Source organism: Arvicanthis niloticus, chromosome 20 (assembly GCF_011762505.2).
Source record: "Arvicanthis niloticus isolate mArvNil1 chromosome 20, mArvNil1.pat.X, whole genome shotgun sequence".
Classification (NCBI taxonomy): Eukaryota; Metazoa; Chordata; class Mammalia; order Rodentia; family Muridae; genus Arvicanthis; species Arvicanthis niloticus.
Genome location: NC_047677.1, coordinates 26,254,462 through 26,396,839, shown reverse-complemented (window position 1 = coordinate 26,396,839; position 142,378 = coordinate 26,254,462). Strand labels below are relative to the sequence as shown.

The 142,378-nt window shown below is 50.7% G+C and overlaps 1 protein-coding gene and 1 long non-coding RNA gene across 3 annotated transcripts in view; one reads left to right on the top strand and one right to left on the bottom strand.

The window, feature by feature from the left end:
* LOC143435264 (uncharacterized) overlaps positions 1-1,905 on the bottom strand; it is a 15,686-nt gene extending 13,781 nt beyond the window's left edge. The window contains exon 1 of the long non-coding RNA XR_013105401.1: positions 1-1,905. This exon is cut by the window's left edge and continues 3,031 nt beyond it. This is a non-coding gene — a long non-coding RNA (uncharacterized LOC143435264).
* Positions 1,906-67,935: 66,030 nt separating this feature from the next.
* On the top strand, positions 67,936-132,849 carry Unc5b (unc-5 netrin receptor B). 2 transcript variants are annotated; one of them, XM_034524449.2, is made up of 17 exons: positions 67,936-68,305; positions 116,318-116,542; positions 117,667-117,810; positions 118,130-118,233; positions 119,085-119,265; positions 120,061-120,228; positions 120,787-120,951; positions 121,168-121,200; positions 122,966-123,160; positions 123,395-123,784; positions 124,336-124,423; positions 125,529-125,697; positions 125,789-126,022; positions 128,738-128,887; positions 129,096-129,260; positions 130,234-130,415; positions 132,030-132,849. In XM_034524449.2, exons 1-17 carry the CDS (start codon positions 68,227-68,229, stop codon positions 132,193-132,195), a joined length of 2,838 nt encoding a protein of 945 aa, XP_034380340.1. In that variant the 5' UTR covers positions 67,936-68,226; the 3' UTR covers positions 132,196-132,849. The 2 variants fall into 2 exon arrangements, with proteins under 2 accessions (XP_034380340.1, XP_034380342.1); XM_034524451.2 differs by lacking the exon at positions 121,168-121,200 and having other exon boundaries at positions 68,090-68,305; positions 132,030-132,348.
* Positions 132,850-142,378: the final 9,529 nt, after the last annotated feature.

The following is a 142,378-nucleotide window of genomic DNA, read 5'->3' as shown; positions in this document are numbered from 1 at the left end:
CATGTGTGTTAAGTGACAAGAAAAAGTCACATTCAGGTGGGACAAGAAAGAACCCTTCTCTTTCCATCAACAGCCCCTGCAGGTCATGTAGCTTTGGATACCAGATTTTTGCTGCCGAGACCTGTGTCAGCCCAGTGTACATATAGGAAACACATTCAAAGGTGCTCACTTTTTTTATAAACAAGGTCTTACCTCCTGGCAGACACAGAGTTGGGAAACAGACCAGAGTGACACAGCAGCATGCCTAAGACCAAATTAATAACTTGTGGAAGAATCAGAACGTGGGGTCCTGAGCCCCAAATGTAAGGTTATGCCACAGTTACAAACCCATAAGGATGGATGGGGTGTAGGAGAGGGAACACAGCTTCCAGAAAATGAGACATGTATGCCTGACCACAGGGTGCTTCACCATGTCTGTGCTTTTATACTGGATGAAACACTGGGGTATGTGAGCATCTCCCAACCAAAGCTATAGGGTGATGCATAGTCCTGGGGAGTTTTATTTATGAGGCTATACCCACCTAAGTTCTAAGTGATTCTGTAAAATACCATGGATGGGACAGCTTGAAGTACAGATGTGTCTCTCACATCTGGAGGCTGGGAGTTCAACATGGAGGCGCCAGCTGACCCTGTTCCTCATGAAAGCCTCTTCCTGGTTTTAGCTAACATCACCAGGTCCTCGCCTGGGTTTTCACTGGTGTACATGCACATGAGTGAGGTGCTGAGATTGGTGATAGTCACTTTCCTAAGGACTCTAGTATTGTGGGATTCCTCCCACACACCTTTGCTGACCTTAAGGTTAGCATTCCCTTGAGGGCCTATCTGCAAATGAAGCTAACCTGGGCTTCAGTCTATGACTGGAGAAAACATTGACTTGAACAAGTTTATAAGGCTCTGTGCGTGTGCATGTGCGTGTGTAGTGTGTGCGTGTGCGTGTGTGTGTGTGTAAGTGAGAATGAAGTATTTTATAACTGTTCCCATTCTTCTTGGGTTAGTTTAACGGTAACAACAACAGTATATTTATTATAAGTTTTTAAACTTATAATACATAAACATTTATTTAGGGCATACATGCAGGAGTCAATTCTCTCTGTCCACCATATGTATCCTGGGATTGAACTCTGCTCACCCTGCTTGGTGGAAAGCAGGTTACCTACTGAGCCATCTCAAACTTTTAAGAATAGAAACCACAGTCACCTAAAAGAAATGGATGAATAGTCCCTTTGCAGCCCCCTCTGCCATTCCTGACTGTCTCCCATCTCAGGCACAGAGCTCAGCAGAGGTCATAGCATCTATTGGACATGTGACCAGGCAGCCAAACTTCTGAGGTTTCCACAAGCCACAAACTGCACACACAAAAGTCCAGTTGGACTGCAAGGCCTTGCCTCCCACATCTGAAGTGTTGTTACCCCAGGCTGCCCCGTGTCAGCTTATTGAGCCTAGAATCAATATGGAGGCACCAGCTGACCCTGTTCCTCATGAAAGCCTCTTCCTGGTTTTAGCTAGCTACCTTCTCACCAGGTCTTCACCTGGCTTTTCACTGGTGTGCATGCATGTGCATGAGGTGAGGTTAGGCAGGTCTCCCTCCTGCTTCAGGCCCTATAGGTCTGGAATGATGGATTGTATTTACTCATGGTGGGCCCTTCTGCCACTTGAGGAGAAGGATTCTAGTCATCCTGCTTGCTTGTGGGCATTTGTTTTTCCTCCCTTACCTCCATCCCTCCCTTCCTCCTTCTCCCTCTGCAAATTTGGCCGAGCAAGCCACTTCATGCTAGCTTCTCCGGCCATTCTCTTAGGGCACATGCAGTGACAGGAAGATTTCTGCAGTGGCCACTTCCAGAGACGTGGTGGGAGATCAATGTCCCCTTCATCCAAGGTTGCAAACATCACATCAGTGAACGATGAACCATCCACAGCCCCTGGTCTCATTCTCAGAAGAGGATCAGATGCCCAAAGAGGGACTAGCCATTTTTTGTGACTGCCACTCGACAGCCCCCCACAACCCTGCCCTTTCATACTCAAGCCCTTGTTCCCTCTCTTTCTCTCTCCCTCTCTCTCTCTTCTTCTCTCCCTCTTTCCCTCTCTTACCCTCTGTCTCTCTCCCTCTCTCCCTCTATCCTTCTTTCTCCCTCTCTCTCCCTCTCCCCTCCCCCACTGTCATAAGCTGCCCCAGGCCTCTGGTAAGAACACCAGTGGAGTCAGGAACATGCAAGGTAATTCCTGCCACTGTCCCTCCTCCCCCACCTCCACCCCAGCAGCTGCGAGCAAGCTTGGCAGCTGGAGTCCTGGGGAGCAATGAATCCATCACTGGGGTCAAACTCGGGGGCCCAGGGTATGTGTTAAAACAAGAAAACCAATCAGAGCCGAAAATGAAAGGCAGCGGAGGTGTGAAGTGAGGAAGGAGACTGCCAGACAGGCACTGGCTGCTGCCCAGCTGCCTCCAGGTCTTTGTAGGCCCCACCACACTACCCAGGTCGGGAAGCAGATTGCCAGTGAGTATCATAGGCCTGCCTCTCTCACCCTAAAGAATAGGACCAGCTCAGGGCTCTAGAAACAAGGAAATGCCCCAAACACAAAACATGTTAGTTGACAGACTCTTGGGGGGGTCAATGCTCATTCCAAGGTACTCTAAAGCATCAGACTCAAGGAACAGGCTTCAAAGCCCCTCCTCTGGTACAGCTGTTGTGGGAAAAGCACTAGACCAGGGTCACCGTGTTCTAAAACTAACTTAGGTTATGCGTTGGGTCTGGCTGTGCGGAGGTCAGGTCCCCAGAGTACCATGCATGGCTGAAGGGAAGGCCAGCACACAGGACAGCTATGATACAGCCTAGCAGGGAAGAGACTAATGACATCTTCGAAGGTCTGGTACCAAGGGGCAGCTATAAGCACAGGTGCCACCGACGGCAAAGACACAGGAAGCAGGATGAACCTGATACAAAGAGTGCTTGCTGTGCCAAGGGCTTCACGCCAAGCACTGACCCGGGGGTCCCCCAAGGATAGGGGGCATCAGGGACCTCTGATGCTGATGGAGCTAACAGGGTACTTGTGTCAACCCTCATCCTTGCCCAGCACAGATACCCCAATGAGGGAGTTGAGCCAGGTGGCCCCATCGTGACCAACAAGGTGACCTGTGGGTCTTAGAATGAGAGAGAGGCCAATCCAGGCTGAATACTGTTCTGCCTCTCTTCATTTATCCACCTATGCTGACAAGCACAATTGCTCCACTGGCCTCAGACTCCCAGAAAAGCTCTGGAGAGCCCGGGTGGCCGCTCTATTAACACACAAACCGGTAGCCCGGCAGCTGCTGACACTGGGGTTAATTAAATCTATCTCCCCATCAATTCTCATTCAAGTACTATCGACGGCCATTAGATGGGTGACAGAGTGACAAGGGGACAGCGATAGACTTGTCTTAACTCCCACGCTGCTTGGAGAGGGTCCACCTCTCCGCCGAGCTCCCCTACTGTCCCCAGGGAGAGCCCAGCTATGCACGCCAAGTTACTCCCTACCCAGCGCCTGGCAATCAGCAGCCAGCACACCAGGCTACGCCCCACCCCACGCCTGCCAATCAGCAGCCAGGCTCCCTCATCTTTGGTTTTTTCTTCAAGTTTTTTTTAGGTATTTGTTCAGTGCCAAATCTGATGGGCAGAGAAGTACTTGGCTCAGGACTTGGGTTATTCCCCTCTCTGCACTCAACCAAGCCTTTTCTCCACCAAACCAAATCTAGCCAAGGTCGCCTCTCCCCTGGGCCTCAGCCTGCCTCTTCACCCTGACAGCCCTTGCTACACAGGCCCCACTGGACAGAAAAATAGTCTGCCCACATACATTCTCATGCTAAGCCTCAGATTCTGGCCTTATGTCATTACCTGGTCACAGGGACTTCATGGATGTGGTTGGGGATCGTGGATAAACAGACTGTTTCAGATTACCTGGATGAGCCCAGTGGGATTGCACAATCCTGAGAGAGGACAGTCAGAAATGTGACGGAGGCGAGCCACACATGTGACATGAGATTTGACATTCCGGAGGGGACTATGAACCCAGCTATTCAGAAAGCTGTTGAGAAAGGAAAGAAAACACTCTCCTCTGGTGTTCTGGGAGGAACATGTACCAGTTTAGTTTTGGCCCAAAGAGACATCCATCAGACTCTGCCCTCTAGAACTAGGTAGAGATGTGGTGGTTTGAATGAAAATGGACCCTGTAGGTCCAGATGGAGTGGCACTTATTAGGAGGTGTAGCCTTGTTGAAGTAGGTGTGGCCTTGTTGGAGGAAGTGTGTCACTAGAGGGTGGGCTTGGAGGTCTCAGATGCTCAAGCCAGGCCCAGTGTGGCATTCACTTCCTGCTGCCTGAGGATCCAAATGTAGACCTCTCAGCTCCTTCTCCAGCACCAGGTCTGCCTCCAGCACCAGGTCTGCCTGTGTCCTGCCATGCTTCCCGCCATGACCATATTGGACTAAACCTCTGAAACTGTAAACCAGCCCCAACTAAATGTTTTCCTTTAAAAGAGTTGCTTTTATGAATGGTTTATGTTTTTCCTTTATAAGGTAATGGTGTCTCTTCACAGCAACAGAACCCTAACCAAGACAAGAGATGTGTTGCACCATAGTTAACCCACCCCTGCTCACTCTGTGTTCACCCTACCCACTCATATCTCCTGTCCTTCCGGGCACTATGCCTGCCACTCTACCTCCCTCCCTGTGACTTCAGTTTGAAGGAGAACCCAAGGCTCCCAAACTTTGTGCCCAGTGTGGCTGCCTTTGCCTCCTGGTCCTTAGGTCTGAGTTTGAGGCACAGGCAAAGGCTGAGGCAGGCCTAAAGACATTTGGGGGAGGGGCAGAGGTTATGCAGCTGATCAGGGATCCGTTGATGAGGAACATGCAATTGTCACAATGAGCCGTGGGCTGTCAGGGAAAGGCCACACTGCTATGTGTCAGAACAGTTCTATTTGAAATTCTGAGGGGGGTGGAAAGGGAATGGAACCCCAAGGTTGAGGAGGAGGCTCTTGGAGATCCATAGTGAGTACAAGAGACCATGATAGGAGGTTTACATTGGATTCTCTACCCCTGGGCCTATGAGAACTGCCCTACTGAGTGCTCTCGCAAGCCTTTGCTGCAGCCAGATCTGGCACATGGGGTTCATGCTGTGGCTGTTAAGTCTGCTTAGGGCCTTCAAGGTCAAGGAGAGGAATCCACTCAGACTATCCATCCAATGGACCCAACTGAATGGCCAGTGCATCAGAACAAGTAAAGCATCAATCACTAGGGTGAGTGGAAGGAAGGCAGGTACCCACAAGGCCAAAGCAAAGGATGCTGGGTTCAGATGTGTTTTCATATACCTGGGCTAGCCTTGAACTCCCTGTAGAACTAAGGACGACGATGGCTTTAAATTCCTGATCTTGCTTCCACCTTCCAGTCACTAGTATTACAAGCATGTGCCACCACACATGTGCCACCACGAATGTGCCACCTCACATGTGCCACCCACATGATACTGGAGAAAGAGCCCAGAGTGTCGTACACCCTAGGCAAGCATGCTACTGAGCTACATTCTTGGCTTCAATCCTGGCTTCTTAGTGCCCACACCACCCCAGCCTCAAGGCAGAGTGGAGCAGGCTGATCTCTAGGTTTGAAGAACTCAGGATTTTGGACCATCTTGAAAACAAGAAAAAGCCTAGAGTCGAAGGTCCCAAGAAGCCCTGGAACTTCTGGCAGGCTTTTTCCAGGTCAAAAGCAAAATACAGTTGGAATGCTGAGTCTGGTGGTGGACTCTGAAGGCAGAACCTGCACTGAGATAAATAATGGTGAGGTCAAGCAGGGTGGTGGTGCCTTTAATCCCAGGACTTGGGAGGCGGAGGTAGGCGGATCTCTGTGAGTTCGAGGCCAGCCTGGTCTACAGAGCTAGTTCCAAGACAGCCAGGGTAACACAGAGAAACCCTATCTCAAAAAACCAAAAACCAAAATAGATAGATAGATAGATAGATAGATAGATAGATAGATAGATAGATAGATAGCATGTGAATCCATGATCTTCCAAAGGCGGAGGACATCAAGATTACATACCCAGGGGAGCCAGATTTTAAGGAGATGAAAACTTCCTGTTATCACAAATCTCCACCGACTTGGTGGCTTAACTTAGGACTTCCTAGTTGTGGAAGGCAGAGTCACAACACACAGGCCAATGGAGTAGCATACCTTTTTGAAGACGGTGGCTTAATCAAGGCCAAGAAACATATACCTAGAGCAGTTTGTGTCCGCCAGAGACTGAGAAGTTTATTCAAGGGCACTGAAGCCTATATACTCAGCATCAGAGAGAAAAAGCACATTCAGAAACATCTAGAAAGTCCTGGCCCAGAAGTTCCTGAAGATCTCTCTGTGTACCCTGCCTCCCCACCCCTCACAGTATGAGCTATGAGACTACCCAAGAAGAATGGCTTTAAAGACATGGACTCCTACACCAGGCTGTGGTGGCGTACACCTTTATTCCCAGCAGTAGGGAGACTGAGGCAGGCAAGACTCTGAGTTCGAGGCCAGCCTGGTCTACAGAACTAGTTTCTGGACAGCCAGGGCTACACAAAGAAACTCTGTCTCAAAAACAAAACAAAACAAAACAAACAAGCAACAAACAAAACCATGGACTCTTACAAAGCCTCAAGCTCTGGTAGCGTGGAAACACTGGTGTAGCATAGTTAGAGCGACATCAAAGAAAAGCACTGTAGACCTTCACTGTGACCCACCCACCTTCTGCCAAACTTCTGATCAATCCCACTTTTCCTAAGTCACTGACCCAGATTTAGCCATTCCCTGTTCCCTCCAGGGAGAGCCAATGAGGTCACTCCCCTGTCTCCTGTTTTGATTTGATGTGACTTCCTATCTGTCTTTAACTCTGCCCCAATCCCATCAGTAACCCTGGGCTAGGATACACTGACCACCCCCATCCTGCCCTTTAGAGAACCAAGGTAAACACTAATCACAAGATTAAAGAAGCATCCTTAATTATGACAGAAACACCCTTGTATTTCATTTCTCAGCTGAAGATCCAGCTGCTTGGATTCTGAACGGTAGGATGATCCAAGTTTGTCGCTGACAAGAGTTCACCTTCAACAGGCTTCCAGGGCTCTGCTAACCTGTCTAAATGTGGTGGAGTTGACTGTGGTTTCCCTGGATTGAGTCTCTACTCCACACTCAGCAGGACACTGTTGTGTGAACTGACTTAGTACTGATGCCATGCCAGCCAACACTGTAAGCTGCCCCTTTGCCTGTTCAAAAATAGGTGCAAGAGCACCAACTGACTCTATTCCAGTGACAATGTTATACCCCTACTGTGATGGTTTGTATATGCTCGGCCCAGGGAGTGGCACTATTAGAAGGTATAGCTCTGTTGGAATAGGTGTGGCCTTGTTGGAGTAGGTGTGTCACTGTGGGTGTGGGCTCTAAGACCCTCATCCTAGCAGCCTGGAATTCTGCTAGCAGCCTTCAGATGAAGATGTAGAACTCCAAGCTCCTCCTGCACCATGTCTGCCTGGATGCTGCCATGATCCCATTTTGATGATAATGGACTGAACCTCTGAGCCTGTAAGCCAGCCCCAATTAAATGTTGTCCTTTATAAGAGTTGCCTTGGTCATGGTGTCTGCTCACAGCAGTAAAACCCTCACTAAGACAGACGTCCCTAACTGTGACACCTATATAGAAGTGTCTTCTCTTCCATAACAAAGCCCTCTTGGCTAGCAGAACCAGAGTGTAAGGAATGGGAGTCTAATTTGGTAAATCTAGGGTAGGGAAGAGGTTATGCTTCTCCTGTTATCAAGGGATGCTGGATTCAGCAGCATCTAAGCTGGCTGTCTGGGTGTGCCTGGCACACCAGCCTCCCACAGGCAGCGCCAGGATGGAGGCTCTAGAAAACTTCCCACCACTCCACAAAGCCACTTGCTTCTGAGATGAGCTTCCCAACAGAAGAGTGCTTGAGCTTCCCCTGTGGATTCATTTGTACAGAAAAGAAACTGATGTCAGATTCTGTGCTGTAGGGGAAACAGTACAGCTAAGAATCACTGAAACTCACAGGTGGATTGTTTAAAACAACCCTCTCAGGCAGGGAAAGGCAGAGATCCAGTTAGAACTTGTCCCCTCCTGTTACAAAATAAGAGTCAAACGCACCATCATGTAAGCTGGCTAGCCTCCCAGATTCAAGGTGCTTTATCCTGGGACCCAGGGGCACTGTTGCTGCCAAATGAGATTAAACAACCATCATTGCAACCTCCGTATGTTGCCCACGGCGTACCTGGGAGTCTTCATGATAATGACCAGCTCTCAGTTTCTCACCCCTTGGAACAGAGCTTAGTGATCCATCACACATCTTCCAGTTAGTTTAAAAGCAGGGGTCTATCACATTCTGTCTCCTGCACCTACCTATCCCATCACCCTGTACTTCCAGACACAGTCCTTACAGATAACCCTGCCCTTCTGCCCCAGACGAAGCAAGAGGACTGGTATCCAGCATTATGTGAGGCCTACAGTCTCTAGTCACAGCCCTCATAGACTACAGGGGGTGGGGCGCATCTGACCCTGACCCCAATCTACTTCTAGCAGGTATGTTTTTGTAAGCTTTGGGAATCAGTATTGACTTTGGCCCGAGTGGATTTTCCAACTCTCCCTCAAGAGTTCTGGGAGCTAACTGGATAAGAAAGGGATTCTGGGAGCTGCTCTTGAATGAGCAAGTGGTGTGGTGTGAGCGGTAAGACTGTATTTGTTTTCACTTTTGCCAAAGGGAGTTGAAAGCAGATGCAACAGCTTCTCCAGACCCTTGCTGCTAGGATAGCACAAGACACTGAACCATCACTGAGACCCAGTTGGAGCTAGAAACCACAGTGTCCAGCAAGAGGCACAAGACTTCTCTTCAGACAAGGGCTGTTTGTTTCTCAGAGTTAAGAAGCCAACTGTCACTAAGGACAATGATCAGTGGGTCTTAAGGGACCTCAAGACAACTACATGAACCCAGTTGTCCCAAGTATGGTCTAAAACAAAACAAAACAACCCTGGCTTGAGCCTAGAGATGTTCATGCCACTTCAGCAAGTGGCTCTCCTGTTCCATGGAGACCTTAGAACTTCCAGCAGTAACTAGTCAGTACCCGCTGCCCCTACCCCTTGCTTGGTGTTCTTTTCCAGTTGACATCTTCTGCAGAAATACTATGCAGATCCAGCTAGTCAGATTCCCCTAGATCCGGGGACCCTGGTACCTTGTCACCTGTGCTAGGCCACAGCAACCAGGTCTAAGCAAATCCTAGGACTGGTACATGAGGACATCAGCAGAGATCTCATCTCTCCAGATCACTCTAAGCCCATTCTGGAAAGCTTTGACAGAGCCTCTTCTATTTGGGTGAAGATATGTACGTATGTAGCCCACACCTCCCTTCTTTGTTATACAGGCAAGGCTACCTCACCTGTATGAGGCTATGAAAGGGACAGAGGGCCCAAGGATATACCGTGGGCACAGGAACATCAGTCTATTCTCTCTTGACATGATAGCAGTATAAAGACACCTGATCGCTAGCTAAGGCCAGCCACCACATGGAGCCCTCTCTGTGCCTGTCACTGGTGTTCTCGAAACAGCTCAGTTGAGAGCCCAGCTCCTGGAGCACAGGAGCTACTCAAGCCCCACCATTAGAAGAATGCCTGGCACTGAAAGTGAAGCTCCTTTTCTCTGCCAGCACAGGAGACTTTGTCTTCGCTCCGTGACAGACAGGGGATAGTCCAGCTGTGGGACTGCTACCATCCATATCATCACTGGATGCCTGAGAAGCCAGCCTGTTCTTGAAGAGAAGCCCCATGATCAGGACCATCACAGGACAGTGCTCCCAGCAAGGTGACAGTCATGGCTAATACAGCACACTCCAGGAGAACAACAGTCAGATCTAGAGCCGTAGGAATACCATCATCAGAGCCCAGGCACCAGGGCAGAGACAAAAGGATGTCAAAGACATCCAAAAAGCTCATGGCCTCTTAAGAAGAGCTAAGATGTCTCTAGTGACATGTCCTGGTGGCAGAGTCAGGACTGAAAGTACCAGAACACAGTAAGGAGACCAATGCCTAGTCCCAGGACATGTGCACCTGTAAGAAACAGGCAGGGAAGTTGGAAACATACATGGAAGGGCGAAAGAGAAGGGGGGACAGCAGAGGACATTGGGTCACCTGTCCCTGAGCATTCTAGTTCCACACATTGTCATAGACTTGTGATAATGCAAGGTCCTGGCCCCCATGGGTACAGCCAGAGATCTCTCCGAATTGCTGTTTCTAACCAGAACTTCAACTCAGCCATCTAGCACTGAGTCAAAACGACCAGAGTGAAGTTGACTAAACAGCATGACCTTAGCAATCACTGGCCCCAACCCGGCAGACCCAACGACAGCTGTGTGGAGCCAGAAGCCCCACTGTGCCACCAGGGCTTCTCCCCTCTCCTCTACCCCACTCCTGCTACCAATATCCAAGAACCCCTGAGCCTTGGTTCACAGGCGTAGGATACCTCCCAGGCTGACTCAGGATTTCTCTGGCTTGTGCCTGTGTTATAGCCCAGGGCTGTCACACACCACCAGTGATCTCATTACCTCCAGCTCCCCAAAGACGAGCCTTAAACTCTCTTTATACCTCCAGGCTTTCGCAAATAGAGTCACCACGGCAGTTGGAGTCCAGGAGGTCTCGTTCAGGTTGGAGAGGTGAGCAGACCCAGAAGTGACATATTCCACCATGATAATCTGGGGGTGTCTGGGACAGTGCACAGGGCTTCCTAAGTGCCCTTGACTATTGAGTGCAAGTAGAGTGAGGGGGAGGGGACAGAGCATCTCCTGGGAGTAACTACAGCAAAGCAGCAGGGACCTAGGCTGTGGACTGTACCCAGGTAAAGAACAAATGTGTGTTTTCTGTGAACACACTGGCCCCAGCAGCTCCTTGGCATGGAGAGAGCATGAAAGAGGCACAAGGGCACTCATGGCCTTGAGTCAGAAGTGACATGGCTTCCACCCACATCAAGTTGAGGGTTGTTAGTGAGACAATATTTCAAAGGTACTGTGGAACCAAAGACATGGAGACGATCATGGAGCACTGTTAACATCACGGTACCTGAACCCTTGTCACAGACACTATATGTTTGCTCAGAAACACCACCACCGCACTGACCAGTCCTAAGCGAGGTTAGCTCTCAGGAACCAGGAATGGCAATGGTAGTCTAACATTCACAGTTGGCTGTCAGTTGTCCAGGGAGACCAGAATAGCAGAGCTTTCTGGAAGCCAGCAGTTTTCATGAACAGCTATTAGTATTTCTTCTTTAGACAATGCTTATCAACACCAGGGTGTGACCTATTGGCATGGTATGCCACGCCCAACCAATCTGTAAGGGACACCCACCTCAGCAGCCTCCAACACAGAAATCATCTGTCCCAGAGCACTTAAAGCTAGGGCCAAGAGCCAGTGCCGATCCCTCAGGCAGAACCCAGCCTGGCAGAGCCCCCAACCCCCGCAACACCTCCACTGAGACTTGGCCACCGAAGCCGCAGTTATACACTGCTGTCCTCCACAGTTTTCATCGAGAATGTGGACCAGGTTGTCCACCCCCACTGTGTGTACTGATGATAACTTGGTGCTGCTGTGCTGACTTCCTGTGTGACTGGAGGGTGAGAGCCCACGGTCAGTTCTGAGCGCGACCTATTGCAAAGCACTTGTCTGCCGGGAGAGGTCCTGTGGGAGTCAGCCAAGGAGAATGTAAACGGCAGGCTGCTGAAGAGCTCTTCGGGAAGAGAGACTACCAGGTGTCAGCTGTGTCCTCGGGAGTAGGCCCCTGAGATGTCCTGGTTAGTTCAGTTATCTGTTGACACATTTGAGAAGAGAGTACCTCAGCCGGACAGTTGCCGCAGTCAGATTGGCTTGATGGGCGTGTCGTTGGGATATTGATTGGTAATTGACGGAGGATGGCCCTTCCTACTACGGGCAGTGCTAACCCTAGGCAGATGGGGCCAGACTGTATAAGCTAGCTAAGCATGAGTCAGAGAGCGTGCCAGCCAGTGGCATCCCTCCATAGCTTCTGCTTCAATTTCCTGCTTGAGTTCCTGCCTTGACGTCTCTCAGCAAGGGACTGTGTCCCAGAATTAGAAGCTGAAGAAATCCTTTTCTTCCCAAAGTTGCTTTGGGCCAGAGAGTTTTATCACGTCAGCAGAAGAGAGACTAGAGTAGCTAGTGAAGAGACAGCTGGCCAGCTCCAGGGTGGAGAGCATGGTGGCTCTGGTAGGCCTTGCCCTTCTCTCCAGTTACCTCTGCCTTGGTAAATACCATTAGATCATGTTCCTAAAGCTGCCTCCCAATGTCTATTCCCTTATTTGGTCACTTCCTTCTCCTGAGACTGACTACTAAGGTCAGGCTATCAAGGTATTGAAGTCTAGCAATCAAAAGTCCCCTTTGGCTCACCTGACTAATATGCCCAATTAAAATTAAGTACCTCATCCTAATACAGGGTTTCCCATTTTACCTTTACAAGCCCCCATTTGCCTATGTGACACATCGGTCTCCTCTTTATCCAGAGGCAGTCCTTTGTCCTCTTCCCCTTCTCCCTTACCCTTTATCTCTTGTCTTTACCTTATTCTCTGCCCACTGTGGGGCACCTCTCCTTTGTGCTGAGAACTTGGTCTTCAGGTCCTGAGCCAATACTTTTCCATTCATCTGGGCAAGATGTTGACACGTAGAAAAGGTAGGAGGACAACCCTTAAGGGGGGAAAAGGGAGTGTTCCCTAAACACAGTCAGCCAGACTTATGACACACCAGGTCTGCTGAGATCCATTTTAATGGGCCTGCACAGAACTGGAAAATATACTCTTCCTTAATTTGGTTATGGCCTAGGTTTTCCAGAGGGTATTACCCTATACCAGAGACAGGTGTGAACCAAGACTATTCATACTCGTGCATGGGGATTTCCCTAGTGTGAATACCTTGGCCCATACACTATGTGCCACCCACATCCCATCCCTTTTTGAGGACACATTCCTGTGTGGACCTACATTCTTCAGCATTCCTTCAGATTTCTGAAAGAACGACTCTCTTCCCACTACAGACAGTCACTGATATCCGTTAGGGAAGTTCAGTTTATGTCCCCTGTGAACAAGCACATGACACACTAAGGAGGTTGCTAACTAGGACTACACTGTGACACGGTAGCTTTTATTCTAGATATGAGAGTTGATTGCAGTGATGTCTACCATGGTGTGTCCTCATTTGCATATGCAAATGAAGTCTATCAAGTTGATTTTTTTTCCTCTAAGTGAGCCCCCGTTTAGGAATTAGCAGATTTAACAAGCCAGGAAAAGGTATCCTACGGGGTTTTTAAGGCATTTCCTTAGAGTATAATAAGAGAATTAGTTTTAGACCATAAACTATTTGAAGTCTTAGTTATTTCTCCATTGGTCTATAAAGTCAACATAATCTCACATTCTCGTATCTAAGTATGAATTTATTATAAAGTTTACACAGAGAAAAAGATCTACAAATGTCTAAGTCAACCATAAAACAACGAGACTTGTCCCAGCAATAGGGGCCAGAGAGACAAAGCTAGTGAGTTCTGTACACAAGGACACACAAAGCAAACTGCAAGGCCCAGATGCACATGTGTGAAAATGGTGGTCACAAATCTGGGTCCAAGGACAAACTTGTCCAAGTAGGACAGGGAAGCTAGCTCACCACAGAGGGCAAAGGAAAGAAGGTTGAATACCACACCAGGCATGGCAGCCCGCCTTTAACCCCAGTGCTTGGAAAAATTGAGGCAAATTGATCAGAAGTTCAAAGTCATCCTCTGTTACACAGCAAGTTAAGAGCTGTACGGCTCCATGCATCTAACCACCTAGAGACATTTCTTAGACATAGCCATTTTTTGTAAGAGCCTAGGTTTATTAGAAACCTAATAGAAGGTACTGTACGTTATACATCAGTTCTTTAAAAAGAACTCTGTAAGCCTACTGCCATAAACCATACAGCAGACATGTGAATTTGACCAGAATAACCAAGTCACTTCCACTGAGCTCAAAATCAGGTTACAGAGGCTAGACTGACATGCACTCAGCCAGGGGTCAGCATCTGTAATGAGGAGAATGCCCTTTAAAACGAAACCGAGGGGAAAGGCAAGGTCAAGGCTCCTTAGAGCACCTCCTAAGGAAATGCTCAAATTCAAAACTGCCAGTGACACAACCTAACCCTGAATCCCTTCATACCAATCCAGTGCTAGACAGACCGCTGGATTGTGTGGATTCTCAGTAGGGATTCTGAGAGATGGGAATACCCCCTGGGCAGTTATTCCAGAGAACAAGCTGATATCATATTGTTACATTCCTAAAGGATAGAAACCAAAATATTGGTCCTCCAGGCAGATAAGGCAAGGTGGTTCTCAGTGCAGGTTGTACTGACAGATGGAGGCATCTAAGTGGCCACACCCAGGAGAGAAGCTGGGAAAGGTATGGTGAGATGACCTGTGTGGTGGTTTGCATAAAAATGGCTCCTACAGGCTCATATATTTGAATGCTTGGTCACTAGGGAGTGGCACTATTTGAAAGGATTAGAAGGATTGGGAGGTGTGGCCTTGTTGGAGGAAGTGTGTCACTGGGGTGGGCTCTGAGGTTTTATAAGCCATTCCAAGCTCAGAGTCTCAGTCTCTCTCTCTCTCTCTCTCTCTCTCTCTCTCTCTCTCTCTCTCTCTCTCTCTCTGCGTAAGGATCAAGATGTAGCTCTCAACTACTGCTCCAGTGCCTGCCTGCATGGTGTGCTTCCCACCATGACAACAGACTAAAGTCCTGAAATTGGAAGCAAGCCCCCATTAAATGCTTTCTTTCATAAGGGTTGCCTTCGTCATGGTGTCTCTTCACAACTATACAACAGGGACTAAGACAACATACCACTGAGCATTTCACATGGCAGATGACCAATACATTAGACACACACAAGTGTATCAGAAAGGGCCCATCAAGGAAGAGAAAGGCCAACAAGTTACCATCTTATAAGATATGAGTTTCCCATTGGTTCCTGGGGTAGTCCGCTGACACCTGAGGGAAGCTGTAGAAGGAAAGTGACAGGAAGTGATGTGATTGTATAACTCAAAGAAAGAGGGCTTACAGGACGGAGGACTACAAGACAGAGAATTACAAGAGAAGCAGGTCACAGTTAGAAAGAAGCCTTTCTGAGTTGTGGCACCATGCACTTCTCACACAGCCATGTGGTCATCAAGTAGTTCTTGAAGACAACAGATATTCTGGAGGTCTGTACCATGGACTATGCTTTGAGGACAAGGTCCTGTCTCCGTGTGCCTGAACTCCTATACACCGAGTCAAGAGGAATCAAGCACACTGTTTTCCATGTGCCACTCAGCTCAGAACTGAGTTTGGGCACACTGACCAGCAAACCTGCCGTGTGGGTGTGGTGAAGGCATCATAATTAGGAACCCTACAATTCAAGACTCAGGTAGCCTCAGATGGAGGAGATGGTCTCCATCCATACTCAGTTGGATGTTAGGCTTCTGCAAACAGGGTAATCCTGGGTCTCAGCATGAGCCATGCTTTGCTCCAGGAGTTCAGATCCCAACCTTGGTTCACCTGCTCCTGTTCATTCTAATAGTTTACTCTTCTACTGCCCGTCGTTGAGAGCCAACACTAGGCTCCTTCAGGGCCTAATTTATTCCCTGTTCCCGGGGGTAGATCGTGAGCTTGTCATTTCTTCCCAGATCCAGGCTGATCCAGATCTCTGAGTAGCATGGCTAGTTCACCTTTAGTGAGGTCAGAGCTACCTTAGAGTAGCCAAGGACAGACCTATAGTAACGGCAGTGATGCCACCATGGTGAATGACCAGGTACTGGCTTGCAGGAAGTCTGCTAATCTCTGCTGCCATAAAAGGTCCAAGTTCTACCAGAGGTACATAACCTAGGACATCCGAGCCCAACATCAGCTTAAAGAAACAACGTCGGTTTTGATAAAACAGTGTCTGAGCACCAGGTGCCCTTACTCGATCTATGATTCTGATTCAGTGGGTTCCATGGCCTGGTCAGGGGCTCACAGGACAGATAAAGGAGCAGACCAGGCTGATCCAGCAGGAGTAGAAGGCAGCCACAGCAGGAGCCTCAAAGGGTTATTTCATTCCCCCAGCAGAAGCAGGGATTCGGGGGCCACATGCAACATCCGCTTCTAACACAGGCCAGACTCTATTCTTAGTCTATGGAAAATTTTACATGGGATCTCAGACCCTGAGTAAGAGAGCACAGATCCATATTTAAAGATCTAAAGTAGGTCGGAGTTTTATCAAAACCAAAAACTTTCTTGGAAAAGCACTGGACCCAGGCTCGGCTAAGCAAGAAGAATCAACCCAATAACAATCTTCGCGTGAAGAGCACGGCCATCTCTTATCTCTTCGGCTGCTGGCCTTGGAAGTGTCAGGTAGAAGAGGTTAAGAGAGGAGAACTAGGAGGGCAGGAGAGGTGGCTACATGGTTAACAGCTCTGGCTGCTATTGCAGAAGACTAAGTCTCAGTTCCCAGCAACCACATGGCAGCTTCTTACTGTCTATAAGGGTCCAGGGGACCCGGCACCTTCTTCTGGCCTGTGCAGGCACCAGGCATGTATGCAGTGTGCAAGCATACATGCACATAAACACTCATACATGGAAAATAAAAATGAATAAATCTTTTTTAAAATGGGGAGTCAGCTCTTCAAGCTAGACACTGGAAGTACAAGGAGGAGCGGGAAGTATGCTGTAGGCAGCTAGCATGCCCAGATCCTGAAACTAATTGCTTTTAGAGAGAGAGACAGAGAAGAAACAACTTGGACAGTGAAGGAAGGCGCTGTGGGTCCCCTGTGTGAATCTGTGGGGGAATGGTTTTCAACCACTGAACCCAAGACATCATCACTTCCAAAAGAGGCCCGAGGCTAGCTTCCTGATCATCCCTTCAGTCAGAGATAGTAGGGCAGGTGAGCCAGTCTAGAGACAGAACAGTGTTTACAAGCATACTTAGTCCATCGTGAAGGCCAGCATCCGTGCAGCAGGTCAGTCTGTCCTCCAGCAACTCTGAAGACACTCACAGTGATAACACTTGTAAGCAAGTCACCTGTCACATGCTTTGATGGCGGATTGAGGGGCTGTGTATGTAAACTAGATCCGGGGGATGTCCAATGTACACATGGATCATCTATCTCTTTCATTGTGGTAGAACATGTGCATTGGCGATGCCTGTGACAAATGCTTGCGAATAGTATTCAAGAATTCGTCACATGGGAGAGAGATTTCTGCTGTAGGTCTCTTGAGAGAGCAGCCAGCGCTTTTAGGAAAGACTGATGTTTATAGTGGATAAAGAAGATCTAGGGTGGTGTGTTCCACAGGAAGACAGCTGCCATCTTTCTCTTTCATAATAAAAGTGCACGTGCATCATAGAGAAGCCCGTAGCTATGGATTCCTGAAATATTCATGTGTATTCATCCTATTCTAGAAACATTTTTCCCATAGGAAGAGTCATCTACTGCTCCTGGGAGAACAACCAGCACCTCTAGAGAAACATCAGGGATGCTCCTTAAGCCATCACAGGTGGAAACCTCCACATGAGCAGAAAGACAGATGGACATCTCTCAGTACTCATGCAGATGGAACAGCGGCAGATGATAGCAACCACAGGCTTCAAAACAGAGCCCTCCCCCATAAGCACCACTAGCCTCAGGGGCTGATCCAGGAGAACATGAAAGCTTCCAGTTAGACATTACTGGAAACTCTTTAGCCAGACTGAACCAAAAGACCCTCCCATTACCTTACCAAGAAAGCTGACCATCAATGCTATAAACTGCTCAAAGAGCATCATGGGAATGGAGACATCTCAGACCAGCCCTTGCGCTCAAGACAAAAGCCAGAGAAACCCCAAGCAAAGAGTAGCCAAATTGGAACACTGTCCAGGGGGTCAGGGCTGTGGCAGGAGAGGTCCCTAAGCGGGGACATGGACAAAAGACAGATCTCTCCAACAAGGAAGCGGGTCTGAGACCTACAGAGTCCTAATTGTTTGAGAAAAGCCAACAGCATCCAGAAGGAAGGAATCTGTCGCCCCATGACTTCTCTAGAGATGGCTATACCACTGGCCACCATGAGCCATGAGTCTTAGGATATTCTGTGTGCCCTGCAAGACAAAGAATGTATGTTATCACCAAAAGTCACTGAGGGGCTCCTAGGGAGGGGTTCATAGGACTAAAGACTTTGCTAATAAAATCAGACATTTTGAACTCACCAGACTACAGCCCAAGCTATATGGTGTCTAGCTGCCATGGGTCCTAGGCTGGCAACTTAGGCAGGGGAAGGAATGGGTTAATACCAGATGGAAATACTGTAGCCATGCGCACAGTCTATGCAGGAAATGGGCTCAGCTTCTCCTGCTAGAGCTATAGGGAAAGAGGAGACATCTAAGACCAGAAAGTGATCAAGTTCTCTAAGAGGAAACAGTCTTGTGTCTTGCACCATCTTCTGGAGACACACCCTGTGGGTGGCTTCTGCCTTAGCTAATAAAGCCTCATCATGCCTTAGCCCCTCCTCTTTGCTCCCATGTGAGTCCTGAACTTAGCCTCTAGCTGCAGACTTGTCCTCAGACTATGCCACACAGGACCAGAGAGTGCCAACCTCAAAGTTAGCTGAGTCAGCAGGACAGTGGTGGCACACGCCTTTAATCTCAGCATTTGGGAGGCAGAGGCAGGCGGATCTCTGAGTTTGAGGCCAATTCAGTCTACAAAGTGAGTTCTAGGACAGCCAAGGCTTAAGGTTAGGGTTAGGGTTAGGGTTAGGGTTAGGGTTAGGGTTAGGGTTAGGGTTAGGGTTAGGGTTAGGGTTAAAGAAACCCTGTCTGGAAAAGACAAAAGAAAAAAAGAAAGAAAAAATAACCCCAAAACTCAGCTGAGTCTCTGGATCTGCATCAGAAAAGTTCCCACAAGGCTCCAAGCTGGCTGGCCTGAAGACACTGCTGTGACTATCAATTGTTGGAGACACTGGGATCTATGATCACTGTGTCCCTGGAATTTCTCCAGTTCTTGTCCCTCTAGGCACAAGTGACTAGCCATTCTCCCAGCCAGGGTTCCCCCAGTAAACCCCCCAAAAGAGGACTAAAGAGGAAGAAGTTGTGACACAGGACAGAATTTCATCCATCACTAAGAAACCTCAGAAGCCTCACAGCTGGTAACACACAGGACTAGTCAACAAGGAGACCCAGCCCATTTCAGAGATACAACATAGAAAACTCTGCTTCCAACCATGTTTGAGAAGGGATCAGGGTAAAAACAGGGGCTCTGGAGAGAAAGGAGCACGTGCCTTGTCTCCTCTGGTCTTGTCTAAAAGGACAATGAAACTATAAGTCAACAAGATAAAATAGAGTGGAGAAATAGAACCAAGATGCTCCTATATTTCGGACAGGAAAGCAAGCTAGTCTGTGAAAAATAATTCTCAGAACCACAAGCCAACTTTGGGGAGATGTTAGATCGCTGAGCTTCCACAAGCAGACACAGGAAGACATCTCTCTCCCCCCAGAAAATGACAGGCAGGGCACCTGAAGGGCAATCTGATGTCTTTCTCCCTATGTGTACTGGGCAATAGGGCAACGCTCTGGCCATCCAGTACCTGGACTACTTCAGCTCTGAGCATGAAGCCCAGGGAGCGAAAAGGCCAGACAAAGACAAAAAATGGAGAGAGTCCAGTCTGGAAAGATCCCTAGTTGCAGACAAAGCCAGGTGGTCAACTGTCAACTGAAGGAGACACAGTGATCTACAAGCCCTATGCCACACGGGTTATCTGGTCTACCTAAGTTCAGTAAGGTACACACACAACTGGCTAGCCTCTTCTCACTGGAACTCCAGTGGTTGCCTTTGTGAACATACTAGAAATCTTTCCACTGAGTCAGGTGCTCTAAAGACACCTGGGTCTCAAGCCTGTAAAAGTCTGGAGGACACTGGCAGGTGATGTGAGCTCACCTGCCAGTGTGAGTGACTGGCACTTTCCTAACTACCATCTGCTTTCAAGGACAAACGGGCTCCTGGAGTCCCTTCCCTCCATAGACGCATTCACTGCCCCCGAGGCATGTCCTACGATTCAGTTGATGGTGCTCCGTTATGTCAACAGGTTTCAGCTTTATATCTGATCCAGGTACAAAGCTCTCTCCAAGTACAAAGTCTCTCCAGACTGAGGCTTTGAAGCCAAGGAGAAGAATTCCCTAGCTGACCTGAACTGAGCAGGGATTGTAGCGGGATATCTTCCCACTACATTTGTATAAAGCTTGGCCATTAGGCTGTATGAGAGGTACTCTGAGTGAGGAGTTGGGAGGAGAGGAAGAGAAGAAGGAAGAGGAGGAGCTAGAGAGGGAGAAGCAGAGGTGTAGGAGCCATGGAGAGCCATGCACGTGTCCAGGATGGTCCTGGGTTACAATTTATATCATAAGGTTAGATATTGAGAAACAACTCTAATTTTGTGGGCAAATTGTTGATTGAGCATTTCTAAATATATAAAAAACATTAGATAATATTAAACTTTAGAGTCTCATTTCTACCAGGTACCACGTGAATGGCGGGATGATCTGAGTTCAGCCAAGCATTGTGGAGACAGCGTGGTAGATTGGCAGAGCCATGGCCCACAGGGCTGGTACTTCTGGCTGGCCTGAGCAGCAGCAGCAGCAGCAGCAGTGAGAACACACCGAAGCTCATGGCGTCAGGCCTTGCCTAGTCAGGAATATGGCGGCACCATAACAACAAGCCAGATTGGGTGCCATCATTTTTAAATATTATCATTAACAAGAGATAACTAAAGTCAAGGAATTGCAAGTACTTGGAGGCAGTCTACGGGTCCAAAGAGGGAAGGCCAAACCCAACTGCAGACACTAGGCATGTCAATGTCTCTGGGACCACTTCCAGACGGGAGCTATGCTGCCTAGAAACACCATAGATAGACTGCCAGAATCTGGAGAGGACCAAACTGATCAGGAATGAGCTTCCAGAAGAGGAGGCATCACCATGCCACTAGTGGCAAAAATAAACAAGGGAAAATGGTGACTTAGGAGAAAATGGGAATCCTGAAGCACATGATACTTTCTAATGTTGTCTTACATGACTGGCCAACTTGATCTCATGCCGTTTTCTAGGGTCCTGTCACAAAATCCAAGGATGTCTATAACCAGACAAGTTATAGACTAATCGCTACAGACCAGAGTTAAGCTGAGTCTGGGTAGTCAATGGAGCCTCAGAGTGGCAATGGCTAAGCAGAAGTCTAACAGACCTTGCCCATGTCTGACAGACCTGGAGCATGGTTCAGGGTTAGCTTTAGACTCAGCAGACCCATGAGGTCCTACCCAACTGTATCCCCAAAATATGATCTTATCTGAAGCTATGGCTTTAAGGAGGAAATTCAGTGAACAGGAAGTCATTAGAGTGAACTGGTGTATAATGGAACTGCATTCCTCAAGATGGGAAATCAGACTACAGACGTGCATGAGCCAGTGGAGGTTGGGGTGATGTTTCTACAGGAAACTGAGGTTGTGGCTAGAAATCTATCTCTGGAAGCCTGGGGCAAAGCCTCCTCACTTCCTTACAGGAAACTGTCTTCAGCTCAGCCCTCAGTCCACTAAAACTGAGAGGCCAATCTTCTCAGGCTATTTCATGAACTTTGGTTTACAGCACTCAATGTCACCACCAGCAATTTACCATGTGCAGGAAGAGACTGGTAGCTGGACAGTGTTCACACCTTCCTCTCTCGACCAAGGGGGAAAACCCTGAGGCTGGGATGCAAGAGAAGCCAGACCTGACTCTGAGCCACTTGATGGCTGAAGCAAAACCTAACTAAGGATCCATGCTCAAAGGACAATAAGATGGTCGATAAGGACTCAAGAGAAACTTCCTTGGAGTCAACAGATCCTGGACTCAACCAAGGCTCTAACTCTGCCATGACTGGTCTCAGGTGTCATGGGTCTTTCCTCTAAGAACCCCAGGATGCAGTATCAGGTAGCAACAAAAAGGTGAAGTCTTAGAAAACAAGACAGAAGAATCCTTACATAAAGCCTTCAGTCAACACAGAGCAAACTAAGGAGTTAGGACATGAGCCATGAGGACGTTCATAGCTGATCCACAGGGCTTCTGTCATCTCTAAGATGATCTCAGCACAGAGTAAGAGTGAAGACCAGCATGTCTGGTCTTGGAAATACAAATACATGGGACCAGGCTTCATATAAAGCTTCAGACTCAAGGACTGATGGGAGGAAAATCCTAGTGGAATTCATTCCCATACACAAACGTCCATTGGTATAAGAACATGAGGCCTTCAGCATGGACCTCAGGTGCAAGTACCTCACCTCACATCTTCTCTGGGTGCCCCAGCTATGGTTGTCTGGCCTGCATCCACAGCAAGGATGAGACCCTCAATCTCTTCAGAACCAACCCAAGGACACCTATGTGAGGACCAGAGCTTTTTATCTCTTAGGACCACACTGGTATGACTCCCAGGGCTCTGATTCCATTGGAAGCTATTTGAGGAAAGGTTAAGTGTACAATTTTCTTCTTGAGTCATGTGATCAGTCAAAGCCATGGATTCAGGAGGGGTTGGGATTAGATATAAGAGAAATAGCCAATAATATCAGTATATTCAGAGGAGAGCTCACTGGGGTCCTTGATAATAACTGACTCTAGAGACTGTCCAGTGTCACGTTCCCCTTAGCTTCCCAACTCTCCAAGTAAGAAAAGCCCTAACTGCTCCCAAGGATGCCCATCTAGCCAAAGGTAGAAAAGTATGAATCTAATCTCTGCCTATTTATATAAGGGGCCAGCAGGCTATGGGACCACAGGCCATCAACTACACTCTCATTGCACTTCTAGCCTCCAGAGGAGTCCATTCTTGACCAAGAACCTGGCCATAAACCTAGATATTCTAAGAATGTGGAGTCAAACTGGGCCATACCAGCAACTTAAGAGCCTGGTGGGGCAAAAGTCTCACCCGCACAACATAAAGCATAAGAAATGAGCCTTGTGGACCTATCTATGAAATAAGGGTGCCATTGACAGTCCCAGGAGGGGCCACAATAAGAAACCATACACTCTCTGCTGTCAATCACACGCTACCTCCCCTTTCCCCTGGGCGGCTCCAATTCCTCTAATACCAGCCAACCAGGGAGATAGATTTGTAGGTGCCTTCAGTCTCCTTGTCAGCTAACCTACAATAAAGCTTTTTCTTGTTTCAAAAAAAATAAACTAAAAACATTGCCATAGTAACTGGCATCCAGTCCTCACTTTGAATCACAGGCTTAATATCTACAACTGGTTCTCAAAAACCCCAGATGCCCCACCCCCAACCTGTCTGTGTGCGGAACTCAATGGACTGCTGAAACCTCCTACTCAGAGGTCAAAAGCACCTGGCTGGGAGCAGAGGAGACCTCACTAAAAGGATCTAGATTTCTGTTTCAGCAACAAGGCTATGAACTGCCTTAACTCCTCTTTTTTTTTTTTTTTCCAGCAGTTGCAAACATAGGACTACTTGATTGAAGGGAGAAGCCATCTCAAGTGGGAGATCCCAGTACATGCCACAGCCTAGGAAACACTGTTGAAGACAAGCCCCAGACTGAGGACCCATAGTCTCTTACAGCATCTGGGGAGAGTGACATTTGAGCAAAGGAAAGAGGTTCATGAGAAAAGTAGTCTGCCAGATCCCAGGGAGCCTACTGACAAAGAATCAACATGACAGCAAGTCCAGCTCAATCCAGCCACAATCTATAGAGCCCAGAACAGCTTCCACATCCACCCGAAGACCCAGAGCAGCTTGATCAAAGGTTCAGCATATAGCCCAGTCTGGAACTGCACAGTCCCCTGAGGTTCCCAGCAGAGTCTCCCAGATGACTGCTAGACCCAGCTACTCACTCCCAGAGCCAAACCCCAGCATCACTCAGCACTATATTACACCCTGACAGGTAACTTCCAAGGTCATCCTGTTACTTATGCATAATGATCAGAGACAACACAGGATAATCCATTCATTCCTCCACCACCAAGGTCTGATGCAACCAGGGCAGTATGAACTGAATTGAAGGAGAGTTGACCAATGACTGTAGGCTGCTGAGCAGTCAGGTCCAGTGAAAGAGCAGGCATTCAGTTTCTTTCTTTCTTTCTTTCTTTTTTTTTTTTTTTTTTTTTTGGTTTTTCGAGACAGGGTTTCTCTGTGTAGCCCTGGCTGTCCTGGAACTCACTCTGTAGACCAGGCTGGCCTCAAACTCAGAAATCCACCTGCCTTTGCCTCCCAAGTGCTGGGATTAAAGGCATGCGCCACCACCGCCCAGCAGGTATTCAGTTTCTATGCCGAAGCTAAGTCTGAAAACAGAGCCACATGCAAGCCGCTGCTTTTATTTTCCTCTAAAGCATTCTGAGACTGAAGCTGCACTCTCAAGAAAGAAAATGATTCAGTCAGCCTGGCCCTGCAGGCTCCTCCTTCACCTTCAGCACGGCTTGGAGAACGAGCATTCTCTGGGCCTTTGTTGGCCACTCAAGATCAAGCAACTATCTCATGACCTCCCTGATGGATAAAGTACACCTGACCTCTCAAGCTAGGAGAGATCCTCTCAGAGGAGCCAATGAGGTTGTAATGGCTGCTTCAACCCAGAGAGCTGGCTGTCCTTCACAGGTGGGAACTCTTTTGAGTAGAAACAGGAGGATATCCATAAACAGGAGGTCACCCAAGACGGGTAGGTGGTAATGCTGTGATCTCCCCTACTAGGGTGCCAGCCTTCAAACAGGGAACAGAGACACAGGGCCACCCAGTGAACTTGAGTTTCAGAGAACATGATGTTTCAATAGAAGCATGTCCCATACACAGGTACCATGCTTTACCTAGCAACCTGTCTCTACCCTGTAGACATGATGTCACTGGCTTCACGGTTGACAGACCCCAAAAGGCACAAAGAGAAGTAACTGTGTTGTTTCTTGAACTTGATTAGTTTCCAAGAAGTTGATAGTTTTCAAAACTTCCCTAAGACAACCATGCAAGGAGGAGGTTGAGACAAGCCAGGCCTTCCAGAGTGATGAATGGATCCCTCGGGGACACTTAGGCCCACTGGCCTCTTGGTTCCCAGCCTCATCACTGTCTCTTTCCCTGGGCACAGCTATGCAGGTGCCATTCTCCCTGGGCTCTGGGCTCTGAGGCTCCCACAGTGGCCCCTGCTTTGTAAGATAGTACAGAGGATCCATAAAGTAGAAAAATGTCTCTCAAACTGCACTCAGACCCATTAAAACTGCCTCTTTGGAGCGGGGCTTGGGGAGAGTCCAGAGAATCCTCAGAAAGCTCCACCATGACTTGATAGAGGTTTCTTTCCTTCAAAAATGTTCTCAAGAACTGCTCTGTTTGCATGTATTACTGAAAGTAGAAACTTCTGGTTTCTTTGGAACGTCAGTTATGTCCAATGATATTTGGGAGGGGGGCTGGGGAACACAGGTGAAAGGATGTTTTGCTAGAGCAGATGCATGATGTTCAGAAGAAGTATAAATATGACCTCACAGACAGTGGGGGCTCGAGGACTGGTTTGCTTTGCTCTGTCTCACTTCTTCACTAAGGACATGCATGTACTGGTTCACCTAACATTGCATTGCTGAGCTCCACATGTGGTGAGGCCAGAGAGAAACTCACCAAAGAACTTCTGAGGTTCCTGAGGCTTCTTGCTGCTACTGCAGCCTTGGGCTGGCTGGTGAGCCTTGCAGTTTCTTCTAGATTGAACTGCCCTTGCTGGTTTCTGCCCAGTTGCAGCTGCTGAATTGTATTTGGTGTCTGCCACTGGACTGAACTGCTAATATCCTGACAATAAAGATTGGACTTGCCTCTAAAGAACCATTTCTAACCAGGCCTACTTCTCCCATGTCCTAATAACTTCTCTTTTCCACTACCTTTGGTGGGAAGTAAGTGGGCTACAGAGGAGGTTGAAGCCTTATTAAAGTAGGTTGAGAAAAAAAATGATCCCTACATTTTATTGTGCTATTACTAAAGAGACATTGAGATGGGTATGTGTATTCCTAAATGTTGAGAACCACTCTGCCCCACATTGGGCACCAAAAGTGTCGAAAACCACTCTGCCCCACGTTTGGGGGCCAAAATGTGGGGGACCACTCTATCATTGTTGGAACCCACACTGCCAAAAGCCTTGGGGGCTAAACTGTTAGAGCCCGCACTGCCCCAAGCTGCTCTGGTCAGCGGGTTGGGGTTCAGCAAGAGAGAGAGTGAGGACAGACTCGAAGAATGGAGACCAGACAGAGTGTGATTCAATCCTGTTTATTCTCCAGTCTCTGTTCTTCTCTCCAAATCCCTAGTTTCAAGTCCCTAGTTCCTAGCACCTAATCCTAGTTCCAGTTACTAGTCTCTTTCCCAATTCCAAGTTCTTTCTCCAAGTGCTAAGTGCCTAATAATAGTTGCCTATCTCGAGTCTCAAGTGCCTACTCCAAGTGCCTAATACTTAATAATAATTCCTCTGTCTACTTCTCGCCTTTTATATGTCTCACTTCTAAGCCACGCCTTTAAGTCATGCCCTTAGGTCTTGTCTCTAGATCTGATCTCTAAGTCATGCCCTTAAGTCACACACCTTTAAGTCTCACACACCCAAGGGAAAATCCTGGGTATCTAAAACAAGATGTTATCAGAGTGTGCTCAGCTATTGTAGGCTATTGTAATCAAGTCTCTTGTCAGGGTATATGGCTCAAGATGTCTGCAAGAATGATAGCCACCTTCTGTCGGCTCCCCATACCTAAATTCCTCATACTTAACAGCTAAACTCAAATCCTATAGCATTTCCCTCAGCTCATACCCTGCCTCAATCCTGGAGCCTTCTACTAAAGTATACTAAACCTCCTAGCTTGGTTTTGGACTCAGTTTCCTTTGAAGTCACTCAGCTGTTCTGAGGCTTTACAATAACTAGGTTACAGTAGACACATAACATTGGAAAATGAGTCCTCTCAGAAACAGTAAGTTAGTCAAGGTTAAAGGCAACTGCATGCTGCATGTTCAGCAGTACTGATTCATGTTACCCCTTGTAATTAGCCCTTGCTGTCTTAATAATCTGTCTCTGTGAATAAGACGTTGTTCTTTTACCTCTCAAAATAATGTGGATATTCCTGGACAGAATCCCCAGCACCTACCTGTTCAGGGTCCCAGGCTCCTTCTACATTGTGGCTCTGTCCTCCATTGGGCCCTCAGTCTTCACTGTAGATGAGGGAAAGAACAAGACTTGGAAAGCTTTCAAGTAGGAAGTATTCATAGTCTGTTGACTAGAACTTAGCACATATTCATGTCTGGATGTGATAGAAGCTACAAAATGGTCTAGCCTAGGGCTTCAGGAGTCAGGACCAACATGTCCCTGGTTTAGGAACCATGTCTCTGATTTACTGTAAGCCAGGATGTTACCACATGGCTTAAGCTGGATTCAGACTCACCATGATACTGCCTCAGCCTCCTGGGGTTGGCATTGTAGCCCCAAACCACACCAGGCCTGGCTCTTCCTTCGTATCCTAATTTTAAATGCTGATATTGCAGAAATGACCAGAAGTCGCCTTCTTTAACTATACTGCCTGGCAGTATTATTTACAGAAGGGTTGTTTCCTGCTCATTGTCTTATCAAAGGCTGATAATTGCACTGCAGGTTGCTCTGACCATCATTAGTTAGTGTCCATCTACCTACTTTGTATGTTCATATACAGGTACTCCATCCATGTTCTTGGGGCCAAGTTTAAACATTTGCAATGCCACATCTAGCCACTGCTGAATGTTCCTTTCCATGACATCTTCTGTAAACAGATCCACTGCTGTTAACACAACATTCTACTCTGCTTCACCAGAGTAACTGGGAGTAGTAACTAACTAGTTACTGCTAGTAAACTGTATGTAGTAACTAACACCAAAAGGGCTTGGCCAAGGTTTAAGAAGAGCATTGAGTTCTTTCTGGCTTAAAAAGCTAGATGGTTCTGCACCCAAGGCTCGGGGTACACTGTGGAGGAAAAGGCAGGAAGACTGTAAAAGCCGGAAGAACAGGAAGTTCACTGTGAGATTGGGTCTCCTAGTCGTGTCAGAGATGCTACACCCATGTAGTCTCACCAACATGGCTGCCTGACCAAGGGCTGAACAAGAACAACACTGATAGGCATGAAAGGGGGGAATCTCATGGGTCCCCAACCCTAGACAAAGAACTACAGGAATGTTGTGGGGTGGGGGTTGGAAGATAGTCTTTCCCAGAGATGAACCTCATAGTTGATTATCCAATACCAAGTGGTCATCCCTAAGACCATATGCATTCAAGTAACATTACATAGACCTAAGTTATGTTTATATATTAGAGTCTGTGTGTGTGTGTGTGTGTGTGTGTGTGTGTGTGTGTGTCTATCTGTCTGTCTGTCTGTCTGTCTGTCTTTATCTGTCTGTGTAACAAAGAAAAAGAGGCACTACATTTGCAAGAGAGAAAGGGGGTCCATGAAAGAGACTGGAGAAAAAAAGGAAAGAGGAAAGTGATGGAATTATGTTTTAATTTAGAAAATTGTTAATTAATTAACAAAAGATAGGCATGTGGGATAAACTTTCTAGATCATTGTAGAATGTTCATAAGGCAGTAGAATGGAGTAACAATAGAGACAAGTAACCATCCTTCTGAGAAATGACCAGATGGTACACACTCCTGAAAGGCCTACAGTCCCCGACAAAGTGGTCTCTTCAAGCGTTAAGAGGCAAATACAGGTTCACAGAGGAATGCGCAACAGGCACTGAGGGAGGATACAAAAGAAAGATGCAGTGAGTTAGCCTAAAGGTGGAGGATTGGGCATGGACTAAGGGCAGAAGGGAGACCACAGAGAAGGAAACCCATCAAGGCCTAAGGTTAACTCTGCCAGACTTCTCACTTCCTGTCAAGAGGAATGTGCTGCTGTGAGCAAGCCACCAGAATACCTGTTTTGTTAAAGTCATCTGCCCTTCCTCCTGATGCCCTTAATCAGCCTCTGTAACACTGACTTAACAGCCTCTAAAGGGTCACAAGCCACACAGATGCCCCATGCTACACTCACCAACCCTTCTGCATGTGATCTGTGTTGAAGCGCCCATTTGACCACCTGACCACCAACCCCTTGCCTCTCTGTGCCTTTGCCTGTGCTTTGGTCTAGTCACTGAGAATCGGGCTCTTGGACACCCTATTCCAGCACCGCTGCTGTCTCTGAGGTTAGCTGTATTTATTCTTCCTAGCCAGAGTTTATCTTCCTGACACCAGCTTCCGTTGTCCAGACCTTGCTATCCATACTCAAATGGCCCAGAGGCACCATGAGCCATGCTTGCCCAGGACAGAAATGATCCCATTTCCCGTGAATGAAGTATGTCAAACACTCCTTGGCTCACATGACTGCACTCCTCTTGGTTGTGAAGAGGAAGACTTGGGCCTCTCCCTGTGACCTGTTTACCAGTCCCTGTGACTTATGACATTCCATCTGCTTTCCCTGTCTCCGTTGAGTGTCACTGCTAAGCTAATTGACTTCCTTGCTTATACTCAGCCCAAATTCAACCACCAAGGCCTCATCTATTCTGCCAGAAAAAAATCATTAAAGCCTGATACACCTGCTTGCTTCAGTGGCGGCATATGCCCAACATGACCTTTAGCTCTCTGGAGTTAACATGTAAGAAAATCCAGTCTAGGCATCCAACAAGAGTCAGCATGTCCTGCTAGAAGCTCACAATGGCCTAAAGAACAGACTTCATGACCCAGACTATGGGAACCGGAGAGCTGCTGCCACTGTTTCCTCCATTCAAGGTAAGTAGCCCCAGATGCTAGAACATCCCTGCGGGCATGGTGTCACCCTGGGCTGCTAACAGGTGACAACATCAAATGCCCTGAGTTGGCAGAACCCAATTATATTTCACCTATGTATTAGTTAGGGTTTTACTGCTGTGAACAGACATCATGACCAAGGCAACTCTTATAAAAACAATATTTAATTGGGGCTGGCTTACAGGTTCAGAGGTTTAGTTCAATACCATCAGGGTGGGAACATGGCAGCATCCAGGCAGGCCTGGTGCAGGAGGAACTGAGAGTTCTACATCTTCATCTGAAGGCTGCTAGCAGGATACTGGCTTCCAGGCAGATAGAATGAGGGTCTTAAAGCCCACACCCACAGTGACACACCTACTCCAACAAGGCCACACTAATTCCAACAGGGCCACACCTTCTAATAGTGCCACTCCCTGGGCCGAGCATATACAAACTATCACAGGCTAGAAATATGGAACCAAGATCTCCATCTTGTTACAATATTTTCGGTGGTCTATAACATGGAACTAGTTGCATACATTTAGCACAAGCATTCTTCAAAAATGATCCTGAAGTGCAGTCTCTATGAGTCAGGGACCCTCCCTCCGCAGCCATCTTAATCAGAGAGGAAGCCATCCCGGAAGTCTAAAGTGTAAGAAATGAGAAGTGAGGACTCTGTCTTAGTGTGGCCATCAGAAAGCAGAGGAGCCCTGCCCTGTTTGATTTCCTATCCTGGTGATCTCATTTCAGGAGTAACTGTCATCAGAGAAAGCCAGTTGTACTTCATGCCTTGTCTCCTTCCAAACCCGTGCTGTTGAGCAACATGTAGAAGACTGGAGGAGAAGAAAGCCTTCAAAACCAGTCACAGCTGGCTGAGAGGAGTGGCGCCACAGCAGCTGCCCTGTCAACAGAGGCCCTGCTCTCAGGGCCTTTAGATGAATCTCTCAGTAGGACATCTCCAGGCTGGTGGTCACAGCCCCAGTTTTGTCCTTAGGTTCCCAGCTCTGTCCTTGGATCCCTAGGCTGTCAACACCAGGGCAGAGAGAACTGTGGAAGTCTGAGACAAGTCTCCGTAATGATGTTGACAAGTGAAGATGCTCCCAGCATCCTTAACATTCACTCCGATCACATCTGACTGCTGGGTGGCTACAGGCATAGAGCCTGCAATTGGCCCATTCTTAGCTGAGCCTGCTGAAGCCCAAAGGACAGGATGATCTGAAGCTACCAAAAAAGCTTCCAGATGGCAAATCCCAAAGACCACAGCTAACTCCAGGTCACCCCAGAGATCAGATGGCTTTCCTCTCCTCAGCCTTCCAGTTTCCTTTGTCTATGCATGGTGTCTTAGTTTAGGTTTATTGCTGTGAAGAGACATCAGGACTATGACAGCTTTTATACAGGAAAACATATAATTGGGGCTGGCTTATAGTTTCAGAGGTTTAGTCCATTATCATCATGGCGGCAAATGTGGCAGCATGCAGACAGTCATGGTACTAGAGGACCTGAGAGTTCTACAGGCAGCAGAAGGAGATAGCTTGAGCACATGAGACCTCAAAGCCCACCCCCATAGTGACACACTTCCTTCAACAAGGCCACACCTACTCCAACAATGTCACACCTCCTAATAGTGCCACTCCGTACAGCCAAGCATTCAAACACATGAGTCTATGGGGGCGATTCCTATTCAAACCTCCTCATACCCCAGACCCATAACCCCCAAGTGGGAGACAGCTGCTGGCTGCCTCCCCTAGACAGGTGCCAAAGCAGCTCCCAAACCCAAAGCTGAGCCTCACCTTCTGAGAAGTCTCCAGTGCAGCCTCCATTGCATTGGGGTCAGGGGCATGCTAACTGTCTTATCTTCATCAGCTGGGTCACAGGGTCAGCTAGACTCAGCCAGTAGCCATTCCCTCATGACTCCTAACATGATCTCCTAACAGAACATGGACTTCTGGGGTCCTGGACACCTTAGCAGAGACAGATTCTTAAAAGGAAAATAATGGGGGGCCACAATTGGGAACAAGATGGTCAAAAACCTCCCCAACTGGTCTGACAGCCTTGCCCACAAGACAGAGGGCACAAGGACCTCCCAGGAACATGCCTAAAGAGTCAATAAATCAGAGCATAGAGCTCTGTTCACCTCAGTGGCCTCCTTGCTGTATTCTGACATGCGTCTGCTCCTCATGACCAAGTCAGCACAGAGCCATAGTATGCAAATACAGCCTCATTCTCCCGTAAATGCTTGAGGGGCAAGGTTAGACCTGGTGCCCATGAGTAAAGATGCTGCACACAGTTGCTAGCTCCCCATACAAGGACCACATCTAGAGGTGGAGGTAGTGAGCTGGAGGGGAGAGAAGAGGATGCTTTTGGTTGGGACTGGTGGACCCGGTGGAGGGCATGTTTTCATTCCAGGCCAGCAGCAGCTTGGCACAGCATGAATAGATGCAAGATTGTGACATCCGCTTTTCCTTAAATGTACCACGAGGGAGGAGCCCTGCTTCCAACCTGCAGTAATGAAGGCCTCCAAGCCTTCATGAAGACATCAGGCCCAGGCAGCCAGTCAGGTGGGGAACTCAGGACTTATTCCCTGACAAGGAAACCACCATCTTACCAACTGTACTCTCCAGGGCTAGCCAGTCACATCCTGATGCTGGTCTCTTCAACCTCTCTGCCTGGCAGCCAGGGAAAGAACTTCCCCAGGAAGCTACTTCCACATACACACTTTCTGGGTGCTCTACCTCGTCACCTGAAGATGGATGGGAAATCTTTCGATGGCACCGCTAGGTCAAGGTGGCTCACTAGATCCAATCACAGAGGTAGAAGCAGATGACAGGCTAGCCATGGGTTAAGGGTAGCAATGAAAACCAGCGAGACAGGAGGATGGCCAAACAGAGGATGCTACAGATGAATGAGGGACTCAACTAGACACAGTGGCTTCCTAGAAGTTGGGAGGGACAAATTTTCCAGAGGAAGGACAAAGCAGGTGATAAGGAGGTTGCTAAGGGCGACAGAGTAGGTACCTTTACTTTCCTCATTGCTGAGACAAAATGCATGACCAAGGTAACTGAAAGGAGAGTTTCTTTTGGCTTGCAACTTGAGGGTGTGGTCCTCGTGTTGCTGGGAGGCACAGACAGCAAGAGGAGCATGAAGCTTCAGAGGACCGTTCATCCATAGTCAGGAAGCAGAGCTGATTCTCAGCTCGCTTTTCACGCAGTCCAGGACTACCGCCCACGGTGGCTTCCCATCTCAACCAATTTAATCTAGATAATCCCTCACTGACAAGCCCAAAGGCTTGTCTCTTCCACGAGCTTGTCCAACTGATAATTAGCATTAATCATCACCACTAAGAATGGAAGCCAGGTCAAATAAAGGCCAGAGATAGGAAAACCCCAAAGCCCTAGAAAACTGGCTTGGAGACTCTATACCTGTCTATGCTGAGAAGCTGGAATGTGGTAGATCTCAGCAGCCCTAAGGAGGTAGGAGGAGCCTGGCTATTCACCGCAGGCTTGCCTCAGGAGAACAGAGCTAAAAGGGACTGCCTTCAGGTTATGCACAAACTTGAACAGTTGCCTCAACTGGCAAAGCAACCTCCCAAGAGAGCGACAGAGGCAGGATGCATCCCAGCAACAGACTCACGTCTCTGCTATGCCCCACCCCTCCCTCCTCCCTCCTCTGTGACCCAAGGGCACATATAGCCTGACACCTGCAGATGATGTGCAACTGGCATCTCGATTGTTGCTGGATCTCTTCAAAGGAGCTCCCTCTCCTGCTAGACTAGGGACTTTGATAGCAAGTGGGACCCTCTTCCTCATTGTCTCGGGAGTCATGTGACCATAATGGTTTCCCAGCACCTGAAGACTCTACCGGACATCCTCCTCATTGCTGGCCCCCAGAGAACTCTTCAAGGACTTGGCTCGGGACCTCCCACACAGACATTTTGGAATAGGGCCCACACACCAGAACTGTTGAGGTCTGGTTTGTTCTTCCATATTGTAATGTTAAGTGTACACCCTCAAGACCTAGTTGCTCCAGAGATGAGAGAGTCCAGAGAGTCTGAACATAGACCCAAGTGATGCTATGTGACTTTGCCCCAAAGTTATTTCAGATTGGTGAAATAAACTTGCCAACAGCCAATAGCTGGGCAGAAGAGACATAGGCAATTTTTTGGGTTTCCTAGCTTGGGGAGGGGGGCTGGAGGAGAACAAGGGACCTGGAAGAAGAAGGTAGGGAGAGGAGAGAGCCGCCATGGGGTAAGAATCTTAAAATAATGGCCATGTGGGTTGGCTAAGTTAAGAGCAGTGCAGGAAAAACATGGCAAATTATATAATTGGCTAGGAAACAGATATAATAACAGAGAGGACAGACATCTGCCCAGCTCTAGTGCTGATTAAGGCCTATTAAAAATATAAAGATTGGCCTGGCGGTGGTGGCGCACGCCTTTAATCCCAGCACCTGGGAGGCAGAGGCAGGCAGATTTCTGAGTTCGAGGCCAGCCTGGTCTACAGAGTGAGTTCCAGGACAGCCAGGGCTACACAGAGAAACCTTGTCTCAAAAAACCAAAAACCAAAAAACAACAACAACAAAAAAGATTGTGTGTCTTTTATCCAAAAACCAAATGGTCAGAGGCGGGGTAAAAAACCCCGGTTGGGATTAAATATTTCTACAACACTAGGTGGCCTTGGGGATGTAAAGGCTACCAGGAGAGTTCACAGTACCTACAATGACTCCTTACAGGCGTAAAGGTCCTGAATGCTCTCCTCCAAGGCAGCCTTTGATTCCAATGTTAGACCCTAAGTATGTGAACCTGGGTTTGGCCATTTCTAGAATTCTTGCCCACACCTGTCAGCCTTTCTGGGAGCTGGAGGGCAGGTCTCAGGGTTCTTACTTCAGTGTCCAAAGCCAACCCTGCCTCTAGCTCCAGCTAACCGCCACCTAAGATCACCCAGCCCAGGATACAGCAGAGCAGGCTGCCAAAAGCACTCAGAGTCTAAACTCAACCTCATCCTATTTCCCAGCTCGCCTTTCAGTCACTCAGCCTCCTTCCCAGGCTATCCCGGAGGCTACCATAGTGCCAACTTCCTCTTCCTCTCCAGCCTGATCCTGGAGCTGTCTGTGCCCCCACTAGCTTCTTTCCCGTCCCAGGTCACTGGATAACTTCATAATGAAGAGAGGAGCTAGTGGTCCTTCCACTAGCCCCAAAGCCACCTCCACCTCCACTGCACACCCCCCCCCCCCCGCCACCAACCCCATTGAGGTGACACCAAGTCTTGTGACCATGGCTTCTTCCATATCCTCACTCCCATGAGTCCTCAGCATTCATGAGTCACAGGCTGGGCAGGGCTACTTCCTCAGTGTAATCTGTTCTCTTTGCCCATGGACGCTTTTACCCTCAGAGCCATCCTGGCGGCCCCTATTTTATTTTTTCCTGAGACAGGGTCTTATGTATCCCAGGTTGACTTCAAATCATAATGTGTCAGAGGATGACCTTGAACTTCTGATCCTCGGGTCTCCACATCCCATATACATTCGATACCAAACACGGGGTTGATGCAGGACTGGGGATAAAACCAGCGCCTTGAGCATGAGAAGCAAGCACTATACCAGATGAACAATATCCCCAGCCCATTATTCTGTTAATTAAAAACACTATAACTGTACATATCTGCGGGGTGTACATGATGTTTGAGACATGAATATACGTATGCCTTGTATGATTGAATCAAGATAGACATCTGCCCTTCCTGTACTCACTGAGACTTTGTAGTTGTAACGGTCTAAATCCCCACTTGCAGATCTTTTTTTATACAGTACTGTTAACTAGAGCTACCTACCACACAACAAGACACCTGTGTGTGGGGGGTGGGGGAGGTGGACAGCCTGTGTCACGATTCTTCTGCCTTTGCTTCAAGGCGTGCAGCTCTGTTCAGTTGTACAAGTGAGGAGATCAAGTGTTGAGGTTGGTCCCTAAGACAGCAGCACTGCTGCCTCTTGTCAATGGAAAGACAATGCCTGGTGCTTCCTAGGTCAGAGTCCCTGTGAAGAAGAGAGGGCAGGCAAGGCATATGCTTTCCCTACAAACTCAAGGAGCTAGGTTCTAGGCCGAGCTCAGCTCTCAGCTCCACAGGAGGTCAGTGTCTTCTGGGAACCTCATCTTGCCTAAGTACAGTGGTGGGGCCACAATCTCAAGTTCAGCCAAAGTTAAGTGTATTCCAAGCTCAGTACTGAGAGGCTGAAGTCAAAGCCAGGGTCCTGTGCTCTGCAAGGGTGTGCAGCCTGGCAGGGAGTGACAGGGTAGCCATTGGGAAACCCACAAAGGGACGAATGACCACCAAGAGTCAAGGGTGGTGGCTCTCTGTGGTTCCTCATAGCCCAACTAATGAGAAGATAGATGACCAGTGGTTGCCTCGGCCACTGTGGGAAAACTGGGCCCCCAGTCTGGTCTTGGTGTTTCTATAGATGGGGATTGACAAGAGTCTTAAGAAATACGATGCTAAGGCCTTCAGGCCCCAGGCGTTAGTTATCCTTAGTGACGTCAAACAGTTGCCTGGCTCAGGAGAACACATTTCTAAAGAACACCTCAGCAACCTTCCCAGGGTCTGGGAAGGTGGACCATCTTCTGGAGAGGAAGTAGTTTGAGACAGAACATGGATGAGGTAAGGCGGGAGGTGAGGGAGGGGAGAATTTCCATGCCCAGCAGGGAGCCATGGAAGGTCTTTGAGGAGCAGCATGGTATGGTGAAGCTGAGAACCTACCTCAATAGCTCTGCTTTCTCACAACTCTTCTCTTAAATTTTAGTATTTCTGCTACTTGACAAAAAAGACAAAGACTGGGACCATCAGGTAAATACTTCGAGAGAAGTGGTTCTCAACCTGTGGATCTTGACCCCTGAGGGGGTCAACGACCCTTTCACAGGGGCCGTATACCAGATATACCTGAATATCAGATACTTACAATTTATAACAGTATCAAAACTACAGTTATAACTTTATGGTTGGGAGTCGTCACCACAATATGAGAAATTGTATTAAGGGGTCGTATCATTAGGAAGATTGAGACCACTGGTCTAGAGAATTCGGGGTTAGGGGCAATACCGGTGGAGAAGAGAGGTAGTGAGGGTGGCCTACGCTAGGAAAATAGAGGAATGATAACCCTCAGAGCTGGCTCCTGCCCCTTTGAGACAATCGACTGCTTACCTCGTGGCTTTGAGCAAGTTAGAGTTTCTGCAGGGGTCAAACATTGGCTCCTGCCCGCCCGGGGAACGCAGAGACCGTAGAGGCAAATGCAGAGGAAAAATGCAGAACCAAGGTAACGCTGAACCCAGCGGGGCAGGAGGTGCTGAGGGGCTGGGGAATCGGACGATTGGAAGAACATGTGAACAAGATCACTTCCTGTTAAGTCCCAAACCTGGGCCAAAGCGCCAGGGCAGGTGGAGCAAGCGTATCCATTTTTCATGCTCCAGGCTTGAAAGTGAGAAATGGGTCACAGGGGTGATGTGGAGCGGAGAACGGATGAAACATTGATAAAGAGCCAGGTTAATATTTCAGAAGGGGCCGGGCCACAGGTGTGAAGGAGAAAGGCGCCCCTCCCAGATATGGTGAATCAGGAAGGAAATGGCTGCGTGTGCGTTTTAAAGGGAAACTGCCAGAGAACTAAAGGTCCCGAGTGGCACCGGTGCTGTGTGACCAGGATTCGTGCTGCTACGTGTCTGGGGCTCAGCATTAATTCACTTGCTCCCTGAGGTTAGGCTTTAACTAGACCCTGACTTGGGTCCTTCTGATCAAGTGGATGCCATAAGACCAGCCTAGGGAGGATGAGGAAAACACTGTCGTAAGGGGGAGACGCCAGTGATTTTCATGACTTCCAGCAGGCTCCCAGGCCCAGCTTGAGCCCTAGAAGCTGGCCTTCTCCAGACTCAATCCTAGGGGTCTCCCGAAGGGGCTGCCCGGTAACAATTTCCTCCTGGGCTGGCACGTGGCAATTTTCAGGTTTAGAGGCTTGGGTTTCAGCTTTCAGTGGGCATCACAGGCTGGGTTGTTCAGGGTGAAGGAGCTTAGGGGTACCTCAGAGCTGATGCCTATGGCCTCACCAGGGTCTCTAGTCTCTGAGGAAGCTTTACCCACGAGACCACTCTGTACTCACTGAGAAATTCCTTTCTTGGGAAAACACAGAAAGGAACCTTAAAAAAAGAAAGGCAGGCAGGCAGCAGGCACAAAGCAAGAAACACATGTAGACAGACTGACTGACAGATATACACACACACTACAATAACCCTCATAAAAAACACAAAATCAGGGGGCTAGAGAGATGGCTCAATGGCTAAGAGCACTTGCAGTTCTTGCAGAGGATCCGAGTTCAATTTCCTGACCCACATGGTGTCTCACAACTGGCTACAACTCCAGTCCCAGGGGATCCAATGTCCTCTTTTGAGACTTCAGTTAGCACCGAGCAAGCACATGGTGCCCAGACATAAATGCAGGCAAAACACTGAGACACATAAAAACAAAGCCCCACAAATTCCGAAACCATAATATACAAGCAAAAGTCCAGTAAGATTAAAAATGCACAAACAAAACAATATAAGACCAAAAAAATCTACAAAAATACCATTGAGTTAATCTGTGTTGGCCTCTACCGCTGGGCTTGCATCAATTTTAAAATAAAGCGTTTACATTGAAAAAGCTATGTCCCAAAGTGAATGTGGCACTCTGGACCCAAGTACCCATGAGACGCTGTCCTCAGTTTACATGGGCATGAGGTCCTTCTGTCCTATAACTTCACACAGCTTGCCCCGCACACAGCACGATCCCTGCCTGCCTGTCCTCTACAGCAAGCCCCTTTCTGAGCAATCTTGAAGGACACCCTCATATGCCTAAATAAACCCCTGAGTTTCATCCAGTCCTGTTAACATACAAAGTGCCAACCCCCACATCCCCTACCCAACAGATGAGAGTCTCCAGGGAGTAGAGCCTCCAGGCAAGGCCACTGGCTCACAGGTGGGTGCTGGGATTTGAACTAAGCATTTAGGGGCTTGTAGCAGGGCTGGGCTCGGTGGTGCAGCCTGTGCCTGCAGTTGAGGTGTTAAAAAGGAGAGGCAGGAGCTGGTTGGCCCTGTTGGGGTCCTGCTTGGTCCCACAGACGAGGCCCTTGCCAATCTGGTTTGGTCTGCTCTACTCTTCTCCTGAGCCCTGGGGGTCCTGTTAGGGGAGCTACTAGGGGGCTGGACCCGGCTCCTGGTACATTAGGAGAAACACAATTGTGCTCAGAGCTGTAGAACATTATCGTGTGTACATTATTGATAGCAATTCTATCCTGCCAGCAATGAATTATTGACAGGCCAGACCATGGCTGGTGAGGGGCTGCAGAGCAGGAGCCCTGGGGTGGGAGTGTGGTCAGGGAGTAGCAGAGCCTCATAACTTTGTGGGAAGGTGTGTGGTTTAGCCAGGAGGATCAAGGACAGGAGAAAGCAAACATGTTCTCTCACCCTCTTCTCCACCTTTCCTTGCCCTGTCTTCTGTTCCCTCCTTCTCTCCCAACCCACTCGCCCCACCCCCACCCCCAGTCCCAGCCTCTCTCCTTTCTCTGGCTCCTCATTTGTGAACGCTGAAGATGGTCACTGTGGACTAGCTCTGTGGACTGGTAGGCATCCAGCTGAGACTTGGCCCCAACTCTAAATGGTCAGATACCCAGAGGCTGGGTCCTGTTTCTCAGGCTAGAAGAAAGCCAGATTAACTGAGAGGTCTGGTGTTAGCCAGGTTGTTAAGATATCAGTCCATCAGTGGAAGGTGGCCAGGGTTCCAGTTATCATAGGCATGGCTGACGACACTAACTGGTACATCACAGACGTAGCAAACATTCACTGGTCACATTCTTTCTCCTTTTCTCTCATGGGTTTTTGTTATTTGGCTTCTATCTTTGTGAGACAGGGTCTCATGTAGCACAGGCTAGCCTCAAATTCCTGATATAGCTTAGGATGACCCTAACTCCTGCCTCCACTTCTCAGGTGCTGGGGTCACAGGTGTTTGCTGTCATACCCAGTCTCTTAATATGTACCAGACACTTCTGAATTTTCACTTAGTTCTTCCAGCAGGGCCAGGGGAGACCCACTATTCTCAGAGGGATGGATGGGTCAGGTGCTTGCACATCCAGCTGTACCAGAGGCTGGGGTTCCAACTCAGAGAGTCAGGTTCCAGTTGTAAGTGTGTGTACAAGCATGCCTATGTTCGTACCTGCATACATGTAGGTGTGTGTTCAGACAGGGTCTCATGTAGCCCAGGCTGGCCTCACACTCCCTTTGTAGCCCAAGATGACCTTGAACATCTGATCTTCCCACCACCTGGGTGGCGCTGCACTTGCTGTTTAAGTCCTGGTGCTAGGACACAGGACTCTGTATTACACGAGCCATGTGCGCTGTGTCCAGGGTCCCTGCCTGTGCTCCTGACCACCACACTGGTTGTGTGAGCAGTTGTCCCCCAGTGGGGAGATTAGGAGAAGGTTTTATTTGCTTTTTTTCCCTCCCTTATCTCTATTTTCCAAATTTTAGACAATGAATATGCATTGCTTTTGTAATCAGAAAAGACACACATAGCAAATTATATTTTTAATAGCATCTCTTCTCCTCCAGGGTCCCTGGATGCCTCTAACCTCTCCCATCACCCTCCCCCCAACCCTCCTTTGGCAGCCCAGCTCTGTCTCCAGCAGGAGGGGGAGGGGTGGGTCCTCCCTACAGTGTGGAGGATGTTGTCACCATGGTGCTACCTTTTCTCTTCACCTGGTCCAAGCCGAGAGTGTGACCAAAGCATCAGAAGGGCAGCTCCTTCCCATCTCCGCTAGGCCTGGCTGCTTCCTTTGCCTCCTCAGGGACTGGGCATCCACCCTACCTCTATCTGCACAGAGCAGCTGGGCTGGCAGCTGGGCCAGGGCCAGAGTAGCTCTGTGGAAGGGACTCTTGTGTGCTGTCTCCAGCACTCTGTACCTCTGTCTCCTGCTGCCAGGTTGCCCAGGGCTCGGCAGCATTCCCTGACAGGGTGGCTCTAAGCTTCTCTGCAAGGCTCGGGATCATCTGCAAGGCACCTGAGGGAAATTGCCCAGTGCTTCCCTGTTCCTGGCTCTCCTGCACATAGTGGGACAAGCGGGAGCCAGCACCCATGATAGGAGTCACACTGGGGGAGGCTGTGTGCTGCTGCACTCTGTGAGTGGTGAGCAGAAGATACCTGGCCTCCACACTCAGATCTGGGCTCCCAGCCACTGTCATAAAACTGAGGACAAGGATATCAGGTATTACCAAGGATGGCATTTCCTGTCTCACAAAGGCAACTGGCCTAGGTGGTCATGACATATTGTCTAAATTCACAGAGAGAGGGAGAGAGAGAGAGAGAGAGAGAGAGAGAGAGAGAGAGAGAGAGAGAGAGAAATGCTACATTCAGAGGACCAAATTCCAAATTCCAGTACATTCCTCCTGTAGAATGCCATTGCTACCCCTCCCCCTTATTCTTCTCCCTTCCCTTTTCCTCTTCCCCTTTCCTCTTCTTTTTCCTTTCTTCCTCTCCTCCTGTGTCACACCTTCTCCCTTTTACCCTCTTCTTGCTCTTCCTCTTCCTTTCCCCTTCAAGAGATAAGCATCTTGATACTGTCCAGTCTGGTCTCAAACCGCTAGGTCCAAGGAAGCCCCAAATGGCTGGGGTGACAGCCAGGCCCAGCTTCCCATGGCGGCATGTCACACAAGTGCCCCACCCAGTAGAAAGTTGGAGAGCTCTGCCCAGCAACCTGAAATAACAGGGTTGTCAGGATGCTAAGTGGACCCATCACGGCGCACATGCCCATTTTAAAACGAGACATTTCTGTTATGTTGCTATAAATCTACCTGCCTGTGTGATCTTGGGGACTTACTGAGAAATCCCCCCCCGTCAAACTGTTAGGATATGAAGTGAGTTTGGAGCCACAGCTAAGGAGGGGTAGCCCAGGGACAAACAAACATACCTTGGTTAGTCTGTATTAGGACTTTTCTGCTCATAATTAACAAAATCACAAAAATGAACTGAACAAGGTGAAGATTCTCAACAGCTGTCCATCAGAGCCGGAACAAGGCTATGCCTGTTTGTAGCTTCCAGGTGGTCCTGTCCAGCGCTGTCCTGCTCTGAGCAGTGTCTTATAAGCAGGTGGCCCTGGGACATCTGGGCAAGCCTGGTCTTGACTCTGGAAAAGTTGTATTAGTACTCTGGGGCATCTCTAGGGTGGTCTCCCTCTCTGGATCTTCCAGTTACATTTCCACTCTTTCCTGGGCATCTGCCCGGGAGATGCGTCTCAGGCATGTCCTTCTGGAGAACATCTTGATATGTTCCAGAGAGGTACAAGGTCTCTGGTTCCACTCTTCATTGTGGTCATAGATGCACTTCTTACAGTTAAAGAGGGGTAGCGGAGGAGGGGACACACATGAATAGACCTAGGAAGAGGCGAACCTGTCCCATTTGAAAATGCAAATGTACACTCTCTACTGTTTTTGCAGTGCCGGGTGGGTTCAAGGAACCGTTGGCTCTCAGCAGCTGCTGGGAGGCCCAGGAAGCATAAGTGTTTCCTCAGAAAGATTGGGGACACTGATCCATTTGACAGCCTGGTTCACAGGACACCCTCCAAGTTGATAGGACAGGATAAGGAAAGTCTCCCCAAGGCCAGGAGTGAGAGACAGTGACCCAGTCTTTCTTTGGATGGGCAATCAAAAGAAGAGACCTGAGGGCAAGAGAGGTCCTGCAATTCAGGGGGACCTCAGTTCCCACTGGCCTGAAGATGGTATCTGTTAGAAAGAGACCCAGAGTGTGACCCAGTGACTACCCCTAGACTATAGGGGCAATCCAGGTTTATGCTAGATTGGGTAGTTCATGCCAACTGTCCCTTCAAAAGTCACCATGGTCAAAGAAGTAGACAATCTTACTGGGCATATGGGGAAACTGAGGCTCTGAGAGCTTGGGGAACCCCAGAACCGGAGTGGAAATTGTGAACCTGCCTTGGGTGGGCCATGGCACCTGAGCTGGTATTCTCCGATAGCCTGGCTACTCTATCCTCAGCCCCTAAGGGGTCCAGATCTCTGAAGATAAGGAGCAAGGCTAAGGGGATCTCACACATAGGTTGACTGTAACACTCCATGTGTCTGTGATTGTCTCTCTGCAAACTTAGCCTGATACCAGGAGAAAGTGGGAAAGGGGAACACAGGTAGGAGTGGGCAAATGGAGGGAGGGGTCTTGGCCTGGCTCTGATGATGATGATCAAGTCCCCATGAGCTGCAGGGACAGGAACAAACACAGGCTACAGAGAAAGACAGACTGTTGGGTGGAGACACATCTGGCCCAACCCCTCCCACAGGGAATGACAAGCCAAGGCTCTTGTGGGAATGGTGGTCTCTTTGCTGAGGGACTCCTCAAGAGGTGGCAAGGTCTAGAGATGGCCCTGAGGACCAAGGATACTTGAGACTAAGGCTGGTGGCCAAGGACTTTAGCAGAAGTGGAGGAGTGGGGTGTCAGGTTGCCAAAACAGCAGCCATGGACACCAATGGCCATTGAGTGCCTGACTTGGGAGCAGAGTCATGAGGGAGTCCAAGTTCCTACTCTACTTAATTTAATCCACTTGCATTTAAAAAAAAATACTCGATTCACTTATTAGAAAACTTTTTAATATGTTTGGAAGAATGTGAATATTGAGGTAAATTTTATGAAATCTAACCACTGATCAAATAATTCTAATGAAATGATAGTGTCCAAATTGAGATGAGGTTTTAGGACAGCGCCAAAGGAAAACAATAACTAAGAATCGTTTTTATATTGATCACACATTGAAATAAATTCTATTTGGGACATGTTGAAAATATACCCAAATTAATGCCACCTTAAAATTCTTTTTGCTTTTATAATGTGACCACCAAGAAATGTAAAATTCGGGCGTAGGAGGTGCCACATAAGCATGAAGACTGAGTTTGATTCCCAGAATCTGCTTAAAAAGCTAGCCATGATGACCCAGACTTCTAACCCCAGCGCTAAGAAGGTGGAGACAGGCGTAGATCCCTGGGGCTTGCTGGCCAGTCAGCCTAGCCTAGTTAATGAACCCTGTCTCAAGAAAACTACATGGACCTCACCGGAGGTTGTCCTGTGGCCTCCATATGTCACATACACACATGCCTGTGCACCCCCACACATATACACATGAAACACACACACACAAAACTTTAAAACAATATGCATAGCCACTCTAACAGCTGGCTGGAAGTTGTACTGGTGGTGCCTTTGGTCTCTTCCCCTATATCATCTGGAGTAGAAGTTTCTAGATATGTCATGTGATGAAGACTCACGTGGTGTTTTGTTAAGACAGACTCAATGTGTTTTGCTGAGGCAAGACCCGTTGGAGGACACGTGATGTCTGGCCAGAGTATAAGTAGGACTCAGTGGACAAGTGACTGGGTCTTTGCATACCTGGCCTCACAACGCTTTGTTGGTCTCGAATCTTTATTTTTGCCTTTGCTGATCTTTGCTTCATTGAGAGAGCCGTGGCAGAGAACTTCCCCTGGCATCCTGGCTGGTCCTGGTCGCTCCAGCTGACTTCTGCCGATTTGGCAGAAGCCTGGCGGTTTTTGCTACATTGTTCCACCGCTGCAGGTTTATGTTTGGTATCTTGACACTACTGAACTGGGCTGCTTGTATCCTGACAAACAGAGACTGGAATCGCCCCAAAGATCTACTTCTAAACGGGCCCGCCTCCCCTTGTCCTGCTGACCATCTTTTCTTCCCTGCCTTTGGTCCGTGGGCTAGAAGGCGGGGAGGGGTCGAAGCATTTCAGAACCTGTATTAAAAGTAGGATTTTTAAACATCTAAGCCTACAATCGTATGTGCTGATTTTCTTTTTCCGGGCAGTTGACAGTTGGCTAGATGGATGGTTTCCAGGGAGCTACTTCCAGCTCTCACCTCTCTCCAGCGTCTGGTTTGGTTTTGTTGGCCTCCGATCTTTTCTTGGTTATCATTTCTCTTCATGTCAGATTTGCCTTGCATGAATCTTCATCCCAAGCACATGTGTGTTCACACTTGTGATGGAACTATGGAATGTTCTGCCTTCCATTGACCATGGTTCATTTGGTCGCCTGATAAAAGGCAGGGCACCGAGCTGATTATTTTTCCCATTCTTTGGCGGGTCCATCACATTCTGGAACTATTTCCAAGGGCACATAGGACCCCGTCTGTGTGTTCTCCAATAGAAGGGGGGGGGGAGAACGCTTTGATTCTAAAATTAGAAGTATATGTTGTTCCACCAGGAAGTGGTGGGTGGTACACACCTCTAACCCTAGCACCCAGGAGGTAGAGACAGTTGGATCTCTGAGTTCGAGGCCAGCCTGGTCTACAGAGTGAGTTCCAGGACAGCCAGGGCTACACAGAGAAACCCTGTCCAATATGTGCATATGTGTACGTGCACCTGTACGTGTGTGTGCACATGTACAGGGATGCAGTGTAAACACTGGGGGTTGTTTTCAGGTTCCGATGTCCCCATTCCCTTGGATGTCTACCGGCCGCCGCACACAGAGACTTTCTCAGTGTGTCCCAGCATGAAAAGCAAGCTTCACTCTCCTTTCTGATTCACCTAGCATCTGCACAGTCACAGAGTGGGGGTCACAGCTTGTCTACCTCCCCACTCCCTGGCACCATGGTAGCCTTCCTGTGACTGGATGCCCGAGGAGGCACCCAGGAGAGCAAAAAGCTGGACAGATCCTCAGATGTGACACATGTCACGCCTGTCGGCTCTGATGCTGTAGAAGGACACAGCCCAGTGAAGTGCAACACAATGTCTGCACTCAGGTTACGCGCTCTAAAGCTGCTATGTCTGCCTGGAACTGTCCAGATCTGTCCAGAGAAAGGAGGTTGGGGTGGGGGTGGGGGGCCTTTACAGGCCAAAAGGAGCCTGATTGGCTGGCCTGGCCTGTTGCATGCTTCCTCTCTCGCTGCGTACCACCTGATTGGCTCTGGATTCCCTGCGTACCACCTTATTGGCTGGCCTGGCCTGTTGCATCCTTCCTCTCTCCCTGATTCCCAGCGAGTTCTATCGCAGCTTTTGAATCCACCTTGGAGCTGATCCTTGTCACAAAAAGAAAAGCTAGGGACAAAATTCTATATGGATCTCCTTATCCCACAACCAGAGTCCATCAGACCTCTATGTAAGGGAGATAGAAAATAATTTCTACGGTGCCATCACATCTAGGCCGACAAATAGATTGGGTTACGTCACAAGCCACTAAAGGATTCAAATATCCTTCCTGTTTTCCTTCAAATACTCCTGCCCGAGGCAGTCTCCCCTTTCAGCAACAGTCCAAAGTGGGATGAAGGGACAGGGGAGGGGGAAGGAGTGGAAGTGGTGTAACCCTTCAGCACAGCGCTGGTACGGGGAAGGTCCTGGGTCCCTTCCCTAGCATTGAAAACGTGAAAACAAAACAAACAACAATGAAAAAACCCAAAGGACATAAAACAAAACCTAGAATAGAGCCATTTCATTAGTGTATTCAGTCAACAAACTAAGATTTCTCCTTTAACTTCTATAGTGCGTACTGAGCATGCTCAGCCTCTATAGACCACGTTCTTCCTTGAGCCTATTCCTGCCTGAGTCATCCTAGGAACGCTACACATGAACCAGCTTGTCTGAAGGAGGAAAATGGGAAGGAGCCTGGGACCCTCTCCCTACCTCTTCCTCTATAGCCACTTCTGGGCAGCTGCTGGGAGAAGCCCGGGGCTCCCTAGAATATAGTTTGCAAATTCCTGTACTACAGAAAAGCCCAGGAGTTGGAAAGACTGTGGAACACAGGCCTTCCTCTTGCTGTGTGGCAAGAGCTGTAGGGTCTTGTTGATCATGTGAGGAGGTTAGTATGGCTGGATCTGGAGACGAGCACCAATCCCACCAGAGAGAGCAGTCGCTATTCCCAGAAACAAGACATCGACTCCATCATTCCCAAAACAGGAGACTCAGGAGGCTCCACATCGACTCAGATGGCTATCTTCCAGGAAGTGAGTCCCTATAGACCAGAAAGACTTCAGGCCTGGTTGAGACATTGATTGTCCGCACTACTTGGTCCCGCAGCTTTTCACGATGCGTAAAGGTGTGCCGCAGATCTGCAAGCCTCTGGTTCCTCTAGACTCTATTTTGCTCCGATCTTGTCAGATACAGATGTGTGTCTTGCAAGGTCAGGACAGATCAGGCAAGAAGCTGGCAAAAAGGAGCTAGTGTCTGTACATATGGACACCAGTGGCTGCTGAGTGTGGGTCTGTGGAAAGCAAAGGCTGATCAATTAGCAAGAACAGCCTCAGGCCACCAAGATTCCTTACAAGCCCACCTCTGTGTTTGGCACCACTACACATGTGAGAGGCAGCACTTCCCACCACCCATGGGAAATTCTGTTCTGTGCACTTGAACAAGTCAACAAGCAGAGGCCCTAAGACTGACACATGGAAAGAGATGGGCAGCATGTTGTTTATACCCAGAAGTTTATGTAGCCCGAGCTGACCTCACACTCACTTTAGAGATGAAAATTGCCTGAAACCCCTGATACTCCTGCCTCCGCCATGTGTGTGCCTCTGTTTTACAGCAGTTTTCTTCTGATTGAAATATTCCACCCTGCAAGAAAGCTCCTTAAGATACAGGAAGTTCTAAAGGACAGCTCATTAAAACCCAGGAAATAGACAACTCACAAGTCTCAGGAAAATCCATGAAACTTATCAGATTGGCAAGACCCCTTCCCTTTTCAAGGTTACATCACATTAAGGGGTGTTGGAGAGAAGAGACTCTCCAACACAAGGAGCTGCTTGCAAGTCCTGTGAAGATCCAGGGTTTCAGCTTTCATGAGTTGTCATACATGCTGGGGTGGGCTTTTGATGATGTAGCAGCCTTTGAGAGATCCAAACTTCTGTTAGTAACCCTTCACCCATGCTGCTAGCAATAATCCCAATAAACTCATTGATCCCCAAGTTGGGCTTTGGTGCTACTGGTCTCTTGTCAGTTCCCTAACTGGGAAGAGTAGACATGTGTTCATATCTCCCAAAACTAGTGCTACATAATCGCCACCATGCCTGATGGAGTAATATTCTAGAAGCTTTGGTTATGTGTTCTGCTTCTCATGAAGCCCTGGAGACAGGCAAGAAGCCCAAGAACCATCTAGTCCCTCATTTCACAGTCAGGGAAACTGAGACCCAGAAGGGGGAAGCAGCAGCAGCTTGGTAACCTGGCAACACTGGGTAACCCACTCCATTGGGACCCTAGTTGTCAGCCATGTTGACTTAGGTGGAGTTCCTGCTAGGCAGCACCAAAGCTTCTTCCTCTGGAGGGGGCCAGCATCTGGTAGGACTTGGAAGAACCTGGGAGGACCTGGGAGGATCTAGCAGAAGATGGAACAGCAACACAGAACCCACCATACAGTAGGAGCTTACTGGATAGCACCACCATGAACAACAGGCCTAAGTCACATGGGGAGCTTCCCTAGGCCCTGTCTCCCTGTCTCCAAGCATCAGAAGTCTCCAAACCAGTGCTGGAAGAGGGGGAAGATGAATGGGGTGTTAGGCAGTCACTAACAGGCACCTGAGGATGTGTGTTTTCACAGGGAATCTTTGTTTTTCCATGTGCTTCCCCTGCACTGGCTCAATGGAGACATAGTGACTATTCAACAGGAAAACACCAGCCCAGACCCAGGACTCTATCATCACCAAGAAGAGGGCTTGTTTGTGCAGCTTGAACACAATGTCTAATAACATGAAGAGGCCCCAGGACAGAGGCCAGAAGCCTGGGGTGTTGACAGTATACAGTGTGACCCAGGCCATGAAAAAGTCAGTTTTGAGTCTCAGGGGTACTTGATATATCCCATGACCCAAGTGAGCCATCTGACCAGTAGCAACCAGGTCACCAGGTCTCCCAGAGCCTCAGTGTCTAAGTGGATCTTGGAGCACCCCCCTAGTAAAGAAGGGTTTCTTAGTCACCGTTTTATTGCTATAAAGAGACACCATGACCATAGCAGCTCTTAAAAAGAAAAACATTGGGGCTGACGTACAGTTCAGAGGTTTAGTCCATTGTCATCATGCCAGGAAGCATGGTGACACACAGGCAGACATGATACTGAAGAAGGAGCTGAGAGTTCTGTAACTGGATCCCGAGGTAGCAGGAAGTGAATGACACACTGGGCATGGCTTGAGTATCTGAGACCTCAAAGCCCAGCGCCTAGTGACGAACTCCCTCTAGCAAAGCCACACCCACTCCAACAAGGCCACACCTCCTAATTGTGCCACTTCCTATGGGATATGAGGGCCAGTTTTATTCAAAACACCACAGAGGGATTATGAAAATACCTTGGAACCAGGTCCACCAGCTAGGTCCTCGGGAGGATACAGGGATGTATGCTTCCCAGTGGGCACAGATGCCCCTGTAGGAAGGCCAGAGGTGACCAAACAGAGAGTGTGAGAAGGACAGGGTTGGAGAACGGAGCCAATGAGGAAGAAGCCAAAGAGGAAAAGAGAGATCTTGAGAGCTGCTTTTCTGAAAGAGACTGGGCAACCCAGGGTTGGGGCTCTCAGATGAGGTGCTCCAGAGAAGGCAATAGGGCAGTAGGCAATAGGGCAGTAGGGCAGTAGGCAATAGGGCAGTAGGGCAGTAGGGCAGTGGAGCAGTAGGGCAGTAGGGCAGTAGGGCAGTAGGGATATGTGGTAGCATATCAGGGCCAATATGAGTAACTTTTCCAGGGTTGGCAAGAGGGCTAAGTAGGTAAAGGCACTTGTTGCCAAGTCTGACAACCTGAGTTCAATCCCCGGAATCCACATGATAGGACAGAACTGACTCTTGGAAGTTGTCCTGTGACCTCTACATGTGCACGGGTGGCACAAGTGCTCGCACACACTCCCACAATCAGTGTAATATTTACGAAATTCAATCAGTCAATACAATAGACTTTAACAAATAAGGAAGTAACATTTCCAGGCATGGACGGGACAGACACTTCAGTCAGTACAGTGCTTCTTCCCATGCAAGTGTGAGGACCCAGGTTTAATCACCCAGAATTCACTCAGAAGTCTCCTGGTGCTTAATGAGGTCCTAGAGTTCCCAGCCCTGTCCTAACAAAGCATGCACACTCGGCGGCTTGAACAGCCACAGTGTCTCATGGTTGAGGAGGCTAAAAGTCCAAGCTCAGGGAACAGGTTGCATTCCCTATAAGTCTGCAGACCATGCTGGCCTCTTTCCCGGCCGCTTCTAGCAGCCAACATTACTGGTGGTGGTGGTTTCGTGGCATTTGCTGGAGCATCCTGACTGTCTGCCTTCCCCCACTGCCTTTACACTGCCTTCCCTGTATACAGCTGTGTCCAGGTTTGCCCTGTCTGTAGGGACACAGTCCCGTTGGATCAGAGCCATTCTGTGACCTCACCTAAACATGAATACATCTGCACAGACATGTCTCCAAATAACGTGACAGTCCAAGGTGAGGAATTCAATGTACCTCTTAGGGAGAAAGAGCAGAGCACAGGCTTCAGAATCATGTCAGCCGTCCACATTGGCACTTAGAACTTTGAATGATGACATTGGTGTAGAGCAGGTAAAAACTGTGGAAGAAACTGAAGGACCTACAAGGACATTTTGGTACCAAGAGATGGGGCTAAGGAGGCTGCCTTAGTTTGGGTTTTGCTGATGTGGACACCATGACTAAGGCACCTCTTATAAAGAACAACATTTAATTGGGGCTGGCTTTCAGGTTCAGAGGTTCAGTCCATTATCATCGAAGCAGGAAGCATGGCAGCATCCAGACAGACATGGTGCTGGAAGAGCTTAGAGTTCCACCTCTTACTCTGAAAGCAGCTAGGACAAGGGTCTTAAAGCCCAAGCCCACAGTGACACTCTTCCTCCAACAAGACCACACCTACTCTAACTACGCCACACCCCCAGCTGGTGCTACTCCCTGGGCCAAGCATAGTCAAGCCATCACAGAGGCCCTCCAGGAAAATGCAAGTTCTGTTTTCAAGGGATGAAGTAGCTGCCATTAGGGGAGGCTCCTATCCTAGCAAGCACTGGGCTGGTCACAACGCCCACTCCGCCTTCCTCACCAACTGTCATGAGAGGAAGGTAGCATCACTTATCACCGTGTGCAAACTGAGCCTGAGAAGGGCAAGTCTTGATCAAAGCTGCAGAGTTGTCAAGCAGAGGAGCCAGGGCTGTGCCTGTAGAGCCAGGCACTGGGTAAGCCAGGCACCTGTAAGCCAGCCCCAGTTAAATAGCCCTGTCGAGCCAGGGCTGGGCCTGTCACCCCAGCTACTCAGGGGGCAACGGCAGGAGGACCACATATTAAAGATCATCATGAGGTACAGATTCAATTAAAGGCCAGTCTGGGAAACTTAGTGAGATCTTGTCTTAAAATAAAAGAACTGGAGATATAGCCCAGTAGTAGAGCCTCTGACTGTAATCCACCAGTGAGGGGCTGAGGGCGTGGCTCAGTGATAAAATGTTTGCCTAAGATCCACCAGGCCAGAGAACAACTTTTGGAAGTCAGTTCTCTCCTTCGACCATGTGGCTTCGAGGACTTGAACTGAGGTTTGGCAGCAAGACCCTTTACCCACTAAGCCCTTTCATCAGCCCAGTGCTCATGTATTCAATACAGCATCTTGCAGGTTCTAGCCAGGACCTTCAGGCAAGTGAAAGACCAGAAAGACAACCGAATTGACAAGAAGTAAATAAAGCTCTCCCTGCTAAAAATGGCACACTGCTCCGTGTAAAAAAAGAAACCTGATGAATCTACAGAAAAGCTAGAGGAATTAATAAGTTCCACAGCATCACAGAAGAGATCAATGTTTAAAAGTCAATTGTGTTTCTACATACTGACAATAAACAGCTGAAGTTTTAAAAATTTTAAGTAGCATGCACAATAGCATTGAAATACAAGGTGCATGGAAAGAGATCCGTCAAAAGAGGTGATATTTCTGAACACACCGTAGATGACATTGCTGATACAAATTAAACACCCAATATCCTTAAGATAGCAGATCTCAAACTTGATGTAGAAATGGAAGGCAATCACGGTCCCAGCAGGCTTCTTAGTGGACATCCATGGGCTGTCTTGAAATTTACATGGAAATAGTGCAGGGTTTGGAGTAGTCAGAACTCTCTTGCAAGAGAAGAGCCAAGCTGGAAAGCTCGTGTTGCATGAGGCCAAGACCCGTTAGCGAGGCAGCACCATCAAAACAGACTGGTTGAGCGAAGACGGAAGGTATCACCTGCCCACGGGTACACAACGGACTTTTAACATGGACACAGGGCATGTCTATTGATTAATTTTATGTATATGCGTGCGTTCGTGTGTGTGTGTGTGTGTGTGTGTGTGTGTGTGTGTGTGTGTGTGTGTGTGCATGCGTGCGTGCGTGCGTGCGTGCGTGAGAGAGAGAGAGAGAGAGAGAGAGAGAGAGAGAGAGAGAGAGACAAACCAGAAAACGGCATTGGATCCCATTACAGATGGTTTTGAGCCATCATATGGTTGCTAGGAATTGAACTCAGGACCTCTGGAAGAGCAGTCAGTGCTCTTAACTGCTGAACCATTTCTCCAGCTCCAAAATGGTATTTTCAACAAATTATGTCAGAATGATTGGATATTTGAAGACAAAAAAAAGAAAGCAAGAGAGAGAGAGAGAGAGAGAGAGAGAGAGAGAGAGAGAGAGAGAGAAAGGGAGAAAGGAAGGAAGGAAGGAAGGAAGAAAGGAAGAAAGGAAGAAAGAAAGAAAGAAAGAAAGAAAGAAAGAAAGAAAAAAGAAGGAAGGGGGAAACAGAGGACATGGAGGAAGATGGGGGGCGAGGAGCTCTATAACTTTTGGGCAAGGTTTACAAAATGTAACTCGGGCTGGAGAGAGAACTCAGCGGTTAAGAGCACTGGATGTTCTTCCAGAGGACCAGGGTTCGATTCCCAGCAACTACCTGGTATCTCACAATCATCTGTAGAGGACCTAACACCCTCTTCTGGTCTCCTCAGGAACCAGGCACATACACGATGCACATAAAATAAAAATTGAAAACAAACACAGTAACTTGGCAAGGGTCACTGCCCCAGATGCTGAACCAAAAAATTACAAAAAAAAAAAAAAAAAAAAAAAAAAAAAAAAAAAAAAACTGGACATTTTCTAGAAGAAAATACATCTTCACGGAAAATTTTTTTTTCTCCCTGAATACAAACCTGTTGTAGCATAAAATAAATACCTGGGGTCTGGCTAGGTTATAAATAATAGAAATACATGGCTTACAGTTCTGGAGGCTGGGGAGTTCAAGGTCACACGCAGTATCTGGTCAGGGCCTGCTTTGTAGCCGGCAGTTTTTACAGCATCCTCACCTGATAGAAACAGTAACCTTCTGTTCTTATTTGGTAGAAGAGATGGAAGGGCCAAGAGGGCCAACGTAATTCTCTGGAGGGCAGAGCTGTAAGGCCTGTTACCATTTGTCTTAGTTATGGTTTCCATTGTTGAGCAGAGACACCATGGCCAAGTCAACTCTTATAAAGGACGACATTTAATTGGGGCTGGATTACAGGCTCAGAGGTTCAGTCCATTATCATTGTGGCAGGAAGCATGGCAGCATCCAGGCAGAAGCAGTGCTGGAGAAGAGCCAAAAATTCTACCTCTGGATCTGAAGGCAGCCAGAAGATTGTCTTCCAGGTGGCTAAGAGGAGGGTCTCAAAGCCTGCCCCAAAAGTGACACACTCCAACAAGGCCACACCTCCCAATAGTGCCTGGGCTGAGCACGTTCAAACCACCACTGCTTCTAACCACCCGCATGGCCTTCCCATGCCATCACCATGGAGACTAGCCTTCAGAATATGAATGTTAGAAAGGTGCAGACATTGTAAAAAACCTCCCACTTCGGATCTAGAGCAGGCGATTCTTGGCTCTTCTGTCCAAGTGATTTTAGACAGCACAGGCAAGAAAAATAAACACCTTGTAGGACGATTGGGAAGGATCAAAGATGTTTTATTTAACTCAAAGGCTGTTTGGCATAAAGAGCGAGGGAAGTCCTGACTAAATGTGTATTCTTGACATAGTTCCCAGTACCTAAACCCCACAAGAGTGGCAAAGGTTTTCCCAGATGAGGCTCAGAGGGACAGCAAAGCTGCCTTCTGGTCCAAGTGCAAATGCTGGCAACCTGTGAAGAAAACAGCCACCACAGCTTGCTTGGTTTTTTTTTGTTGTTGTTGTTTTTTGTTTTGTTTTGGTTTTGGTTTTTTGTTTGTTTGTTTGTTTTTTGAGACAAGGTTTCTCTGTATAGCCCTGGCTATCCTGAAACTCACTTTGTAGACCAGGCTGGCCTCGAACTCAGAAATCCACCTGCCTCTGCCTCCCAAGTGCTGCCTCCCAAGTGCTGGAATTAAAGGCGTGCGCCACCACTGCCCAGCCCCACCATAGCTTTCTACCCCCAGGTCCCAGGTATTAAAGGCAGGAAGAGCGCTCACCAGCAGAGACCACGCCTACTGAGGTTAGCTGAGCCAGCCTCCTTGTTTATCCGGAATAACCCAACCTCCTTGTTCGTATGTATGCAATAGTCCCGCCTCCCTGTCCACCTGCATAATATACATACTCAGAGCCTCGGAGATGCTGAGTCTTCTCCATCAGAGAGCCTATTCCAGCAGGTCCCAGCTTCTCTATGGGTCTCTGTGTTTGTCTTTTCTTCATTCAGGAGACTCCCTCGGGTCAGTCCCTGGAACCCTGGACGTGGCGGTCTGGAATTCAAAGCCCTTGAGAACAAAACGAGCAGTATTAGTTTGCGGCCGCAGTCAGTTGAAGGGTATACGAGATCAATAGATAAAAATCAATCCTCTGGTCATGGGACCTCTGACGTGACAGTGAATGATGGTCCTGAGACCACACCCATGACCCCACTGAGCCGAAAGGCTGCCGACATCTCCAAGTCTTCCAGGGGCCTCCACATGTGATTTTAGATGTTCTGTGTTAGCTTATAAAGCCTGATGGTCACGAGAAAGGTCCGTGAGGTACACCAACAACATCAGGAACGCTGCATGTGAGCTTGTAAGATGGCTCAGCCAGTAAAGATGCCTGGTGAGCAAGCCAGGTAATCTGAATTCCATATTCAGAACCCACATAAAAGGTGGAAGGAGGGAACCCACTCTCAAAGTTGACCTCTGACTTCTACCTGTATACCCTACCATAATGAATAAAATGTAATTAATAATAAATCAATTTAATAATAATCTATTATAATATTTAATAATTGTCATAATTACATAATAAGCTTAATAAGAGGAATAACATTTAAAACCCATAAAATATGGCATGTAAAATATATACATATTGTGACTAGATATCTGTCTTATGGTAATCACATATTTATTCATCATTAGAAACTTATTAGCCAGGCAGTGGTGGCACACGCCTTTAATCCCAGCACTTAGGAGGCAGAGGCAGGCGGATTTCTGAGTTTGAGGCCAGCCTGGTCTACAGAGTGGGTTCCAGGACAGCCAGGGCTACACAGAGAAACCCTTTATTTAAAAACCAAAAAAAAAAAAAACAAAAAAAAAAAAAAAAAGAAAAGAAAGTTATTAGGCCTCAAGAATTATGTGTTAGAGGGCTGGGAAGACAGCTTTGCAGAAAAGAGTACTTGCCATTAAGCTTCAAGCCTTGAGTTCCATTCCTGGGACTCACATGGTGGAGGAAGAGAAATCCAGCTCCTAAGAATTGTCCTCTGGTAGCTGGGCAGTGGTGGCACACGCCTTTAATCCCAGCACTTGGGAGGCAGAGGCAGATGGATTTCTGAGTTCGAGGCCAGCCTGGTCTACAGAGTGAGTTCCAGGACAGCCAGGGATATACAGAGAAACCCGGTCTTGGAGGGAAAAAAAGAAAAAAGTAAAAGAATTGTCTTCTGACCTACAGGGGTATGCTGTAAGGCAGAAGGCTAAGTACGTAGGTAAGGGAGTGTTCCCTGATCATGAGTCATTCCCATTTTGTTACATGATATCAAACCTTCAGACACTATTGCTCCCTTTATGCCTTGTGAAAGTTTGTTACATATTTTACATTGTTTACACACACCATATCAACTGACTTACATATTTAGTACAGAAAAAAATGATTAAGTTGGGGAATTATCATCTTGTCATTAGCCACATGATCTATATTACCAGGCAATGTTTTTGACTGTTTTATATTTAGATGAGCGCACATTGCATTCATATTAAGATTTGTTTTCACTGTAAAAACCATAACTACCTGATTCCAAGACAAGTTGAATCATAGACTGTCAAAATAATATTAAAAGCTGCAAACAGGTTAAGAGACTCGAAGATGAACTCTAAGCCTCTGTAGGGCCAACAAAATGGCTCTTGACACTAAGCCTGAAGACCTGAGTTTGATCCCCAGGGTCTCCATGATGGAAGGAGAGAAGCAGCTCCCACGAGTTGTCGTGATCTGACATGTGCCTCCCACACTAAACAAAGAAACCTAATTAAAACATTATAATCTACCAGAACACATAGAATATGGTATTAGGGTGGAATTAGGTACCATCCTCAAGAGTCCAGAACAGAGCATAGCCTACTGGTTCTGATCAAAGCGTTCACAGTAACCCAATCAGGAAGGAAATCTTTCCAAAAGATGGCACTGGAGCCCCCAGTTAATCGTCTGCAGAAAAGGGCACTTTTCCCTGTCCATGAAAAACAATCAAGACTGTCTTACACACTTAAACACAAGGCTGATTACCTGGAAGGAAGCAGGAGAAACCAACAACCATGATCACAAAAGAAGCATTGAAAACCTGCTCTCTGCCAATCTTTAAAAATTAGACATAGTGAAAGGCAGAGGCAGGAGGATCAGGTGTTCAAGGCTAGCCCAGGCTCTGTGAGACCCTCTCTCAAAACAAAAACAATCAAACAAACAAACAAACAAAAAGACAAATAAAAGCAAAGCTAAAACATTGTTGCTTTGAAAGACACTGTTAAGAAAACGGAAAGACAGGTTGCAGATGCGGGGAAGACTTACCTCACCTCTAGCTGACCCAGGGTTTGTACACCTTATATTTAAAGAATGCCTGCCAGTCAGCAGGACAATCAACCCAATAAAAATGAGACTGTAGATTTCAACAGACCCTTCATGAGAAAGATTATTAAATGGCTGATAAGCACATGGAATTGTGCCCAGCATCGGCCCAGCAACCATCGGGGATGGAGCATCACTTTCGTCTCTTGGCTAACACGGAGTGATGGCCGAGCCTATCTAACGTACATTGGTAAGGGTGTAGAGTAGCTGGGCTCTGGCACACTGATGATAGGGGGTTAAATGGCAGCAACTTTTCAGAAAGTTTTGCCCATTTTATTTTATGTGTAAAAATGTATGTGTGGTCTGGAAGGATGGCTCAGTGGTTAAGAACCCTGACTGTTCTTCCAGAGGACCTGGGGTTTAATTCCCAGCATCCACCTGGCCACTCATAACCATCTGTAACTGCAGGTCCAGGGGATCTGATTCTCTCTTCTGACCTCCGCAGGCACCGTGCACACACATGGTATACAGACATACGTGCAGACAAAATACTTTTATGTAGAAATGCAAGTTTTAAAAAAATCTTTAAGTTATGTTATGTGAATGTGTGCCCTTCCCAGCCTTGAGCAGGTTTTTTTTTTCCAGCCTTGAGCAGGCTAAATAGACCTTGAGTGCTTGCCACAGAGAACCTTAACTGCCTTGGTTGCACGTGCAACTTCCTACAGGAAATTAGAAGAATAGACTGCCCGCTGAGCTTGCTTTGCAACATAATCCAGCTGAAACAAGGGATGAGTTCTGTGGGCTCCCCTATATAAACACAGTGTCTATTATAAAACTTGGAGCCTTGATCAGACCTTGGCTTGGTTTCTTGCTTCTCTCCTCTCCACCGCCTCAGCCGCCCCCCCTCCCCAGTCTCTTTTTCATTTCCAGCCCCCCTTTCAGGTAAACCCAGTTTGTCCATGGCCGCTGGACAGCTACATGAATGTATGCCATATGTGTGAGGGTGCCTGTGGAGATCAGAAGAAGGTGCCAGATCCCCCAGAGCTGGGGTGGTTGTGAGCTACCGATGTGAATGCTGGGAACTGAACCCAGGTCCTCTGCAATATCAGCAAATGCTCTTCCATGCTGAGCTACTTCTCCGGTCCCTTGGCAGTTTGTGAGAAAGCTAAATATATACTCACCCGATGACCCAGCCGTTTCCCCCAGGTATTCACTGCAGAGAAATGAGAACATATGTCCACAAAAAAAAATTGTATTTGCTCAAGAATATTTACAGCAGTTTGGATCCTGCTAGAGTTTAATGGGAAGCAGTCCAAACATCTACAGCTAAAAGAATGGAGAAAAAGGAAGGAAGGGAGGAAGGAAGGAAAGAAGAAAGGGAAAAGAAAAAAATTTGGTACACTCTAGTAAGTAATAGGACTATGAAATAACAAAAGATGACCTTCCAGTGTACAACAAGCTGGTTAAACATGTCACAAGGCTTTGAGAAAGAAGCTGTTGGGCTGGAGAGACGGCTCAGCGGTTAAGAGCACTGACTGCTCTTCCAGAGGTACTGAGTTCAATTCCCAGCAAATACATGGTGGCTCACAACCATCTGTAATGGGATCCAATACCCTTTTCTGGTGTGTCTGAAGAAAGCAATGGTGTACTCATATACATAAAATAAATAAATAAATATTTTTTTTAAAGAGAGAGAAAGAAGCTGTTCCCAGAGGACATCCTCTGACTCAGATGAGTTCTGGGGACAGGTGGAGGTCACCTGCCATCCCCTGCTTCAGAGAGTATCCATACCCAGTGTGTCTCTCTAGGTCTTTTGGGGAGATTTTATTATCTTATTTTGTGGGTATGGGTGTTTTGCCTGCATGTGTGAATATGTACTCTGTGCATGCCTGGTGCCTGTGGAGGCCAGAAGAGGGCAGTGAGTTCTCAGGAACTGGAGTGACAGACGACTGTGATCTGCCATGCAGGTGCTGGGAATTGAACCCAAATCCTTAGAAAGAGCAGCCAGTGTTCCTAAGCGCTGAGCCACCTCTCCAGCCCTGCCCCTTGAGTGATGGGGTTATCTCTGAGCTGTGGCCCCTGGAATTTTTTTTTTTTTTTGAATCTCCCCTCATTTGCAGCTCAAGGTTTTCCGTGTTGAAAATACCCTGTCACACAACGTGTAAACGAGTAAAATCTTGCAAAGCCGAGCCGTTGCTCAGAGAGAGTACGCATCTCTCAACAGACACATATAACGGCAGTGCGATCCCACTTAAACTTGCCAATCGGAATGGCGGTGTTTGAACAGCCCATCCACACCCAACAATGAAAGCTAGGCAGGGCCGAGTTCAGGGTCCAGAGTAGAAGAGATTTTGTAGCAAATGAGCAAAACCAGGGGAAGCTAAGGATTCAGAAGCAGGTGTATTGACGACTTCACTCCTAATGAGTACCGATTCAGGCACTGACTGTAGACGGGGTTAGAGTTCAGAAGGAGGGGTTTCACTGTGTCTCCCCGACTAAACTGTTCACTTACTGTAGTGAGGCTTTTCAACGTCTTAGCAAAATGAAAAATAAATTCGCCTTGGTTGCCAGCACATCCCGAGGGACCATTCGCTCCAGGAGACCCTCCTCCCTCCTGCTCTTCCAGAAAGTGCGTGTGAATCAGCTCGGAATGGTTCCCACTGGAGGACGCGTCTGGCGTTTGTCCTAAAAATGACAGTCCGTTATCTTCAGCTCTGGCTCAGTCTTCAAGAGAACCGGCAACAACACCAAAAACTCAGAACCACAAGAAACATGGCAGTGGAGGTTGTCTCGGTTCCAAATTCCTTTTGAATTGTCTCTTGCCTTGAGTTTAAATGACAGCTATAACCTCAGAGACCGCCCGTTTGCCTCGACGCAAACCATCCAGAATAACAAGTCTCCAGGAAAGCTGCGTTTTGTAAAGACGTTGAATTAAGTATGAACCTCGTGGAGTGGATTATTTATGTAGCCTTGCCCTCTCTGAAAGGGATAAATACTGTATTTAATTCTATAAAACTGTCTATTATCACATGAACGATATTGGAAGTGTCATCTAAGCAATTCAGAAACTGGACAGACTTGGCATAGCAAAAAGAAGTTGTATTGCCAAGAGCTGAATTCTTATACTGTTAAGATAATATAGAATAAGATTACTGTAGATGTTTTTATTAAATAAGGTATCTCACTGTTCAACTATGAGAAAGCAGAAAAAGGTTGTTTTGGGTTTGGGTTTTTTTTGGTTTTTTTGTTTTGTTTTGTTTTGTTTTTGGCAGGGTAGTAACTTGTGTTCCTTTCTTTTGTCTGACCTTTATATCCATAATTCCCATTTATGATTTAGGAGAGATTTATGATTTATGATTTAGGGTGGGCTGGTCATGAGAACACAGTCTGTCCCCAAACAGAGACCTCAGATCAGTCCTTTTCCTTCAGAAATTTTTTCCTTCCTTCCTTCCTTCCTTCCTTCCTTCCTTCCTTTCTTTCTCTCTCTCTCTCTCTCTCTCTCTTTCTTTCTTTCTTTCTTTCTTTCTTTCTTTCTTTCTTTCTTTCTTTCTTCCTTTCTTTCTTTCTTAAGATTTATTTATTTCATTTATATGAGTACACTGTAGCTATCCTCAGACACACCAGAAGATGGCATCAGATCCCATAACAGATAGTTGTAAGCCACCATGTGGTTGCTGGGAATTGAACTCAGGACCTCTGGAAGAGCAGTCAGTGCTCTTAACTGCTGAGCCATCTCTCCAGCCCTTATTTTTCTTTTTTTAAAAAAATATTTATTTTTTATTAATATGGGTATGTATGAGTGTGCCTGTTTATTTGTAGATGCTCCACATTGATGCAATACCCACAGAGGCCAGAAGAGGGCGTCAGGTCATCCCGGAACTGGAGTTGCAAGCTGCTGTGAGCTGCTTGATGGGACTTTTGGAACGGAATGTGGGTCCTCACAGGAATTGCTCTTAACTGCTGAGCATAAGGATAGTTTTTCTCTTGCCAAACTTGGCAAGATGATAAAGGCGGTGGTGGCGCATGCCTTTAACTCCAGCACTCCGGAGGCAGAGGCAGGTGGATCTCTGAGTTAGAAGCCTGCCTGGTCTCTAGAGCAAGACCTAGGACAGCCAGGGCTACACAGAGAAACTCTGTCTTGAAACACCAAAATCAATCTCTCTCTTCCTCCCTCATTTCCTCTCCCTGTTTTCTCCACCCTCTCCTCTCCCCTCCCACTGCCCCCTCTTCCACCCATAGTTACAGGAAAACCTCACTATACAATTTATTTGAGGCAGTCTCTTGCTGTTGACTGTTACAAACACACATAGCTGGCCCTAGAGCTGCCAGGGACTCTCCTGACTCCGCCTCTATCTTGCCACAGGAACGCTGAGGTTCCAAATGTAGGCTGGGCATCTGGCTTCCATGGGTTCTAGGGATACAAATGCAGGTCCTCGTGCTCTTCCCTCAAGCACTTCAGCCCCTGAGCTGCCTCCAGTTTAACAGGCTCACAATTTCCAAACATCCTCCTCCAAGAACAACAACCTAGGTGACCATCGAGAAAGCATGTCCTTAATCATAAAGACATGGGAGTTTCCACAGTTCTTCAATCTCGTCAGGGATCAAAAAGTTCTGTGTGCATCATCTGTTGGCTTCATGGACTCTGGAGCCAGCCACCTGGGTTTGAGCCTGCCTCTGTCCCTGTAGCTAAGTGGGGTCATGTAAGTTTCAATTTTCCTGTTTTTAATGTGGGAATGACGGTGCTTTTTCTGGCTTATCACGGTGGTTGACAACTAATTCATCTGGCACTCCTGGCTGGAAGGGCTGAAACTATCCATGTGGTCATCAGCCGGTGTTCTTATCTTTTAAGTGATAACTACTCCTGAGCACACCAGTCGGTGCTGTGCCCACAGTTGGGTGCTGGGGAGTCCACGGAGACTGGGGAATCCAGGGAACTCACAGCATCCAAACCCCAGTTCTCCACTTCCTCCAGTCCATACCCCCTCACCACCTCACGGCTTCTCCTACTGACTCCAAATTCCAGACACTTCTTTCTCTCTCTGTGTATCCCCCAGGTAGACTCTCTCTAGCCCTGGGACAAGATCCTTTGTTGTAGGACCACTCTGGAGCCACTGCCCTCACTGTCCACCCCACCTCAGATCACTGTGACATACAACCCCAAAGATGCCCCCTGTCACGGCACCCATGAGGCCTTCTGCAGTAAGCATTCCTGAGTCCTTACTACTATCTCCCTAATCAGATCTTGGCTCTAGCACACAGGACCAGCCCTGGCTGGGACCACCCCTTCTGGTCTCTTCCTTCCCTAGTATGTGATCATGTAGTTTTTACACACACACACACACACACACACACACACACACACCTGCCACCTCTTTCTGCCTCCGGGCCTTTGTCCCTGTGACTTAATGCCTGGAATCCCTCTTTTCCCCCTTCCCATATTTACAGCTTCCTGTCTGGCGCCTGGGTATGCCTCCCAGCGTCCCAACTTTAGAGCCGTAGAGTCACCCAGGACATGTCAAAGGCATGCTTGTCCATAATCAGTGGCTACTCTGCAAGCAGAAGTGCGGTGGCGACAGAAAATCAGAACCCCCCCCTGTTGGATATGATTGCAAATGTCAAGATGGGCAAATATCAGATGGAAGACATCTTCCAAAATACTTAACTAGTCATCCTCAGCTGCCAGGGTCATCGGAAATGAGGGTGGGGTGCTGAGAAACTGCCACAGCCAACAAGACCCTAGGGAGTCATTATGAGACAGGTCCTGGCAGGGCAGTGGTGGCGCACACCTTTAATCCCAGCACTTGGGAGGCAGAGGCAGGCGGATTTCTGAGTTTGAGGCCAGCCTGGTCTACAGAGTGAGTTCCAGGACAGCCAAGGCTATATAGAGAAACCCTGTCTCGAAAAACAAACAAACAAACAAACAAAAAACCGAAACAAAAACAAACAAACAAACAAAAAGAGACAAGTCCTGAATAAGGATACAGGGCACATGCCAAGGTAACTTGGTTAATTCTACTTCTTCATAATGTACCATCATGGGCTCACCACATGAAGTAAATATTCCACATGTGTGTTAGACATAACAAAGGGGACATCTTAAGGGACATGGGGAAACCTTCTGTATTGTACTTTAAATTTTTCTGCAAACCAAAATCATCACTAAAATAAAGTTTACTTTCATAAATTGTCAATAAAAGAATTTTTGAAGCCAAGCATGGTGGCCCTTGCCTGTAATCCCAGCAATTGGATGGTTAAAGGCAGGAATATCAGGAGTTCATGGCTAACCTGGGCTTCAAGAGACCCAGTTTTAAAATAAAACAAAATTAGAGACAACTCAGGACAACTTTTGGGAATCGGTTCTATCCTCCCACCCTGTGGGATTCTGGGAATGAATTCAGGTTGTCAGGCATGGCAGTTGGCAAGTGACTTTCCCCACTGAGCCATTTCACAGCCATATTTATTTCTTTATGTATTGTGTTATGTGAGTTCCTGTGTGTGCACGTGTGTGTGCATCCATGTGGAGGCCAGAGGATCATGTTAGGTGTCTTCCTTAATCACGCTCTGCCTTACATTTTGAGAGAGGGATTCTCACTGAACCTACAGCTTACTTCCACAGCTCCAGTTTACAGGGCTCACCGAACCCTGGTTTTTACTGGGTGCTCTGGATCTGAACTCAGGTCTTCCTGGGCTTGCAGCAAGCACTTTATTGGCTGAGCCATCTCTCCGACCCTTGTCTCAATTTTTTAAATGGGTAAGTTCCATCTTGTGATCCTCTCTGACAGGGTGGGACTCTCCATTGCCCTCAATTTACTGGTCTCACTGCCTTCATTTGTGAGTGGGGTCCCCACAGCACCTACCATGTGCGCGGTTAGCATGTGAAGAATTTAGGCCAGGATCAGCATTGAATATGCTAATATTATTGCAAATTAAAGGACTTCCATCATAGACACTTCCCTTTTGCAGCTTACAAATGACTTGGGGTCCTTCTGTCCAGGACTAATCAGAAGATGCCTTGTGAACTTAATTCTCATCTCCTCCCCCTCACGATCCCGCATACCCCGGACTCTCATCATCTAGGGAAGAGAAATCTCTCTTGGGAGGATCCGGGAAGAGTGGACAGGGACGGTTCCATAGCCTAGTCTGCCTTGCAGGGCCTGCAGCGGCGCCAAGGAGGCTGAGGCTGTAGTGCGCCGCCTAGTGGCACCCGCGAGCATGACCCGTGCTGGAGATGTCCGGTCCAAGCTACCAGCCACTCTTTTGAGGGAGCCCCAAAGGCTGCTTTCAAAACATAATTGTTATGAAATAGGTAGCTGCTACTCAGCTAGATCAGAATATGTATGCATATTCCTTTTAGTCCTGGGAAGTGGTGATTATTTCCTTTTTACAACGGAGGGGACTGATGCCCAGCAAGGGTAAGTAAGATCTCTCAGCAAGCAGGTAAAAAGAACAACGGGGAGTCGGGATGGGGGCAGGGGTTTGGGCGGGGACCTAAGGCTACATCCATCAGCTGGGGTCCACCTTCCAGTCCTACAATGCTATTTGGTTAAGAGTGGTCCGGTCGAAGCATTTGCAGCCTTCATTAAGGGTCAACACTGGCCCAAGCTTTCAGAGTAGTTGTGCCTCAACAAAGGCTTCCCTGCCTCCAACCTTAAACACACCCCGCTCCCAGTACAGCACTGCTCCCCCACCTCCCATATCCTCGCATAAGCTCCCAAGACATGCAGGTGGAGTTTGGGATTCCTTCTCAAGGCCGTTGATCAACAACCTCTCTTTTTCTCTAGCCTCATAATGCATCTGACTGTGTGTGTGTGCAGGGGGGAGGGGGTGGGGGGGTACTGTATTGACATGCCATGATAAATAGGAAAAACGGAGGCCAACCTTGGCAATTCAGTGCCCTTGTTCTTGCTTAACTAGAAGCCGCGCCCCCCCACCCACCCCACCCTGACTGCGTGTGAAGACGCTTCTGGAAAGTTCTGTATAACTTCTCCACTGTGTTACCCTTAGGGCTGTGAAGCCTTACACATGGGAGGGAAGTGGTCATTCCCAGTTGAGGGCCAAAGATAAGGTTCTCTGGGCTATAGGGAACTGACTGCAGGTGGCTGAAAAATGCATCTCCCTGAGATTTAACACAGGTAGGGCCTGGGGAGATATGGAAGTCTAGTTCCAAAGAGACAGACCTCTGTGAGCAGACATTAAGACTGGAGAGATTGGCTGCTGGAAAAAGGACAGCCAAAGAACACACAATCATGAAAGAATATGAATTCTTTTAAGATTTATTTTATGTGTATGAATGTATCTGCATGTACACCTGTGTGCCAGAAGAGGGCACCAGATCTCATGATAGATGATTGTGAGCCACCATGTGGTTGCTGGGAATTGAACCCAAGACCTCTGGAAAAGTAGACAGTGTAATGGAGAGAGTGAGCCATCTCTCCAGCTCATAAATCTATTTTTTTAAAATCTAGTTTCCACTCTGTTATAGCCTGAGCATGCATGCGTGTGTATATTCGTGCATGTATGTGTGTGTGCACACGTGCCTGCATGTAACTGAATAAAAACGGTAGTTGACAGTAAAAGTGCAGAGCCCCAAGGAAGCTCCATGACCGCAGACTGGACATTCTAAGTACAGAGAGGTTCCAGAGATAGATAGATAAGAGTCTGGAAGCAAAGGCAAAAGGGTTATCATGGTCACCTTAAGCTAGTTGTGTGATGCTTTTATTTGTGAGTTAATTAGAAATAAAGTGATTTTGATTTTTTTTAAAGTAGAGAGAGCTTCCAGACTGAAGAATGGATCAGGGCTAGGTAGGAATAAGAGAAATGGTTGGTATTCCTACACCCCTCTCTCCCCAGAAGGAATTAAGCAACTTTTAAAGAAAAACCAGCAATATCCCAGCAGGGGAGCATGAGCCTGCAGTGTCTACTGGTCTACTGAGCTCTCAGGCAAAGCACCCTTGACCTCTTGGCCTGGGCGCACGGGATGTGAGTGTTGGTACCAAGGCATCCACATGTGTTTCCTGCCAGTCTTTAAATATCCAAATACCTGTTTGCTTTTCCAGTCAGCTGTCTCTGTGTGTGCCTGGAGCTATGTTTGGGGTTTTTAATCTCACGGGCTTTGGTCTGTGGGTGTATTTCTAGATGGATGCCTGCGTGTACACAGGGTGTTTCCAGAAAGGTCATCTTGCACCTGTGTGTCTCTCTGTTGTGTATTTACTTGTATGTTCCTTTGCAGATATGCGTAATTGTTCAGGGGCGTGTATGGCTGCGTGCTTGCGGTCTGGAATGGGTGGAACAGGCTGGGTGTGCTCGGCCACTACCTTGCTCACACTGTTCCAGGCCAGACTAAAAATAGCCGGTTTATCTTTGCCCGCAGAAACCGAAGTCCTGCCTTGGGCGTTCACTCCACCCGGATTTACCCTCCCTGGGCCTGGGTGGTCAGCCATGATGTGGTGCTTCGCCTATAGCCCCAGCCTCCTATAGATCTCCAGTCTTCATTTTGTGGAATTGGGATAGAAGGGGTGTCCAGAAATCCTGCTTTCAATGACTCCCTTTCTCCCAAACACAGCTAGGATGGGTCTTCTTGCTTTTCTGCCCTCACACCTACCTTCTAGTCAGCAACTGTGACTTCCAACCCCTTTCTTCTCCAACTTGGGAATACTAGGTTCTTTTGGATACCTCCTACCCTCCCACCGGACTTCAGAGCCTGGCTAGGCTACTCTCTTCCGGAAGAAGAGGGTTGGTTGTTCCAGATCGGCAAAGAGGAAAAGCTTGCGAGGTCAGCCAGTGAGGGCTAGGGGGCAGCAGGGAGACACTTGGTAGCTGTCAGCAACTTCTCAGAGCCAATCTAGGCCCCAGAGAATTGTGGGGGAGACCCCAAGCGCTCCTCCCACTCCATCCAAGGTCTCACTATGTAGCTCTGGCCTCAAACTCACCAAGATTGCCCTGCTACTTCCTTAGTGCTGACGTTAAAGGTGTGGGCCACCATGTTCGCCTGTAGGGCTTCCCCCCCCCCATCCCTTTCACACCTTCACTCAAAGCTTGGACCAATGGCTTTACATCTCCACGCCCTACTTCTCTATAAAAGAGCAGATCTGGTACTTCTTCTCAGCTTTGCGGAATTAGCTAAAATGATGCCCACTAATGGGCTACCACACGGAAGTGCTGTGAGCTTCATGTGAGCTGATGCACAGACATCTCCCAAGTCTCATAAGCTATATAGTCCCACATAAGCTTATGGGCCCACCTTTGGGTGATGAGGACTTCCCTCAAGAACCATGGGATCGGAGGCCACCATTTGTGCCCCGACTTTCTTTCTATTTCCCACATTCCGCTCCTCAATTCCTTACCAGACAGCTAACATCATTATTCCCCATTTCACAGGTGACAGTGATGGAGACAACTAAGCAGCTCCTTCAAGGTCACGCGCTTAAGGAGCAGAACCAAGTTTATACACGAACCTAACACAGCAGCAGGCCCCTCCCCGTACACGTCCTTTAATCAATTGGACTGTTTCACCATATCCGAGGATGAGCCATCCTTCCGGATCCCACGTAAAGAGTTCTGTCCTGGGTCGTGGAGACAAACAGAACCAATCACGATCCTAACTCATGCCCAAATAAATATCCCGAGCTGGAACTCCCCACCTACATCCCCCGCGCCACCAGGACTTGGATAGTTGACATTTTCCTTGAACACCCCCCACCCCTTTTGAGGCCGAATCAAAAGCGAAAGCTGATTCACACCCAAGCTAAGAAGGGTACGAATGTTTATTTTCTTTCTTTTTGGAAAGAAAATCCGATAGACTCCGCCGCTTACAGCGGACCGGTTTTCCGGTGCTTCGGGTCCTACGTTCTTCAAGAATCCCCTCTGATAAGGCCCCAGCTCGGCCTCGCCTACACAGCGGTAGGGTACCCCCCTCGCTGGGCCCCGTGGCCCCGCCCCCGTCCTTCAGGCCCCGCCTTCTATCGCGTGAGGCCCCGCCCCGGCCCGCTGACTCCAGGGCGAGCGCGCGGCGGCGCTGGGCATTGTGGCCGGTGGCGGGGCGGACGAGGGCGCCGAGCCGCGGGGAGCGGCAGGGCGCGGAGGGGAGCGCACACCCCACTCGGACAGACTTCGCGGCGCGGCCGCTACGAGCGCCGCTGAGCGCACTCCACTGGGATCGCACAACTTCGGAGCAGGGCGCGGACGACGCTCGCAGCGGGAGAGCGCGGAAAGGGCGCACCAGAGCCGGGAGCCCCGGCGGCATCCGACTCCGGGAGCGCTCCGAGCCGCCGGGCGGCCTCCCGGCGCTGCGTGGTTGCCGCTGCGTCCACGGAGGGCACGGGCTGGCGCTGCCGGGCACCGGCGAGGACGGCGAGGCGGCGGCGAAGGCGAAGGCGGCGAGGCTGGGGACCGGGAAAGAACCCCGAGGGAGAGGCGCCCGGGCCGGGCGACAGGAGCATGAGGGCCCGGAGCGGGGCGCGGAGCGCGCTGCTGCTGGCGCTGCTGCTCTGCTGGGATCCGACACCAAGCCTAGCAGGTAGGAGCGAGAAGGAGTGGGACACGGGGGATGCGGTCCTGGCGCGTCCCAGCGTCCAACTGCAAGTTCGGGTGGTTCTTGGCGGAATCACTGCGTTCGGAGAACGCGGTGGACGCGCCCAAGTTAAAAGGCAGCTTCGGTGCCCCGGAGAAGGGGCGACGCGTGGCCACCTGGGGTGCCACGTAAGCTCGAAGCTCCCTGCTCCTGCCTCCAAGGGATAGTTGCTTCCCCTGGAGTGGGGTCTGATTCACTTCCAAGTGACCCCTGATTGCTACTGAAAAACTGTCACTGCCAGGGCCAGGTGTGTGTTCGCTGCAGTTCGCCTGCAACTTAAGTCTGAGTATACGCTCCCGCGGGCTGCACGCGCAGCATTCTGCGGGTCACAGAGAGCCTGAGACTGCAGAACCCTGGAAGCGCTTCTTCCCCTCGGCCTTTGGGGAGCCGAGGCCCGAAGGCTTTAGCTATTGAAGGGGGAGGGGCCCGAGTCCTGTACACCCTACTCTCCCGAGGTGCGGCGCGGGCGGGTATGGAAAGGTTTCGTGGTTGGTGGATTGTTTTGGGGTGAGTGTTGGCAGAGTGGGGGGGGGGCGTAATGTGTCCCCTGTCGACATTGCCTATTTTCAGTAGGTTATTGTCATTCTCACCGTCCGGGATTTAGACCAGGTGAGCTCGCCTCTGCACCGCACCTAGACCCAGTAAAGATGCTCTAAGAGGGTTTGGCGGACTCCTAAGTTTATAAAGTCCCCAATTCTCCTCTCTAACAGCGAAAGTGGACGCGTCTTGCAGGCTCTGTAGTAACGCGGCTAGGCGTTGGAAAGTGGGCTGCGTCTTCCTTAGGAAAAGTACACACTCGCACCAACCTCTCTGGTACCCAAGCAGGTGAACTGCCGTTATGGTGAATCGGGAACTCCCGGAGCTGATGTGGGGGGCTGGAGGGCCACCTTAGACAAAGACCGCCCTGAGAATGGGGAAAGGAAACTAGCAGAAAGTGCAGGAGTTGAGGCATCTTTCTTCACCCCACTACCCTCAGTGATGATGGCATCCGCTCTCCCCTCCTCCCCACCTCTCTTTCTTCTAGATTCCCACGGCTGAAGCTTGCTTTGAGCACATCCCCCCACTTTTTATTTCTCCCCAAGCCTTGTGCTTGTAAAGTTACAACACTCAATCATTTGATCCGAGTTAATTATGATTTGGGCAGACTCGGGTATTTAAAGCAATGTTTTGAAGTTGAAAGGTAATGATGAAGGAGGAGGACGCTAAACGACCAGCCTTGTTTTAAAGGGTGCACTTAGGTGAGGGAGGGGCCAGATTGGGCGTTAGTTTCTGTTTAAGAGTGTCTGGGGGTGATTGGAGGGTAGAGTGAAGTCTTTGGAAATAGCACGTGGGCCAGGTTGCATCTTGGGAAACATTTTTTTTCTTATCTAACAGCAGGGTAGTGGGATCGGGAATAGATACCACGGTTACTGGGGGTGGGGTTCCATTTGGAGAAAAATGGGACTGCTGGGCCCGAAGTTCTCTGGATGGGTGGGCTGGGCCAGCAGTGCTGGAGGTGGCCTGCATTTTCTGCTTAACAAAGCATTCAGCCCCCATCTACCCCGGAAGAAACCCCAGGCCCAGGGCTTTGATGGATTTGGGCATGAACAGTGCCCAGTCAGAAATGGTCTCTAATACCCAGCTTTGATTTCTCACCAGTGAGCAGAAGCGGTGTTGGAATTGTGTTCATTACATAGCACTGCAGGGGCCTCCTGCCCACTAGTCTGGAGAAGGGCCAGCTGCTGGGGTGTGCCTGCAGCCTTCCTATGCCCAGAATCTGCTGCCCTTATGGAACCTACCTTCTGAGGGGAGAGCATGCCTCTTCCTCCCACACAGCCTGGTTTCCCCAATGCCACAGGCACGAAGCAGCTTTCTACCAGAATGCTATTTGGGTTTTTCCAGTGACTCCCTCCTGATCCCATTTCACTGATGGGGAAAAGTGAGGCCAGAGTTTAGGCTTTCCCCACATCTTGTCTTCTTCACACTGATTTTTTTTTTTCCCCTCTCTCCTAGACAGGTTTCTCTGTATAGCCCTGGCTGTCCTAGAACTCACTATGTAGACCAGGCTGGGCTCAAACTCAGAAATCCACCTGCCTCTGCCTCCCAAGTTTGGAGATTAAAGGCGTGTGCCACCACTGCCAGGCTTCACACCAATTTCTGATGAGGATGCTGGGCTCCTTTATGTTAACTAGGCCAACTTTGCCCAGTGTGGGGGTCGGGGGGGATTTGTCCTTCGGCACCCTTCTACCTGGTTGTGTTGAGATGTCTGTTGCAAGGCTGGAGAAATTACTGGGAAGGCTCCAAACAAAGTACAGGTACTTCCCTCTTTTCTCCTGAGAATCTGGTAGTCAACTCCTGGAGAGTGCTGAGATGTTTTGTTTTTTCAAAGCATCAAGTTTGATGATGGAAGAATCTAAACCAGACCCCTAGAACCACAGACCCTTAGGAAGACACCAGCCAGCAAGTGATTGGCTGGGAGAGGCCACTTCAAAGGCACCGGGCTGGCTCTGGGAGCTTCCTTTGACCCCACACGAGTCATGCAGCCCTTCCAAGGCCTCCGGCTGGGACAGCTGAGCCAGAGTTGAGAGCTCTTGATCAGTCTTGTAAAGGTGCAATTAAATAGGGAGTTTTCCTAGTGTCTGAGCTGGTGCCACTTGTGTGGTTTTGGTGGGTGCCTTTACCCTCAGCTCCCTAGGCACAGAAGCGAGCACCCATCTCACTTAAACAAATGGAAATTCAAGTGTCTTAATGGGCTTTCTCATTAACTTGGAAGTACAACAGCAGGGGAGGAATTTCTCCTGGAATCTCTCTGCTCTGGTTCATCCCCTCCCCCTATGCAATGGGGAATTCCGTGCAACCTAACAACTCCCCTGTTTTTAACTGCTGGAGCTTTGGGAAAAGTGTTTGGAATTGCCCAAGATCACCCTAAAGCTCAGCGGAGACAGGATTCGAACTGGGGGCTAAAGGGCCTGCCTCCTTCATCCCTCCATCCTCACTGGAAGGCCGGACTGCCTCCCTGGGGTCAGGATGCTGAATGGAATTGAGGTGCCTTCTAACCTGGGCCCATAGAGGTAGAATCCTTTTGGCAGTGGATTTCGCTGGACTTGTAGCCGGAATGGGAAGTGAGGGTTGATTGGGGAGCAGGATCCTGCTCAACAGAACAGAAGTGTTGGGCATGTGGGCCCCAAGACCAGGTAGATGCTCACAAATGACACCAACATCCAGTACTGGCTGTAGCAAAACATAGGTTACAGGCTAGGCTCCGTGGCCTACTGAGTCAAATGTCCACCTTTTACAGGGTCCCATTTATTTGTGGAGTTGGGGACCCAACTGTCTCTGCTAGTTTGCTTATGGAATCCTTAGGTGAAAGGCACCATGACCCCATTCTTGTTCCTCAGGACTAGTATGAGGTTTGGGGTCTCCAGCATCCTTTCCCTGAGTCACCCCCATGTCTAGGGTGAATATGGGCTGCCATGAACTTTGGGGGACAAGCAGAGAGGGCTGTATCCCTTCCATCTCAGGTGCTTGGGCTCAGGTTGGTGATCCTGAGTGAACACTACCTAATCCTCCCGGGGCTGACCGGCCACAGTACCGTCCAGGGGACTCTGGAGTAGGGTTTCAGGTAGCAAGGAGGCACATGGAAGCTCAGATCTGCAGGAAAGGGGAAAGGGGCTGGATACTGGGCTTCGAGTTGAGGTTGGTGGCCATGGGCCCAGAGAAACTGCTGCTTAGGCAGATGGCCTCCAGGGGGAAGGGAGAGGCTGCTGCCAGGCCTGAGCTGGCTCCTCTACTGGCATCCTTCTCCGCCTCTCCACCAGCTTCCTAAACAGCTTCTACAAATGGAGTCATTAAAGCCGTGAAGGCAGAATGAACCCAAACAAGTGCGGGCTGTGCTTCCCCCCCCCCCCCCCCCCCCCCCCCCCCTTTTAAAGGAAATTTAGAATACCATAATGAGAATCATTCAGGAAAAAAAGCACGCGTCCGAAGGCACGGAGAACCCTGCTCCCCTCCGGATTGTCTAGGGCCTGAAATCTGGGCTGGAGCGCCACCTCCTGCCCTTTTGGATCCTGTACGGGCTCGGCGCCCAGGTGGGGGAGGGCTTCCCTTCCCCGTACCTGGGCCATTTTGGTGAGTTAGGGCAACAAGTGAGCCCCTCCTAAAGGCTTCTGGGAGAAGACTGGCACTCTAAAAGCCGGCTGGCTGTTCCCAGGGAGTTCGTTGACAAACCAAATGTGGATCTGGAGGCCGTGGAACGGAACTCCGCTGCAGCCCGCGGGCAGACAAGCCCAGACTGAGCTCCCTAAGCCACAGGTCCCCACCCCCCACGCGCCTTCCTCTGGCTCCTAGGCTTCCCGAGGCTAATGGCAGGGAAAACATTTGCTGAAGTGCAGGCATAAATCAGCTGTCTACCCCCTCCCTCCTTTTGTGTCGTTTCCCCTCCCAAAGCTCCGGGCTGCTTGGAGCTCCTGCTTTTCCCCTTCTCTACAAAGCCGCCTGATTAGCATCTCCGGAGCTTGGGGGTTGGATTCTGTTCAGTCACCTGGTGTCACCAAGTACCAGCCACCGTCCACCAAAGCCCTCCAGTTCCTTGTGTCTCCTCGCTCTTTTCTCCCCACCTAATCTAAACTGATGTGGGTCTGCCCCAGTCCTCGGAGCTCAACGGTGCCGCCTCACCATTGAGCACTTTGTTCCGCTCCTTTGCGCCGCCCCTCTTTTCTCAGCTCCCCCAAGGTGCCCCCCCCCAGCACTTCACAACTTCCCCGGTTCCAGCGAGGCGGACCTGTGGGTGTGGGTGTGAGATTGTGCACTGAGGAGTGTTTGTGAGAATGTGCGGTGGGAGGGTGGCAGGTGGAAGAGTGTTGGGGGAGGGGGAATGTTATTTCTCTCTTAGGTGTGGGGTGTGTGTGTGAGTGTGTAGGTGAAGTGTGCAGGAGGACCAGAGCGTGCTGTGGTTTCCACCTTTTGTATAGGAGGGTGTGGCGTGTGTGGCGGCTGTGTGGATGTTTGAGCATGTGGGCGTGGGCAATGTCATATAGGTGTGGTGCTCTCTGTTTGAGTATACATAGGTGCGTGTAATGAATCATGAAAGGCCTGGGAAGCTCCATCCATTGTATCTTATTGGGGATTCCTCTTCAGGACGGGACCTGCCATTTGCCCTGCAAGACTAGAGAAGCCCTCCGGCTATCTTGCAGTACATAAGAGCCAGAACCCGTTGTTGGGAAGGCTGGAACACCTTCCCAGGGAAGGCTGGGACCAAGAAGCTGAGAATGAAGTCTTGTGCCCTAGAGGGACCAAGAAAGGTTATTCATAGACAGCCCAGGAGCATGGGCTGTTGAGCCAGGAAGCTGAAGACAACTGTCCTGTGCCCCTCCTCAAGGCCCAGCTCACCCAGAGCATGGGGGGTGGGGTGGTATGGGGTTAGATGTGATGGCTCACTTGTCTGGCTCCTGCAGCCCATCTCTCTCAAGGTCTCAGAAGTGTTCTGGGGAAGGAGCTTGCAGGAAGGGGTCTCAGCATCTTGGGAGGTGTGGCTGGGCTTGGACATAGACAGACCACACACAGATACACAGACACACACACACACACACATAGCATAACTGAGCGTACCGCGCTGAGGGATAGTATGGTGGCACTTCTCTTGCCCTTCCTGTTTGTGCCCATGCTAAGGACCACCGCCATTCTCCTCTCAGATGAGATGTCATATTTGAGGAGACTCAAACCCCAGGTCATGTGCCGTAGCACTTCATAGTTTGCAAAACCCTTTTCTGTATGGGACTCACCATGCCTGCGAGAACCCCTTTTGGGAGGTAGATGCACTCCTGGAAAGCTGAAGAGGCAGGCTGGGCCCAGATCAGTCATAGAGTCCCTAATCCTGGCTCCCAAAGAGGTCACACAGTCTATATGGCACTCTGACGTCCATTCAAAAAAAAAAAAAAAAAAAAAAGTGGCTCTTAAAGTCTTGGATGCGACAGGAAGACAACAGGAGGACACAGCAGAAAAATCCTAAAAGCCCAGGGGCTTTCTAGAGGCGGTGATGACCCTGAGCTCCACCACCAGTGTCCCCCCTCATCCAGGTCTTAGGGAGCCTTGAGGATGCAACCTCCTGGTGCCTCTGGCTCAAGGTGGAACCTGGGGTAGGGACGGAAAGGTTTTTACGTGGCTGTCTCTGTGTCTCTTAGAAATGGATGGAGCCTAGCAAGTAGGGGTGGAATCCTGTAGGGGCATTAGGAGTTCTCTGCCTGCTGTCCTCACCCCTAAGCCCCAGTCTTCATATATCTCCCCTGATATGAAGGGGCCAGTCCCTAGGGCCTTAGCTGCCCAGTAGGGGCCTGACATGGCCAGTTGGGATCTGAGAAGGCTAATAAATATAGTTCCTCCCTTAGTGGGAGGAACCTCAGTAGCATTTACTGGCTTGCTTAACTGCTGTGCCTCAGTTTCCTTGTCTATGAGATAGGGGTTGTAAAGTCCTTATAGAATTGTTTTGAGCTCATATGAGTGTACCCGAAGTAAGGAAGGATGATGTGGGGTGCCTAGCATGTCATGGCCGTTCACATTTGACAAGCTCAGAAAGAGAAGGGGGGTCTGGCCCAAGCCCCTCGGGCCTTGAACTTGAGACTGGGGCTTACTGTTTATTCTTCTGCTGTATGACCCTGGGAGACCTCCTTTCCCTCTCTGGATCAGGGTTGACTGCGCTCTCTCCCTCTCTGTGTTTGGAGTCTAGAAGAGGTAGAAGGTAGATCTTTAAGGGCTGTGGGGTTTTCTAGCTAGCAGTTAGCAGCAGACAGAGCTACTACAACGACCCAGAACCACTCCACTTCATTTGCGTTTATAGGGGCCCATCCGGAAGGTCGATTTATTGACAGGGATGCCCATGTGTGCATTATGCAGCCCTGGGTCTCTGTGTCTGTCTCTATCTCTGTCTCTCTCTCTCTCTGTTTGCCTGCCTATAAATTACTTTCTAGGACTTAAGTTCACTTCCCCTGCTCCACAAGCATCTCTTGCCTTTAAGATGGAGAGCCCTGGGTACTAGCTCAGGGCTCAGGAGACTGAAGGAAGGAACCCGCCAAGGCTTAAGGGGACTACAGCGGTTCTAACAGGACAGACAGACAGACAGACAGACTCTGGCTCCGTTCTATTCATTTAGAAGTAAGGAAAGCTGATTTCAGGGCAGAGGTGAAGATTCCTAGCACACACTGGTCACAGGAACCCTAGCCCAGTCCTACACTTGATACAGGTCGCACTGGCATCATTACTGTCAGGATTAGAAACAACAAGAAGTATGTGTTAGAGGCTTGGGGTCAGAAAAGGCTTCCTGGAGGAGAGACTGGTGGCTCTTAAGTACCCCCTTGAAGGATCAGCAGTTTGGGCCATGGAGTAGAGGGAATGCCTGGAGTTGTTTGTATATTGGGACAGAGGGAAAGAGACATCCACAGCCCCACGAGGAAGACTCTTTGCAAAGAGCCTATGGCTTTCGAGCCTAAAGGATGCAATTTGGTTCAGTTCCTGGGCCAGGTAGTCAGCCTCTAGGTGCTGTTAGTCCCCTGGTGAGCCATGTGACAGAATCTGACCCCAGCTGGGGTCCTCTGAAGTCTTTGCCTCCTCTTTTTGCCTTTTCCTACTACTCCTTTGGGCTGAGCTTTGGTGGGGGATGGGCCATGCTCTCCTGTGTGATTCTGTAGGAGAACGAGGGACACGGCCCCTGGTGGTAGCGTCCCCTTTGGTGGGAGAACTGAGGGACGGGGGGCAGGAAAGAGGCCCGCTTTTCTGCTTCTGGTGGCTACCCTGTTGCCTGATAGCTCAGAGGCATCTCCAGCTCTGATCACCCACTAGTCAGGCAATCCCCCAGAGGCCCTGTGTGGCGCCCGGAGGCATTACTGGCGTCAAGAGATGGAGATGAGGCAAAGCGGCTGGTAATGCTATCAGGCGCCCGGCTGCCCCAACCCCGGGTCCTCAGCACCTAGCTCTAGACATGGAGCTTATAAGAAGTTGAATCAGTAATGCCAGAAAAAGTTGTTCCAAGTCCCCTGCAAGTCATTTTGTAACCCAGAAGGGCAGAGGCAGAGCCCCAGTGACCAGAGATGGGGTCACAGGGAGCAGCTTTGTCATGTCATACCCGTGTCCCTTTTCCTTGTTGCAGGGATGGGTTGAAATGGCCAGGAGGTCGCAATGAGAACAGGGCTGTCAGCAGTGACATCCGTCACTGTGTGATCAGAAGTGATGGGGGAGCCTGATGCGTCTTCAGACCAGCAGTGTCAGATGTGAGGTAGCTGCAAAGTGAGACAGAAACTGTGCAGGCGCCACTGGCCAGGAGGGAGCTCTGCCCGGCCTGTCCTGCCTGGATGAGAACTGGAGAGTGGGAGGTGCCCAGCCCTCTGCTAACCACCTCCCCCTGCCTTATCTGAGCAGTCTCTTCTCACTAAGCACTTACCAAAAGCAGGCACAGTAAGTGTTAAGTACTAGGTGGTTGGGGCCCGTGGGTGAGAAAGAATTTGTCTAACAAAGCCACAAGGAATTAATGAAGTTTTACATCTAGGTGACCTGGTCCCTGCTGTGTGGGTAGCAGAGAGCAGACTAGACGCATACTAGGCTGTAAAACCTTTTCATTTGGTCAGGCATGGTGACACACACCTGTGATCGCAGGGCTCAGGAAGCAGAAACAGGAGTATCATAAGTTCAAGGCCAGTTTGGTCCACATACCAGTTCCAGGCCACCAAGGGCTGCATACGACTGTATCTCAAAAATAACACTATATCTGATTTGCATGCCCAAGCCCATTGATCACTGTTTGGAGCTGCACAGAGTGGCCCGTGCATGGACATTGGCTCTGCAGCCTGCAGCAGGTGCAGACTAAGCAGCATGCAGGGAGGCGCAGGGCCAGGGGCCGAGTCCAGGACCAGCCTCCACAGCAACTGTCCCTAGCTTCTTGGCATAAGTGGAGCTCGTGAGGACAGCAGAGTTGGCTGCAGGGTCAGGCTGCTCATGGCTGCTCAGGGTACATCCCACGCTAATATTCAAGAGCATTCCTAGGAGATAAATATCCCCAGGCCCTTGGCTGAGGCAGCAAGATGCCTGGCTCAGCTACCAGCCTCACAGCTGGGTACCCACTGGCCCTTGCCAGGAGTCACAGGCTGATCTGAACTTCTGTCTGGCAGCTTAAACAGCCAGGGCTGCTGGACACATTGAGTCCTGCTGCAAATTTCATCTGGCTTCACATTTCCTGGCTTGAAAATTTGACTCAGTCTGGTCTCCCCTCCCTCCTCTCTTCTCTCCTCTTTTCCCTCTTCCCTCCCCTCCCTTCCCCTTCTTCTCTTTTCTCTTCCCCTCTAGTCCCTCTAACCTCCCCTCTCACGCTTCCCACCCCCAACACACACACACACACACACACACACACACACACACACACACACACACACACAGGAACAACAGAAAAAACCTTGGGAGAAACTGAAAGCCTGGTTCTCATTCCCAAAGCAGATCTGGGTAGCATTAGGCAGCTTCTTTCTCTCTCCCCCTCCTCTAATCAGATAAGCAGGAATCAGAAAACACAGGTTCAAGTCCCGGCTCCATCTCTAGGTACAGTTCCCTGAGCCTGGGACTCTTGTCTTCCTGTGGTCAACTTGAAGGTTGTTGAATGGGAAGGTGGAGTGGGAGAGGCAGGGTCATTGAAGGGAGAGAACCTACCCATAATTCCCTGCTCACCTTTCTTCTTCCTAGAAAGTGCTGCCGGACAGGCTATACTAGACGTAAGGTGGAAGGGATCATTCTAGTAGGGGATTCTTGGAGCTATCTTGGATAGCATCTTGGGTAGTGCTCTAGTTGGCCCATGAAGTCACTTGTAGATAAATCCCAGGGGTTATCCCAGGGGAAGCCTGTATTATTGAAAGAATCTCCAGGAGCTTGGAAGTTTTGACTCAAAGGCCAAGTCTCTGTGACCCAGGGATAACACCCTCCAGGACTCTGATTCAACCCACCAGGAAAAGAAACAAACAAACAAACAAACCAAAAACTGAGTTGGCCAAAGCCAAGCAAGCAAACAGCCCTGCAACTTGCAGAGGTCCTTGTTTTGAAAACTGTTGTCTGAACCCCCAGAGGCTGAGACCCAGGGATTGCACTGCCCAAAAAGTGGGGCAGCGAGACACCATGTTTCCCTCTTACATTACTGGAACCTGCTTGCTGGTGACTGAGTGGCCCTGGCTTCTTGCTGGCCTGGCTGGGCTATGAGTATCGAATGACGAATGTTTGGGCCACTTTCCACACCTCACCATGCCCCCATGCCCTGGCATGTGGCCTGTGCTCACGAGCAGAGGAGACCGGGTGCCATGTCAGGGCAGGTTAGCGTCAGCTCCGGCTTGGCTGGCACGTGAACCAACGTACCATCTGCTATGCCCAGTAGAAGTTACATAAGCCTCTCCTGGCCACCCGTTCTTAGAAAACGGGCAGGCCGGGTGGACAGGCCAAACCAATCACAGGCTGTCCAGAGCCAGAGAGAGAGAGAGAGAGAGAGAGAGAGACACACACAGAGAGAGAGAGAGAGAGAGAGAGAGAGAGAGAGAGAGAGAGAGAGAGAGACAGAGAGAGAGAGAGGTGTCAGAGCAGAGGACACTGAGATTGGAAGGATACAGGATGAGGGTTCTGCCTCATGGACTCCAGGAGATATGCAAAGTCTGCTGACTGCATACCTGACTGTTCAATACCACCTTACCACCCCACTGCTGAGCCTGCACGCATGCCCGTGTGTGTGTGTGTGTGTGTGTGTCTGTCTGTCTCTGTCTGTGTGTGTGTCTGTGTCTGTCTGTCTCTGTCTGTGTGTGTGACAGAGAGACAGAGACAGGGCCCCTTCCCCTTCTCCAGTTCCTGGAGTCGTCCTGCTTTCTACCTTGGGTCAAATGTAAAGCTTTCCTAAGTGGTTCTGCATCTCAGACAAAAAGTGCATTTCCTTGGGGGCTCTGGAATCAGCCAAGATCCTTCGGTTGCCAGCAGCCTGCCTTTGGCCAGGTGGACTCCGTTTGCCCTGTTTCCTCATCTGAGATGTGGGAATAGCATAGCCTGCTTTCAAACAGCCCATAAAGGGCTGAATCAGATGAATCCTGTGAAGGTCAGAGGAGATGGTCCACAGTTGTGCTTGTCATCACTGTCCGGTTCTGTTCTCTTTTGGTTTGTATGTGTGCATGTTGTGTGTGTGTGTGCACATGCATGTTTGCAACTGCAACACGCATGTGTGTATGCATGCAGAAGTCAGAGGAAGATGGTGTGTGCTTAATAATTACCTGTAGAATGAGGTATGCTGACTAAACTGAAAGACTTGGGGCTGTCCCCTCAACTGCAGACTTTCTGCCCTGCCCAGACTGGGTCTGGGTAAAGTCAGGTGGAATGATGGGGCTCTTCCAAAGATGGGCTCAGCCTCAAGGTAGCCCTTGGCCATTTAAGTATAGCTAGGGAAAGCATGTTTACTAAGGTGTGGTAGCCATAGGAGTATGCCAGCACCATCCAGGAGATACGGGGCTGACAACTTCAGTGTGCTCGTGGGGCGGGGCCTGGCAAGCCAGGGGGCACTGGAGCCAATGACTGGAAAAGCATACTCAAGCCTGAGAATCTTGCTTGGTGGTCAGTGACTGTTTATAACACTTTGGTGGTACAATCCATTCTGACCTGGATCCTGTGACCTTACAGAGGGAGAGGTGGGGCTGAGAGTCTGCCTCTTCTAAGAGGGCCACTGGCAGAGTGGGGTAAGGCAGGCTCCCTGCTTCTCACCTTGGCTGCCTTACCAGAGCGCTTGCCCGCTGCCAGGACACTGCTGGAAAAGGAAACCAAGCAAAATCCCTGGGTGCTGGGGCTCTCTCATGTCGCTCCTCTGGCCTTCCTTTCCTAGGCTCTTTCTAGAGAATTCTTGTGTTTAGGGATAGAAGGAACTGCTCTCAGATCTCCTTGGGGACAGTAAACATCAGTCTCACCAGAGAGTACATGAATATGACCTCTGGACTTGAGTAAGCCAATGTGAGAATCACAGTCTGGTGGACACCTCTCAAGGTCTGTGTCTTTGCACGATTTGTGTACTTATGTATTCGTGTGTGTGAAGTTGTGTGTGTGGGGAGACCGGAAGACAGTCTGGGGCATCGTTCCTCAGGGATCACTCCTCTCTTTTTGAGCCAGCATCTCTAACTGGTGTGGAATTCACTTTGTAGTGCTCTAAGTCAGACAGCCCTAGGAATGAGCCTGGCTCTGCCTCCCCAGTGCTGGGATTGCAGGTGTGTTCCATTCTGCCTGCCTTTTTAATATGAGTTTTGGAGATCAAACCCAAGGCAAACATTTTACTGGTTGAGCAGGACTCTGAGCTCAGAGAGGGAAGCCGCTGGTTCCAAGTGGCCAGAAGAGGCGAGGCCACACAGGCTGGTTTCCAGACCTTCCCCCAAAGGTAGAATCAGGGACTCTCCACGAGCCATTCGCCACACTAGAAATCGATTTCACTTGTCATTTCACTGACTGACCAGTGACCCAGACATTTGAAGATGCCCATCTGCCCTGTCCCTGGGTACATGGGTCAGCCCCTCCAACCGAACTATGTTCTATTTTCTTTCTTGATGTAACTGAGGGGTAGATAGCTGGGACCTATGTTCCCTACAGGCAAGATTCCAGATCCCACCAGACTTCAAACTCCTATCTGGTACCATTCTGTCTGGGCTTTGGTGGTTTTGGTATCATGAGAGGAAAGGCCATCCCACCTTCACAAACTGGGGGAGCTGTGGAGGTGCCCTGGGTGTGTCCCAGGCTTGTCCCCTGGCCAGAGTGGGCTGTTTACAGAGTGACAGAGACTTGGTGTGGGTTTGGTGCAAGGGATTATTGTTGGTGACAGCTTTGAGAGGGCAGGGAGGAGACAGCGGGGGTCATTGTCCCCATGCCCCTTCAAGGCAGAGATGCCACATCTAAACAGTATATTTCTGTCTGAGACTCAGTTTTCCTACCTGTTAGATGGAGGATTAGTTTAATAGACTCAAATCCCTCTCTTCTTTCTGTGGAACACTTTCTAATGTCCCCATAGCCCAGTTGCCTGTGGGATTTCCTGAGGGGTAGAGAGAATGTCAATGTCCATTGACCTCCAGTGGCTGGGTGACATTGGAAATCACCATGGGCGCCCCATGAATGTAAGGGGGCGTTTGCAGAAGCGTGGATTCCATAGCTTATGGAGAAAAGCCCTTGTTTCCACATAAGGAAATCTCCAGTGTGGAACACTGAAACCCCGAGCTTGACCAGACTGACACCTTTTTGGCCTGCGTCAGCTCAGATGTCCCCTCTTAGAAAGCTTCTTAAGAAGCCTATCTGTCAGCACTTGCCACCACCTGGGGTTCTCATGTGCGTGCACTCAGAAGTTCTCTGGTTTATCTGGCTTCTCACTCCACAAGGGCAGGGCTGTGTCCCCTGGGAATGGCCCCAGCGCCCAGAACAGTGTCCCTCCCACACAGAGTAGGCCTCAGTGAACATATGCCCACTGAGGGTGTCCCAAAAACATCAGCTAGAGTTTGATAAAGTTCACACACCTGCCTTTCTCCACCTGGGCCTGCAGATCTCCGTCTGGCTTAGACATGGGGTCTTTGCAAGGCTCCCAGTGATGTTAGCCTGTATCCCCCAGCCGCAGCTGAGCAGTGGGCACATGGATCTGTTCAGAGATTCAAGCCACGGTTGCTGGTTGCTGTAGGCTTGGACCTGGGTGCTGGGACTCCAGCTCCTTTGCAGTTCTGTTGTGCAAAGAAGGCAGAGGGCTGGGATTGGGTATACTCTGGGCCCTCGGCCCACCTTACATTTTACCTTTCTGGAGATGCCTTGTGACTTTACAGCATTCTTTTGTTCCACAGAGCAAACAGTTCCCTGGTGAGGTAACCTTGCCAAACCCTATTAGGAAACTGGTATTCCTCTCTCTCCCAAATAAATGGCATAGTGCTGTCCAGGGCCCTGTTGCCCTCTCTCCCAGTGCCTCAGAAATACCGATGGCTCTGGGCCCCAGAAGCCCCAGCACCTCCATTTTTCTGGCAAGACAGCTGAACTGTGTTGGAACCTGTCTCTTCTCCCCTGATAGCACGCAGTTTAAATACGATCTTCATTTACCAGAAGTTCACACCACAGCTCATGTGTTATATGAGAAGCAGCAGTCTCACGTTTGGGAATGCTGTTCAGGGATGCGATTGGGGTGGCGGGGGAGGGGGAAGCGTCACAGAGAGGGTACGTGAGGAAGGGGGGACTCATGGAATCTGAGCTGGCAGTCCAGCCCCAGCGCTGGCAGTGCCAGGCTCCTCTTGGCTCAGCGTGGGGCTGCTGGGGGAGGTGCCATGGCTCTGTGAGCTGACCTCAGGCTGCTGGAAGGCTCGGGAGCCGGATGGGCGCATGATGTCACCACCACTTCCGCCTGTTGGCACTCCCAGCCAGGCACTAGGTCATTTACACGTCTTCAGTCTGTTAGGAAGATTCTTGGTGAGGATTTATTGGTTGCCTTCCTTAGAAGCCTTTGTTAGGGACCTAACAAGGAGGCACTTGGTGACTATATAAGCCCTCACCCCAGTCTCTCCTTGCTCAGCACATCCCAGGCCACATAGAAGTGAATAAGCAAATTTTAGTTGCAGGGTGTCTTGCAGCCAGGGTAGGAGGTGGGTGGCATGACCCTACTTATGCAGAGGGGGAAACTGAGGCAGTGGGAGTTTGAGCACCTTGGAAGCAAGGCTGTTACAGTCTTGCACCTGGATCATCTGGGCTGACAGACAGGTTGCTACTGCATTTCTGAATGTGGCTGGAGTCTTTTCTCTCTCAGGGCATTAGTTTATTACAATGACCAGTGTGCTCTATGACCTTGAGGTAGGATGATGCCTCAGTTTCCCCCAAAGTAAACCAAGAGCAAGCTTGGGCTGTCTATCAGTCCCTTCAGCCTTTCCTTGCAGGTTTCCAAGTGTACGCCACACTAAGGAGATGGGGGAAGAGGGTCCTGTGGTCACCTCATCACAGGGTCCGCGGTCCAGGCTGATCCACCCGTCATAATTATCGAGCTGACATTTGTTAAGCCGCATCCCCAACCTCTGAATAGATAAAAAGCTGCTTAGAATAACAGCCCCGGAAAATGCTGGAGGTTCCTGCTAGCTCTCAGTGTCCCTTCCACTGGTCAAACCTGTTTGCCTGGACGCCCACCCACTCCCATTGTCTCCCCTCCCCTATGGCTCCTCAGGCCCCTGTCCATCACTTCAGCCCCAAGGGCAGCCACTGCCTGGCCTGGCTTTTGTTCGTAGCTCTGTAGTTTGTCCAATGCCCCTTGCTCCTTCAGCAGGCAGAGCAGCTGATAGGGACCATTTCTACAGCCGACAGTGGAGGGACAGGCCAGCCAGGCCCTCCTGGGGTTGGGGGTGGGGCACAGAAGAGATGCCCTCTAGCTCAGTCTTGAGAATGTCGCTGACATTTCCTTCTGTGGCTCCCTCCCTGTGATATGAGCCAGCTACTGCATCTGGCAGAGGTCACCAGGAAGTTAAAACCAGGGCCCACAGGTGGCCCCAGGATATCCCAGAGCACATGGACATCTATTTGATGTTCTGTGAATGTTGTGTGTGAGCTATGTGTGTGAGCTATCTGTGTCTCCTGGCTTTCTCATTAAGGTTAGTTCAGGTTCTCAGTAGCTGTTAGGTCCTGTGAAGAGCCATGGAATGTTAGAGCCGGAAAGGACGGACAGAGCTGGAAAGCCCATTTTATAGCTAAGGAGACTGAAGCCTCGGGCAGTGGGTGCTTCAGACTACTGCTCAAAGTTCACAGTGGCAGATCCTGGATTTGAACAGGAACCTGAGGCCTGTGCTCTTGACCCTGACAGAAGAGAATGGCCCAGGAAAGTCCTGGCTTGGCCAGGGAATCCATCATAGATAAACAGTGCCCACCAGAAATGTGCTTTCCACACTGGAACCAGATGCAGCCTGGGGTTTTGCTGAGAGTGTCCTAGGGGTTATAGTGCTCTTATGTGGCCTTCTTGGGGCTGTTGGGTCCTGCCTTTGTGTGGTTTGTGCCTTCTAGGTGTGTGTGTGGGGTGTGTGTGTGTGTGTGTGTGAATGTCCTAAAATTTTAGGTAGAACTTGCATGGGGTTTCTGGGGTGCAGGAGCACAGCTAGTCAGGGGACCCAGCTAGTCTTGTGACTCAGACAGCCCTGCCAGTAAGAGCTGCTAGGTCTAGTTGTCCTTGGGAATCTTGGTCCCCCTCCCTTCTCAGTTGGGAGAGGTAAGAGTTTAGAGCTGGGGGGGTGGGGGAGAGAGGTTTAACAGGATGTGGCATCTAGTTCTTTCCGGGTGGGTTGCATTCCTCCCCATCTGGGCCAGAAAGTCCTCCCTCCGTGTTTGTCCCCTAGGACCCAGGCAGGTCCCCTCTGCCCTCCCAGGCTCAGATGCAGATGCAGCCTCCTCTAGGCCTCTTGCACCAGTGTGCTGCGTCTGACATTCCGCCCCAGCAGATAAGGATCCTGTCTGGCGCCTGGGTGCTTTTCTCCTCCTCCTTTCCAAATCTGTCCCCTGATTATCTGCCGACAGCCCCTCTCCAGGGGGCCACCAGGGACTGTGCTGAGAGCTCCGAGCAAGACCGAGGTGGAACCAGTTAGCAGCCACCCCATCCCCCTCCCCAGCCCCTCACCCTTCTCTGTCTTTGCTAAGCTCCACTGGAGGTTTAGCCCCAAGCTAAGGACTGGTTTCCTAAGGGTAGGGCTGACTAGCTTTCACCAGGAGAAGCTTGTGTGTAAACTAAAGGCTGGGCCAGAATCAGCCAAGATGGGGACTGAGGGTGGAGTCACTTCTGTGGTCCAGCAGCCTCAGTCCTGGGCCTGGATAGTGCCCAGAGGGGATGTGGTAGAGATTGCAGCCAGCCAGCTAGACATCCACATCCTGTGGGAACAGCTGGCCTGGGAAGGGTTCAGGACACTTCAGGATGGAGAAAGGGAGTAAGTAACAGAGGGCTCCCAGGGCCCAGCAAGAGACTCTGGGGAGTGGTCTCCCAAAACAGATGATGCCCCGGCTTCTGGCTCTCTCAGCCTTTGAACCCCATCCCCTACCTCCAGAGCTTCTGGTCTCACAGGCAGTCTACAGAGAGGATGACCCATTCAGGACCAGAATGGCTCACCAAGCCCTCTGGCGAGCCAGCAAGTCTGGTCTGCTCTTTCCCAGGACTGCATCACAAGCCCTGCCTCACTGGGAGGTGGGAGCCCTCTGTTCTGGCTCACTGGCTTTGTCAGTTATGAACTCTGATTTTGGGCAAGTTCCTTTTGGTCTGTGGATCTCATATTTCTGCTGTAAACTGAGGGTGTCTCCTGATAGGGGCAGAAGGGAACAGACACCACTTTTCCTGACCCTATAACTATGAAGCCAGCCTATGATTCAGATCAGGCCAGGAACCCCCCAGTACAGGGCAGAGCCTATGAAGAGCAAAAGGCCATCTCACCTAGCACTCTGCCTGCACAGGCTTTCCCCAGGACTCCCTACCTTCCCTGCCCCCAGCCTCCCTGCTTGCCCCTCCCCAGCCTCTAAAACGCCCTCTGGGTGGGTGGGGGGCAGGGAGGGAAAGCTCATCGAGATCATCTTTATGGCTTCCTGGACCTGGAGCCCGAAGGCTGAGAATCTGGTGGTAAGGGTTAGGTTCCTCCTGAGCGCCACCCCCAGCCCGGCACTCCAGCCTGTCAGCTTGTTAATTTACAGTCTAGGGCCAGGAGGAACTGTCCTTGAGCCTTCAGCAGGGCACCCACTTAGTAAAGTACCTCTTAGAGCTTCTGGGAGCCAGGTCTCCTGCCGCCTTGACCGACCCAGGCTGTGGCCCCTTTGCTGTGGCTCTGGGTCTCGAAGCCCACACTCCTCCTTGAACATCTCATTAGATATGATTTGCCTTCTGTGCAAGGAAGATCCTCTGTCTCCTTTGAGGAGATAAACGAGGAGCTTCAGGTTCAGGGATCTCTGGAGTTTGAGGCTCCAGAACACCACAGGGCTCTCTGTATTCTTGACAGTAGTGAGCCCTTGGCTTTATTATACATTTTCCTCTGTGCCCAGACTACCCAAACTACATCCAAAGAGTGCCCAGAATTTCACTTATGGTAAGAAGAAGAGTTCATCTGTAGCCCAGTGTTGGTATTGAAAGGTCCGGGACTCCCCAGAAAGGAGGTCCACTTAAGTCACAGGATAGCACGCACCCAAAGGACACACGAGAGACCGTCTTGCTGTAAAGCACATGAGGTGGTTTATTATATCAGAGCTCTGGGCCAGCCCATATCCCCATATCTCACATAGGGGATAGAGGGACTGACCTCGTGGCTCAGGGGTCTAGCGCTTATATATGGGCAGGGTGGGGAAAAAGCGAACTTTCGCGCGGGTGCACAGGATTGGTTGTTTTACTTTTTTTTGAACACTAGTAGGCCATACCATGGGGCAGGGTGTAGTTCTTCCCTTGGCCAGTCAGTTTCTGGGATGTTCTTAACAGGCCTTTGTCTTGTAACTCCCCCTCCTCTGTAACTAATTAGATGGGCCCAAACCTGCTGGCAGGTGCTTTTCTGCTCAAGGTCTAAGGCGAAAAATTTACACATATTTCATAAAATGGCCTTTATAATTTTTTACTCTACAGTATGCCTTCAGCACTTGGGAGGCTGAAGAAGGGGGCATCTCTTGAGTTCAAAGCTAGCCTGGTCTACAGAGTGAGTTCTAGGACTACACAGAGAAACCCTGCTTCAGAAAGAAGGAGAAGAAGGAAGTTGTGCTGTGCAGCTCTGGAGTTGGGGTCCTTATCCTGAAGCCTCGGGGAGGTGGGGAGAGGGATATTTGGATGTGGGTGGGGCTCCAGGACTATGAAAGTTCAGGGACAGTGGGGGTGAGTGTGTGCAGGCTGGTTAGGGGCCTGCCCCAGTGAGGGAAGGCTGGGAGCCCAGTGGGGGATAAACAGGCCAGATAGCTAGGAATTAGTCCCTTCGGGTGTGAGCAGAGGCCATCTTGGGACCACCAGAGGCCCCTCTTTATTGTCACAAGCCCTGATGACTGATTAGTTTCAAGTCGCCCCTCCCATCCCGTAGTCTTAGGACAAGCTACTGAGCCTGTCTAAGCCTCGTTTTTTCCAACTACGAAACAGAATCTATAGCATCCTCACTGCCATATAACATTGCCACAGAGTTCAGAGAACCCTCTGGCTTGTTTGTTCCTACTGGAGCCTGGATCTGAAACTCCCTCTTCCCTCTTCCTGATCCCGTCCTCAGCTCTCTGGTCTGTAAAATGGGTAGGTGAGCCCTAAGGTGCACGGAAGTAAATTAACCGAAGGTCCTTAGCACCAGTTAGTGGAAGGGTCACTGCCTCTCCAGGTGTGTTTATACACCCTGTGCTAAGCGGTATGCAGTGGGGTTGGACTGGAAGCCTCCTGACTCCACCCTCAGACTAGCGACCCCCATCTGGAAGCTGGAAACATCTTTCCTGGGGAGTAATGGTGTGTGCAGGTACACCAATACTTGAGTTTATGTTTAGCTGTGATCAGCCAGAGGGTCTGGAGTGGGGGTGGGGCAGTGGGAACATGCTGTAACTGAGCTGGGAGAAAGAAGTGAAGAGGTGAAGTGAGGTCTCCACCCACACCACCCCACACACAAGGGACCTGCTCCTCCCATGTCTTCCCACAGGTGTGGGGACAGTGAAGGCAGTGCTTCATTAGCCCCCCATAAACAACTATTGTCATTGATCCCTCCCACCCCCAGAAAGGAATCTGGGCATCTGAATAAATAAATAGGAGTGTGGAAACAGGAAAGCCAGTGGGCCACAGCCCCGACCGGGGACTCGCTTCCTGTTAGGGACCCCAGCCTTTCCATGAGGTGGAGTGCCAGGCATTGGTTGCCTGTGAAACTCATGTCTCAGAGTAGTGATCAGGAAAGCCAGGCAAAATCCACCAGAACCTTCCGTGGCTGGCTCAGGGCTTCCCCGGGGGGTCGAGGCAGAGCTGATCTGGGTGGATCACTCGCCAGACCTGCCATCGTTTCAGGCTTCTGTCTTCTGTCTGCCTCCCCTTGATGATGAGTATCCTGCCACCTCAGCTTCTTGTTGCCCACGGGGCTCATGGCAGGTTCTTCCCCTCTCTTCCTGGAGTTCAGGCTCTTCCATGCCTCTTTCCAGGCTTTGGAGGGGGAGTGTCTGGACCTCCTCAGGAAAGAGTTGCAAACCTCCCTGTTCCTCTCTCATCTGTGAGCTGGGTGGAGGGAGAGCAAGGCCGGGTTTGAGGGGCCCTCTGCAAGCCATCCTAAGCATACCCTCTCCAGCCAGCCTAACCTAGGGAAGCGTCTTCCCCAGTACATTCCTGGAGGCTGGCTGATGGCTAGCAGGTGACTCTGAGAATTGTGGCTGGATTTCAGGGGAAAGCATTTCCCATACAAAGATACATGGGACAGGGGCTCCACCAGGTTACCCAGAAGAAGCTCCTCCAAGCCTAGGAACTAGCATGGTAATGAAGGAGCTGAACGAGGCAGGTCTGGTGCTTCAAGTCTGAGCAGTTGAGGGCTCTACATGCAGGCCCCTGGCTGGTCCCTTCACTTCGTAGGCAAGTGGGCCTGCGTGTTCATTCTCCCGGTGCAAAGGCAGGATTCCCTGGGAGTGGGTGTGGTGGGTGGATGTGGTCGCTGATACCAGATGCTCCTGGGTGACTAGAAGCTAGGTTCTTTGGGTCATTTTCCTGAATTTCTGTCCTATAGTCTCCATGTGATGAAGTGTAGGTCTCTGGGGCCAGAGAGTTGGCTCATTGGTTAAGGGCACTTGTTATTGTTGTGAAAGATACAGGTTCGATGCTCAGCAGCCACCTGGAGGCTCACCACCTCCTCTGGCACCAAGCATCCATGTGGTGCACAGAGTCATCTGCAGTCAAAACACTCACACACAAGATGGTGGTGGTGGTGGTGGTGGTGATGATGATGATGGTGCTTTCTTTAAACAAAGCGTAGGTCTGGGCTGGATGCTCAATATAGCTGTATGTGTGTAGGCCACTGTGCCTGTCCACTGGGAACTGCTAGTCCATGGGAGGACTGGCCTTTGAGCTAGGTGAAAGCAGACTCAGTAAAGGGGGCTTGAAGCAAGTGAGAGCAGGGAGTGGTAGGCTCTGCCCGTCCTTCCCCTACCCTGTACCTCTGGGTTTTTCTCAGAAGCTCTGCTTACAGAGGTAGCCCTAGAGACCATGAGCCACACTCCTCATGGGCGGCCGGGTGTGCCCTTCACGCCCACTACACGTTTGTGCTAAAATTGCTGTCTTCTCACTCCTAACCCTCCTCAGCGCCGGGCCAGCCGCTTGCTACCAAAAACATGTGGATTCCTCACCAGTGCCGTCTCCCCTTTCTCTAGTAAAGGAAACTTAAGACTCCATGAAGAAAGGCTGGTCTCAGAGGGAGAGCAGCCAGTAGCCTGACCATGGAGGTTGGTACCATGGCCTGCCTGCTGTAGGCCCAAGCTGTGGTATGGGAGTCAGTGGGTCAGGAAGGTGTGAGCCGTGAGGCCTGGTAGATGTAGTCTCCTCTCATCCTTTCTGTACCCCTTAGTCTGTGGCCTTCCACATGCCTGTGGGGTGACTTTTGTTTGTTTGGTTGGTTTTTTTGAGACATGGTGTCTCTGTTTAGCCCAGGCTGGCCTCAAACTCACAGAGATCTGCTTGCCATTGACTCCCAAGGACTGGAATTAAAGGCATGTGGCACCATGCAGTAACCTGAATGGTTACATCTAAGCAGAGGCCAGAGTATGACAGCATCATGCCCTCTTGTACCCACCAGGACCTCACTACTTCTCAGCCTGGTGTCTTAGAGACTGGGGGAGGAGGGAGAGCAGAGATGTGTGTTCTTGCTATTCCCAGGCCTCTGCCTGTGTTGTAGGCCTTACATAGGCCCAAGGACTAAGAAGGTGGCTTTTACGAGGATTCCAGCCTAGAGGGCAGGTCTGGACGACCTTCTCTGAAGCTGGCCGCCTAAAGCTATACGTTTTGTGAGACTTTAATTTTAGACTCTGTGTGTCTCTGAGCCCAATCAAAAGGCTTCCTATGTGCCAGGGCCTGCTCTGAGCACTCGATCTGTATGGAAGCAGAAACTAGCTACAGAAGAGGAAAGAGGGGAGTCAGGCCACCAGCTAGGGCCTTGCATATTTCTCCATACCCTCTGAGGTCTTGTGTGTAGCTGGGATGTTCTTCCAGTGGAGGACAGGCAGTCCAAACAGGTCCAAGAAGCCCAGTGGGTCACCTAAGCCAAGGCTATCTCTAAAGAGACTATGACCTCCTTACCCCTCACCCCGAGGGTGTCCTACACAAGCCTCACCTGTCGCAGAGGCTTTGTAGGCCTTAGAAATGGGGTGTGTTCTCAGGTGCAGCTCAGCCCTGTGGGTCTGAGAGCCTCCAGCATTTGCGTCATAGAACCTGGTATCCTATCAGGGCACAGAGGCGGAAGTGTACCCCCCAGTCAAGCTTCTCTCCCTATGTTCCTCTGCAAGGATGGTCTGGACTTGAACTGGCAGTGATCCCTGGCCAGGAAGACACCAGGTTTTCTATCCCTAGGAGATCTCTAAATCACGGGCCGATAGAGCTGTTGGGGAACCTCCTGTTAGCAGTCCTGGGGGAGTCCTGTGTGTTCAGTGCCACCAGGAACACAGGATCACAGTGGTGCCTACTAGGTAGGGTGAGGCCAGGTGTGGAGTGATTTCAGACTCCTGAGTTAGGCCACTGTGCCCTTTACCCACAGCGAGTGCCACCCCGTTTAAAGAGATGAACCAGTCACCCAGTGGTGGTGACAGACCTGCACACTGCCTGGCTCTCAGAGGCTGCAGTGGCTCCTCCTGTCAGTCTGCTCGGCCGAGGCACAAGGCCATTTTTAATTAGCTAGTGTAGTGACTCCAGTAGAGTACTGAGGGGCTTTGCCTTCTAGGACAGGTAATAGGCTTAAGCTTGACCTCGTGTCACCAGCGTGTGACAGTCTCATTTGTACAGATGAAGAAGTTGAGGCACTTGAGTCCTACAGGCTGGTTCTGCCCAGAGGGAAGCCCATGCAGAGAGAATAGGGGTTGAGCTGTAGGTAGACCACAACGGCCCAGCAGGACTTCCTTCTCTGAGAGAACCGTCCAGACGCTGCCATTTGCCCTCTGAGACAGGGCAGTGTGTGGGTGGACTCAGCCCACAGTAGTTCTTTGCAGCTGGAAGATGGTGGTGCTGGGGTTCAGGCTCTTGTACGGGGGCTATCCCCTGCTAGACCATCATGTTTCCTCAGAGGGTTGGGGCTATGTCCCAGCAGACCAGAAACATCCGCTGCCTTGCGTGCTACACCTTTTCTCTGGACCCCTGGGTCTCGTTGTGGGGTTAGTGGCATTCAGAGTCCCAGGTACAGGAAGTATCTTACTACACCGCTATGCAGATAGTTCAGCACACAGGAATGGTGCAGGGTGCCCAGTGTAGGATGGGGAGGCTGCCTCTAGTCGCCGTAGACCAGTGTAATGTTCCTGTCTGCAGCCTAAACCTGTGATTGGCACAAGACGGTGGCTTCCCACTCTGGGACATCTCACATATATGGCAGCATCCTGTTCCTGGAGGCTGGGGTCTGGACCTAACCTCCTCAGCGTGTTCTCGTGTGTCAGCTGGTATTACCGAAGGAGGCAACAGATCCAGGGGAGCCTGAAGAACTGTCCTAGGTCTTCCCCTGCTTAGAACAGAACAGGGTAGTCCCAGCTGTCCAATCCCCTCCAGACTCTGTCCTTTCCTAGATTAACAGAGGGATCAGGTAAACACTCAAGTCATAACAACAGCCTCCCACAGAAGAGGGAGGAGGGAAGGATACTGAATACAGGTGTCTGCTTCTGAATGCACCTCCTCCAGCGTGCCAGGAGCTGGAACTGTCCCCATGTGCTTGTATGCATGCTTCTGTGCGTGTGATTCGTATTCCAAGCTGGGGCCACAAACTTGGCATGCTGGCGTAGCAGTGTGTAACTCTGGGTGACCACTGCACGCAGACGTCCGGCTCCTGCCAGCCCCTCCCCAACCAGCTTCCCACCACTTCCCTCTTCTCCAGCAGCCAGATGTCTCCCAGATGTTCCCCGCTTCCTGCTTGGCTCCGTGCGATGGATGTGCATGTTTATTTTGGGTAGCCCACTAAATAATAACCATTTTAAGAAAAGCTTTTCATAACCTTGTTCCCACGAGGAGTCAGAGTTCAGGAAATAATCCGAACTCTATTCACTATTGTCCTCCGGGTCCTTTCTCATCCACCTCCCTTCCCCCCACCCTTGGGGACTGCTTTTGAAAAGAGTTCTTTTTATACCACATGGTGTATGTGCCGTCCGTGACGCTAGCTCTCTGGGAAGCTGGTGCTTGGGAAAGTGGAGGGAAGCTGGGGTTCAGCTGGGATCTCCTGAGAGCATCTCTGTGGTTGTCACCTAGAAGCTTGTTCACAAGTGGGACAGTGTAGAGTTCCAGTGCCACCCAGACTCAAGCCAGAAGCACCCAGACGTTCCTTCTGTGCTCAGCTCTGCCTTGCGGCGGAACCTGGAGCCCAGTGGGACAGAGCCCCACATCATCAGCTTGGGCGTAGGCAGGTCCTGAGGACACAGAAGCTTGGGGGTTTGTGTTGTCCTTCTGGGTGGTCTAGAGCAGAGGCAGCTTAGCTCCCACTGATGATGAGAGAAAAGATGGGTATATTGGGTATATGTATCCAGAGCAGATGCCTTCCTAGCCTTGATTGAGACAGCAGGCTGGGTACCACACCAGCTTAGCCACAAAACCTGATAAAAAAGACCTGGGTTCTTCTAGTCATCTGCTCATCCCCAGCTGTACTCTGGGAAAGGATACACACACACACACACACACACACACACACACACACACACACACTCAGTTGAGAGGACCTTGGCTCTACAGGGATGCCATGGAGTTGTATTCTGTCCCTGTGTGGCCTGGATGGTGGCCTTATCTTCTATTAATAAAATAAATAATATAGCCTCTAGGGTTGTTCTGTAAATGATCTGATATCCTGTGCATGCCTGGTGCTCATCCCCTGGTTCTCAGTAAGTTGTGCAGCTTAGGTGGAGATAGCGAATGTCTCAAGGATGGGCCCAAGTTTGACACCCCCCCCCAAGAGCTGATAGCTTAACCAAGGGAACCAGGCTCTTCCCTGTGAAAAGTTAGGCAAAAACCAGAGTCTGAGCTGTCATGGTGATGTGTACCTGTAATCCTAACAGTTGGGAGACTGATGCAGGAGGATTGGGAGTTGCAAACAACACTGGGCCTCAAAGAAAAACAAGCAAGAAACAGAGCAGGGTATTCTGACTTGGGGGCTTGGAAATAGAAGGGTGCTCTATGCCTTGCAGGGAATTAAGGGTATGGAGAGGTCCCAGCAAGCCCGAAGGCCCCAGGGAAGCATGTCAGTCAGGTTCTCCCAAGGTGGCTCGGTGGCCATCTAACCCAGGGGCAGCTGGATTCAGAGGAGGATGAGGGTCTATGCTGGAATCTCCCCTGCTGGGTTGTCAGGAGAGCCTTCCTAAGAGAGGCCGAATGTGCTATGGGAGCCTGGCACCCTTCGGCACTAAAGAGCAGCCAGCTGACATACACACTGCTGATCAGAAACCACTCACTGGGTGTATGACTAATCAGCTGAGGAGGGAAGCTATGTGGATACACAAGTGTGTGCCGGTCATCCTGTCAGAACAAGCACCATTTTGACCCCACCCTCTCCCTCTTGAGCCTCCAAGAGTCTCCAAGGTGGCATGAGACTTGAGTTAGGCTCACAGGGGAGCAGTGAGCGTTCAGCAGCTTGCTTCTGGCCCAAGGCATCGCCATTCCCTTGCCCATCCCCCATCTGTCCAGGGACCTGCCTGGTCCTGCCTCTGCTGTTCCAAGAGCACCCGGCGCCAGCAGTGTCTGGGCTGAGCCTTTGCTTAGATTCCAGCATGAACCCAGTGTGAGCGTCATTGGCCTTGACCATCTACCAGTGGTATGTTCGGACCTGGCAGGTTGTCCAGAAAGCCGGCCATTGGACAGTAATTGAGACCCAGCCATTTGGCAGAAGTACCAGGAGACAATCAGGACATTTAAGGGACATCCCTGTCCCAAGGCTGTAAAGTCACAGAGATGACAGGAGTGCCAGAGAGAAAACACCTCAGACATTGGGGACAATATTGAGTGGCGTGGCACCACAGGAGCTGAGTGAACAAGAGAAGAGTTCTCAGCCAGTGCATAAGCCGGAGGGGTAAGGTGTCAACAGTCCTGGCGCTTGTCCTTCTCACTGAGAGCTCCTCAGTGGGCCGTGGGTATTGCAATTGCTGTCCGGTGGCCTCACCTTGTGCTGTCCCAGGGACTCTCTGTACTCTACCTGGCATTTACCCCAGCCACACCCACGCTGACTCAGGAACCTGAGCGTAGGCTTTTCCCATCTTTGTGCCTTGAGTCCTGGTCAGGGCATGAGCGGTGAATGGCTTTATCCCCAAACTGGAGGCTTCCATAACTTCATACACAGCAGGTTCAGAGAAAATCACCCCTCCTACCTAGGTGTGCCTGGGATGCAGGGCTCTGGTGAAGGATGGCTCCCCAGTGACTTGGAGGTCTTATTGTGTCCTGCTGACCCATCTCCAGCTTTCAAGGAGAGGATGGAGAACTTTAGTGTATGGCCAGCCACCCTGCATGTCCTCTCTCCCGGGGAGTAATCCAAGCCCAAGCCCCCCTGGCTCTAGTTCTCAGCTCCTGGTGTGGGGTCATCCTGAGGCCTCCCCAGATCCTGCCTCCAAGTAGCTGAAGAAGTCTGTGCACACCCCTGCCCACCGCATCCCTAGGGGAGACAGCCTTGCCTCTGGCCCAGCGGTGCTTACCCAAGCAGGAATGTTCTCCTGGGAGGCTACATGGCCAGGAGGAAGAAGGCTTTATAGACAGAGCCGGGAGGAGTCCCAGAGCAGACAGCTGGAAGCTGGTGAGAGGAACGGAGGAGGGGCACCTTGCCTGTTCCCCCTGAGCTGGCACTTTTTTTCTGGGTGTTAAACTCAGCTCTTCCTCCCTTTTCTCCTATTCCTGACTACCTGCTAAATAATTTAAATTTGGGGGCCTAAAGGGCTTCAATTAGCCTTTAATTTACATTAGTAATTTATGCATTAGGCAGAATGGACACGCCGTTCATGTAACTGCCCCCAGTAGACCCATGGAGATCCGCTGAGCTCCATGGTCCCACGGATCTCAGCGTTTTTCTCTGCAGCCCAAGGTCTTTGTTTTAAAAGTGGCTCCCTTGCACGCAGCATATTGACATGAGCCGGAACCAGGGCCAGAGCCAGAGCTGGTGGCTCTCTCCTCACCAGTACAGAGGGAGGCTGTCTGGAATCACGGTGAATGCTGGCTCACACACATTGCAGGCAGACATACAGAGATGAGGGTTTCAGGGTCCTCCCTGGTATATATAAATGCTCACCCCATCAGATATACCACTTACACACATGCACCTGTATGCCACTCCTCAGTATTCCTGCAGGTAACAAGCACACGCATTTGTCCCACACACATTTGGGCACCTGTTGTCCCCACCTTACCACTTCTGATGGGGCCACTGGGCCTCTGGGAAGTATTCATTCACATGAGCTATTCTGTGGCCAAGCATTCGGTCCCTCCTATAGTTCTGTATGGGCACCTGCCCCTAAGACCATGAATATAGGCAGGTGGTCACATGTCCAGTTTGCTTGTTTGGCTTGGGCTGTCACCACACGTGAACTCCACATAGGTTTCTCGGGCCTGCTGCCAGCTTGGGCCTTGGCACAGCCTAAGCGCTTGCCCTGACATAGCAGTGCTGTCAAGGGGACCACATTTGGGATTGTTGATTCTTGGCTGCCTCCAGAATCCTGGCCCAGCTTCCCCTGCAGCAGCTTGGGCCCTTGACTTTTTCCAGGCTTGAGGACAATAGCGACAGGAGCGATGACCTCACACAAGCTTGTTTGGCTGAGATGTTTCCCTGGCCTTGTAGGCAGGCACCCTGGCTCCATACTCCCTTGGATCTGGAGCTGTTGCCCTGAATTTGCTTCCTAGCTGTTATCCTATCCTCTGCAGAGCCTCTGGCAGGATCTGTGGCTCCTTCTGCCTCCCTCACAGCCAACAAGGAGGATGAAGGCCCGTAGTGAGTGGACAGAGCAGTCGTCTGTGGAATGGGTAGTCCATATTACAGATAGAGGACTTGGGATGAATCTGGCCATTCATCCCAGGGTACACAGAGCTTGGTCCTGCTGCCTACAGGTATCCATTTCCCTATCCCCTGGGGTGTCTGTGGTGGTGCCAGATAGCCCCCAACTCTAGGTGTAAAAGTCCAGAGTTGACTCTGCTGAGTTTGAGCTGTTAGCTTGCTAAAGGCCTCTTACTGTACCAGCGCCTCAGCCCCTGTTCTTCAGGATGCCCTTAGTGGGGCAGTGCCAGCAAGCGGACATCAGCAAGGACCAGCCAGGCAGGCCCCTACCCTTCCCCACCAACCTTCAGGAATGACCCTGAGCTTCCAGCTGTTCAACTGGACCCAAACAGTATCTCCTTCCTTGGCTGCATGCTCTAGCTCTCCTGGGAGGTCTCAACCATTGCCCCCCACCCCCAAAACCTCCATGCCTTCTCTCCCATTCCTGAGTGGAGCATTGGAGTGGTTCCTGGAGTCCCAGCCTAGTTCCTGCCCCGGACCCCAGCCTCCCTGGACTCATGCAGCCCGTACCTTCAGACCAGCCACAGGCCAGAAAACCTGTGGCTGGTCTGTTGCCTGTTGCCTGGTGTGTTGAACTGAGAGTTCTAGAGCCACATGTGATACGGTTTGCAAAGGTCAGCATTGCTTAGTGATGTCTGCTTTGGGGTGGGGGACACAATAACACTCACACTGTCATAGAGCCAGGATCAATTACAACGTCTTGTTACCTCTCCATAATGGTTGCTACAGGCTGCTTGTAAAGTGGAAGACTTCCGCCTTTTCACCTTAAAACCCTTACACTGGCTCTTCACACATTGCATGGAACACTACTTATGACAGGTAACAGTAACTGCCAGTGCCACACCGGGAGGCAGGTCTCCAGGCACACCTGTTGGGCATTGTTAGAGTAAGGTTAGCCTCTGAGAATGAGGGACTGTCTAGATCACATGGATTGATAGAGGAAGACCCATCTTAATTGTGGGTGGGACCATTCCCTGGCCAAGGAGACCATGGGTGGTGTAAAACCTAGAGGGTGAGCTAAGCACTGGCCTCTTATTCATTGCCTGCTTCTGGTTGTGGGAGTGGCATGATGGAGTATGGGGGTGGGGTGGAAAGGGGCCCTCAGAGGGCTTCAGTAAGGCAACCTCCCCCACTCTCCTGCTTGGCTCTTTGTTCTTACTTCTGAGACTGGGTCTTGCACATCCCAAGCTGAACTTCTCAGTCTTCCTGCCTCTATCCCCCTAGTGCTAGGATGACGGGTCTCTGCTACCACCCCACCCCTAGGTTACAGGATGCTGGGGATCAAATCCAGGACTTAAAGTATGCAAGGCAAGTACTCAGCTAGCTACAGCCCCGGGATCCTTTGCTGCTTGGCCTGTGCTCCCTGCTACAGACTCCTTGGGGCAGTCCAAAGCCTGGCTCACCCCGGCTGGAGTATGGGAAGCGGCATGCCGCTGCTGCCAAAGCTCTCCTGCCCCTTTCACCAAAACTTGGTCACAGCTGCCCTATGCTGGTGACCCCACAGTGGACCGGGTCTCCAGGTCTGATGCCCTGTCCTTCCTCTGGCACCATGCCCTAGAGATTCTGATGCAAGGTGCCGCAAGAGGGCCTCCTCAGGAATGAAGCTCTCTTTCCACCCCCCCACCCCCCATTGCCCGGGAAATTCTTGCAACAGGCCCCAGGACTCTGCCAGTACAGACTGGTGTTCCGGTTCTTCATCTTTGTCTTGGTCAAAGCTAAAATGGCCGTGGGTGTGCATGCATGTGTGTGTGAGTGTGTGTACACATGTGCATGTGCTGTGTCCAACCTGCTCCATGACAACCCAGGGCCTCTACCTTCCTACTCCCAGGGGCCCCACCAAGCTCCCTTGGCACCTGGCTGAAAGCATTTCCAGGGTGCCAGAGTTACTGTGTTCCCCAGAGGCTGCCTAGGGGCGGAGCGCTGGAACATCTGGGTAGATCGTGAGTGTGGGTGCTTCCCTGGGTATCCCCAAGGCCTGGGTGGGAATACAGTGACAGAAACCAGGAAGTTAGCGATGCTGTCTCATCAGTGTCTCCCAGGAAGTTTTCAGGAAGCACCTGCCCAAAGTAGGGATTACTCCCAGCTGTCGGTCTGTCTGCCTGCCTGCCTGCCTGCCTGCCTGCCTGCCTGCCTGCCTGCCTGCCTGCCTTCCTGTTGTCATGCACTCTTGCTCCAGGTCCTCACTTCCGGGCAATGCAGTCCCCTAGTTCAGTTGATAGGGAGACTGATGCTGGGAGACAGGACAGTGATTTGCTCAAGGTCATACAGTCAGTTAATCATATCTCTGGGACCCGGCTCCAAAGTGTGAGTGTTGGTTCAGTGCTCTCTCCACTGTAGCAGGTGGCTATGCAAATTGATGTAAATTTTATGCAAATTTGAATGGCTTCTTACTAACCAGCACCTGGGGAGTAGGGTGTCCAAAGTGGAGCTGATGGAGAAATGGGTAGGGGGGAATTTCCTCTTTCACAGATTATCAGATCTCACAAGGTCTGGGAAGACCTGTTGCTGGGATTATGGGGTCAACAATGCCAGGAAATAGCCAAAGGAAGCCTCTGGGATGGGCCCCTGGAGTCTACTCAATGGTGTGGGCCCAGGCTGGGGAGATTTTTCTCACGAGTCCTCAGACCCCCGGGTCCCCATCAAATGGACTGACCTGAATGAAGGGGAGATTTATTTCCTGGCTTTGGAGTGAGCTCTGTTTCTCCCCCTCACTTTCCTCCTAGCCAGAGAACAATGAGGCTCCCCAGAGGTACTTTTCCTGTGGGAACAGGTGCAGCCCCTGATGGATAGCTGCAGCCCCTGAGCCCACCTCCCCCACCCCCCCACCCCCGCCTCCAGGCCACCCAGAGTACCACTCACTGGGGAAGCTATTTCCCAGCATCCCCAGGTCCTATGAAACAACTCCAGGCTCTGCTGCCTTTACAAGTATCTGGGAGTCCAGGAAGAGGTTTATTTGCTTGTTTGTTTACGTTGTCCAGATAAGTGCAGCCACCCCCTCCCCCCCCAAAAAAAAGTTCTGAGAAACACTCACTGGTAATCCCACCCAGACCTGACTCCTCCTTGCCTTCTAATACATTTCCTCTCAGGCACATGCCCGGCTTTGTTTTATGGTTTAATCATGTACTTAGTATCTCTCTGATCTCCTCCTGTAACATCCCCCAGGGACTGTCCTTGAATAATTGCGCAGACTTCTTAGCTTGTACTGTCTGTCATACCTGAGCGCATGCAGTTCCCATCACAGGCCTTCCTCACTCTGCCAGAGGGGCATTTCACTCTGTTAAATACCGCTGTGGTGAACGTCTCTGTGATCACAGCTAGTAGAGTCCCTCGTGAGAGTTTCCCAGAGGTGGAGCTGCAGGTGGAAAGCCATGCCCTGTTTTGTACGCCCTGTCAGGTTGCTTTGTGGATTTGGGGTAAGAGTCACCTCCCAACTTCATTCTCCGTAGTCCCAGGGGATGGGTACAGAAGTGGCAGAATCTTCCATCCATCACCGACTGGGGGAGGAGGGTGAAGGAGGCACTTGGGGGGCTCTCACTTCTAGAACCCCCAGAAGCAACCAGCCTCACCGGGCAGGCCACTCCTCATTGCTAATTAGCACCATCCATCTTCAGTCAGATCTGGACCAAGCGGAAGCCCTTTAAAGTAATTTGCTCTTTTAATATCACCCCTGTGATCTCCTTTAATTTCCTCAACCAAACTTTGTTCACAGAGGAGGAAGCCAGAGGCTCCGTCTGTGCCCAGCTAAGCTAGCAAGCCTTCTCACCCTTCCCAACACTCGGGCTCGACTTCCAGAAGATCTGCTGAGCTTTCCTTCACTCCTGGCACCCTGTACCCCAAAACAAAGGCACTATCATTCCAGGCTGCAAAGGGGAGGGGGTGTGGCATGGAAGAGGTAGCTGTAAATAGGGACGAGGTTGCTCTCTTTGATGTGAACACCCACATTTCCTGGGTCACAAGCATTCTTTCCGAGCACGCCTGTGAGACGCAGTTAGATTTTTGTTCTGTGAGCTTGCTGTAAAATCATCTTCAAGTCCCAATGACTTGATCTCTTCCCAACCTTGGCCCTTCCCTCTGGATAGCCAGGTGTCACTGTGAAGAAAGTTGAACTGTTACGCTCATAAAAGCTTACTCAGAAGTGACTAGGTGAGTCCTGTATACCTCCCGCACCCAAACAGCGGGTCCCTCACTGAGCCACATGCAATCACGGCTCCTTCTGGAAGGGGGGAGGCGCTGCGGAGCCAGCAGCCTTGGTGGTGGTGAGGGGAGAGTCTGGTGATTTATGGCCGCCTTACCCTCCTGTGCCCCGCCTGTAACTGGTGTATTTCCTGCCTAATGGAAGCTCACACAGAGGGAAATAACTCTACCGGGAATGGATCTAGTGACAGGGGCAGCCACCACAGGTAAAGAGTGGGGTAAGAACGTAGGGGATGCAGACAGAGGCCTGAGCTCAGTCCAGAAAGCTCGGAGAGAGAGCAGATGGAGACCAAGGGGTGCCTGTGTGGAGGTTAGCCTCGCCTGGCATTCCTCAGACCAGCTTGCTCAGGTACCCAGTGGAGATTCAAGACACGAACTCAGACTCAAAGTCCCAGATGTTTAGCAGCAACCCAGCCTCTGTGTCTAAGTGAGCTTTGGTGACCGTAGCCTGACTATCTAAGAGTCCAAAATCACCCACTCCTGAGGTGAGTCCAGAGCCCAGGCCCCCGCCTCTCTCTTGAGTTGCAGGAGCAGCCAGCATGGGGTGAGGGAGCAGAGATGATAAACTTGAAGAAACCAGGAGGGCATTGGACGGTTGTGCAGGAAATGCCAGGGAGGGTCAAGGGTGACAAGGACTGAGGGGGTTTAGGAAGGGCCAGTACCCAGGATAGTTGAGGAGGACACTGGCCCCACAACCAAGTGGGTCTCTCATTAGCCTGTAGTTTCTCTGTCGGACACTAAGGAGCAAGTAGGAAGGGACTGTACCCCAGATGTCACCGTGTGCCTTTTGTCTGAGATGGGAAATTGAAGCCCGACTCCCACCCAGGTAGGTATCCCGTGGCTCAGAGTGTTCTGCCATTCACTTCTGCCCACCCAACCCCCACCCGCTAAATGGAACAATTATATTACCTCATGGGAGAGGTAGGAGGCTGGGGTTGAGCTTTCTACGCCTATGGGAATGAATGCTGACCGTGTTGGTTCAGATTCTAAGGTCCAGCTGTATTCTCAGCCCTCCTCCCCCCCGCCCCCAAGGCCTCAGAAGCAGTCACCTAGGTGGCCAGCACACACACGCTGGACCCCACTGAGAAGTGGGTGGTACCCAGGACCACCTGCCTACGCTCTGGTGTCCCTTCTCCTTGGCATCCCACTGCTGGGCGGCGAGCTCCCTCCTCATGCCAGGTGCTCCTGGGAGGTTGTGTGTGGGTTGGAAGGTGTTGCTTCTGGCCAGGGGCCCAACAGCCACCTGGGACATGACAACAACGTGTGCCTGTTGCAAGGCTGAGAGGTGACTGTGGCCAGGTGTGCAGAGAACTCTGCCAAGTCACCTGGTCTCCCACAAACAGAGTCCCTGCTTTGCATATGTGCCTTGCTGATGGTCCCATGGAGGTGTGCCCACTCCGCAGCCAGGATAATAAAGGCCAGAGACCTAGACAGAGTATCCATCTAGCTAGAAATACTGTGTATGAGTGGATTTATTCTTATCTCTCTATCTAGGGACTTACAGGGAAGGAGTAAGGCTCAGAGAGGAAAAGTCACTCACATAAAATCCCACAGTTGTTGAAGCCGAGTTCCTGTCCTATGGATTGCTTCATTTTTACTAAGGGCAGGTCCCCTCAGTGTCTGGGTGAGATAAGTATTCCTAGCTCTGGGTAGAGCAGAGCCAGACCCCCACCTCTTGGGGAGGCCGGAAGCATCCACACCAAATGCTTTGTGCTTGTCTCTGCCCACCTGCTGCCATGCCGAGATGAGGAAGGCTTGCAGATCAGGTCAAAGCCTGGTAGTCTCCCCCAGTCTTGTTCTTAAGGGTCAAAGCTACAGCTGCCTTGCCACACACATCTCCTCTCCCCTGCCACACACACACACACACACACACACACACACACACACACACACACCTACCTAGGCAGCGTGGCATTTTCTCCAGCAGCTGAAATTCTTTTTCTAGTACCTCTACTCCTGACACCTAGTCTCAGGACGAGCCATTGAACTATCTTGAGGAGGGAGGTCTGGCATGGGGACGGCTTTGCCAGAAGTCAAACAGCATGCGCATCCATCTCCCAGGTAATCGCCCCAGATTCCTATCAGGAAAAGGCAGAAGGAGCCAAGGATAGCTTTGTGCACCAAGCTCTTACCGTGTTCCACCACCACCCGCACCCCCCAGTCACCAAGGTCTTCACGCATACATGGCCGTTTCTCTTAGATTTGGTCCCCCAGTCATGCAGAGCATCAGTGTGATGGGTAAACGTCTTCCTGCCAGAAAACCAAGCATTCAGGGCCCCTCTTCCTCCGCTCTGCCCAAGGATGACTGACCCTGCCCTATCTAAGGAGGAGCCCAGGCCTCAAGGTGAAGGCCTGTGGGGGTTCCTGCAAACCAGACATCACCAGAGTTCTACAAGCTAAGCCGGGATGGAGGTGGCTATCGTGGGCAAGGGCGGAGGTGAGTCAGTGAAGTAAAGTAGATAATTAGAAAAATGACAGTGACTAATCGTAGGCTCGGACAGCCCTTGACAGTTTATAGAGCACTTTTGCGTTTATTAGACTGTAGTGTTTACCTAGCCAAGACCATGGACGAGACTGGAGAGACTGAAAGGCTCACCCCATAGCCAGATAGTTAAGAGTTGGTGGAGCGGACTTGAGCTCCAGTGCCCTGGCCTGCTCTGGCCTGTTTACTGTCATACTGTGACTCTGTTTGCCTTAGCAGCGGCCTGGGAGTCTCAGTGTGACTCCCATTTTATAGAGGCCTGAGACTGATGACCCAGGTGGCTGGGGCAAGGTGGAAGGTGGAGCACGGGTCCTGGCTACTCATTTGGGATGGATAGCAGGGCTGGCAGTTCTTGAGGTGAAAGCCATTGTCTGTTGGGGACAACACCTGGGACTGTATAGCTTAGGGTTTGAGCTGAAACCTCTGAGAAACAAGGCAGTGGCCAAAAGGGACTTTAGCCATTGTGTCTGCTGTGGGGACGTGCAGGAGCAGGGCTCAGTGGCCCAGCACAGGGATTTGGAGCCCTTGCCTCTGTCATGAGGGGTATCTCAGCCCTCGTTGATGCTGCTTCCACCTCCAAGAGCCAGAGCTCTGCATGGAAAACACTTCTTAGAATCTAGTGCTCTGTGCCAGAGGCCACAGTCTGAGGAGGCATGGGGGTGCCATGGCCCCTGCCCAAGCCACACAGGGGAGGCGCCTGAGGTCAGAGAGCAGGCTGGGCCTAGACTGTATAGGCCTCTGATTGCACAGGGTGTGGCCCATAGTCCCGGTGGCTAGTTGCCCTGTTCCCTAATTCAAGTGTCCTTCTGAAAAAATGCCCTCCGGTCCTGGCTCAGCAAAGCAGACGAGGCTCCTTGTCTTCCATGCAGTGGCCGGAGGCCCAGGACCTAAGAGCAGGCTGGATCTGGCAGACTTACGTCCACCCTGTCCGATCCCACCCCACACTAACCTCTAGGGCAACTCTTCCATACCCTTGAAGCTGGCAATAGCCAGGATTAGAGGCGCTATTGAGAGGCTCTGAGGGAGGGTTCCAGGCAGAGTGGGCGAGAGGAAGAGTCTTAGAGGCTCTGTCATCGTGAGTTACCTGTGGTGAGTAGACAGTGGTTGTTGGATCCTGGTGCTGGGCTAGGGGAGAAGTCTGGGAAGAGACTGTGGAAGGGAGAGAGGGGGTGTGGGGGCAAAGTGCAGAGATGCCCGATGCTGTATTGGATGGCTCTCCAGGGAACATGCTGCTTCCTTGCAAAAGCTACCTTTGGGTCCATGTATCAGAATGGCCCCTGGTCTGCACTAGGGTTTAACAGGAGCCTACCCAGGAAGCCTCATGTTCACAAGGTTGGGGTGGCAGGCTGACCAAGCATGGACACTGGTCACTAAGGAAGTCAAGTCACCCAATTCCAGGTGGTGTACCCTGGGTCCACAGAGGGTGGGTGGGGACCAGTTAAATCAGATGTGCCGCTGTTGATTAGTCATGTCTATCATGCCCCGGGGGTGTGCCAGACAGCCACAAACTTACCCCCTGAAGTAACTTTTTCCCATGCACACTAACATCCTGAGGCCAACAAGGCTCAGGATAGTGTGGACAAGGCCCTTGCCATACTGGCTCTATATCCTTGGATCCTGCATACCTGCCAAAACATGAGTCTGAGACTCTAATCTCTGGACCCCATCCTGGTGATCAAACCCAGTGTCTGGTCTTGAACATGCTAAACGAGGCACCCTGCCACCTAGTAACATTCTAGCCCAGGTTTTTCATCTCTTAAAGAAGAGGGAGAGTCCAGTGGGCTTCCCAAGTAGCAGCTTGCAAACTGTACGGCTTCCAGGCTTGGCTAAGCCCTGCCTGTACTGTGCCCTGTACCACTGCCATCAGGGACACAGGTTAGGCCAGGAGTTTAGGATCTGCCCTTACTGCCTATGTGATTGACACTGAGTTGTTTAAGCCCTGACCCTTAGGTAAATAGGTGTGCTATGCCATCTTGGGGTTGTTGTCCAAGGCCTATGACCCTGGGCCTAGCTGAGAGCCACGTGGATGCCTCCGATGGCGTCGTTGCATGTCTGACCTCTACCTTGGATGGGAATGTTGGCGTGGGTGGGGTAGGGGTGAGGCAGGAGCATAATTTCAAAGCAGTACAGGCCCGGACTCTCAGCGATCAACTCTCCCCAAGACCGCAGCCCCCAGCCTGAGCTGGCTTTTCTGTCCCTCCCTTTAACCAGCCCCATAAAAAGGGAGCGGGCGGCGGCTGGGAGTCCCGCTGCAGACTTTGTAATGTGGCTCAGAGGCGGGGCCCTGCGCCTTCCAACCAGGCTGTAATTATGGCTGGCACCAGACACCCCCTCATTACCAGGGCCTGCAAGGAGCACTCTAATTACAGCATGCTGGCCAGCTGGAGTGGCTTCAGGGGCAGGCCTCAGAGGTGGCCTGGCTCTACAGGGAGGCACCAGGAGCTGGCTGGGGAGATGGGGGGGCTGTCCTTGTCCCTGGGCTCGCTCTCCAAGGCTCCCTATTCTTCTTGTCTGTGTGGGAAGGTGAAGCCTCCAGAGCAGAGTCCAGGGACCTCAGTACTTTATGCAAGAAGCACTTCTTAAACATCTACAGTATGCAAAAACATCTGGAGACATGGCTCAGTGGATAGAGCACTTGCCCGGCATACATGAAGACCTGGGTTCAATCCCCAGCACCACATAAAGAGGTGTGGCAATGTAGCCTGATAATTCTAGCACTCAAGAGGATGAGGAGGATGTTTAGAAACTCTGGGTAATCCTTGGGTAATCCTAGCACTCAAGAGGAAGAGGCAGGCTGTTTTAGAAACTCTAGGCCATCCTTGGCTACATAGTGAATTCAAGGCCATCCTGGACTCCTTGAGACCTTGCCTTAAAAAAAAAAAAAAAAGAAAGAAAGCTATCTACCATATCCCAGCCTAACCCAGAGGCACAGCAATAGACAAAGTAGAGCCTTCTTCATGCTATCGGACTCAAAAATGAAAGCATGGGAAGACCATGCTGCTTGCAATGGATGTGAAGATGTCCCTGTCCCAAGCCTCAAGAGCTTCGGTCAGTCTCCCAGGACCCTCTGGCTTTAGTTGGCACAGCAGGGTCTCCAGGCCCCTGTCCCAGGGTCTTTAGATTGCTCGGCACACACACACACAGTTAACAGCAGTATGTGTTGAATGCACCGTTGCAGAGCGTCTGTCCCTTGGGACCCTAGGGTCTGGAGGGGCCTGGATATTAACAAGGAAGCATACCAGAGCACTTGAACTTCTGGAAGTGGAGTGGGTGATAAAGAAAGACAAGCCAGAGGAAGAACAGGACCCCATTGGTGGTGGCACAGGGGTTGCAGGCAGAGCAGGGCTCTAAGGAGGTGACACTGTTAGGTAAGGCCTGAGGAAGAACCAAGAGTCACCAGGTAAAGGGCAGCAAAGTGGGAAGGCAGCCCCCCTCCCCCCCAGTGTAAAGGTGACACTCAGGCAGCCCAGTGGAAGTGGCAGAATTTCTACACGTAGTTCATACAGCATTGGCCTAGGTGTGCACAGAGAGATGCCCAGTCCGGGCTCAGCTCTGCCGCAGTGCTCTGTGACCTCAGGCCTTCAGCTCACATCCTCTCTGAACTGCGGCTAGCACATCAGTCCCTTACTCTGCCCTGACCCTGAAGACTGGAAGGAATTAGCTGGTCTTTTCCCACCAATGCCAGCTCTCAGGAATAATAACAAGGGGACCTTGAAGCGGTAGGACTGAGAGGGACCAGAGAGCTGGGGCCGAGAGCTCAAGGCTGACGGTTCTCTGAGTTTTAAGAGCCACCCGGAAGCAGGCACAAAAGGAATTGTCCTGAGCTCCAGGCAGTCCTCCGCTCCCAGCTGGGGAGGAAAAGCAAGACCTTTTTGTCCAGGGCCAGGGCCGAGACAGTGGCCAGTGACGTGGCTGGGAAAAGGCTGTAGTCCTCAGCTAAAATTAGCCACCCACAAAACCTCTACATCAAGGGCAACCCAACGACGCTTCTATTGTTTTGAACTTTGGATCCCAGGGGACTTGGGGAAGTTGGTGGCTATCCCTCTCCCGGATGATATGAGCCACTCTTGAGCCTCACAAATGTCCAGTAAAGGGACCAGAGGATGGACAGTCTGAGAAGGAATGTGCTGGGTTACCCAAGGCCACAGCCTCCGCTCCCTGTGTTGGAGACATTCTTTCTCCCTTCCCCAGTGACACTGACTGTGCCCTGGGCTTAATGAGGGCCAGGTGCTGAACTAGGAAGAAGTTAAGGACATGCAGAAAAGCAGCCTAAGGGACATGCTTGCTCTTTGCTGGTGGCACATCTGCTGCCCCGGGCGGGGTTGGACACCCAGCTTTGGCTTTGTCATCTAGTAACCGTGTGACTTTCGGCGACCTTAGGTAAACGGCAGTGATTGATTGAGATCCTGAATGTGACTTAGCTGCTAACGAGGACGGTAGGAGATACGGAGCTTCTAGACGGGAACCTCCTGGTGTTGCCCGGCTCTGCTCTGAGTGCTGCCTCCTGTGTCCTCACTGGACATTCCACAGTATGACATCTGTTTAACAAGAAGAGGAGGTGTCTTCCTAAGGAGGACAGGGAGCAGAGCTGGCACCGTGTAGCCGTGTCTTTCCTTTGACCTGAGTCAGTCCCACACAATACCAAAGGGCTTAAAAGCCTGCGGAGGGACTCGGGTTTGGGTGCCAACTAAAGCAAGTAACCAAACCTCGCCGTGTCCATTTCCCACCTGCAAAGACCAGGACTGTTGACCGGGGAATGTGGGTGTGCAGCCTGGAAATAGCTCTGCTTCCCTAACTCTGTGGCCTGGGAAGCCATGAACCCCAGCACCAGTGGGGGTTCCTTTTACCACCCCTAGCTAAGAGGGCTGGGAACCCAGGGGTGGCCTCCCCACTCCCAGTACCAACTTTGCTGGTAGTGTTTAGTGACTTTCTGTCCCCCTTGGGGGTTTATAGGGCCAAGCAGGGAGCCATGACCCAAGGCCCCTGTTACCCTTTTGCAGGGAAGGGTCAGAAGAAGCTCTCTAGAAGACTAGTATCCACAGCGGTAACCGGAGGCATAGCCCCCTCTAGGGTCCATCCATTTCTCACCAACAGCCTACCGGTCTCAGTGCCTCTGGGGGTCCCAGCAGGTCTCTGCCCCAGCATGTTTCTGGTGGCACGTCCAAGACCCTGGGGAAGCTGGCTCTCCTCTTCCATGCTTCCTCCCCATGGGGAGACTCATGAGGCTCCATCTCTGCCCAGCCTGTGGCTCTACCTCCCTGGGAACCCAGTGCTCGCTCCTCCACCCAGCACTGCTGTCCCCAAGTACCCTAGTGTCCTCTCTTGCTTCCACTCTCTGGCCCCCAACTGCCTCAGAGGTGGGTACAGTGCCACCACGCCCACTCTACAGATGAACAAATTGAGGTCTCAGGAGGTAAGTCAGCTGGCTGGCCCAGAGTCACCCAGTGGGCTAGTAGCTGATCAAGGACCATTCAAGTGTTTTCCATAGACCCAGGGTTTCTTTCTTATTCCAACCTAGAACTCCATGGCTAGGAACTAACCCAGAGCTGGTTATGTCTCCAGTTTATGCCACAAGGGCATCAGAGATGGGGCCAGTTCCCCTTAAGTTACAGTAGGCCCTGTGACCTGGAGTGCTTCTCCTCGGACACTTGTGTCATCCCCCTGCCCTCCTGCCCTTTCACCCGCCACCTGCAGCTCACTTGGAAAACCAGGTGAGCAGGCCCAGCCCTGAGCCAAGGAGGCCAGGTGATTACATCAGCAGGTGCAAACAGGCAGGCGGAACAGGGACCTGTGTCCCACGGGGGCTGGCAACAGCTCCATCTGCCCCATGGAGTCTGTTTCATTCCCTTCTTCCAGCTTGCATCAGCCTTTTACAGCTCGGTGTCATCACAGAGCAGGCCAAGTAGAGGCTGGAAGCCTGCCCTGGGACCCTGGAAACCGGAGGCTGTCAATCAAGCCCAAGCGGGGCATGATTGTATGCCTGAGATCCCAGCACTCAGGAGGCAGGAGGATTGCTACCAGTTCAAAGCCAGCCTGGGCTATGTAACAATACCCCTGTCTCAAAAAACAAAACAAAACAAACAAACAAACAAAAAAACCAACAACAACAACAAAAATGCTGTTAGCCCACACCCGGGCATCCCTTTGAAGCCCATCTCTTTCTCTTCTAAAGGGAACAAGAGAAATCAGTAGCTGACAGGGCAGCCCAGCTGAGAAAAGGGTTTTAGACTTCTGAGTTTAAGAAGCCCATTGTCTTGAAATTGGCAGAGCAAATTAAAATGATCCCATGTCCCAGATGGGAAAATCAAGGCCCTGTGAGAAGTGGATTCTCTGAGGACAGCCCACTGGGGTGTCAGACAGCACTGATGGCTTCCAGACCAAGAAGCCTGGGCATGGGATGGTGGAACCCTGGAGATGGGAAATTCCTTCATTTGTGGGGTATCAGTAGTTGATGCCCGCTGCATGAAAGAGAAGGAAGAGGAGGCCATGCCCATGTATGTATGCAGTTCTCAAATAATAAAGTATTTAGGCTAGGTGTGTCAGTGCACACATTTAATCCCAGCACTATGGAGGTGTAGAGGCAGGCAGATCTCAGTGAGTTCAAAGCCAGCCTCTTATACAGAGAAGTCCTGTACTGAAAAACAAAAACAAAAAATTTAAAAACACCAAAAAACACCCAGACAAACAAACAAACAACAACAACAACAAAATTAAGCCATTAAGGGTGATGGTGGAACGGTTCTTATTTTTATATTTATTTTTCCCAAACCATTCTTAATGTCAAGGGTATGATTATAATCAGAACAGACCAAAAGAAATTTTTTATTAGAAGCAAATGTAAGGTTTTAATTTATTTACTTATATGTTGTCAGAAATTGAACCCAGGGTCTATGCATGCTAGGTAAGTGCTGGACTTTGTCCCCAGCCCAAAGGAAAGAGTTGTAAAATTAAGTCCCTCCTGTGCCCCTGGGAGTCTAGTGCCAGTGGCTGTACTGATCATGTGCAGTGTGATCTACGGCCAAAACATACCCTCTCTGGTTTCTGTTTCAGAGGACAGTTTTTCAGATGCGCTCTGAGGATCCAGGTTTCCAGTGGGTTCCTGTGGCCCATCTCCTGTACCCCAACTGCTACCCTGATTCCAAGGAAGCTGGCCAGCACAGCCAGAGAAAGCCTACCTCCCTAGTGGGCCCAGCTCCACAGACAGGACCCGAGATGCTTGGCTCAGGGATGCCCTGAGCTCACAGCATTGGAGCTGAGAGGGCCCGAAGAATAGGGAACCTGGGAAAGGCTGCATTCTAAAGAGAGAGGTCAGGGAGGCGGTGTCCCGGAGGCTGGAGATAGTCTGGAGGGCTCTAGAGTAGAAGCCGTGATTATCTAAAGTGGGGTTAGGGAAACTGTTGGAGGGACAGCGGAGGACTCTCAGGACCGCCCCAGGTTGGGAGTAGGGTGGGTCCAGGGGGGTCAAAGACAAAGCCTCAAGTCCAATGGGGAAGAGCCTGCAGGCTGGGAGGCTACAGGAAGGAGCAGGGTTGTCATGGGTTCTGAAGCATCTGGGGTTATCCATGCAGCGTCAGGGTTAGCTGTGGGGTGAAAGAAGAGAGGACCAGGAGAACACTTTCCACCCCGGCCACAGCACCAGGGACACACTTCCCACCCCGGCCACAGCACCAGGGACACACTTCCCACCCTGTCCACCAAGCAGCCGAGTGTTTTGTGGAGTCTGAAATTGCAAGTCACCAAATTTTATATATATAAAGGGTAGGGATGCTGGCATCACCTGCTGAGGGATGGCAAGGCATGGTGGGCTTAGCTTAGGGCCCCCGAGGTCCCAGCCAGGATACTGTTCTGATGTCTATGGTAATGGGTGATTTCTGGTAGGGTGTGTGTGATCCTGCGGGTTTAAGCTTAGCTTACTGTTTAGCTGAAGTGCCAACAAACATGTCTGGAGGGGGTGGGTGGGGATGGGACCAAGGGGAAAGGGCCCACATGCTGGACTTGAGGCCAAGACCTGATTCTCACCTAGGTGACAGACACAGCTATCCACAGGATCATCAATCTGGATGGATTGTCTTGGGTATATCCTTTGGCTTTTGAGCCTCAGTCTCTAGCCCTGTAAAATGGAGCAGCAACTCAAGCTTGTTGCTTGACTGGTGTGTATGGTACCATAAAGGCTTTTAAATGCTGTGAGCAAGATCGAAGGTCATTTTCTGGAAGGGGGATGTGAAAAGCCTTGGTCCCCTTACCCAGGAGAGGAGGAAGCAGAAGACTGTTCCTCACCAAGCCTGGCACTGAAGTTAACTATAGAGGTGTCCATGCCAGGGAGCCCAGGGTTCAGGGGAAAGATCTAGACAGAGGGCAGTGACCCAGTGACCCAAGGACTGTGTTCATCCCCACTCTTGTAAGTAGCCTGATGTCTGGGCCTTGGAGGGAGACCTTACAGGAGCACCTGGACCTGGTTGCAAGTTGCAGCCCTCTTGGCAAGGCTACTTCCTGTGGCCATCACAGGAAATGACATCATGGGCACGAATGGGTCTGCGGAGGGTGTGGGAACAGGGCTGGGTGAGAGGCCTTCTTTGTTAGAAGCAACTTGGTATCCTCCAAGCTGGCCAGCCCCCATTTGTCATCAGTAATGGGTATTGTAACAGCCTCTGAGGGGGACTGCAGCCTGAACCCTACAGGAGCCAGGGCCAGATGGAGGCAGTGTTTTGTGTCCAAGGAGGGGCCCAGCCTGTGGGGTTTGTGTTTTTAAAACATAATAATAAGTTGGCTCGTCTCCTCCAGCTCTGCCCGCTCCCCACCGAGCACAGCAGCGAGCACAGCAGCGCAGTGAATGGGAGAGATTTTCCATGCAGTAGGAGTTAGGGCTGGGAGAATTAGCTGGTGTCCAGAGGCTGAGGAGCCACTGTGATTACCGATGATAAATGTGCCCAGCGTGGGACAGCTCTGTGCACACTTCCCTTACCCCCTCCTCGCCTTCCTGTCCTGTGCCAGCCAGCCCTGGACACATGGTCTTGCTCTGCTGGAGATAGATTCTTAGAACCATGCCAAGGTCCCTCAGCTCCAGGGACAAAGGCAGGTGACAGAGGTGCCAAGACCCTCCCCGCCAAGCATCTTTGTATTGGGACCTCTACCCCATGAGCAAAGTCTGGCCTCGGAAAGGAATGGTGAGTGTTTATATTCCAATGTGGGACACTGGGCATGTACCTGCCATAGCTGGCATCTTTCTGAACCATCGCCACCCTGACCCAGAAACAGAACTCTGATCCAGCTGGGTTAGTTTGTTGTGTGATGTTGTTAGTTGCTCTCCATTTCTGAGCTGGTGACATGAAGGACTTCAGACCAACTTTCTTGAAGGAGTTCAGGTGACAATGGCCAAGGACCCCGGATCCTCCCACAGGCGTAGCTGCTAACCTGCACAGACTGCAGGACCACTGCTCTCAGGGCACGCTTTCATCCGGTTCCTTGGGTGACAGCCCTCACGGCAGCACCCTCAAGTTAGCAGGCAAGAGGCAAGCCACCTTCTCAGATCTCCTAAGATTCTCAGATCTTGGACTGAGGATTTGAACGGGGCCAGAGGGCTCTGGACAACCTGCCTGCTCCTGCTGAGCCCGAGGTCAAAGGTCATCTCAGGGAAAGCAAAGCTACCTTCTCTTGATAAAGTGGCAAGAGTGGGGTTGGTGACATGTGCCTGTGATTCAAGCAGTCAGGAGGCTGGGGCAGGAGGATCAGATTTGAGGTCAGCCTGGTCTACAGAGTGAGACCCTTTTAAAGGAAGAAAAAGAGAATAGTTGTTTAGAATAGGGACCTCTGGGAAGAGACCTTTTTGGCCTCCTGCCTACTCTAGCACCTCAGGTCCTGGCATCTTTGGAGCCAGCATCTTCACTGCTGGCCCAGCCCAGGCCCCGGGGAGAAGCCTGTGGAGTGAACAGTCTTGCCTTCCCACTGCCTGTCTCCATCATGTCTCCTGACATCAACACTGAGGTCCACTGAAGAGTGTGGTACAGCCCCCGCCCTCCAGAACAGTCATTGAGACTGCTGAGGAGCCTCGGGGCTCCCACGTACAGTGCCTGCTCAGCCCACTTGGCCCCACACCTGCCTGTATCCCTGGCTCAGAGAACAGGGAACTTGTCACTAGGAGGACAGCAGGGTGGTGGGTGGACTCAAACCTGGCCTCAGAGACAGGAGACTAAAGAGGTGAGAATCTGGGGGCCGAGACCTCCAGAGGTGAGGTGGCTGTGTGACCTCCAAGATTAGTATCATGGCTGGGACCCCCAGAGACCAGGAAGCTTTGTGACCTCTGAGGTCAGTCAGTGTCCTGACTGGAATGGCCAGCCAGTGGCATCTGTGAGTAGTCGTTGGTCTGTCAAAGCAGCCAAGGTCCTCCCAGGGTCCTTGGAAGTGTGTGTGTGTGTGTGTGAGTTAAAGTTGGAATTAAAGTTGGGTGAGGAGTTGGGGTGGCATTTAAATGATACCCACAGAGCTCTCTCATTCCATAGGGTCAGGAAGCTAGGAGTGAGGCTTAGTGCACACCTCTGACCCTGGCATCTGGGAGGTAGATCTTAGGAGGGCCCAGGGTTCAAGGCCATTGTCACCTACCTAGAGTGTACAGGGCTTGATGCCAGGTCAGTCACAGCCCTGGGCAGAGAGGCTTCTGTAAGATAGACTGGGACCCCTGACTCAGGGATGCTATTCCCAGACTGTGCTGTGCTACCTCAGGGTGCTATGGAATAGCTGTTTTAGTCCCGGGGAAACTGTGAGGGAGCTCGTGTTCACACGTTACCTGGCTCTCTCTTAGCTGGCCAGGTTACTACAAAGCCAAGCGTTGGGTACCAGGAACTAAGGACTCTGTGACGAATGGAGGGCAGGAGTGGGGGCAGCGTCCACTCTGCTCTGAGAACTTGTGCTGTGCCCAACAGGTGTGCACACAGCATCCTAGATAGCAAATTGTAGAAGTGGGATAAAGAGTGTGCGAGTGCACAAGTATGCGTGCATGTGTGTGTGTGTGTGTGTGTGTGTGTGTGTGTGAGCATGTGTGCACCTGTGCATGTATACACGCATGTCTCTGTGTGCACGTGCATGCCTTAGAACTTAATGGTCCATAGATCCAACTATGAGAAATAATATGAAATACCAGTTTCTCTGCGCCTGGGTTCCCACACTTACGGTGATAATTTCCAGATCCACCCTTTTCTCTGCAAAAACTTTATATTTTTGTGGACGAGTAAAATTCCACATTTTCATTGATAGGCATTTATGCTGATTCCATGTCCTTGCTCTTGTGAGGAGAGTAGTAGTGCTCGTGGCCGTATGATTATACCAGGGATTTTTCAAGTGATGACTCAACTTTTAGGAATAAATTCATACTGAGTTCCTTGACTCTGACTAGATGATGATGATGATAAATTATTCGTGGATGGTGGTCATGAGATGTATCTAGGGGCTATGACATCTTCTCTAAGCAGGGCAGCATAGCCCCCAGGAACCCAAGTACTTCATCCTTGGATGGTGCCAGAGGACCTGGTAGAGGCTACCACACCTGCTGTACCATGTTGGCGGTGGGTGGGCACAGCCCGGATGTTCTGTTTCTTGGGTGCAAACTTTAGCTCTGCTACAGGGTCCTGAGCAACTTGAACAACCTCTCTGAGCCTCAGTGTCTCCTCTATACAGTGAGGACAACAGGCCGGGCAGTGGTGGCACACACCTTTAATCCCAGCACTCAGGAGGCAGAGGCAAGTGGATCTCTGTGAGTTTGAGGCCAGCCTGGTCTACAGAATGAGTCAAGGACAACCAGGGCTGCCCAGAGAAACCCTGTATTGAAAAACAAACAAGCAAGCAAATGAATGAATGAATGAATGAATGAAGACAACAGAATACACCCAGAGGGTTGTTGGAAGAATTTGATAACTCAAGTGTTCCCAAATACTCAATCACTCGCTGCATGGGTGGGCATCTGGTAAGACTCCAGTGGAGTAATGTGTGTTTATCCAGTGGCAGGCCCACTCCAAACCACCATGCGATCCCCACAGCAGCCTAACAGGAGGCTGGTGCTTCCCTCCAGTCTTCTTCAGCAACAGAAGAGCAGCATACCCATTAGACACACTCTCTGGTTCCCATAGAAAGTGCTGGAAAAATGGGCCTGCATCCCATCGGATGGCTTCTCCTTAATCACTAGGTTTGAGGTGTGTGTGTGTGTGTTTGTGCATGCACGCGTGCACTCTTTCCCCCTGCCCCACCCCTTTAAAGCCAATATCTTTTGCCCCAGTCTTAGGAGAGTCTCCTGGTACACAGAGAGAAAAGACAGACACATTTTGTCTATTCTGGTCTTAGGGAACTGTGTGTCCCCTGCCCCTCTGCCTACAGGGAGGTTCCTTGTCGGCCTTTTGACCTGAAGGACAAGTGCATGATCCCGATTTAGGCCTCCAGGGAGGGGCAGTGGACGTGCATGCTTGATCACAAATGCACACACACACACCACCCTGCATTTGATTCCATTTTCCCAGTAGTGAACATGGAGCACAAGCCCCCCACTGCTTGCCCCAAGCTGACACCAGATTGTTCTGCATCTGTGATGCAGAGCCAATTTTCCTAAATGAATTGTGACCAATCAGAGGCCTGGCTTGCTTTCCTCCCTTCCTGTTTGTCTCACCTCCCGAGGTACTGTTCTTTCCAGCGACCTAGGCTTTTCCACCAGGCCATGTGGGGGAGAAGGTGGCCACCAGCTTAGCCTAGCTGTGTGCTCTAAAGATTATCCTCTGTTTTGCTAAGGGTGTGAGCCTGAGAAGAGCCTACAGGATGCTTAGAGCCCTGGGCTTGGCATTACTATCCCTTCCCCCACAACACACCCCGAAGATCCAAAGGTCCTGGATGCCCCTGTGTCTCCAGTAGGGCTCCTCAGGGCGGTGGTGGCTTTGAGGCAGAGCTGGCCTGGTTTGTGCTTTCACCTCAGCCTTCGACATGGAAGATGACTGAAGCCAAAGGAGACATGGGCAGATCTTGTGGGGGGTGTCCTTGTCTCTGGACCACTAACATCCAGGATGGGAAAACTGAGGGCTCTGGAGACCTTGTATGAGTAGCAGTGCAGGTCCCCAGGATGAGGTGAGGTGTCCATGATGAGGTATTCATGGCACTGTCCCTCCACAGGCGTTGACTCTGCTGGCCAGGTGCTCCCGGATTCCTACCCATCAGCACCCGCGGAGCAGCTGCCTTACTTCCTGCTGGAGCCACAGGATGCCTACATTGTAAAGAACAAGCCAGTGGAACTACGCTGCCGAGCCTTCCCCGCCACGCAGATCTACTTCAAGTGTAATGGCGAGTGGGTCAGCCAGAACGACCACATCACACAGGAGAGCCTGGATGAGGCCACAGGTGAGGAGGCCACAGGGATGAGACCCCCCTGGGCCTCAGGGTACCCTGGGTTCCCCAGGTGTTGCCCACAAGCCCCAGCAGGGGCTCTCCCACCCTCCCACACAGTTGGCCAATCTTTAAGTTGTGCACCAGACAACACCGGCAGTGTCTTTGCATAGCTTTCCGTTAAGAGAGGCCTTACCTTTTCCCAGTTACATTCATGGTGTGTTTCCTTGACAGAAGTTGTTCTTGGTATAAAAGCAAAGATTCATACGTGGCCCTTGTCAGTACACAGTCAGTATCCCCAGGCCACACAGTGAGACCCTTTCTTAACCAAACCAGAAGAGAACAACATAACCCACCATCCTGGTGTTATCACTCTGCCTGTGTGACTATAGGGCAGTCATACAACCTCTCTGGGCCCCGTGTCCTTCCCTCTGTTAACAGGAGGTCCCAGTGGGGAGGCCATAAGATGGCACATGCACAGTGCCAGCCACACAGAGAACTAGGACCCTCTGGGCCCTGTCAAACACCTGTATTCTTACGGATTTTCCTGTCCTCTTCTTTGACCTGTGAGTCCCTTCTCCCAGTCAGGGCCAGCCATGAGTTCTAGTCCAAGTAAGAGACAGGTGGCCTGCTGGGGGCCTCAGATAATGACCCATACTGGCAGGAAACAATCCCATAGTTCCTAGTAACAGTGACAGCATGGCTCTTGCTTCTATCAGGGGCACATGGTGCCTGCTAGCCCTGGTATCTGGGGCTGTTGTCCCCATTAACTGTGTATAGTGACGGTGGTCCCACAGCCCATGCATGGGAGGACAGCGGTGACAAGGATGAGATTGTTCTGCTTGCCCCTCCTGCCTGGACTAGCAGGTAGCCATCCTGCTGGAAACTGGAAGTGCCCTGGGCATAGAGGGGGCAGAAGAGTTCCAAACAGGAGACAGTGTGCAGTGGCCCGTGGCTACTTGAGGAGGTTTGGTGGCCGTGTGGAGGACCTGGGTGGTGAATGGGTTTGAAGGCCTGAAAGGCAGGCTTTGGTTTTTACATCGCCCCTGGGAATGGCCATACATAGATGCAGATGGAAACCAGCGGGGTTCTACGGTCTGGGGTACCTTGCCACTGAGGGCCCGTACTCTCTTGGCCAGGCTTGCGGGTGCGAGAAGTGCAGATCGAGGTGTCGCGGCAGCAAGTGGAGGAACTCTTCGGTCTGGAGGACTACTGGTGCCAGTGCGTGGCCTGGAGCTCTTCGGGAACCACCAAGAGTCGCCGAGCTTACATCCGCATTGCCTGTAGGCCTCCCTGATAATCCCACCCCACTTCCCCATTGAGGTCAGAGAAATGCCCTCTTCACGGTACGCCAGATGACATGGGCTCCTAGACCCAGAGGCCAGGCCTCCTCAGGCTCCCGGGGTTCCAGCAGCCCTTGTCACCTCTAAAAGGAAGCTGGAAGATTCCAGGAAAGTTCCCAGGGTCAGGGAGGGGAACCCTGTTTCCGCAGGTGAAGGAATCCTGTAAACAGTTCCTTAGGTGCGCCCTGCCCCCTAGTGGCCACGGTGGGCATTTCATGCTCACATCAGCAATCCCTTGATATTCTCGAACTCTTCTCAGATTTGCGCAAGAACTTTGACCAGGAGCCTCTGGCCAAGGAAGTACCTTTGGATCATGAGGTCCTTCTGCAGTGCCGCCCACCGGAGGGAGTGCCTATGGCTGAGGTGAGGAGGGGGCGTGGCCAGCCAGGTAGGGTATTTACCAGCAGTGCCAGACTTCCTGTCCTTCTGAACCCCATTCACGCCAGACCCTACCCATCCCTCCGTAGGTACAGCCTCACAGGAAGGGTCTTGGTCTCTGACTCCCTTACTTGACATAGACCCAAGAAACCATAGATACCACTGGATTTCGGTGTGTGTGTGTGTGTCCAGGCGTTATACACTGTCAGCTGGAGACCACCTTCCTTTCCTTCCCCTCCCACACCCTCCACTGGTCTAGGCATTCACAGGGGACATGTAGCCTTGTTCCACAGGACAGGCCTCTCATTCACGTCTCAGCTGCGAGCCCCCAGACTTGGTTGCCTGCCACCTGTTGGGCTTTGCTCTCCTCAGCAACCCTGCAGTGTGGGCACGGCCACCATTTAGAGATGAGAGGGAGTGGGGTAACCACCTAGGTTATGAATGCTGGTGGGTAGCGGAACTGAGGACTGGACCCAGGGTCCTGCTGCTTTTAGGAATGTAGGGAGGGCCAGACACTAGCGGCCTATGCTTGCTGGGTACCTCTCTGAGCCCAGCAGGTCACATTCATCAGAGCCCCGTGGGGTGGGTGCTGTTCATGTTCCATCTTACAATTGGTAAAGTTGACGCCCTGGCTCTCCTAAGATCGCTCAGCTGGTCAATGATGCTCCCCTGGGCAGTGCTGGTACCTGTTGCTGCCAGGCGTGAACTTAGGCATAGGCGTGGACACAGGCCGGACCCACAGTTCTAGTTCTGTTTGGACCCCTCCTTCCCTCTGCAGGAGGCCCATCCCCAGTGTCAGTTGGCAGACAGTGAGTCCTCACTGCCCCCCTCCACAGGTGGAATGGCTCAAAAATGAAGATGTTATCGACCCCGCCCAGGACACTAACTTCCTGCTCACCATTGACCACAACCTCATCATCCGCCAGGCTCGACTCTCAGACACAGCCAACTACACCTGTGTGGCCAAGAATATTGTGGCCAAGCGCCGGAGCACCACGGCCACTGTCATCGTCTATGGTGTGGATGGGTGTTTGCTGGCATGTGCGGCACTTATCCTGGGTGCCCCCTGGTGGGAGCTCTCGGGTACTGTAGGGAGGCCTGAAGTAATACCTCCCCCTACCCCCACCTCCACCCCCACCTCCACCCCCACCCCCACCCCCTCCAGCAGCCCTTAAGCTGTATGGAAAGGCAATCTAGAAAGAGGTTGCCAGCCGGGAGCACTGCCTACTTCTCAGGACCCCTTAGCCCTCTCTTTTAAAAAGACCCAATTCTCCTGAGTTAGCCCCTAGGCAGGGTCACAGCCCCTGATAGCCAAGTCATTTGTCCCAGTAGGCCAGGCCATTTGTCCAAGCCTGCATGCTGCTCTCTGCGGTTTCTCTGGGCCCAAGGACAGAGGGGAAAACCACAGTGGAGGCAGATACAATTTAGTAGGGAGTCCTCTCCTGAGATTTAGTCCCAGGCCAAATCCCAGGTACCCCATCACACACTGGGTGACCCTGGTTAGGTGTTACCCTCTGCCAAGTACCCCACCATATACCAGGTGACCCTGGTTAAGTGTTAGCCCTCTATCAAGTACCCCATCACACACTGGGTGACCCTGGTTAGGTGATGCCCCTCTAGCAAGTTCACTGCATCACTGTGCAATAGGCCAAGATGACATAGTGATTTCCAAGGCCCTCTCAGGTGCCAACAGTGACGTCTCAGTGCCCAGCCCCACAGGTCCCAACCAGAGTGGCTGGGTTAGTAAAGGTGGGTGATGGGCTGAAGATAACCTGGAGGCAGCCAGGTCCATGGTACTGTCCATTCCTACAGTGAATGGAGGCTGGTCCAGCTGGGCAGAGTGGTCACCCTGCTCTAATCGCTGCGGCCGAGGCTGGCAGAAGCGTACTCGGACCTGTACCAACCCAGCCCCACTCAATGGAGGTGCCTTCTGTGAGGGGCAGGCCTTCCAGAAGACAGCTTGCACCACCGTGTGCCCAGGTAAGAGCCACAAGCCCAATCACGCTCTTCTGCCTATGGGATATGTATAGAGTTGGCACGGTACCTTCTCCTAGTAGCAAGGAATTCAGAGTCCAGGTCCTCGGGGTACTCTATGGTCTCTAGTTTCCGATTCTGTCCCAGGCTGCTTGAGAGCTGGGTTCAGAGGCAGTGAGCTGCAGCAGGACAGAGTTGAGCCTGGCTTCAGGAGCTGTTGAGGTCCCAGAGCTCCCTGCGTGCCTCTGTGAAGATGCCGGTTGGCTACAGACTCTCATCCTGTCAGCAGCCTCTTTCTTCCCTGACTGTCTTGCCCTGGTTCTGGGTTCTTCTGCCCCTCTGTGCCTATGCTCTGGTTGTATGTGTGACCAAGTGACTGTTTTCTCGAACAGGCCTCTCTTTGTGCCAGTAACCTTGAGTATCTTAGGTCTACTGAGTGCATCTAACTGGCCCTACCCCGTGGCTGTGTGGATATGATTGGCGTGCGTGCGTGCATGTTTATTGTTTCCGTGTTCCTGCTTGAATGCATAACTGCGTGTCCGTGCCTGTGCTGTGCTCCTGCAGTGGATGGAGCGTGGACCGAGTGGAGCAAGTGGTCAGCCTGCAGCACAGAGTGTGCGCACTGGCGTAGCCGTGAGTGCATGGCACCGCCACCCCAGAACGGAGGCCGCGACTGCAGTGGGACGCTACTTGACTCCAAGAACTGCACTGATGGGCTGTGCGTGCTGAGTGAGTGCTCTGGAGTCGGGTGGCAGGCCCCTCTGCCCTGGCCCAGCCTGGGACCACTGTGCTCACCCTGAGCAGAGCAGCCATAGGGCTTCTGTCCGGGCCCCCCCCCCCCCCCCACGCCTGCCCTTCATCTCATCCATACCACGCCCATCACCTGCTCGGCCACCCTTTCTCTGTCACCTGAGTCATCGTCTTTCCCTTTATTTCCCTTGACAGATCAGAGAACTCTAAACGACCCTAAAAGCCACCGTAAGTCCCATTTCATGCCTCTCTTCTTCTGGGGATTCCTGGCTCTCCTTGGCTGGCTTTCCATGGGCGTGGGGTCCAAGGCAGGGAGAGTTGATGTTTCCTCCTGGTGCAACCCCATAGGATCCCTGCACCTCATGCATGTTGCCACATTTCTGTCACAGAGAAAGGCCCTGGACTCCCCCTTACACTCGTGTTACAGAATGGGAAACTGAGTCTCAGAGGAGGAAGGAACCTGTCCAAGGAACAAACCGGGGAGTAGCACAGCCAGGACTTGAACCCAAATATTTTTGTGGCCAAAGCAGGTGGTCTTTGTCCCTCTTCCCTGGGACATGCTGGGAGACAGTGCCATGCCCCACATTGTATCCCTAGCAGTTGGGGCACACCTCCCAACTTAACTCTGGTCTGAGTGCTGCTGCCTTGAGTCTGCTCCCAAAGGACTCCCCTCCCACCCCAAGGGCCCTTACCGCTGTGACAGCAATATCAGGCCAACACAGCCTCCCGCTCGGACCAGCCTGTGGTAATTAAAGAACAATTTCCAGGTCATTCTGGAATCATAAAATCTGTAGGGAAGTCTTCAGCTCTCTGAGAGGCCAGGCCAGGCCTGACTTAGAGAGTATAAATCACCAAGCAAGTGGCCCCCAGTGTGAATGTGGACATAGAGTATGGAACCAAGCTTAGGGAAGAGCCTGTGGAGAAGTGGGAGCCCAGTCCTGAGGAAGAGTCTATAGCACCTCCCGGGTTGCCAGGATGCTGGGTCGGGGTGCCCTAGTGAGATTGTTGAGGTGAGGTAGAGAGACAGTGTTCCCAGAGCAGGAAGCCATGGTCTTCCATGCTACAAGGTGTGGGTGTGGGTTCGCCCAAGGGTGCAGAAGGCTAGGCTGGATTCAGGCTACCTCTCCCAGAGTTCCCTGTTTTTAATGAAGCACAAGTGCTTCTTAGCGCTCACGTAAAATAAGTTAGGTCAAAGAGCAGCCTCCGTTTTGCTGTGCCTGAGCTGGCTGGTGTGCTAGTCACTGATCCCGGGTGGCTTTTAAACTTTGTATTTCACTTAATTAAAACTGAGTTCATTAGGAAACACAGCTCCTCAGTTGCACCGGTCACATCTTAGTCTTCAGTAGCCACATAGGTCTACTTGAGCATACCTAGAATGAAAGGGACAAGATATTTCCATCCTTCTAGAATGATCTGTGGACCCCACGCATTCCTGCCTGGCAGCTTGTAGTTATTTGCAACCACAGCCCCCTGCTGGAGGAAGATGGTATTGCTGCGCTGTGGCCTCCCTGGGTCCCATCTTTCTTTCCACCATCTGCTCACCACCTCTCCATCCATTGCTCTGCCTCTCACGCCACTCCTACCCCGCCCCCACTGCACCTCCCATCCAATGCATAGCGAAGAGACTACCTAAGATGGTTTCGGGGAGCCAGGACGTTTGGTCATATGGAAGTTGTAGTCTTAGAAGCTTTGTCGTGTAGGTGGAATCGTGTGTCCTCAGGTTTCCAAGTCTCACACTCCTTGGCTCCTCAGCAGTGAGCCATGACCGAGCTTGTGAATCAGACCTACTGGCTCCATTACCTTCCATACTGTACCAGGAAGGTGGGTAACAGGGTAGAGACTTTGTGACAACTTACTAAGGAGGAGATGGATTCCAGGGTTGTGAGACTTGCCTGGGGTCACCAATCTGCCTTAGCAGGCAGAACCCAGAACCTAGATTTTTCCTTGCTACCCCAAAGGGCCTGCCCTTCACCTAACCCTACTGCCTCAACAGCCCTGGAACCCTCAGGAGACGTGGCACTGTATGCAGGCCTCGTGGTGGCCATCTTTGTGGTGGTAGCGGTTCTCATGGCCGTGGGAGTGATCGTGTACCGGAGAAACTGCCGGGACTTCGACACAGACATCACTGACTCCTCGGCGGCCCTCACTGGTGGTTTCCACCCGGTCAACTTCAAGACTGCAAGGCCCAGTAAGGACCTGGAGAAGCCTTGTGTGGCAGGCATGACTGGGGGACCCCAGAGCATTGTAGCTGTCACCAGAGCTGGGGCACTTCTGCATTTGCCCGAGTTTCCTGTGGCACTCTGCAGTTGAGCCTTCTGTGGCTAGATGTGTGGGTGGGGCAGAGGCCTGAAGGGAACAGAGTGGGCAGGGTCAATGAGAGGAGTGGGAACGGTGGTTCTGACCATCACATCCACTCCTGCAGGCAACCCGCAGCTCCTGCACCCGACTGCCCCTCCAGACCTGACGGCCAGTGCTGGCATCTACCGCGGGCCTGTGTATGCCCTGCAGGACTCTGCCGACAAGATCCCCATGACTAATTCGCCCCTGCTGGATCCCCTGCCCAGCCTCAAGATCAAGGTCTATAACTCCAGCACCCTCGGCTCTGGGTCTGGCCTCGCTGATGGAGCCGACCTGCTGGGTGTCTTACCTCCCGGCACATACCCTGGCGATTTCTCCCGGGACACCCACTTCCTGCACCTGCGCAGTGCCAGCCTTGGTTCCCAGCACCTCCCGGGCCTACCTCGAGACCCCAGCAGCAGCGTCAGCGGCACCTTTGGTTGCCTGGGAGGGAGGCTGAGCATTCCCGGCACAGGTAGACCTCTGGTTCCATTGCTCAGATATAAAGCTTGGCAGATTATACGTAGAGAAGTCTGGTAGAAGGCCTGAGATCAGGACTTCCAGGGCCTCTCTAGGCTGGGAAAAGTCTTGGGTCAACCACTTGGAGGGGTCTCACTTCCATTTAGGTTGGGAGAGTGGCTCTCATCTTTAGTCCCATAGAGTGTCCTGGTTTTAAAGGGCAGCAGGACCAGGATCCCATCTCAACCTGGGAAAGTGGCAGCTGGCAGCTTTTCAGAGTCCTGTCCTGAGCCAGCATGAAGCTAACACTGGAGCCTTCTGACACCCCCCACCCCCACCAAGCAATGTTGGAGGCCCCTGTATTTCTGGGCAGACCAGGCCAAGTGGCCTAGGTGTGTCCCCCCCCCCAAACAAACACCCCCCACTCCTCACCCCCCACCCCCTCATCCCCCCACCCCCACCCCTGTCTAGAGTCTTTCCCTTTCCTAGGTCGGAGCTAGAGCCTATCCGTCCCATCCTTGTCATCTCTACCTCCTCCCCTTCCTGATGGCCTCCCTTCCTCCCTAGGGGTCAGCCTGTTGGTACCAAATGGAGCCATTCCCCAGGGCAAGTTCTATGACTTGTATCTACATATCAACAAGGCCGACAGCACCCTGTGAGTAGACCCAGCAGCCCTGGCCAGCCAGTGCCCCCTCCTGCTCTGCCCACACTGGGCACACATGTTTCCATTTGCTTCTTAGAGCTTGGTCCTAATGCCCAGGGTCCCCCCAGGGAAAGCATGTTCTAAGGGGTAAAACATAGCAACAGCAAGCCCTCCCTGTGTAAAGGGGATTTATAAACAACCGTATTGTGTATGTCCCATTGCTGTAGTGAATGCATGAGAAGAACTTAAGGAGGTGGGGTTTGTTTGGGCTTGCCATGGTGAGAGTCTACCTGTGGTCATAGGAACGTGAAGCATCCATAGGCGAGAGGGGTGAGCACTGGTGTCCGAGGTTCCCCTCGCCTTCTCTTTCTTTTTCAGTCAGTCTGGGTCCCCAGCCCACAAGTTATGCTGTCCACATACAGATTGGGTCTTCCCTCCTACTTAAACCTCTCTGGGAACATCCTCACAGACAGGCATGTCAGGGATGCGTCTCCTTGGTGACCTCACATCCAGTCAAGTTGACAGCAAAGATTAGCAATCACGGCTGCAGAGAAAAAATGACCATCTCAGTTTGAATATGGGCATAGAAGGTGAAGGAAGTAACACACACATACACACACACACACACACACACACACACAAGTGGTTTTATTGTTGAATTTTCAAGATGGAGATCTCACTTTAGTTCTGGCTGTCCTGGAACTCACTCTGTAGACCAGGGCGGCCTTGAGCTCAAACATCCACCTGCCTCTGCCTCCCCAAGTGCTAGGGTTCAAGGCGTGCGCCACTAAGCCCAGCCTCAAATAGTTTTGTTTTGTTTTGTTTTAAAGAAAGAAAAGAAAAAGACAGTGTTCTATAAAGCCTCAGACCTTGAGGCTGTGCGAAGCTTTGGCTGAGACTGGTTTGCTGTGACAGCAAAAACCTAGAACTTCTTTTATGTGGCTTGTGCTATATCTGCCTTCCCATCCCTGTGAGGTCTGGTTCCAGTCTGCAAAGGGCAGAGACTTGCCTTGGCACGGGCCCTGGGTGGACTTGGGGGTTCTGCAAGAGTAGAGTATCCTTCATGAATGATTACTTCTTGCCTTTGTCTCCTACCTCCCTCTGCCCTCTCTCTCAGCCCACTTTCGGAAGGTTCCCAGACAGTATTGAGCCCCTCGGTGACCTGCGGGCCTACAGGCCTCCTCCTGTGCCGCCCTGTCGTCCTCACCGTGCCCCACTGTGCTGAAGTCATCGCGGGAGACTGGATCTTCCAGCTCAAGACCCAGGCCCATCAGGGCCACTGGGAGGTAAGGCGCCGGGTGTGGTGACTGACTCTTAGAACTGCCCCACAATGGATGATCCCAGCCCAGATGACAACATCCTCTTTGTCCCCTGCAGGAGGTGGTGACCCTGGATGAGGAGACCCTGAACACCCCCTGCTACTGCCAGCTGGAGGCTAAGTCCTGCCACATCCTGCTGGACCAGCTGGGTACCTACGTGTTCACGGGCGAGTCCTACTCCCGCTCTGCCATCAAGCGGCTCCAGCTGGCCATCTTTGCTCCAGCCCTCTGCACCTCCCTGGAGTATAGCCTCAGGGTCTACTGTCTGGAGGACACACCTGTAGCACTGAAGGTAGGGACCTGTCAGAACATGGCAGGGCCATCAGCACAGCAAATCAGTTGTTAGAACCCTCCCCGGATGCTCCCTGCCAGGCTTCTGTCTGGCACCAGACTCAATCAGTCGACACTCTTATGCATCAAACATCAGAGCGACACTGGACCCTCAGACAGGAATGGAGGCCATAACTCCTAGCTCTGGGCAGGAGGTAGGAGACAAGCAGGGCAAGTCTTTGAGAAGTCTGAGAGAGCAGTCCTCAGAACTAAGCCCTTGGTGGCAAGTTGTCACTCTGGGTAGAGAAGAGGAAGGGCATTCCAGACCAGCAGAACGACTTTCTGCCAAGATAGGTGTGCAGCTCAGCTCTGTGAGCAGTGTAGGGTGTGTGTATGTGTTTGTATGTGGGGGGTTTGTGTGTGTGTGTGTGTGTGTCTGTCTGTCTGTCTGTCTGTCTGTGTGTGTCTGTGTGTTTTTGTATGTAGGGGGGTTTGTGTGTTTGTGTGTGTGTCTGCCTGTGTCTGTATGTGTTTGTATGTGGGGGGTTTGTGTGTGTGTAACAGGAACATTGAACAAGAGGCAGAGGCCAGTTATGAAACTGGGGGTAAGCCCTAGATAGCAGGCAGTGGCAGTGACCAGGAGATGTGACTGGACCTTGTGGTTGGTTAGTAGGATGGACAGACCAGGAACTGGTGGGATGAGCTAGCAAAGCCAGGGCTTCTAGCAAACACAAAAGAAAGGGCAGTGAAGACCGGAAGTGAGGGAGAGGCAGGAGAGAGGATGGGCAGAGACAGAGGGGACTAATACAGGCCGATGTGGAGCCCAGTGTAGGCACCACCTGTCTGTCATACATGCCTCAAAGCCACCGCCCCTTCCTTCCCCAACCCTGCCCCAGTCCCAGGTCCCTGGTCTCATCCTAGTGTGATGTGTACGATATGGAGTTGGCCCTCTTCTCCACCCTTCCTGCAGTCCTCTGAGAAGCCTCAGGGTTCTTTCTGGTGGACCAGTGTCTCCTCCCCACTCTGAGTTGTGGTCTCTCCTAGTCACTATGTCTCTTGAGTCTCATGTGGCGTTCTCAGGCTGCATGCTGGGGACTGATGCAACCCAGATGAAAAGGCCCCATGGGAGAAGGACATCCCCTGTGGGGACCGTACTACCCTGACATTCCAGGAGGCCTCCAAAAGGGGGGTGGGCACTACTGGGAATTTCTTCCAGCTGGATCTCGTGGCACTGGTGTTGGCCGGTGTTCCATCTTAGCCAGAGTGGTGTGAACATCAACAGGGGAGTTGCCACACTCTGGCCGGATTTTATTCTTTACTTGTTCAAGCCCCATCTATTCCAAGCCCCGTCCATCCAGCCTCTACCTTTTCACTCATTGTGGTAATACATGATACACCTGTGCAGGAAACAGCCTGTGTGTTCATCCAGCTTTTATCCAACTCTTCACTCCAGTCTTTCCTTCAAATATTCTTCTATTCATATACCTGTCATTTGTGTATCTGTTGTTTTATGTTTACCCACACATTCATCCAATGGTCCAACCATCCATCATCCATGTTACAGTAGTTGGCTAATCCGCTTTCATCTCCCCAGTGGGTAGTGAGGAACTCACCCCAGTGTTCTGTATTCTCACATGAAAGACACACACAGCCTTATATTTAATATTTAAACAGCTCAGTGGTTGGGCACCTCCAAACCTCCCAGCGGCTAACCCACTTTCCCTTCTGATATTCCTGAATTACTACCTTCTAAAACCTCTATCCCATCTTGGCCTCCCCAGCCCAGACCTGTAGCCCCCCTGGGCCATGATCCCTGACTCTCACATGTTGGTTGTCTGTCTGTCTTGTACTTCTCACGCCTGATCCTTCTGCTTCCCCAGCATGGCGGTTCTGCTTTCTTTCTCTCCTGTGTCTCTTGCCCACGAATCCTAAAAGTCCCGCCTCTGTCTCACCGCACAATGCTGCCGGCAACTTTATTTACCAATCAAAGCCAACTGGGGACAGGGACCCTCAGCATCCTACATGTAGATGAGCAAATTCCTGTGTAATTTCAGGAACCCAATTAACATAATACAAGCATCAAACCAAATCCACAACACCATCATCCATCCATCCATCCATCCAACCATCATTCAGCCACCCATTCATCATCTTTGTGTGCCCCTATCCTTCCAGCAGACCTCTGTCAGCATCCTAGCTAACCCATCTATACATGTATGTAAGTCTCCTTCCTAGCTCCTGTTACCCATGCATATGTTGTTCTCTTTGTGTATCTGCCTATCCCCCTGTCCACCCATGTATCATCCATACAGTTTATTGTCTGCTTATCTACTTAGCCATCCCATCAGTTCATCTATCTGTCCAGCCACCTGTAAATTCATTCATGAATCCCACCTATCCATCCATCCATCCATCTATCCATCCATCCATCCATCCATCCATCCATCCACTTACCTGTTCATCTGTCTGTCCACTTAATTTATGCCATTGGTCTGTCTGTCTGGCTGGCTGACTGTCTGTCTGTCTATCTATCTATCTATCTATCTATGTATCTATCAATCATCTATCCATCCACCTATCAACACATTTTCCACTCATCCACTGGTGTATCTGCCCAGCCATTCATCTGAAACACCTTCTTAACTAGATCAGACAGGTCTGGCCCCAAACCAGCAACTTGAAGTATAAAAGAACCTTAGACCGAGGGTAACAGGTCTCTCTCTCCACCCACCCACAGGAGGTCCTGGAGCTGGAAAGGACTCTAGGCGGCTACCTGGTGGAGGAGCCCAAGCCTTTGCTCTTTAAGGACAGTTACCACAACCTACGCCTCTCCCTCCATGATATCCCCCATGCCCACTGGAGGAGCAAACTACTGGCCAAGTACCAGGTGAGTACTGGGCCTGGGGAGGGTTTACAGGGGAAACCACTGCTGCGTCCTTTGTAGTGAAGCCCTGCTTCCCAGGTCTCTTGTCCCTGTCCTGTCTCCCCACTTTACCATTTTCCATGTTCCCAGGCCCTCTCTAAGGCTGGGCCAAACCCACTTCTCGCAAGTGCCCAGTCTTACCTGCAACCCTGACCACCTTTCCTTCCTGCAGGAGATTCCCTTCTACCATGTCTGGAATGGCAGCCAGAAAGCCCTGCACTGCACTTTCACCCTGGAGAGGCATAGCCTGGCCTCTACTGAGTTCACCTGTAAGGTCTGCGTGCGGCAGGTGGAAGGCGAAGGCCAGATTTTCCAGCTGCACACAACTCTGGCTGAGGTGAGGGTCAATGATTCCCCCGGGGGGCTGAGGCTCTAACACACAGCATCTCCCATAAAGATCCCTCTCTTTCACCTCCCAAGTTACAGCAGGGACCAGGTCACCTAGAGGGACCAACAGTCACCTACTGAGTACTGTTCACATGACATATATTACCGTAGCAAGGTTTCACGCCCATGGGGAGAGTGTTTTAATGATCCCCATGTGGAAGATGAGACTCCCAAGGGCTGGGGCTGTAGCTCACTTGGTAGTGTAGCGTGTATGTTGCCTTTGTCCCCACCACCAAATAAAACCAGGTGTGGTGCTACATACCTGTAACCCCAGTACTTGGGGTGTAGAGGCAGGAGGATCATATCAGAAGTTCAAGGTTGTCCTCAGCTACATTGTAAATTTGAGACAGCCTGGGCTACAGGACACCCTATCTCAAAAAAACAAAAGGTCTTAGCCAGGGGAGTATCAGTATATTATACATGGCCACCAGGCAAGGATGGATTTAACCTGGTCAAGGTAACCTGTGACTACCAACCACTAAATCCAAACTAAGCTGTAGATAAAGCCCAGACCCCTAAGCTGATCAGTGTAATAAAAGACTCCCCACAGGTTTCGAGCCAACCCTGCCCTAGGCAGGTGACCTGTGCTCACTAGACTGTTCCCCACTATATCAAAGCTGGTCTTTGTGGGCTAGGCTATGGTTGTGACTCCTGTGACTTCCTTATCCCAAGGCTAAGTCAGCATGTGTCCAAGGCTGATCCCAAGCAAGGTCACACCTTACAGGGGACACTGAGAAGTGGGCAGCTAGAAAGAACCCAGAGGAGATGAAGATGAGCATGGAGCCCAGTGCATCATGGGTACTGGGCAAGCACTCTACCAATTAAGCTATAGCTTCAGCCCTCAAGCCCCTACCCAGGCAGGCAGACTGGGTGAGTGTCTGTATAGGGCTGAGGTTATCTCACTCTCGTCCCCGCCTTTCCAGACGCCTGCTGGCTCCCTGGATGCTCTCTGCTCCGCCCCTGGCAGTGCCGTCACCACCCAGTTGGGACCCTATGCCTTCAAGATACCACTGTCCATCCGCCAGAAGATCTGCAACAGCCTCGACGCCCCCAACTCACGGGGCAACGACTGGCGGCTATTGGCACAGAAGCTCTCCATGGACCGGTGAGTCTCCCAAGCTGCAGTCACCCCCATTGCCCCTCATCCTCAAGGTCTGGCACAGGCTAGCTCCCAGCTCGGCTTCCCTCGTGCCATCGTCTGTGACATAGCCACAGCTGGTTTCTGTCTTCATGTCCTCCCTCACAATGTCCCTCTCAGAGAACTGGCCTGCGAGCCAGGTGGGCTTTAAGTGACTGCCACCACTCTCGTTTAAACCCAGCGCTGACACCAGGTGGATGAGTTCACCACCAGCACTGAAAGCCAGATACACGTGGGGGCAGTGTTAAGTGATCACCTAGTAGAAGCAGGTATAAAAGATGGCTTAGTCAGTGAAGGGCTTGCATGAGGACCAGAGTCCTGTCCCCAGAGCCTGTGTGAAAATGCTGTGCATGCTGACACTCAGTGATAATCCCAGCACTGGGGAGACAAAGACAGGAAGCTTCCTGGGATTTGCTAGCCAACCACTCAAGCTGAATGATGAGAAACCTTGTCTCAAATGAGGTGGATGGTATTTCTCAGGATGACACATGAGATTGTCCTCTGAGCTACACACACACACACACACACACAATTTTTAAAAAGACATCTAATTACTATAAATGGGAGGAGCTTACAAAGATGGCCAAAGACTCTACTCCGACCCTCAGTGAAGCTCGTGCAGCAGGATGAGGCCCAGAGTGAAAGTGAATGCCAGAGAAGAACGTGACATGCATGCTCGGAAGGCCTCTCAGGGTCCCCGGCGTCTTCTGGTGATGGTGGTAGTGACTGAGAGGATGTTTTGGGTGAGCTTGGGCTTCGTCAGCTGTATGCGGAGATGTGGGAATCAACCCCTCCTTGCTGTGGAGTTGTATCCAGCAGTTTAAAGGAACCAAGATGGATCTTGGCCCACAGCTTCTGTCCCTGCCCGCTACTGTGCATTAAAGCAAAGCTGACCGCTGTGTCAGGAGGCTATGCTGGAGCAGTCACCTCAGACGTAGACTGGAAGGGAAGGCAAGAGACACCCCAGTGACCCATCTCCTCCCACTGTGCTCCACCTTCCACGGGTCCAGCCCTGGCCAACAATGTATTTAGCATGTGTGTGTATGCAGCACACACTGCACGGAGCATGTGTGAAGGTCAGGGGATAACTTCTTGTCTCTTTGTTCTTCTGCCCTGTGTGTCAGGCTAGCTAGCCCAGGAACTTGCAGGAACTCCCCTGTCTGTGCTCCCCATCTCCCCAAAGTGGAGTGCTCAAGGAATGGTGGGATTATAGGTGTATGGTTTTCATGTTGGCTGCAGGGATTTGAACTCAAGTCTACACGTTTACCCAAAGAACCATCCTGCCAGCCCTCATACAGATTCTGAGTCCCTCTACGGGTTTGTCTGTTGATGAAGGCAGACACTCAGGGTGCAGGGGCTTGCTCGGAGCCCCACCTCTAAGCCCTGCTAGTAGGAGATCAAGAGAGAGATGAGACTTAGTGTGTACCAACTTGCCTAGGGCTGCAAAGCCTACAGCTGGAGAATACAGGATTCAGTTGAATGCTGTGGGACTCAGGAGCCTGCAGTCTTCCCACCACCTGGGTCTTCCCAATTCACGGGCTGGTCACCTCAGGGGCGCCAACATTTGTTTCTCTCCGACAGGTACCTGAACTACTTCGCCACCAAAGCTAGTCCCACGGGCGTAATCTTAGACCTCTGGGAAGCTCGGCAGCAGGATGACGGGGACCTCAACAGCCTGGCCAGTGCCTTGGAGGAGATGGGCAAGAGTGAGATGCTGGTAGCCATGGCCACTGATGGTGATTGCTGAGTGCCTGTGACCACAGGCCTGTGGGGACCAGTAGGAAACGGTGCAAGGAGCTCTGGCAGCCTCTCCACGGGGATGTCCAGCCTCCACCATCCCTGGCTCACAGCTGGAATGGTCCCTCACCCCCCTCCCCGCTACAACCCTCAGACCACCACCAGCCTTAGAAAGTCTCTGTGCTCTACTGCTGGGAGGCCAGGACCCTCTGCCCCACCATTTTCCCAGCTTGCTCTGGGGTGGGCTGAGGTCTCTGGGGCAGCTGAAGCCCAGAGGTTTTCCCAACACACCACCCTCCACCACCCTCAGCCCTGTGACTTTGGGGGCCCACAGTTTTCAATTCTGTGTTTATATGGTCCTCGGCTAGGAACTGCTCTCCTGTCCCTGGCACTCTTTGAAAGGTCGAGTTCAGTTCAGGCAAACTGCTTTCTCCTGTCCACAAGCAGAATAGAGAGCAGAGAGGAGAGAGAGAGAGAGAGAGAGAGAGAGAGAGAGAGAGAGAGAGAGAGAGAGAGAGAGAGAGAGAGAGAGAGAGAGAGCACACGCCTCGGAGGTCAGTGAGACTCAGGCAGTGAGAGCACAAAAACAGTAAGGGCAAAGAAAGACCCAGTTTCTTAGGGAACGCAAATGATTTATTATCCAGATACTTGGATAGGTCCTTTTAAAGAAAAAACAAACAAACAAGCAAAAAAAAAAAGTAAGAAAAGAAAAAAAAAAAGAAAACTTTTATCCTTGACTGTGGCTAAGAGTGGCTATGCTTGTGATTGGGGCTGTAGGCGAGTGCACTTGTGGCACATGTGTGCATGAGTGTGTGCGTACATGGGTGTGGTCAGTAAGACACTGCATGGGGGAATGCTTTGCTATGGCAAGGCCTCAGTTTCCCTAGCTGCGCAGGGAGCCAAGACAGGGTTTTCACTATGGCACTGAGTTCTAAACTCACAAGCAGAAGCTGGGGCCTGGCGGTCCAACCACTCTCGAGCCCCCAGCAGATGCCCTTCTGTGGCCTCCTCTGGTTTCTGATGGAGGCCCAGGCCAGCTGTCATCCAGGGAGGCTGTTCAGGTCTGTTTTACTCTGGTGGTTCCTGGTCTCATGATGGCCAAGGGTGAGGCTCTTACTGAGAGGGAGTGGCTACTCCAGGGACGGTTCTCTCCCGGGTTGGGTGGCTTTGGGTCTAGGCTAGCACTAGCCAGTCCGCGCACCCCTGTCCACTAGCCCTCAGTTTACCCACTGATCTTCCTTCTGGAGTCAGGAGATATGAAGGTAACTTTTCTAAGTAGACAGTTGTACCCATTCTTGGCCACCACCCATTCTGGGATGTTCTACAGGGCCACCAGGGGAAGGGATGAATGCTTGTCCCTTCAGCCCATGGGCAGTGAGGGAGACCAGGACCTCACTGTAGACGTAGAGTTCCTATTGAAGGGCACTCACGTCCCTGGACTGCCATTGAGACCTGCAGGTCCTGAGCTTTGAAAGTTGGGGCATCCATGGGGAGGCAGGTTCATGGCCTTAGACCCAGCAAGCGTGTATGCCCTGGATTTTCTGCAGTGGCTCCTGAAGTGGAACTCTGAGACTGAGACCAAGGTGCCCCTGGCATCTAGGTGATTAGTACCTCATAGAGTAGTCCTCAGCTCCTCCTGCCAAAGATGCCCGTCCCTGTGGGCATACTCTTCTGGTCACTGTTAGCCCGTACATAGAAGGTGGAAGCCCGGGAGCCAAGTTGCAGCTGTGCTGTGTGACTTCAGGCACATAACTGCTTTCTCTGGGCTTAAGTGTCCTTTTATCCCGGGATGCTCCATGAGGCCCCCCGGGTTCCCACACTTGTCTGGGAATCGAGTAGAGACAAGTTGATTGTGGCCTGCATGCTCTCTCCTTTGCCCGTCCTCGGAAACCTGCCTGGCTGGGCCCTAATGGGCTCACTTAGTGAGCGAGTCCCAGTTTACAGTCCAACTCTCAGAAGGTGCTCAGCATCTGGGGCACGGAGGCTGGAGCTGGAGCCTGGGGTGAGGCTTGAACCGGACAGTTTGGTAACAACAGCCCAGCCAACTCTGGGCTGAGCCAGGCGGGGCTGTTGGGTTGGGTTTCCTGCCTCCAATGAGATAGACCTCCCCTTCCCATTCCTGACCAGCTTGGTGTTGCCGGGTCCTGCAGGGTATTTCTGTGTCATCTTTGTGTGTGTGTGTGTGTGTGTGTGTGTGTGTGTGTGTGTGTGTGTGGCGCCTATGTGCGTGCATGCCTGTGCTTTTCAACTTCGGCACATCAGGGCACCCCTCCCAGAATGCACACACCTGTCCTCACATGTGGACATGACCTCTGTGCCCAGTGGAGGTGGACATGCCTGTTTGCTGTCCCCGAGTCACAGTCAGCCGGTGTATCTCCTATGTGCCTCTCCTGCCCTTTCTCAATGGGGCCCAGGCTTCTGAGCTCTGACCAGACACCTCCTGAGGGACAGGGACCCTCCTCGTCCCTGGATCTTCCAGGGTTCTCTGGTCCCCATCTTGAGGATCCCAGGCATCTGAGTCACCACCTTCCTCCCACCCTCAGAGGTCAGGTGGGCGGGAGCTTGGATGCCGGGGAGTGAACCTGGCTGTGTGTCTGTGGGTTCTGATATGCTGGGGATGGTCCCAGCCCCGCCCGCTCATTCTGTAAACAACTTGTAAATAACCTTTAGCATTCCTCTTGTAACGAGATTAATTTTTATGAAATAAATTATATTTCCTAGTCTAATAAAAAAAAAAAAATCCAGGTCCTGGTCTGCTGTCTTCTCAGAAGTGTCGTTTAATAGCAGCTGGGAGTGTCCTGTTCTTTCTGGATTTCCACAGCAGTTCAGAGCTCCAGCCCTTGATCCAGCTCAACAGCCCCATCCCACAGAAGGGGAAACGGGCTTTCTGACAGTTGCACAGCAAGTTAGGGCCCCTGGATCTCACCTTGTTCACCAGCCAGGGCTTAAGGCACAGAGCAGAGGAGGATGGGTGCGGGGAGGGGAGATAAAGGAGTAAGACAGGCACCCATTGGCCCATTCAGTAGGATGTGCCCCAACTGAGGCTGAGTGGCCAGTTGGATGCTGTGCAGGCAGGAGGAGAGTGAGGACATTGGGAGTGTGTGGTTGGGTACCAGGGTGTGGCCAAGCTTACACCATCTCGGAGAGTGGCAGCATTCCCACACAGATGACAGACAGCCCTGTGTGCTCTGTAAGAGTCTCCCTGCAGGTGGTGCCTACTAATGAAATCGACAGACCTGTGTCAGTTTTCCTGCCAGTGGTCAAATCAGCAGGCAGAGGGGTGCAAATTTTAGTTTTCATGACTGATAGTTACCTCTGCTTAAGCCTGTGGACCATGTGAATTGCATCCGGTTGGCAGCTCCCAGCCCCCGTGGCCTCTAGTCCCTTGAGTTTGGAGTGAGAGCCCTTGACCTGGTTGTAAAGAATCGTGATGCCCACCACACACTGAAGGATCCGGAAAGTCCTGTGGTGAGACTCTGGTCTTACATTAACACCGGGTACTCCACCAGACTTCTGTCTGCTAAGCTTCAAGTGTGAAGTTTCTGTGGGCCTTACCAGCTCTGGCTCCTGGAGCCTGTGGCTGGCTCTAGGGCCATTTCAAAGTGGAGAGCAAGCCAGGCAGGTCTGGAGTGAGAAATTATCAAGATAAAGGGAAGTCGGGAGAATCAGGGCACATGTTGTATGCACACTTGTGTACACACCACACACACACCTGGTCTTTATTTACTACCTGGGCAGCCACGACCTGTGATAACCACATTCAGCAAATTCCTAGGTTCAGGACATTGCCAGGGTGAAGGTCTTTGGTCTGAAAATTCAAGAGGGATTTATTGATTGGTCAGGTGGGTGGAAACATCCTGGGGTATGAGAAATGAGGCAGGCTCGACTGAGCTGGGCAACTCAAAATTTATAAAGTGAAATTTATAGGTGGGACACGGAGGGCAGGGAAGAACAGAAAGAAAGTGTCCCTGCCTAGAGAGTGGTTATCTTTGAGTTAGTGGGGTAGAGGACAGGTGGTCCTGGACACAAGAATTGTGAAGCCCAGTGGCTGGCAGCGTGAGAAAACAGGGAGGACAGGCTAAATTATAAAGGACACGGGTCTCCCAAGCCACCGTTAACTCTAGGTCACAAAAGCCAGCCTCAGAACTTTGTATCTAGACTAAGGTTAAGGCCGTTTCCACCCGGGCCTCTGAGTCGTGGGAGCTAGAGAGGCAGCTGTAGCACTTCCGGGGGATGATTGGCAGCTGGTCTTTGTTGCCCTCCTCCCAGCAGCAGATCTCCACGTTGGCAAAACTGTACAAATGTTCATCTCTAGGGTCCCTCCCACCGAGCCACTGCGGAAGAGGGCCTTAAGGGACCTTGTCCTGAAGAATAGGGTTCTCAGGACCCTCTGGAACACTTGGCCCTGGGTACCATGGCTAAGCCACATTTTGGCCAACGGGCCACAGGCACAATAAGAAACTTAACCACCAGATGGCGCCCTAAACCCGATGCAGTTAGAACCAGAAAGGCTCTGGCTTCCTAGCGCGCCAGAGTCCCTGATGTTCCTGACTGCCGCCCAGGGAGCCTGGACTGCTTTTCTCCAGGCAGCTCAGGCGCGCCCTCCTCGGGTCTGAAATGGGAATGGCAACGAGACTCAGCTGATTGACAGAAATCACCATTAGAAGCAAACGGTGATAAATCAATAATCCATAAAATGAAAAGAAAAACCAACTAAGAATTCCAGAGCCTTCTTTTTAAAGTATGTTATTATTAGTGTATGTGAGAAAGCACACACGTGCCACAGTGTGGAGGTCAGAGGATGACTCTGGAGCTGGTTCTCTTCATTGGTCCTGTCTTAGGGTTTTACTGCAGTGAACAGACACCATGACCAAGGCAACTTTTAAAATTATTTTCTTAAGATTTATTTTATTTATATAAGTACACTGTAGCTGTCTTCAGACACACCAGAAGAGTGCATTGGATCCCATTACAGATAATTGTTAGCCACCATGTGGTTACTGGTTCAGGACCTCTGGGAGAGCAGTCAGTGCTCTTAACCACTGAGCCATCTCTCCAGCCCCAAGGCCACTCTTTTTTTTTTTTTTTTAAAGGTTTATTTATTTATTTATTTATTATATGTAAGTACACTGTAGCTGTCTTCAGGCACCCCAGAAGAAGGCATCAGATTTTATTACAGATGGTTGTGAGCCACCATGTGGTTGCTGGGATTTGAACTCAGGACCTCCAGAAGAGCAGTCAGTGCTCTTAACCACTGAGCCACCTCACCAGCCCCCAAGGCAACTCTTATAAGGACAACATTTCATTGGAGCTGGCTTACAGGTTCAGAGGTTCAGTCCATTATCAAGGCGGGAACATGGTAGTGTTCAGGCAGGCATGATGCAGGAGGAACTGAGAGTTCTACATTTTCATCTGAAGGCTGCTAGCAGAATACTGACTTCCAGGCAGCTAGGGTGAGGGTTTTAAAGCCCACACCCACAGTGACACACCTCCAACAGGGCCATGTCTCCTAATAACGCCACTTCCTGGGCTGAACACATACAAACCATTACACACCTCTTACGTAGGCTCCTGAACCCTTACCCACTGAGTTATCTGGTGACCCCAGAAGCTGTCCTTCTAAAGGCTGACAGACTGACCTGGATAGAAATAGAAATGACTGCAGGTGGGGTTGAGCACAGGGTGGGTGCACCTGGACAGAAATAACAGTGGTTTGTGGCAATGAGGAAGGAAGAAAGTTCTCAAATACTGTAGATTAAACTATAGTAGCGCAGGAACATGAGACCTGGCAGGGGCTGCGGCACTGGAGTGTCTTGGAATCTCTATGACATAGTCTCACCACCTTCTTCGATTTCCTTCCAAAATGACCTGGACACTCCTTTTATGAAATATAATGTGGCGGTGGGCAGGGATAAAAGAGTATACGGTGGGCCCATGCGAGGGTGTCTCCTTGAGAAACTACACTATGTGACAGACCTGGTATAAGAGAGGTTTTGTTTGGGGGAAGGGAGGGGAGGACCTGGAGAAGGGGTAGGGGCAGATAGGTGGGAGCAGAGCTGCAGAGCCATGAGGGTGGGGGTGGGGTGGGGGACAGAGAATGACAGAAAGGCCAGACAGGAAAACAAGACAGAGAGAGAGAGAGAGAGAGAGAGAGAGAGAAAGCGCTGGGGTGACATGCAGTCTTTTTATATGCCAGGCCACCTGCACTTGGTGGGCAACAGGTGAACACAAGATGATGTAAGCTGTTGCTAGGTCCCTGGGAGGAGCCTAGCAGAATCTCCTAGAAGCTAACAACTCCCCTATCTAGAGATGAAGCCGAGCCAGGTGTGGTGGTGTACAACCCTAATCCCAGCACAGGAGGATCTAGAGTTCAAGGTCATCCTTGGCTAAGTAGTGAGCTGGAGGTCAGCCCTGTGAGGATCCACCTTGGATAATTCCTGGGTCACAAAAACGATGACCGCCCTCAAAGACTGGTGGTTAGCTATGGGCCCCATGTGTGTGATGCTTGGTCCCCTGGGGAGCGGCACTATTAGGAGGTGTGGCCTTGTTGGAGGAAGTGCGTCACTGTGGGGGTGGACTCGAGGGCTCCTATGTTCAAGTTACACCCAGTGCAGAATACAATTCTCTTCTGCTTCCTTTGGATCAAGATGTAGAACTCTCGGCTCCTCCAGCACCAGGTCTGCCCGTGCACTGCCATGTTTTCTGCTATGATGATAATGGACTGAACCTCCGAACCTGTAAGCCAGCCTCAATTAAATGTTGTCCTTTAAAAGAGTTGCCTCGGTCACAGTGTCGCTTCACAGCAGTAAGACCCTAAGACAGAGACCATCACCATGCAACAAAGCCTAAAAAGTCACAGTAAGAAGCTGCTTATACTGTGGCCAGGGACTCCAACTCAGGTCCCAGCAACAGCCAGCACCACCAGTCAGACACACAAACGGGTGATGAAGGGAATTGGAGACTCAGTCTTTGAACCTTCCTGGAGATGTCGCAGAAACCACAGGGCAGAGACAATTGTGCTCGCTGCACACTGCCCGTGGTTTAGTAAACACTTTGCACTGTGGTGTGTAAAGGGAATTCATTTTAAGCTATAGTGAGCAGAAGAGAAGACCTTCTTTGGCACAAGCATTGCTCAGTTGTGTGATGGTTAATATTGAGTCTCATCTTGACAGAAGAGACAAGCCCGTGCGCTATTTGTGAAGGGTCACCTAGAAGCATTACCGAAGCGGGAAGACCAGAGGTATGGTCACATAGGTTGGGATCCCTGACTGGGTAGCATTCATTCCACTCTGCCCCTGATCAGACATGCCATGTGACAAGCTGCCGCACACTTTTCCTGCCAGGCCTTCCCCGCCATGACGGAGGACTGGGAGCCACCAAACTGGGAGCCAAGAAAAGCCCTCCGTTAAGTTCCTTTGTCCATAGCTTATCACAGCAGTAAGAACGGTAAGTACGGCGGGCTTCTTGGCCGGAATGTGTGTGGTGTGCTTGTGACCATGTGCAGTCATTCGCAAACACCACGTGAGGTTTGCATTCAGATCTCTATGTGGATTATAATCCCATAGGAAGCTGGAACATGAGAGATCAGAAGGAAAATGAATGTATGAATGAATGAATGAAGACAGTGGGGTAGAGAGTGTGAGAAAGGCAAGGGTCAGTGGATCCAGGAGGCTCCTGAGCAGGAAAGGGAGGTCGGTTCTGGAGCCGGGTAGGGAGTATCAGCGGGAGGAGCAGGAGAGAGGGGACCAAGTTAAGAAGGCAGCAGCAGCATTGTAAATGCGGAATTGAGGTAGGGGGTACAGGGAAGGGTGAACAGCCCTAGTTGGTGATGTTGATCTTTTCTGTGAGGACAGGAGGACAGACCATGCCGGTGGGGTGTGGCCCTGGGGTTTGAAGCAGGTCAAAGAGACGCTGAGCTGAGCAGGGAATTCTGGGAAGCCCTGCCTTGGGTTGGTGGTCATGGATTCGAGTAGACCCACCTGCCTGCTAGTGACTCTCAAGACACACTCATAAACTGAGTCAAAGTGAGCCGCTCAGGGCACCGGAAAACAGAGATATGAGTGTTTAGGGTGTTACTAAGACCTTGGGCTCTAAGCAGACAAAGGGTGAAGGTAAAGGGGTGTCCCCACTCGTGGAGCAGGGACAGAGGGCTAAAGGGCCGGAGTCTCCTAAAGATCATAACTTTCCGAGGGAGCTGATGAGCCAGCACATGTCAAGGAGAGATGACTGGAGTCAGCTGGGGAAAGGACTTGGATTAGAACTGGTTATTGTAGGAATCATAGAAGTACAAGTGCCTTGGAGGCCCTGGAACCCCGAAGAAAATCCGACTGGTGAGCCTAAAACAGGAGCGCTGCAGTGGCAGAAAATGACCTCAAGGTGGCAGCATCTACCGGTAAACCCTGGAGACCGCCAAAGGCGGACTCCAAAGAAGATCCCTCAGTGGAAAGGGGAGACTGAGGAGGCTGGCGGACTACCTAGGAAGACTCTGTCCTTTTTATTTTGTTTTTTTTTTGGGGGGGAGGGGCAAGAAAAGTACCAACCAATTTTTTTTAAATGTATACACAATTTCTTTTGTGAATTTAAATTTTAAATAATGTTAATTAATTTTAAAGAATATAAAATGTATTTTAATCATATTCACCCCAACTATCCCCCACCTTCACTTCAACTCCCTGTCAACTCAACTTGCTGTGCTTTCCTGGTTCTCTCTCTCTCTCTCTCTCTCTCTCTCTCTCTCTCTCTCTCTCTCTCTCTCCCCATGGAGTCAATTTGTATTGTCTAAATTATCTTGGGTGTGGTTCCTGCCCTGGACAGTGACTCCCCCTCCCCGGCAGCTATCAAATGCCAATTACCCTTCTGGTAGGGGTGAAACTTCCTGCCCATTTCCCCACCTCCATGCTGGGATTTTGTCTGGCTTAAGTTTGCATGAGCTTTATGCATGTGTCTTAGTTAGGGTTTTATTCCTGTGAAGAGACACCATGACCAAGGCAACTCATAAAAGCAAGCATTTGACTGGGGCTGCCTTACAGATTCAGAGGTTTAGTCCATTATCATCATAGCAGGAAGCATGGCATCATGGGAGCAGACATGGTGTCTGGAGGAGACGAGAGTTCTACACCTTTTTTTTTTTTAAAGATTTATTTATTATATATGGGTACATTGTCTTCAGACACACCAGAAGAGAGCATCAGATCTCATTACAGATGGTTGTGAGCCACCATGTGGTTGGCTGGGATTTGAACTCAGGATCTCTGGAAGTGCAGTCAGTGTTCCTAACCACTGAGCCATCTCTCCAACCCGAGAGTTCTACACTCTTGATCCAGGAGGAGACTAGACGTGATTCACACTGGGCATAACTTGAGCATTTAAGATCTCCACACAGTGACACACCTCCTAATAGTGCCACTATGGCCAAGCATCCAAACACAGGATTCTATGGGGGCCACACCAGTTCAAACCACCACACTGTGCTATCACAACCTTTGTGGGTTCATATATGCAACATCCCTGTTGTGCCTCAAAACACTGTGTCCTTGTCACACTTACCACCTTTGGCTTTTATCATGTTCCCACACTCTGCTGGTGATCCCTGAGTCTCAGAGGGAAGGGTGTTCTATAGACACCCCATTTAGGACTGAGCACACCACAGTCTCACTCTCTACATAGGCCGGTTGTGGGGAAAGACCATGTGGTTAAAAAAAAAAAAAAAAGACTCTAGGTATAATGAAAGCTGTTTATTGTCAACCAGACAGAAGTTAGAAGCACAGCAAATAGGCCTCCAGCCATGTCTGTGATCCATTATTTAAACTACACTAATTGAAGTGGGGGTGGGTGTTTCCAGCCCACTATGAGTGGCATCATTCCCTACCCAGGGAAACCTTGACCTATATAAAGATGAAGAAAGCTAGCTGAGCAATGCATGCACACAAGCACTGCTCTCTGCTGACTTCGGGTGTAATGCAACCTCCTGCTTCTGCCTCGTGCTGCCTTGGTTTCCCTGTCAAGATGGACAAGAAGAGGAACTGTGGCCTGAACCCTTTCTCCCTTAAAGTGCTTTTGTCCATGGTGTTTGATCACAGGAACAGAAAAGTAAACATCTGTCAAGGGCAGAAAAAGAAGAGCTTGTAGACCTACAGTCTTGGAAGATGAAAACCCAAATACTTTTTATGGGCCAGCTCAACCTAAATTCCCCA

What these genes read in the sequence shown, in the direction of transcription:
- Unc5b (XM_034524449.2), top strand. Translation starts at nt 68,227, where the DNA reads ATGAGGGCCCGGAGCGGGGCGCGGAGCGCGCTGCTGCTGGCGCTGCTG. An exon ending in TCCGACACCAAGCCTAGCAG is followed by an intron (nt 68,306 to 116,317) that starts GTAGGAGCGAGA and finishes GTCCCTCCACAG; the next exon opens with GCGTTGACTCTGCTGGCCAG. An exon ending in AGGGAGTGCCTATGGCTGAG is followed by an intron (nt 118,234 to 119,084) that starts GTGAGGAGGGGG and finishes CCCCCTCCACAG; the next exon opens with GTGGAATGGCTCAAAAATGA.